At 33.0% G+C, this 133,913-nt stretch overlaps 1 protein-coding gene across 1 annotated transcript; it reads right to left on the reverse strand.

Annotated features, from left to right (window-relative positions):
- Positions 1-46,878: 46,878 nt before the first annotated feature.
- On the reverse strand, positions 46,879-121,542 carry LOC103578479 (catalase-like). The gene is made up of 7 exons (XM_014439742.2): positions 121,489-121,542; positions 95,317-95,491; positions 95,090-95,231; positions 54,373-54,703; positions 47,707-47,898; positions 47,387-47,623; positions 46,879-47,312 (listed from the first exon to the last, which is right to left on the reverse strand). Exons 1-7 carry the CDS (start codon positions 121,540-121,542, stop codon positions 46,911-46,913), a joined length of 1,533 nt encoding a protein of 510 aa, XP_014295228.1. The 3' UTR covers positions 46,879-46,910.
- Positions 121,543-133,913: the final 12,371 nt, after the last annotated feature.

The raw sequence follows: 133,913 nt of genomic DNA on the forward strand, positions 1-133,913 counted from the left end.
GAAAAACAGATTTTTTTTATTAAACAATAATTAGCAATTAATTTAATCGTAGAAGAACAATTTATTACAATTAAAAAGTTTTTTTGAGTAACATGAAAGTATAGATAGATGTCAAGAGAGAGAGAAATACAATCTTAACGTTGAAAAAAATAAAAAAAAGTTTTTTATTATTTTTTGGACGGTGGCTTTCTTGCTCCAAAAAAAAAAATTACCCATTAATGCTTTTAATTTTATCTTTTAATCCACAAGATGACCAGGAATGTAAGCATAGCAGCACTTGCACAACATCATCTTTTAATTTTGTGCGTGTTTTGGTCATTACAGCACGCGCAGAAGAGAACAATTTTTCAACAGGTGCCGATGTGGCCATTACACTCAATCCTTAGCCATCTTGGAAAGAATGGGAAATGTTTTTTTATAAGCTTTCCACCGCTCAAGAATACTTTCGCTTCCACATGCCCTTTTGAGTGATAAGTATTCTTGCAACTCAGCTTTCCAATGATTTGTAGAACCTACATAATTATCATAAAGTGGGTTGATATCAATAACTTCATTCAATTCATTAGAAATATTCGTAGAAACTGATCTATTTTCTTCACGAAAATCATTATTATTTGATTAAACTTTTTTATATATTTCCGGAAAACACTGGATAGCCTCATTTTTTATTTCTTTAACCCATTCCGTTAGTAAAAAAGTTTCAATCTTATGTCGAGGGTCTAAAATTAAACACGAACAATAAATCCAATTTGTTTTTCGGTAATGTTTTAACATTTTATCTATTGATGCTTGAAAAGCAATTAAAAGAGTTTCATCAACAACACTACAATTCGGCTTAATGTCCAATTCTAAAACTATTGATTCTATTTTAGACAAAAGTAAATTAAAAGCTACAACAACTATCGGGAAAGTTACATACGTTTCTCCACATATGGCATTTAATACTATTTCAAATTTTTGTAAAAATACATTAATTTTTTGAAGAAATAACCTTTTTTCGTCGTTCAGTTTCAAACTTAACAGGTTTTAATTCCTTGAAGAGCTTAACCATAATAAATTTAATCCATTTTTCAAATTGATTCCTACTTCAATCATGTCATGGGTACTATTCCATCGAGTTTTCACATCTAAAATTGGTTTAACATAATAAATATTTGGTGCACTGCAAAATTTTTTTAACGTCAGTTGTAGTTATTCGGATCTTCTAATTTTCAAGGTCAATATGTATTTTTACGAAATGGATCAAATCCAGGTAAAACAAAAAATCATTACTCTGGACCACACAAAATTCTTGAAATTTTGGGTAAAGGAAATGTAAAAATTCAAACATAAAAAAAAAATTCAAATAGTTCACATGAATCGATTGAGATATTCATTCATAAATCCAGAAAATCCACCAATTGAATAAACACGTAAACAAAAGAAAAACAGCGATGGAGAAAATTCTAATTAATTTATGTTTACAGATGATTTTCAATATCGCTTTTGCGATTTATTTTATTTTATTATGGCGGCCATCAGTGAATGGAATAATTGGGTATGATTGCGGAATATTTTCATTGAGTTCAACAACAATTTCAATTACAGAGGTGGGAGATTGTGATATTTATCCTAAAGAAATAAATACAACAGAACCGTTTATTCAATTATTACAATTAAAACAATATTCATTAACAAAAGTTATTCAATGTAAAATCGAAGTAGATCGAAATATTTATCATTGCGGGGCTTATTCTCATATGTCAGTCGTACATAGTGGACGTATGGAATATATTGAAGAAATTTCAAAAGAAAAATGTTTAGATATTCATAAATCGGGTTCATATATTAGGTGTACAAAAAAGTTCTACCCGTTTTTTAAAGATGGAGTTATCTAACAGCTATTTATAGGTTAGCTATGAATACGTATATGTACATGCACAGCTGTTTGTACTCTTTAAATTCATCAAACTTTTAATATATTAATCTTCGATATATATATTTTTTTATTAAGTTAAAAATGGAAGTAAGTAATGAGCATATCCGCCATTGTCTTTTATATGAATTTCATCAAGGAAAAAGTGCTGCTGAAGCTCAAAGAATAATCTGTGCAACTTATGGTGACAGTGTTATTGATGACAGTACTTGTCGAAGATGGTTTCGGAAATTCACAAACGGAGATTTTAATTTAAATGATAAACCACGCTCTGGAAGACCTTCAACAATCAGTGACGAGAAATTGGAAGAATTACTGAATCAAGATTCTGCACAAACACAACAAGAACTTGCGAAAAAGTTAAACGTTACTCAACAAGCTATTTCTGAAAGATTACATGCTTTAGGTAAGATTCAAAAAGAAGGAAAATGGGTACCTCATGAATTAACTCCAGAACAACGAGAGAGACGAGTTGACACCTGCCTGTCGTTGCTTTCACGACATAAAAAAAAAAGTTTTTTGTGGAAACTTGTAACAGGGGACGAAAAGTGGGTTTACTATGAGAATCCTAAACGTCGAAAACATTGGGTAGACCCAGGACAACCAACGACATCAACACCAAAACGTAATGTTTTTGGGAAAAAAATATTGCTTTGTATTTGGTGGGATGAGTGGGGCGTGCTATATTATGAGTTACTCAAACCAGGAGAAACCGTTACTGGAGAACGCTACAGTTGTCAATTAAAAAAATTAGCAGATGAAATCAACAGTAAAAGACGATTTGCGGGACAAAAACCTCGACCAGTGATACTGCAGCATGATAACGCCAGGCCTCATAGAAGTTCAATCGTCCACCACACTATAAATGATTTACAGTGGGAAGTTTTACCGCACCCGGCGTATTCACCAGACCTTGCACCGTGTGATTTTCACCTATTCCGTTCATTGCAAAATTACTTGGCTGACAAACACTTACAAAATGAAAACGAAATGCAAAAAACATTAGATGATTTCATTTCGAAAAAAGATCAAGCCTTTTATCGCCGTGGGATCCATCAGTTGCCTGAGCGTTGGCAAAGGGTAGTAGATGCTGATGGTGGTTATTTTGATTAAAATTTGTATTTTATTTAAAATTTTTAAATATATTTTTTTTTGACAAAAAACGGGTAGAACTTTTTTGTACACCTAATATTACTAATTAGTAAAATAAACAAATCAATAAACATTTCACTTAGATTCGGGACGTTATTTATAACCGGTTCAAAAATGAATAGCACAGCTACGCGTGGTGCAACACTCGCAGGGTCGATTGGTAATGATGGGACGTGTAAAGAGGGAAGTTATTTAGATTTTTACGGAAGTCGAAGCAATATTGTCGTTCAAGGAGTTGTAAAAATTACAATACAAGAATATTTCGCGGAAGTTAAATATGAAAATGATAAAGTTTATATAAAATCGGGTTTAACGTGTACTTTATCTGATTTATCTTGTTTGGATTTAGATGGAGGTTATACTTTTTAGGACTATATTCCACCACATAAATGTGATTCTCAAAATTTTCGGGTTTTATACACGGGTAAAGTAAATAAAACATCTGAGAAAAATTCAGATAAGTATGAAATTGTTTATTCCTTAGAATCAAATAGAATAACATTTGCATTAACTACCACAAATATTGAAATTATTTGTGGCTATAAAATAATCAGAACTGAACATCCAAAATTACTTATCTTTGAAACATCAAAGAATGATTTAATCTTAAGTAATAAAATATCAATAGAAAATTTAAATTTGTTTGCCTATATTAATTCTAAGTTTGTACACGTATTAAAATTCATACAAAAACAAATTAAACAATTATATTATGATGTATTATGTCATCGTTGTATGTTCGAACGTAATACTTTAAAAAATTTGTTATCAATTGCGTCAAGTAAACCAGATGAGTTTGCTTACAATTATATGAAAGGACCAGGCTATATAGCTATAATGTCGAGTGAATCGACAAATGTCGTTAAATGCATACCTGTTGAGATATCAGTTTACCCAAGAAGTGAGTGTTATAACGAATTACCAGTGAAAAGAGGAAATGACAGTTACTTTTTAATTCCAAAGACAAGAATTTTAGTAAGAAAAGAAACTCAGATTGATTGCAATCCACTTTTTCCACCTTTATTTTTTATAGATGGATCATGGTATAAATTTACACCTAATCCAGTTGAAGTTTTACCACCAAATAAAATTCAACCATTAACAAAACCAACATGGAAATAAACTTCTCCAAAATTTTTAGCTACAAGCGGAATTCATTTTGAACAAGATCTCGACAAATTAAGACATAGAATTATGTCTCCAGTGGAAAAACCAGCAATTTTAAGTAATATTGCTAGAGGAATGGATGGTTTGCATTTTGCAAATCAAGGTGAATCAATATTAAATTTATTTGATACTAATGCTTTACAAGAATTAGCTGATTCAGCATGGAAAAAAACATGGGGAAAATTTTTAATTGCAAGTGCAGGAATATTTAGTATAATTATGATTATACGACTATTAAAATTTTTATTTGACACATTACTTCACGCTTTTCAAATTCGAAAATCTTATGGTTGCTCTTTTTACATGTGTCTATTATTTTGGGATGCCTGTACTAATTTCATTTTAATAAGAGCACAAGAAAATAACATATATAATATTCATAAAAGTATTAATAATAATAATAATAATACAAATTCAAACAACGACGAAAATGTTGAATTAGTTATAGTTCAACAACCAACACAAAATCAAGAAATTCAAACAATGAATGAAAATACTGAACCATCAGCACCATCAACAGATGAAAAAATGTATCCAAGTTTACCAACAAGTCAAGAAAAAAATAATGGAACAAGAATTATTCAAAAAACAACAAGCATGTTCCGTTTATCCGCATAAAATTTTCTTTTTTTAATTTAAATTATAAAATTACTAACAACTTAAAACTCACAAATTTCAAAATTTTAATATTTTTTATTTTATAATTTTAGTGATGATACTTAAAATTAAACGTATTATTAGAGATGAAAATTACTGCCGGAGTACTCAAGCAGATGAAAGAAGATGAAGAATTAGATGCATTATATGGAATTCCACATACAAGAATTCCTAGAAGAAATTTAAAATTTTATGCAAGTTTGATAACATCATATTGTACCATGCCAAGGGAAATAGTAAAAGAGCTTTATCATAATGATTTTGATAACGCATCTATGTGTGAAAACTGTTTAAAAGACTGTCCAATGATTTTTACAGAAATATTTAAATATTGCAATCAAAACTGGCATCGTTTATATCCGTATAAAATTTTGGGAGATTGTATTAAGTGTGGTGAAGTGTTAATAAATCAAAAGCCGGGATATATTTGTGAAAATTATGCGAATACTTGGGTACACTATCGTGACATTTTAAAAAATAAGTATTTTATCGATATTTATGTGTAATTTAGTCTGTTAAGAAAGAAATAAATATCATTGTCATCAATATTGTTAATAAATAAGTATATATATATAAAAGAAAAAAGAAAACAAAAAAAAAAGAGAGAAAAAGTATAAAAGTGGAAAAAAAATGTAAATAATAATAGAAGAGTAATAATTAATTATTGATATAAAAAAAATATATATTTTTACATTTTAATTAATATTTCAATTTATTATTAAATAAAAAATTGAACCGATATAGAAATACGTAAGAATTGAAATATAATAAATTTTATAAGTAATTCTTAATAAAAGTATATATATATATTTATCAATTACTTTTAAGAAGGTAGCTTTCTGTAATATGATAAATAATCGATACATTACTATTTTCACACTGGTAATGTTCTTAGCACGGGAGGGTAGCGACGCGTGCAGTCGTCGCAAAATTAAAATTTTCACATATATCTATATACGTATTATAACGCAAAAATTGTACACGCTATAGTTAACTTTCACGCTACAACTTCGTTTTCTGTCCTTAGTCTCCAGTCTCAATACGAATAAGTCGCCAGGTAGTTTTTTATCACTGGAATCACCAAACCAGTAAATCGTAAGAAATAAAACTGGGTAATTTTTGATCTGTGGAATTATCGCCAAAACCGCGAAAACTAAAACTAAAACGAAAACTTAACCAAAAATGCTTAGAACTTATAATCAAAAATAAAACAGAGACTGGAAAACTAAAAACAGAGTTACGGTATGTCATGGTGTCGCTCAGTGTGTAGGATTATGGAGAGAGGGAGTGGTCCGGGTCAAATCATCTCAAATTCATGTAAATTATCGGTGGATTTGCAATTTTTATTAAACAACAATAATCTCATATCTCTATTTAACAATTGGCAAAACCCTGTAGCCCCGTACAAATAATTCTTCTCTACAACAACAAACTGAATCTAATAATAATAGTAAAATTAATCTTAACAGAAGTAAATTGACATTTAAATGATGCGTATCGAGACCTTATAAATGAATAAATAAATTGATTGAGTAACTGGAGCCAACCGATACTCGATTAGTATTTGGTGAACTAGACCAATAATGATGGATCCGATACTCTAGAACATTTTCTTTAACAAAATCGTAAAACTAACATACATAGGTCCCATATTGATGTAAGTTAGGTAATAATTAGTTTAATAACTAAACATATTCCTTATAATTATTTTTATAAAATAATATTAACAATAAATCGTGAACTTGACTCTAAACTGTAACAATATTCTCAGAATTCTCTCAGTTCTTAAATCTTTTCTTTAATTAAAACAGTGGCATAATATCTCAAGACTTTGACTCGAACTCAATTAATTATTAATAATTGTAATAATTATTTCATACCTGATTACTGCTGAATAAAATATCGAGTAACGTCTTACACTGTTTTAAATAATACTTTTGTAACAATAATCTCAATCTGTAGCTTTCCGCAATGCCATGATACTGTAGCGCCATTACTGGACACGTCTGCTCGTTTCGAGCGACCAGAGCTCAATTCTTACGTCCGTACTCTAGAAAGGTCTCCCTTCGACTTCTCTTTTCTCAATAATCAAAATCCACAACCTCAAACTAAATCTTATCATTATCTATAACTGACCTCTATATTCTGAATCCATAAATCAATTCCCAAACTCTACTATGTCAGTAGCTGGTGGCTTACACCTCACCAAACGTACTCGCGAAACCTTATTCTGAGTATGGATATCCTTGGTAGTTGCTCTCCTGGAACAGACTTCAGCTAGGATCATAAAACTTAAAACTAAGTGATCTATGACTTCCTCAGCGGTACAAGTGTTCATGGCTTGTCCTCTGAGGCCTGTCAGACAAAATAATTAAAAATGACCAAACGGCTTCCACAACAGCAACGGTCACAAAATTACTGTTGAGGCGTGCCAAACCAAAACTCTAAAACTGATCCCAATCTGCATCCATCAGATTCCTTATACACTGGAGCACTAGCATTTCAGCTAGACCTCTGCAGTCTACCAAGAAGTCTCATAGGGATAGAACTAGGTTCTATCATCAGATGATACCGGGTAACTAATTCAAATCCCGCTCCACGGTAACACTGACTTTTTCACATACTCAAAATTCCAAAACTGTAAACTAAAATTCAAACTTTATCATTATCTCAACCTTGAAATTCAACCCTTATTCCATATTAAATTCCCATAATTCTGATTCTAATTCTTTACTTTAATTTTCTCTTACCAAAACCCATAACTGTAGCTAAACGTTACTCCATATTCAATTCTTAAACTATAACTTAAATCAAAAATCTTCATCCAAATCGTTAATACCTGTACGCTAAATTCTAAGTCTTGAGTTACCATGCTCGTAACTACAATAAAATCAGTTGGTGCTTGTGACGTTCACTTTGATTTGACCCCCATATGAAAAATAACGTCACAATATATATATATATATATATATATATATATATATATATATATATATATATATATACATATATATACGTCAATAGAAAAATTAATAAATAATACAATAAAAAAAAAGATAATGAAATTATATTAAATTTTTTTCTTTATAAAAATTTGAATTGAAAATAAATATTTCTTGTCATATATTAAAATATGTGACAAATGACTAACAGTGTAGGTGTGACGTCACGACGTATTCTCACTGTCAATCAACTTATTAAAAAAAACATACATGTTATGCTATCTGGCTATGCATGAATTAATTAATTAGCAAATAACCTCCAGCCATTATTACGGCTGATGATTTTGAAAATTTGAATTTAAATTCAAATTATTTTTACTATGAATTATTGTTGTTAACAATAAATATGAAAATAAAAATATTCAATATTGAAAAATAAATGGTTATGAAACTTGAATATAAATTCAAATTGTTATATTTGTTAATTATTAATAAATAGTGAAATTTATTAATAATTAAATTGACGTTGAATAAATGAAATATTGAAATTATGAAAAAATTATGAAATATAAAAAGAATATTATTGTAACAGGTATGAAATAGAATTTTGAATAATAAAAATATTATTATGTAAAATATCTGAGAATTAATTATTAATAATAAGTTTATTAATAATAAAATGAAAAAATCAATGAATATGAAGTAAAATATGAAAATTGTATAATGAAATATAATGAAGTAATAATTATTAATAAACAAAGTTATTAATAATTAAAATAAAATAGATCATAAAATGCTTAAAAAAGTTTATTGCAATAAAGAAAAAATAAGAATCAATAAATATTGATTTGTGAATTCAATGCTTTATGCGTATGTTGCTAACTGCATTGGAAGTCATGAAAAATATATATTTATATATAAATAATAATTATAAAAAAATAATGATTTGATTATGACCAATGAAATAATTGATATAATTGAATACTTATTGGAAGGGATGTTACTATTTGGTAACAGCTCTTTTGGAAAACGAAAAAAATTTCAGTTTCCTAAGTGAACTTATTCGTCATTGACGAAATTTTAATTATTTAAAGGCAAAATCCTTAATTTTATTAAATCATTGTAATGTGATAAAAAAATATTTATAAACTGAATAATAAAAATATAATGCAGAATATTTTAAAATGATTATTAAATTATTAAAAGTAATAATTCATTCAATAAAAAAATAATTTTTAAAAATATTCCATCGATTATCAAGTTCAAGTTGAATTATTTCAATAAAATTCATTCAATAAATAAATTCAATATTGATGAAATTCCAACAATTATCAAGGGTTAAGAAAAAAGAATAATAAATAAAGAAATCAAATAAATGATTATTGATAATAATAATAATAATCATCAATTAAATCAAGGTAACAATTTAATTAAATAAATAATTAATTATCAAATTTAAATAACAAATTGATTGATTTTAAATAAATTAAATAACAAGTGAAATCGAGAGTTGATTCATTTTATAAAAGAGTAAAATTTGTAAATTGCATTTAATTGTCTAATGCAAATTAAAATTATATTTTGTAATAATTTTTTAATAGTTGTTTTGATTTAAATAAATTTGGAAGTTGTTTTAATTTTGCTTTTATTATTTTACTTAATTAATTAAATTTTATATCACTTAATTTTTATTATTTTAATTTATCTCTTAGACAACAAAACATTTTAATTTTTATTTTCTATTAATTTTAATTTCAAATAAAAAGTCATCCTTATAGCTCCGACCCAGTTATTTTGCTCGGCGAAGGCTAAACAGGAGCGCTACTCTGAATATGTAATATTTTGACGTAACAGTAATATTGTAATTTTTATACCTCAACGTTAAAAAAAGAAGTAGGTGTTATCTATAGCTAGAACAAAGAGTCGTAGAGTAAAGAAAAAGACTAGTATATACTGAGTTTAAATTTTATATATAAAAAAAAAGACGAATACTAGTAAGTCTCGGTAAACTTAAGGTGGTTGGTGATGACTCACTGCGGGCAAAAGAGCGCAGCTGAGGAATTCGGTTGCTTTAATATTCAGATTCTAAGAATAACCGATGATCACCTCATGTAGATATACCCAGGTGGCTGAATTGAACAATCTTTCATTATGAGCGCTTGCGAGATCAGAAAACCAAGAACGAAGTGGCTGAAACGGCTGCTACAAAAACATAGGTTTTATTTCTTATAATAAAACCTTATTAAAAATTCCTTAATTCCCTCAGAACGTAACACTTGCGACAAATCTTGGAGTGATATATAACAGTTTAGAGCAATTAGAAAAAAAATAAAAAAATTTTTTCCAACGAAATTACAGGGTATACTCCTCTTATAGCCATCCCTTATGAAGTGGCAATTTTTTAAGTTTTTTATAAACAAATAACATATAAAAAAAAAACTAAACTATATTCAAAAACTTAATTTCATAATCGTAATTAATTTTCAATAAATAAAAAAAAAGTACTTTTAAACGAATAATTATATTTTTTTGATAAATTCTTCTTTTAAGCGTTTGAATAATTTATTATTTTGGGTAATTAATAATCGTTTTATCGATTATTAATGATTTTTTAATTTATATATTTTTGAACGATGTTTATCCTACCAGTTTAAAATTAAATAAGTTTAAATTATATTTTTTAAAAATATATTAATATCTGCTAGGTATTTAAATGATTAATAAAAAAAGTTAATACTGTAAATTAGTTTGATATGACAGTATAATGATAATAATTAATTTGATCATTTATATATATATATATATATATATATATATATATATATATATATTTATGTATATATATATATATATATACATATATATATATATATATATATATATATATATATATTTATATATAATTAATGAAATTCTATGCATCAGAAAATATACTAATCGGTCTTAATCTTTTGGCTGCCGTATCAAATGTATTTCGAATTCAAGGAATCGACTTGAAATATAAATTATTTTCATATTTTTATAGAAATTACTGTAAGTGATTATTAAAACAAAAAAAAATGATAACAGAATACATTACTAATTCGCAATAGGACGATTGAGCATTTCTATTATCAATATTACTTATTACTAAAATCAGAAAGATACAAATAATTATATATACCTGCTCAGAAAACATGTCTGTCAACTTTTTTTGGGCTGTTGACAATGACTTTTAAGTCGAAGTGGAAATACCATGAATTTCTTCGTATGCTTTTGGATAAGCATATGAATATAAGATAAGCAGTTCATAAATGTCTTTTCATACCTGCTGTGTTACCGTCTTTTCGGCTAATTATCTTTTTTATTTTTGATTTTTCACACATCAAACACATTCCCTTTTTTTATCATTAACTATTTCAAGTTTAAAAAACTTCTCAAACTTTGAAGTCACTGAAGTGTTTGTCACTGAATACACTTGATCATTTGATTCACCTTCATTAATTGTATCACAGCATCCGTCTTATCTCGATCTTTTATAAGGATTTTCACTGCTAGCATCTATACTCAATGACATTTTGGCTTGAACTAAATTTGAAAATATTTTAAAGCTAAAATTTATGTAGTTTGCAGTAAAAAAAATCGGTCTGTCGGTTGACCCTGCGGGCCAGCCCCAAAACTTCCCGTCTATTTCGAGCTCCTTGAGCTCAGAAAATTGTTGTAGATACATTTTCTCTTCGAGCTCGAAAATACTTTTGTATGCCTTTGTTTTCGAAAGAATACGTTTTTTACGATTTTTTTTCAAACGATATCTCTCGAACGAATAAACCGATTAAGACGTTCAAGGCGACAATCTACGTGTTTTATTGAGTTCTATAACTGATCAGACTTTTAAATTGATTCATCAAGTCGTTTTTAAAATACTCTCAAAATACTAAAAAAAAAAATTTGGAATTAATCGGGTCAGTCATTTCGAAAGTATTTGAAAAAAACCATTATCCACCATTTCTTTCTCCCGCGATATCTCTCGAAGAAATTAACCGATTGAGATGTCTAAGGCGGCAATCGGCGCGTTTTATTGAATTCTAGAGCTGATTAAAATTTAAAATCGATCGCGTCGGTCGTTTCAAAAATATTTTGAAAAAACCATTTTTCACCATTTCTTTCTCCCGCGATAACTCTCGAACGAATTATCTGATTTTGATGTTTGAGGTGGCAATCGACGCGTTTTATTGAGTACTAGAGCTGATTAGATTTTGAAGTCAATCGTATGAGTCGTTTCTGAGAAATCAATAAAAAACTAAAAAAAAAATTTTTTTTTTCGTAATTCGCAAATATTTTCGAGTCTATTCGATCAAATGATCTGAAATTTTCATCATCCATCCATCAACCATCCAAATCGATTTATTAGTTCAAAAGTTACGAAGAGTTTACACACACACACACACACACACACACACACACACACACACACACACACACACACACACACACTCGGACATCATTCTGAAAATAGTCAGAATAGCTTCCTAGGACCTCAAAACGTCGACATCTGATGAAAACTCGATTTTCAAAAATCGGGGTGAAAACAATAACTTCCCGAAATTTTTGAAAATCCTCGATTTTCTTAGCGGGAAGTTAAAAAAATAATTACTTTCACGGAGAGACTTTTAGGTAGTAACAGCAAAAGGAGACAAAATATGGCTATATTTTCCAATGGGTTTTTTGCGGAAGATTGGAAGACAAAAATGGTCTATAGAAAAAAAAAAGTAAGAAATAGTATATTACTTCCCTAGATGTGTAATATACTATTCTATCGTATGTCCATTTTTTTTTACGTTGACATATGTTTACATCGCGTACTTTTTGTCTTCAAATGAATCAGAAAAAATAATAATTATTTTTAACATAAACACGAAAAATGTTGAGCCTACATGATATAATTTTTCTTCTCTGTATTATTCGAATTTATATAATTTATATATTGATGTATATGTATACGTATTAGAATGCCGAAAAAAACCAACTAATTTTTTTTTTGTTAGAGTATCGTTTATAAGACTGTGTAGTTTTGTCACGATCGAAGTGAGTGAAGGCGACGGGCGAAAGGGTAATTTTAAATTTATTATTTAATATCAGAATGCTGATTTTCCCCGTTCTATAACTCAGCCAAAGAGTTCGATTGAACCTCACGTGGTTAGTGTGAGAATATAGGGATTTGAGCACCGATTATTAATTAATAGATTAATGTATGAAATTATTTTTATTCTGTCATCCAACCAAGGATCTGCAATCACGTAGCTGATATAAGAATGTTATAATTTCGTGTTGCTTTACAACTTATTTGTCTATTTGTACCGAGCAGATGTACTATAGACGGTCCCGTTCAATGACCTGCGTGGCGTCAGGGTAGGTCAGGGATTTTTCTAAGCGAGAGGGATATTGGGTCGATGAATATGGGCCCTCGAGAAGACCGTGTTCTTTCTCTGTCTTACTTCAAAGTTACTATGACTTAAATTACCAGCACTCGAATGCCAGAGAAAAGGACAGTAAATGAAAAGACAAATGTATACAAAAAACATGTGTAGTATATTGACAGATTTAATTTTACAAAATATTATAATAATGAACTTACCCCAATGGGTTGATATACCTGCACACACACTCACTTCAGATTCACCAATTTGAATCTGTGTACACAGGAGTTTACAATGTTTTTATAGTTTTATCGAGATTTACAGATTGAATCTTTGCACGAAAATGCTATGCACGCTGAACCAATAGGCCGGTTTTGCTTTCTAGTGAATTTACGATGATATATATATTCTTTAAATGATTTTTATAAGAAGGACTAACTATTCCCAAACAAGGACTCCGGTTGCCTAAGCGGTGGACGTCACGTAAAAAAGTTTAGTTTATTCTATTGCGAACTCAAATGATTTTACTCTAGGTATCCGACCTAGGAGTCCAGATGCCTAGGCGTAGGACCTCACGAGGAAAGGTTTTAAGAATAAAATTCAAGTCGCCTAATTTATATTTTGAGTAAAAGAATTGAGTTGCGATTATCGATGTAGGACCCCCGATTGCCTAGGCGTGGAGCGTTACGAGAACGAATTTTAAAATCGACTCAGTGAGTCTTACTCGTGGATAAGTCCGATTATCGATCTAGGACCCCCGGTTGCCTAGGCGTGGAGCGTCACGAGAACGAATGTTGGATTCTTACTCGCGGATAGATCCGACAAGGGTTTTAGTTGCGGCGGTAATGACTTTTTGATGTTTAATAAAAGAATCGAATTTCGATTATCGAACTAGGACCTCCGATTGCCTAGGCGTGGAGCGCCACGAGAACAAATTTCGAAATCAACTCAGTGAGTCTTACTCGCGGATAGATCCGACAAGGGCTTTAGTTGCGGCGGTAATGACTGATTTTGATTATTTTTCCGGGGTTTTTATATGAAAATGTTTGAAAGAAAAGTGGGGCCGAAGATGCCTCTTGCATGATACAGAGGATGGGTTAAAGACGAAGAGGACAATAATACAGAAGGGTTTGATTTCTTTTGGACAGCTGAGAAAGACATTTTTATTACGGGAGTTTTTGGAATTTTGTAGTAAACAGGATGTAAATAGAAAAATAAGTCCGTGGTGGACTGCTTAAAAATGAAGTAATAAATATATAATGATATTGGTGGTCGATATATTATATACTCTAGGAAAATATAATTTTGAAAATAATACAAAATTGAGATGAAAAATCTTCAGTGATAGGAGAAGGAACGGAGGGGTTTGTGGGGGACCATGTAATTTTTGGAAGACTGCATTTCTATGATGACATTTATTACTAATATTTTAGGTGATTCCGAGAAATGTAATTAAAATTTAAAATAGAAAAGCTTTCTATGGTGGAAAAGGGAAAAGTAGAATCCGCGGGAGACCGTGAGATTATGTAAAAACAATGTTTCTCCAAAATATATAGTGACATTTACTACCGATATTTTAGACACTTCTGAGAAATGCAATTAAAAATTAAAAATAAAATAAAATTAGTGAAAGATTTCTACGTTGAAAAAAAAAAGTAGTAAGGATCCGCGGGAGACGTGAGGCCCATTGGTAACAGATAGTTAAAATAGAAAAGTCGTAAAAATTTGAGTTGAACTAGAACAAGGAAATGTTTTGACAAATTAATTAAGCCCTTTACGATGACTTTTATGATGACGAGGGACTCGCGGCCGCAGAAGACTCAGAGAAATCTTTTTGTGGGACATCTGGAAGACATTGAGTCGGTGGATTCTTCATAAGGGATCGGCCGTAGTGGTGCAGCTGCGCATAGAGAAGGAAAGACGTACTATTTTCTAGTTGCTTGTTCTTATCTACGTCTCTCCCTCTTGTAACTTGACCGTTCATACAAGCATACTTTTCTGTAGGAATTCAGAGCAAGCCCAAAATGCGTCATAGATATCCATATATGTTCAACGTATACATATATATATAACACACACATATGTACAAAACTCATGCACATATACGTATGTACGGATACTCCTGTATTATTGTATCTTTGGTGAGTGTGCTCCGAATTCTCCGGGTTAATTCTTATAAAATATATAAAAAGAAAAATAAGGGAAAAATTACTGAACTTATGGTTCAGTTGAGTGGTGACTCAGGTGTACCGATTGTTACAGTTTATTACATTTTCAGAACCATTCTCAAAAAATCAACCAGCCTAATAAAAAATTTTTACGAAATCGCTCACAGATTTAGAAAAATTCAAAAAATGATCGATATTGGGATATTTCTCTGAATTTTTTTTTTCTCGTAGCATCGATAGTTTCTATCCTCAAAACCAATATACTGAAAGTTTCAGCTCGAAAAATGAATTTTTGGATGTTGCTTATGAATTTCGAATGTTAATTCATAATATGTAACTACTCCATTGAATTCACTTTTTTTTTATAACTCAATTATTATCATTACACCGAAATACAACTTCTTGTACTAAGAAAAAAGAAATATGTAAATAATATATACTTTTTTTCATATCTCGAGTTATATTTTTGTTCATCATGAGACAAATATGTAATAATGAAAATAATGAAAAATAAATGTTTAATATTCGTATTTAATAGTCGCTTACAAGTATAAACTATTGCTGTCATAAGGAAGATAATTACAAAAAAATAAAAATCTGTATTTTGTTTATTTTTTAAATTTCCGAAATTTGTGAGCGATGCCTAAAAAATTTTTTATCAAGCTAATTTTTCGAGAGGACTCTTAAAATGTGCTCAGTCAAGAAATTCTTATTTGAGACTTAAAAAAAAAAAAATAGTCCGTTTTTTGCCAGCCTATTTATTCAAAAATTCATTATTTCAAAAATCGACGTGAAAAAATAGGTCAGAGAACATTGGATTACCGTTCATTTTCACTTGAGATTTTATTTTTTTTAAGTTAGTTAAACACTGAGAACGCAAAATTATAACATTGGATATTTTATAGATGGTCACCATATTTTCCGTTATATAAGTGTATAGTTACCTTAATCAAACTTTTTTTTTTGTTAAAGAAATAAATCAACCGTTGATATTTCTTGACTATTTATTTCTCGGCTGGAACAATTTCGACGAGACAAAAAACGAGACTCGGGTCTCGCAGTATGTGGTTTCGGTAGGTGACACGCGTTAATATCCCCGGACAAAACATTCCCGACAAAATATCCACGACAAAATGTCCCCCGACATAATATCCCCGCGACAAAATATCCCCGCGACAAAATATCTCCAGACAAAACATCTCAGGATAAAATATCTTCATGACAAAATATATTTTGACAAAATATCCCTATCGTTGAATAATTAATGAAGTAATGTGTGAAAAAAGGGCACAATGTTATTTCAAGTGGGTGCATTCAGATATTTTTGTATTTACACCCACACAAAATGCCTGAAAAAAGGGCACGTAATATTACACGCATTTATGTTAACATATTTTTGTGATTACACACACCCAAAACCTGTAAAAAAAATGGCACAATACCATATTCCAAACTTGTGTTATTTTCTATTCAAAGTATTTGAAGACATATTTATATTTTAAATTTAAATTAAGCTGCGTCAAATTTATCTACACTTTTGCGCCACTAAGTGTTGTATTATAAAACCATTTTCTGATCAGTCTAGATTTGTAGGGGTAATGGGTAGATATTAGTTTTTTAATAGCTACTTTAGCTTGAAATTTACGGTAATTTTATGTTGAAATAACCTAAAATTTGCTGCTTGAATTTGACATCAATTTGACAGCAAAATTTGAATCATCAATAACGCAAATCAATTCTGGGCTTGCGGTAGCAGTTCCACGTCGCAAAGCGTACCGAGATTATAATGAACGCTTATTCACAATCGTAAATAATTATAACCCCAATAACAAGATCGATTATTTGAATAATATTGCTAAAGTTTTAAATTTTGAAGGTTATTAAGGGTATTCTTAGATAGTGCCCTCCCACTTTTTTGAAGACATGAAACGACTTTTAACTGTCTCAACTGAATTTATTTAAAAGGTCGGGGGCAATTTCGGAGAATGACCTTAATTTCCTAGCTATACTCTAATCGTATAATATGTTAATGATATTTAAAAAGTATATTGCTTAAAGCTATTGAATTAACTAATAATTTCATGATTATTGTGAACGGATTTAAGTACTTATATTTGTATTGATAAAAAAACATTTATAATTTCTCAGATAATTTATTATAATTTTTCACTAAGATATTTGTTATGATAAAAAAACTTCAGTTTATGATGTGACCAAATATTAAGGTTAAATATTATCATTTGATCTATAAAACACTTAAGATTAATTTATTGTTATTCGTTATGTATATATGTAACGTGAATATTTACTATAATTATTTAATAACATAGAAGTATTTAAGAACTAACATAACATGTATATTTCGTATGACCTCCATTGATTAATATTAAATTTGACTGAAAATATCGATGAAAAGTGACCTTAAATAGTTGATAATTGTTAATAATTAATTATAGATCCTATTGTTTACAGTAATTAAATTAATCAATAAGTTTACTTTTTTTTGTATTCGAATTCAATTGTTTTCATTAATGTTAATAAATAAGTGCAAAATAATCTTTAATATTTCATACTTCTTTCTTTCTTTATTATCTTGCATTGCTCGTATTAAAATTTTTTAAGTCAACGTAAATATTCGTAGATATTTTGTCATGAAGATATTTTGTCCTGAGATATTTTGTCTGGAGATATTTTGTCGCGGGGATATTTTGTCGCGGGGATATTATGTCGGGGGATATTTTGTCGTGGATATTTTGTCGGGGATATTTTGTCCGGGGATATTAACGCGGGTAACCGTTTCGGTATCGTCAAAATAATTTTGGAAGTGTATCATCTCGGTCTCGTCTCGTAAAATCGAGACAAGACGAGATAAGACGTGAAAAAGCTTCGATACACTAGTTTTAGCTAGCATCAACGTCTAAGAAAATCCATAGAAAATCAGGACTCACTGGCTTATGCTGAAAAAAATATTTTTTTTCTTACTCAGATTTGACGTTTTTTAATTTTGTTAATTCATATAAAATTAATCAACTTAGTCTTTTCGCTTTGTACAAAAAACTTAATTTTGATTGAATTTTCAATTTTAATTTCATTTTATTATGAAATAATCGTTGTCTAAGAAGTTTTATAAAATTTTCTTCCATGAAAATTTCTAGTTAGTAACTTATTTTGAGTTAAAAAAACCCTATTAAAAAAAAAATTCTTTTGCTGAAAATTTTTGAACGATCATATACTAGCTCCATGTTCTTTTACAAATTTAGTTTAGTTAATTGCAAAATTTGGCAAAATTAAATTTGAAAATAATTATTCTCTATCGAAATATTTTCCCTACACTCTTCATATAAATCAGCGGCATTTAGCTTTCAAAATTAATATATAAAAATATTACCATTTACTGCTTCTTATCCATCGCGCTTGGTCTGGTATGATAACACTTCCATGACAAATGGTGAGTGAACTTTCACAGTCATCTAAACATTCCTTAATGACGTTAGTGACAAGTGATTGACTCAAGCCTTCGAGCATACCTCGTGGCTTTGAAATTCGTAAAGTTTTTATGTCGTAGTGGTTTAGTACATTTTTGACAGTTTTTAATTCATCTTTCAGCTCTTGTATGGGAAATGAGTCAAAGCGATTTTTTTTTAACACCGCACTGAGAATTTTATGTTTACCGTGTGGTGTTATTAGTATGTAAGGCGTTGCCCTGGCCTCCTCGTACCAGGAAGTTCGAGCAATCCTCCTTATCCGGCTGCTTCGATTATAAGCAACTGGGTTCTGAAATACCTAGTATGACTGAGTACGCAGTCTGATTACAGGATAGAGGGAATGGTGTAATGAATTTATTTTGTAGTGTAATTCTTTTTATTATAATATTATTTTATTGATTTGATTAATATTCTGATTATTTACAAACGTGATTTACTGAATATATGGACATTTAGATTATAAGGGAAAACCAATAGAATTATGGTATTAAAATGCGTAAGTAGGAGATCCTGGGTCGATCTCATCAGTAACATAATCGGTTTGGAAAATTTATTTTATACAAGATGACTCTTTCCTTTAATAAAATTTAACAACTTAAATAATTTATCTTTATCATTTCTATCAACAAGCCAAAATGAAATTCCAAGATTTATATATAATTTTCAACAAAATTAAAAAAATAAAATTTAACAAAATTCTAAATATAAATAACTTCGCGTTTGACAAACTTATAATTAACTGCATGTAGACTTACATCGATGGTCTTCAAATTTCGTAGGAAATTCTGGACGTGGGCTGCAACATACTTGATTGACCCTTTTGCAAGACTATTGGCGACGACTCGATATTATGGCACAGATTTTATTACATAGATTAAAATGAAATCAACTGACTAGACTTTTACAACAAATAAACTGACTAGACTTTTTCAGTAGATAAACGGACTTGGCAATGAATTAACGGACTTTACAATACAACGAATTGACTAGACTTGACTAGTACAAAAGATAGACAGCAATGTGTGCTTAGTGAGCTGGAGAGTGTAAAGTAAGGACCTCGCTAGGCGTCCTCAGCCCTTCACTACATCTCCCAGCTGATTGCTAGGTGCTAAGTGTATGTTAACTGCGTATTAACTGAGCTCATCGTTGATTGCTCGCCCTTATATAGCTATAAAATCTGACGAGGGGTCATCCACGTGACCTTGCCTGAACTTCCGTCTAGGATGTTTGGTACATTGACTCATGGGCCTCTTTCGGAGTCTCGGTGAACCGGGTAGCGAATATGTGTTGATAAGGATGGTGTGTGAACTGAGGGGCTCCCCGAAATGACGCGACCGATTTGCGCAGTCGAACCTCTAGCTGCCCCGTTACAAGTACTTGATTAATTTTAGGCTTCTTCAATTTCAGATCCTGTGGATCTATCTTGTTTGTTTGTTTCAGTACTCGCGATGTTATGGTTGTAAGTTCACAATCAGCAGAGATAAAGTGCAAATAATTATCTCTGAAATACGTCAAGTTTTCATTCGTTGTGTGTAAGGATATTTTACTTTCATGGTTCTTCATACCAGGATGAAATAATCATTAAGGAACAGTATCGGCTATGGATTTTCTCTTGAGCGGTTGTGGTTGTTGGACTTCTTTATCTGCATGAACTTCTTCATCCGTGTCTGTACTCGAGTGGATTCCGTTGATCGGTGGTAAATTAGCACATCGTCTGCTTGCTGCTCCTCGTGGTATTGCTTCATCTACTTCTGATTCTGTGGTTGATCCTTCCGAAGTAACTGCAGGGCTCGATCGTCCTACAGGGTGTCTAAATGTTACGCCAGATGCTCCGTGGTATTGTTCTCCAGGTTTCCTAGCTGGAGGTTCTGTTCGTGGAGATTCGTAAGTTGGATCTTCAGCACGTCGATTCCAGTAATAATTTTCATTTCCTGAAGATGGTCTAGGTGATACTTTAATAACATTTTTAGGCAGTGGTACTGATATTGGTTCAGTTAGTGGCGGCTTGACGAAGTCGATCCATTTTAATGGTTCGTGATCACAGACGAGAGGGAATCTTCGACTATATAATTACGGTCGAAAATGTAAAATACCGTAAATGACTGCTAAACATTCTTTTTCGGTTGTTGTATAATTTTGCTCTGCATTTTTGAGAAGTCTTGATAAATAAGCAATTGGTCTGTCTTCACCAATTTTTCCTTGGTCTAACACTGCACCAATAGCGAGATCTGAAGCGTCAGTAGTAAGAATTAATGGTTGAGAAAAGTCAAGATATTGTAAAACTGGAGATGTACATAATGCTTTGCGTAAGTCGTCAAAACATTCCTGTTGAGCTGAGGTCCAGTTGAATGAGTTATCCTTCTTCAATAATACTGTAAATGGTTTTGTACGGCCTGAGAAGTTTTCGATGAAGCGACGATAATATCCAGCTAATCCATGAAATTGTTTGATGTTCGTAACTATCTTTGGTCTTGGAAACTTTATGATAGCTTCAGTCTTCTTTGGGTCTGGACGTACACCACGATTGCCAATAAAATGACCAAGATATGCAACATCGAGATTTATAAATTCACATTTATCTGATTTTAAGACTAAATTGGCTTGTTCTAGTCGATTGAAGAGTCTTCAGACACGTATGCCGTGTTCTTCGAGTGATGATGTGAAAATAACGACGTCATCGAGATATACAAATAGCTCAATGTCTTGTAGACCTAGAAGAACTCGGTTCATAAGTCGTTGAAAAGTAGCTGGAGCGTTTTTCAGTTCAAATGGCATTCTGTTATACTTATAGTGACCATTTGGTGTACTGAATGCAGTTTTCTATTGGTCTTTTGGATTCATTTTGATTTGATGAAATCTACTAACCAAGTCAAAAACTGAAAAATACTTTGCTCCTCCTAGTCTATCGAGAATCTCAGCTATATTCGGAAGGATATAAGCATCGCCTATGGTTTTCTCGTTTAATTGTCTAAAGTCAATCTATACGCCAGCGCTTATTACCTTTTGAATTTGGCTTCTTCGGGACTATCCAAAGAGGTGAATTGTGTGGAGAGACAGATTCTAATATGGCACCATCATTCAGTAATTTATTTACTTATCGAGCGATTTATTCCTTACATACAGGTGGAAAACGATACTGACGGACTGATATAGGAATTTCATCGACTATTGGGATCGAGTGTGTCATCATTGTTGTAGCTGGAAGATTATCTCCAGGAAGATGGAACAGTATTGGAAATTCTCTGATGAGCTCATGCACGTGTTCTCTTTCCAATACATTTAAATGATCAAGTCGGAGACTAGCACATATGCGCTTGAATCTATCCTGACCATCTTCCGGTATATCGCTATATTCAGAATTGTCAAAGAAATCCTCTGAACTGCCATCGCATTCAAAGGGAATAATTTCTTGTGGTGGAACGACTAATTCTATATCGTCCTCATATGCATTTATCGCGTAGGCATAACAAGTACTGTCATTATTCGTGACTAAGGCATTACCAATGAAAATATTTTCGCGAGTTTCAATGCGAGATAAAAACTCAGTTTTTAGATCTGTCTTACGAAGATTAATTGGTATCACTGTTCGAGTTCTAGCTTTTAATAAGAATACTGAGGGTTCGTCTTCACTTCGAAACATAGTTACCGGGGGTGTATAAAATGGTTCACCTTTGGTATTTTCGAGCGGAATTGGGTGTACGGGTTCGGAATCTGCGACTATGGTATTGTGATGAAAAGATATTTTAACGTTTTCCTTAGTTAGAAAGTCTATGCCGATAATTCCATCGGTTGGAATGGGCAATGGGTTCTCAAGAACGTAAAATTTCTCGGGATTTTAGAAAAACGTAATTTCTGTGGTTCCTAAAGTGTCGAGTCACTCAGTAGTGATTCCTTTTATGGATACTGAGTCCCAGGTATCGTTCACTGTATGAGGGGCCAATGCGTCTTTTCTGATAATATTTGTGTCAGCACCTGTGTCAACTAGGAAACGAGCTCTGCCGTTTCGCAACTCAGGGGCTGTTAGAGTGACGACTGGTCCTCTACCCTGGACTTCAGACCACATTACGAATTTTCGACGGTCAGGAATCTGATTGATGATGGACGCGTTTCCATGGGGTTCGCGCTGTTCGAAGTCGCGTCGTTCCGTCGAACCGCGTTGGAGTTTAAAGGTTCTTTAGGTGGTGCAGGAGAGGTTGGTCTTGAATTATTTTGTTGGTTTTGTGGGTTACTATGGTTACGTCCAGCTCAAATGCTGAACAATATTATTTTTCTCTTACTTTTATTTTTAACTTCCCGCTAAGAAAATCGACGATTTTCAAAAATTTCGGGAAGTTATTGTTTTCACCCCGATTTTTGAAAATCGAGTTTTCATCAGATGTCGACGTTTTGAGGTCCTAAGAAGCTATTCTGACTATTTTCAGAATGATGTCCGAGTGTGTGTGTGTGTGTGTGTGTGTGTGTGTGTGTGTGTGTGTGTGTGTGTGTGTGTGTGTGTGTGTGTGTGTGTATGTATGTAAACTCTTTGTAACTTTTTAATTAATAAATCGATTTGGATGGTTGAGGTGGCAATTGAAAGAGCTTGTTGGCCGTCAAATTTTCTGAAAATTTCAGATCATTTGATCGAATAGACTCGAAAATATTTGCGAATTACGAAAACAAAAAATTTTTTTGATTACCGCCTTAACCATCAAAATCCATTCATTCGTTCGCGAGATATCGTTGAAGAAAGAAATGGTGAAAAATGGTTTTTTCAAAATATTTTTGAAACGACCGACGCGATCGATTTTAAATTTTAATCAGCTCTAGAATTCAATAAAACGCGCCGATTGCCGCCTTAGACATCTCAATCGGTTAATTTCTTCGAGAGATATCGCGGGAGAAAGAAATGGTGGATAATGGTTTTTTTCAAATACTTTCGAAATGACTGACCCGATTAATTCCAAATTTTTTTTTTTAGTATTTTGAGAGTATTTTAAAAACGACTTGATGAATCAATTTAAAAGTCTGATCAGTTATAGAACTCAATAAAACACGTCGATTGTCGCCTTGAACGTCTTAATCGGTTTATTCGTTCGAGAGATATCGTTTGAAAAAAAATCGTAAAAAACGTATTCTTTCGAAAACAAAGGCATACAAAAGTATTTTCGAGCTCGAAGAGAAAATGTATCTACAACAATTTTCTGAGCTCAAAGAGCTCGAAATAGGCGGGAAGTTTTGGGGCTGGCCCGCAGGGTCAACCGACAGACCGATTTTTTTTTATTTTACTTAAATTTATTCATTGGTAAAAAAATACGTGGCGACCAAATTTTATTTATAAATGAACTCAAAACGACAAGACATAATGTAGTTGATAAAAATGCTTTTAGAATTAGTAAATTTGTTTGTTCTGACGCACGTCAACATAATAGAGCAAACAACCAAATGCATTTTCGATGACCCCTCAGGTCACAATAGAATGAAGGCCCAGTGACCATCTGGAAACACTTTCCTTAGGAATTAACAAAAATATTTATCAACAAAAGTGTATTTAAAATATTTCAAAAGAAACTTGAAAGTTTAACAATGACTCATTATTAAATAAATAACAATAATATATTGTACAACTAGTGCGGCAAATTGTCGATTGCCCACGAGAGCAAAGTTGATCAATTAAGCAAATAAACTAATAATATTTACCTGAGTAACTTTATGAGAATAAGTACACGAATTAGTGGGACGCCATTCAATGATAAACCTTATCAAATAAATAAGTAATTTTCGCAATAAACAAAAATTATTACGAGTAAATTAAATAAATTAAAATAAATAAATGAATAGGTGGGACGCCATTCGATGATAACTTTATATGAATTAAATAAGTAAAAAATTATGAAAATAAATATAAAATTTCATATAAATAATAAGTAAATTGATAAAATTTATATAAATAAAAATTATGAGAATAGATATAAAAATTTATGTAAATGAATTAAAGTAAATTTATCGTAAGAAAAATTCATAAAAATAGATATAAATTTCTATTATATAAAATTATAAATAAATTAAAATATTGTTATACATAGAATATTGTGCATGTGGGAGTATGTGTGGATGCGCACACACATAGGCCTGCATCGAGGTGTGCCTTTACCACTTCCCTAACGGAAAATCCTGGGGAATGGAAAAGGACCCAAACGAACTGCGTTCCGATTGGACAAAAGTATGAAGAACCATCAATCACTCGCAGTTACCAGTTCCGGGTCAGTAACGACAGGAAAAAATACACTAGTTCCGTATTATTAGGTGTACAAAAAAGTTCTACCCGTTTTTCAAAGATGGAGTTATCTAACAGCTATTTATAGGTTAGCTATGAATACGTATATGTACATGCACAGCTGTTTGTACTCTTTAAATTCATCAAACTTTTAATATATTAATCTTCGATATATATATTTTTTTATTAAGTTAAAAATGGAAGTAAGTAATGAGCATATCCGCCATTGTCTTTTATATGAATTTCATCAAGGAAAAAGTGCTGCTGAAGCTCAAAGAATAATCTGTGCAACTTATGGTGACAGTGTTATTGATGACAGTACTTGTCGAAGATGGTTTCGGAAATTCACAAACGGAGATTTTAATTTAAATGATAAACCACGCTCTGGAAGACCTTCAACAATCAGTGACGAGAAATTGGAAGAATTACTGAATCAAGATTCTGCACAAACACAACAAGAACTTGCGAAAAAGTTAAACGTTACTCAACAAGCTATTTCTGAAAGATTACATGCTTTAGGTAAGATTCAAAAAGAAGGAAAATGGGTACCTCATGAATTAACTCCAGAACAACGAGAGAGACGAGTTGACACCTGCCTGTCGTTGCTTTCACGACATAAAAAAAAAAGTTTTTTGTGGAAACTTGTAACAGGGGACGAAAAGTGGGTTTACTATGAGAATCCTAAACGTCGAAAACATTGGGTAGACCCAGGACAACCAACGACATCAACACCAAAACGTAATGTTTTTGGGAAAAAAATATTGCTTTGTATTTGGTGGGATGAGTGGGGCGTGCTATATTATGAGTTACTCAAACCAGGAGAAACCGTTACTGGAGAACGCTACAGTTGTCAATTAAAAAAATTAGCAGATGAAATCAACAGTAAAAGACGATTTGCGGGACAAAAACCTCGACCAGTGATACTGCAGCATGATAACGCCAGGCCTCATAGAAGTTCAATCGTCCACCACACTATAAATGATTTACAGTGGAAAGTTTTACCGCACCCGGCGTATTCACCAGACCTTGCACCGTGTGATTTTCACCTATTCCGTTCATTGCAAAATTACTTGGCTGACAAACACTTACAAAATGAAAACGAAATGCAAAAAACAATAGATGATTTCATTTCGACAAAAGATCAAGCCTTTTATCGCCGTGGGATCCATCAGTTGCCTGAGCGTTGGCAAAGGGTAGTAGATGCTGATGGTGGTTATTTTGATTAAAATTTGTATTTTATTTAAAATTTTTAAATATATTTTTTTTTGACAAAAAACGGGTAGAACTTTTTTGTACACCTAATATTACTAATTAGTAAAATAAACAAATCAATAAACATTTCACTTAGATGACAAATTCTTACATTATCAATATTAATATTGATATTCACATTAACGATATATTTAATTAGTTTTTTAATATTCAAGATTATGTGCTACTCCTCATAAATATTCGAGATAATCAACAGTACTCCATGACTTAACGACATTCAGCAAGCGCTGATCGTGATTTTTGTATTTCCATTTTTTAGGCGGAGGCTCATTACCACGTACGATTTGTTCCAATTGGAACTCGACTAATCCTTGCTCTTTACAAAGAAATTCGATAAATGCCCATATTGTTACGTGAGCATTTTAGACACGAACATTGAACCCATTATGCCACTCTTCTATCGCATTATTTGTTCACTCATCTTCATTTATAGTTGATTCGTATTGATTCCATTCTGTGATATTATATGTACCCCGATTACGTTCACCACGGCGTGTTAACTTCCCGATCCGTGTTTGCTTCATATAATCCAGTAATTCTCTTAAATCATCTAAATGATCAACAAAAAAAAGGGAGTTTGAATATCGACTCATATACCGAAATAACACTATCAGCAGAAACATACGCTAATGCATATAACATCTTCATATGTAATGCATTATCACCATCGACCGACTATAAATTATGGAGCCCACAAGTTCTTATTTTACGGAGAATACATTGGGAATAATGGAATACGCACCCCTTTATTTTACATTCCCGAAAAACCTTCTTAGCGGCAGTTATGAAAGCTATCTGAAAGTCCGCCATTATTACCTTAGGTTTGAGCCGAGGTTCTAATATACACAATTGTCGAAGAATACTCTTATATACTAATTGTGATTTTCCAGTGATGAGTACATAAACTAATAGCATGACTTGACCGTTTATCAAGCCATGTATCGTGTATAATTGATAAAATATATTAGAAACGGTCCTGAAAGTCCCATCTGCAAACCATTGATCACAAGAGCGTAACCTGTTCAAATTCTGCTGAGTTGCAAAAATCGAAAATCTTTATTTGCACTTAACTTCGTGTTCGCGTGAATCACAACGTAAAAATAACTTATCCTTAGCAGTCTTTATATATTCATCATCAATAACATGATTATCAATTTTTGTTGGATTAGCGGGTGTAATTTTTTTGTCAACACGAATTTGACGAATAGTGCGACTGATATTGGTACGACTAGTTAATTTTCCAGCGGTAGATTGGGATATATTTTGAACAGCATTTGCTATAACCTTCCTAGTTGACATATTTGATGTTGTTGCCATTACTTTAATGTCGGCCATAGCCTTACATGCTTCAACCTTAGCAACATTCGACAAATGATTATGTTCCGTTTTTGATATTACAACCCCTGTAAGAAAATATTAATAATTTATGCTACATTATAATTAAATTAGAAATAATATAAAAAATATTAATAATGATAAAAAACAAACTATCTTCTTCCATGCTACTAGTAAAGCAACGTGCTGTGCATTTCTTCATTTTATAATTTACGCATCGCCATGTGATTTTATCATTAGATTTACGATGGAATGTCTACATAAATCCGTCTAAAGTGAGATTTTTGCCACCTTTTTGATTAATAATGAATTTCAAAGGCATTTTTGATATTTTATTAACAAAATTTAATATTATTTTGTATACTATGTGATCAATTAATATGATTTAATCCTGAACGTAGGTTAGATTAGTACAGTCTTTACACTGGCACTAGAAATCGTATGACTGCAAGGCTGGACTGTAAACTATACATGATAATAGGAAGAATGGCGCTAGACTATATAAAGACATAACACGAACGATTGAGGAGGTAGAACAATAGTAATAGTAATCATTTCACACGAATTTTTCAGATAGAGAAATGAATAGATAAATAATATATATTATTTTTCAACTATGGAGTGGAGGTCAGGTCCCAACCCCCACCGGGACTTTGCCCCTGAACCCTGTCAGGGCCATAGGATATTTTTGTCGTGGGGTATTTTTGTCATGAGAAATTTTTATCTAGGGATATTTTTAGTTCGGATATTATTACTAGAATGAAAGTTACTGGGATGTTTTTTCATGGGATTTTATGTCCAGGCACCGAGGGAAATTGCCCGGTGGAGGATAATATGGATAGTAACTTCCGGGTGATCGACTTCGTGAACGATAAGGTGAATTACTACGCTCTATATAGTTACGTTTATCACGTGGTGGTGTCGTGTCCCGCACCGAAGATCTATTGTATGAATTAAAAAGTCTGCTATTGTCTTCGCTAATAAATCTAAACGGTATGCTATTTCGACGTTCTTCATCTTGAAAACTTACTATTTGAGTTCTACGCGGTAAATCAAGATTTGCGGATTCGAATTGCGCGTAGGCTAAATAATTAGAGTTACGGTGAGAACTACCTTTCAGGTTTTCTTCGAGACGTGATGTGATTTTATATGCTTCGTCGAGAGTATCAGGATTTTGTACACTTACTCCGTATATTAGATCGTTTGGTAGTCCGCGTTTGAATGACTCGAGTGCTAAACCGTTTATCATTTTCTTCATAGCATTTACTTCGGCTTCGTTATTAAAGCTTTCGTTCAATAGGGTTATTGCATAAGCGCGAATTTTCTTTATTCGCGTATAGTAACTCAGGATTGATTCATTTTGCTTAAGTCAAATGGCTTGAATATCCGCGCAATATTGTGGATAAGTTTTCTTAGTGGCGAAATATTCTTTAAGCGCATCTCTAAGAGCATTCATTGTATTAATTGTCTTATCTGCGATCGCGTCTCTAGCCATGTCCTTGAGTTTAGACTTTACTCCATTAAAATAAGTGTTTCTGAGTCAAAACTCGGGACTTGCATTAACGCCTGATGCAATGGCATACTTTCCCCAAGGGACGTGATCATTTGATCCGTAATGTTCGCTTGTCAGTTGATATTATGGACTTGTTGGTCTAAGTCATTATTGTTAGCCTGTGGATTCAACCCGCCATCGCCTTGTAGGAGTGGATTACCCTCGTTATCCATTTCGATTAATTGTATGGGAGAAGGTTATAGGAGTAATATATAGATAGTAAGAAAGAGAATTTTAGTAAGTAGTACGAAATTAGCAAGAAAATTCAATCTGTGATAGTCAGCCGCAGGTGAAAGTTGCTCTGATAAAAACAAAAATTTATTTACTAATTAATTGTTACCGAATTAAAAATAAATAGCCTTGTATTAAATTTATAATTGTTTTTGTAAAGTGAGTAGTGTTTGAGATTTATTTATTACTTGAATGAAGTGTTGTGTCTGTCTGTGTTTGCTTGTCTTTTGTTTCAGGATTCTTATCGACACTGCCGGTGGGTGAATTATCTATTTTCTGAATGTTTACAGTATTTGTTAAATTTTTCCTTTTTACAGGATACGGACATAGTGATCCCTTATCTAATATCGCTATTAACTTTCGTACTTGAAATTTTCTCCTGGCGCGTTTTCTGGTTCTCATTGGATAGTGTTTAAACTGTGTGTAATAATAAACGTGAAATAAGTTTATTTTATGGGACTACAATTATTTCTTTCCTCTGAATCTGGGTGATTTATTTCCTGGTTTTGTAAAGTATTTGCTGGATTTTGTAACATACTTGCTGGATTTTGTAAGAATAATGTTATTGTTACGGGAGTGTATGGTAACTCTCCCCTATCGTATATTGCAACTAGTTTTCATAACTGGTATTTTCTACCAGCGCGTTTACTGCGTTTCATTAGATATTGCCAAGCTGCACGTACATGGCACTTTTCACAATTGCTCCACAGATCAATTAAAGAGTAAGAGCACTACAATAACTGTTCTAACGAAATATTACGAATTTCTATGGCTTCTTGAAAATGCGTTGATGAATGTATAATGAATGAATCGCTTAGAGTGCGACAAATAGTTTGCGCAATCCCAATTGATTCGATGATAGATTGAGTAGACTGCGACAATAAGTCTGCGCTATTCTAAACAATCGTAAATAATGAATGAGTAATCGTATATCAAGATTCACCACAAATAGTCACAATTTCGGGTGAAAAAGGTTGCAAGTTGTTTGCACGTGAAACTTAGTAGTATTATAAAATAAAGAATCGCCTTATCCTTAGAAAATCACAATTTATTTTCACTGAAATTAACTCTAATTTTAATAATTGAATTTATCGGTAATAAATCGAATTTTCGTCTAATACTTGCGTTTGAGGGTCTAGACTTGAAAATTTATAATTGAATTTTAAAAATTGTTTAGGTATATCAACTAGTGTAAGTTAGTAATTAATAAAATCTTGTGAACTATTAGCGTGTAAATATTTTTGTATAAAAGGGTATGATGGTGCGTCTTCTATGATTGCAACTAATCTTTCGATGTGAAATTTAATTTTTGTTTGTTTAGTGCGTTTTAGTGTAGATGAGTTAGGCATAAACGTGCCGTGGTAATAATTTGTGTGGCTAATAAAATTGTAGGCAACAACAAATTGTAAGAATCTTTGAAGTTTTTTCAAAACTGAAAGTGTAAAACTTCCTCGGATAAGAATTTATTTTAGAATATGATACGAGTTAGAGAAGATTTTCGAAAATAAAAATTGCAAATACTATTAAGAAAGGAGTCTGGATTCCTAGGCTATAGAGCGTCATGAAACCGATGATCCTGGTGAGATGAATCGGCCGCGATTTTTGCAAGGTTAAAATCTAGGTATTTGGCCAAGGAGCCCGATTGCCTAGGCGGTGGACCGTCACGTGGACAACGATTAAGATTTTATCTCTGATTCGCGGTACTAGTCGGACTTGGGCCGATAGAACTAATCTGAATTTTTGAACTTAAAGAACTTCGGAGCGAGAACCGGCAGAGATTACTTAGTGAATGACTCGAGATCCGACAGAGGTTATTTCTGATTAGCGATTGACTGCCTTCGTTAGGTTTTTGGCAATTTATATACTCTAGTTTCGATGGGAAAGTCATCTTTCTGATGCAGTGGTGGGTCCAGCTCATCATTTTCGACAAAAACATATGACTAAGTTTCGGGTATAGCTTTCTAAAATTAGAAAAGTCCATATATGGAAATCGGATGATATCGTTTCTGTAAACAACAACGATTGTGTAAATGCTCTAATACAAAAACAAATGATCACGTACATAGGTCCGAGTTTCGTTTGTCACGTAACGATTCAAAATTATTTAAGTTTTAATTAGTTGTAAGTTAAATATTTAAATTATACGTTTAAACTTGAATCGTTACGCGGGCATTCCGCCATTCCACCGGTTGAGACAGCAGTCCGTTCACAAGACTAGCGCATGCGCGCAGCGTGTGAGAGAGCACGTGTATAAACTAATTTTATTTTATAATTTAAAAATATAAACAATTGATTTTTGATAGCTATAAGTTTTTGTTTAGGATTTTGAAGCATTGGGGATGCATAATCCAGCGTGACATTATGCCCCAACATTTGTTTAATACCTGATTTTTTATTAAACTTGTCATCCGATTAGGGATGTCATTTGATGTTTTGGGAAAAGTATTGACCGCAGGGTAGGAAAAAAAAACCGATACTTGAGCTATATTCCCGACATAAATCCCATTAATTAAAAGAATTATTATTTAAATTATTAGATAAGATAAAAATATAGACATGGTATAAACAAATAGTTCATGCATTCACATAATTATCTATGTATCATTCAGGTGTCGCGAAATTACTCTTATATTTTATATTTTTGATTTAAAACTAAGCCCAGGGCTAGAAAAATAATCATAACAGTAAATAAGCGCGACGACCAATAGGCTCCACGTGAGCGACGACCAACAGGTGGAGGATAGGGTAATTAAAGCAGAAAGAAACGGGCTAGCATTGTGTATAGACGTTGTCGAGTTTTACGTTTGCATATACGTTTTGGAACGATTTGTTACATATTGATAAAAAGTCGTTTGAATTGTTAAAAAAAAAAAAGTAATAAGTTCACCAAGGGACTTACGCTAGTTTCAATTGATTTGGGTTTATTGATATCATTTTGCTTTGTGGAAAATCGTCAACGAGTAAGTACCTTGAATCTCTTTTCGTCGCATATATTTTCACGTGATAACCTCCCCCCGGTAGTTGTTGGTCACCGCGGAGAATACAATTAATTTGTCTATAATTGCGAGCCGAATGATACATGATAAATAATTAGTGTTAAATATTATTGGAAATTACTTTTTTTACATGTTTGAAAATATCCAGAAATATATATATATATATATATATATATATATATATATATATATATATATACAACGTTTGTTGAACGTTGCGGATAGGTATAGATATATCTATAGATATATATATCCATAGTGCGCCTACAGTACTTGAGCAAATTCCTCAAGTACTGACATCATCGCTTGGGTGAAAAATTCCCAAATTATTCAAATTATTTTTTACTCAAAATATCTGTAAGTGTTCAGTCACGAGCTTGACTAGTTTGAAACAAGCTTCGTGCATTTCCGCTCGGTTCGGGAGTTGCCGAGCTCGCTACTGACTGAAGGTCAGAATAGTGCCGGGTCACTCGCTATTTGGGCCCGGCACATACAATTTCTAACTCAGGATCGTGTCAAGACGTCCTGAGAACCCGCTACAAGCTGACCAATCACAAAATTTGTTTTATATTGGTCAGCCTATGAGAGAGCTCGCTATCAACTGCTACCTGTTGGCGCGCTTTTAAGCCAATAGAAAAATTCGTTATATGCAGCAAGGCTGCCACGTTGACACCAAGCTCCACGACGACTCAACAACGCTACCATCTTTATTCATTCTACTACGTGTCTTCGCTACTTGCAACCTCGTGCTTGAACCGCTTCAGTAATTAATAACTTTTGTTATATTAAACTAAACCGCTACGCTGAATTATCCTCAATATTTAGTCAGTATATCAAGGCTGCTATTTATTGAGAATATATAAATTGTTCTTTCGCTAGTAATTAATTGTGAATTAATTTCCATGAACTTAACCGCTACTAACCACGTGCCAATTTGTACGTGAATAAAATATCTGAGTTTGCATTCGCTATCGCGTATTAATTTCTAGTTGCATTCGCTCTTGACTATAAGTTCTAATAATTTTTAAGTGTAAATAAGTGTCAATAAATCTATAATTTATTTATTGATAAAATCTGTGTAATTTGTAATTGTTTAATTAACCTCGCCTAAACCAGATCCAACTAGTTTATTCGCTCATTTTACATTTTGGTCCTTCGAGTCGGATCTGGCGAAATTTAAACAATTAAAAATGATTTAAAATTAAAAATATGAAAAAAAAAATTGTGAGAAAAAGTGTAGTGCCAGTTTTGCATCGTGAAAATCGCTAAGGTCCGTGGGCATTGCTGAGTACTGCTAGAGTGCTGCCTGGGGTGATCGATTTTACGCACCAGTGTAAAAAAGACATTCAGTTAAAAAAAAAAGGATCGAAAACTTAGCGTTGAGTTCACGTCATCGCGTCCATTTTGTGTGCCACGTCGAATCAAGATGGCCGCCGAAGCTCAAGTCGCTCTTCAAATGAACCGCATCGAAACGATGCGCAATATGTCTGCTCCCTTAACTGATGAAGTACTCGCTAACCAAGGTGCCGCCGCTATTGATGCCGAACTCGCTATCCTTAATGATTTGTGGAATCGCTTCAACACAACTCATGAGAGCCTATTCGATGATGTGCCTGAGATCGTCGAAAATGAATATCACACAGGTAATGCATACGGTACTGCTAATCTCGTATACACTGAGCTCAGAGTAAGACTCAGCGCCGCTAGACCCGCTCCAGAACCTGCTCATGAAGCCCAGCCCGCTAATCATGATCAGACCGCTTACTTTGGTGGAATGCACAAGTCTAACTTGCCACAAATCAAACTGCCTACCTTCCAAGGTTCGTATGACGAGTGGGACTCGTTCAAGGGCTTGTTCACGTCTCTCGTCATTAATGAAGATTCGCTGACCGGGTCGCAAAAAATGCATTACCTGAAGACGCAAGTAAAAGGTGAGGCCGCTGCACTACTCGCTAATCTCCAGATCACAGATGACGCTTTCCAACATGCTTGGGATTTGTTGAATACTCGCTACACAAATCTACGCAGATTACTCGATATACATATCGATGATTTGCTGGGTCGTCAACCTGTGACTTCACACTCTGCTGCTGATTTGGATGCGCTGTTACTCGCTAACAAGAAATCTCTGGACGCTATCGCTGCTCTGGGAATTCTAATTGGTGAGTTGGACCCCTTTCTAATTCGCTTGACTGTTCGCTGTTTTCGCCATCAGACTTGAGAGTGGAATGGATGGCTTCGCTTGGGTTATCCAACGAGTTTTCCACCTACCAACAATTACACGACATGCTAAAAGCGAAGGTGCGTGCGTGGGAAAATTCAGAAATTGGCGCGAAGATAACGTCCAACCAAGCTAAGGGTGTGGTTGAAAAACCCCCACCCAAGTCATACTCAACGTCAGCTACTTCTAACAAGCCTAGTGGGGCGAGTAAATCCGCTACTCCTGCCAGATCACCGCCATCTACATCTACTGGTTCCGCTAGTTACGTCGCTTTCACTCCCAAGGATCGTACGAGTGAACCGGGCATGTGCCCAATCTGCAAGGAGAAACACTTTGTTCTCTTTTGCCCCAGCTACCAGAAGGCGCCGCCACTGAACAGAAGAACGATAGTCCAGCATTATCGCCTCTGCTTCAATTGTTTGGGACGCCACCGCTACGCTGACTGCAGGACTAAGCAGAAGTGCCGCCATTGTGATCAGCCGCATCACACGTCAACGCACCTTGACGATGGTGCTGCCGCTAAACCAGTACAGGATGCTCCTGTAGCTGACCCAGGTAACAAATAGTTCCAATTTTGGTAACTTTTGTTTTGAATTCGCTAACTTAGTCTGCTTTCAGCTCATTCGCTCAATGTTTTACTCGCTACTGCTATTGTTAAGTTGAATTCGCTAACAGGAAGTACATGTACGGCCCGGGTACTTATTGATCAAGGATCGGAGTTATCCTTTGTGACGCATTCGCTAATCAAGAAGTTGGATATTCAACTCAGAAAAGCAGCTGTACCATTACGTGGGATTGGTGATGTGTCAGCTGGGCATTCGCTTGGGTCATGCAAGATGACGCTGCATTCGCTACACAACAACACTTCTATTACTGTCCAAGCTCATGTGCTTGCTCTATTGACGGTAAACTTACCGTCATTTACGCTAACTAAGAAGAAGAAATGGCCACATATCACTGGGCTACAACTCACTGATCCAGACTTCTTAACATCACGACCTATTGACATCATTATGGGTGCAGCACCAGCTGCACATATAATCAACGCTAAAATACGAAAGGGGAGTGACAATGACCCAATTGCTCAGTCAACATCGCTTGGCTGGATTATTTATGAATCTGTGGACACCGCTACATCAAAATTGACCGCTTATGGTCATCATATCGCTGTTGATGATCAACTACAAGACTTGTTAAGCAAGTTTTGGTACCAAGAAGAGTCACAGACAGAATTCGCTACACGCTATACTGAAGAAGAAGAAGAGTGTGAACAACACTTTGTCAATACACACTACAGACAGTCTGATGGTCGATATATCGTTCGCTTGCCACTTAAATCTTCGCCAAGTCAACTGGGTGATTCGCTTAGAGCTGCACAATACGCCTTACTACGTCTTCGCAAACGATTGGAAGCTGATCCAGTCTACAAGAAGTTGTACTTCGACTTCCTGAAGGAGTATGAAGACTTGGGACACATGAAACGTATGAAACTAAAGGATCTACCACCGAACAGCTACCTGTTGCCTCATCATGAGGTTCTGAAAAAGCAGAGCACTACCACCAAGCTCAGGGTGGTATTAAATGGATCCTGGAAAACAACATCTGGCGTGGCTGCTAACGAGATACTTCATGTGGGCCCAAAGATTCAAGTTGACATCAGTGATGTACTTATTCGCATCCGCTACCATCGCTATCTATTCGCTACTGACGTTACAGAAATGTTTCGTCAGATTGCAGTTGACAAGGAAGATCATCATCTACAGTGCATACTCTGGTTTGACGAAGATGACATCCCAATAGTATTTGCACTCTTTACTGTTACTTATGGAACAACATCGGCTCCATATCTCGCTGGAAGAGCACTTTTACAACTCGCTGAAGACGAAGGAAATAAATTTCTGAAGGCTGTCGAACCGCTAACTAACACACGCTACGTTGATGACATCTATGGAGGTGCAGATGAACTCGCTGAGGCAATCCAAGTTGCTCTCGACACAAAAAATATGTGTGCCACAGGATGTTTTCCGCTTGCCAAGTGGGTAAGTAATTCAACTGAATTACTCTCTCAAGTCGCTCCAGTTGAACCCCAAGAAGATACACCAAGAGAGCTTGGGAATACTACAGTAAGTGCTCGGGCTAACCTGGAATTCAACACAGGATAAATTCCAGTTCGGCTATTCGCTTCCAGAAGCATTACCAACTACTAAACGCACAATTTTATCTGAAATTGCTCGCTTGTTTGACCCACTGGGGTTTTTGGCACCGATCATCGTGAGAGCCAAGATGTTCATGCAGAAGCTCTGGCTGCAGAACTTTGACTGGAATGCTACGCTATCACCGTCGCTTCTTCAAGAATCGAATTTGTTTCGAGATGAACTACATCAGATCAAGAAGATTCAGATACCTCGCTGGAATCATGTGAAAAATGGTGTATCAATCGAATTACATGGATTCTCTGACGCTTCTTAATTCGCTATGGCTGCTGTAGTTTATCTAAAAGTTACTGACCAAGTGTCAACTGGGATTTTGTTCCTGGGAAACTTAACCCAGCTGACTGCGCTTCAAGAGGTATAACAGCAGCCAAACTAGAACAGCATTCGCTATGGTGGATGGGACCAAAGTGGCTCAGTCAATCAAAAGATAACTGGCCATCCTTTGATATCCCTACGCAGACGGTATCACATCTTGAAGAACGTCCAGGTCTGGGTTTTACCATCTTCAAGGCAGATTCACACCCGCTATACACGCTACTAGAAAATTTCTCTAAGTTGTCACCTTTACTTCGCACTCTTAAAATCTGTCTTCGTGCCATCGCTAAATTTAAAAAAGTGCCACAGTCCACACTGGACACACCACTCTCTACAGTTGACCTGGAACTCGCTAAGACTTTGCTGATCAAGTATACTCAAAGTCAGTACTACTCGCAAGAGCTGAAGCTATTGAAAGATGGTGATTTTCTACAGCGAAATCATCATCTCGCTAAATTGATTCCCTACGTCGACTACAACGGAGTACTCAGAGTCGGTGGTCGCTTAAAGAATTCGCTGCTGGATGATGAACAGAAAAATCCAGCCATTTTACCAAGGTCATCACGCTTAAGTACGCTATAGATAGATCATTCGCATCAAAGAACATTCAATCGTGCATTTCCGTTCGGTTCGGGAGTTGCCGAGCTCGCTACTGACTGAAGGTCAGAATAGTGCCGGGTCACTCGCTATTTGGGCCCGGCACATACAATTTCTAACTCAGGATCGTGTCAAGACGTCCTGAGAACCCGCTACAAGCTGACCAATCACAAAATTTGTTTTATATTGGTCAGCCTATGAGAGAGCTCGCTATCAACTGCTACCTGTTGGCGCGCTTTTAAGCCAATAGAAAAATTCGTTATATGCAGCAAGGCTGCCACGTTGACACCAAGCTCCACGACGACTCAACAACGCTACCATCTTTATTCATTCTACTACGTGTCTTCGCTACTTGCAACCTCGTGCTTGAACCGCTTCAGTAATTAATAACTTTTGTTATATTAAACTAAACCGCTACGCTGAATTATCCTCAATATTTAGTCAGTATATCAAGGCTGCTATTTATTGAGAATATATAAATTGTTCTTTCGCTAGTAATTAATTGTGAATTAATTTCCATGAACTTAACCGCTACTAACCACGTGCCAATTTGTACGTGAATAAAATATCTGAGTTTGCATTCGCTATCGCGTATTAATTTCTAGTTGCATTCGCTCTTGACTATAAGTTCTAATAATTTTTAAGTGTAAATAAGTGTCAATAAATCTATAATTTATTTATTGATAAAATCTGTGTAATTTGTAATTGTTTAATTAACCTCGCCTAAACCAGATCCAACTAGTTTATTCGCTCATTTTACAGTAAGATATTATTTATTATTATTTATCTTTTTTTTTTGTTTAAAATAACTAAGTGATTTTATTTTTCTTTTTGATTTATTTATGTACGCCAGTGGTCAAAACATTATTGAATTTTTATTATAATTATAAATTATTTAAAAAGAAAAAAGTTCATTATTTGAGTGTGGGTGAGAATAAAAATTCCGTATCTTTCTCTCTCTCATGAGCGTTGGGAGATAAAATGAAATAAAAATATTGTTACTATTTATTATTTAAGAAAATTCAACTGAGATAATAATTTCTTTCATTTAATATTAAAAATTAATATTATCAATTAAATTAAATTATATTATTATTTCTTAAATTGAGTATAAATAATTTCTTAAATTATATTATTATTTCTTGAATTGAGTATAAATAATTCGTTTTTATACTGAGATTATTGTGTGATAAATCTACCTCCAGTGGTTGAAATCTATAACGAATTGTAATTGTATTTTTGGTAATAACTAGGTATTATTGTTAGTAGTTTAAGAAAACTAAATATTGTGCGAAAAATTATTGTTTTTACTAATGTTTATATTATTAAAACTCGGAAACCAACAGCTGTCGGGGATAATTTAATATTTATTTTCCTCTGGATCTTTTCCTACGGTTTCATCTAATTTTTCCTAAATTTATTTATTATTTGTATGTAATTGACCATTATTTATCTACATTTTTTTTTTCCATCATTTATTCAATTTCTATTGTGTCCTTCGAGTCTTCATCCGCTTCGTCACAAATAGCTTGCTCGGATTTTCCCTCGTGAATTTCCCCTGAACGAGTTTTGTCCGTTTCGAATAAACGGTCTGGCGCCTCCGTGCACTAACCCAGCCTGAGGAGCTGGTTCAGGCACAACATTTATTATTTATTTTTCATTTTATTATAATTTACTTACAGTCCAAATTTATCATTTTATTCACAATTTGATTTTATCATTTGTTATCATTTACATTTATTTATATTTAATAAACATTATCACGCGTGGGCGACCGCATACTGGTATTGGACTGATCCGCGTCTTCGTCGCGGAAATTTGGTACAGTATACGTCATGAGACAGTATACGTTTGGGACAGTATTTGATACAGTATGGAAATTGGATGGTCGTAAAGTTTTTATGACCGTTGAGTTAATTAGAGGTTCAGCGCACACGTGCAAGTGTCCCGCTGCGTCGCAGCTATACATATTTTTGGGTACTACGCCCGTACACACACATACACACTCTCTTGTAAATGTATTGTAAATAGATGTACGCAGGTAATGTGGATGCAAAATGAGTATGCAGCTAGATGACGTAGTTGGGTTTGAGAATGGGCTCTGCCCTTTTGATGGAACGAGAGTGAAACAGGTATATTGTCCTATCTGTCGATCTTTGTCTATTTTTGGGTGCGGCTAGTACACCTTTTCATTAAAAGAAAAAGAAAAATGAATAGCGTTATTTTAGAAGTTAAATCACAATTCGTATGTATCAATCGTTACACTTTTCATACGGGAGTCCCGTGTGCGAGATAAATGCGGGTTCCTTTTTTATCCTGACAAGGTAATCGAGCTATGTATATTTTTTGTCTCTGTCTTTTAACTGCGAAATTCTGGAAGCACCGCTACTATTTTCATTGAGGTTTAGCGGCCGAAATTTTATTTATAGTGAAATAATAGGCGAGAAGGGAACAAAGTGGGCCCCTGGGGGCAAAGTGAGCCCCTTAAAATTTTCTATACGTCGATAAATTCGGATGAATAATAACCTCGCTTAAAAAAAATGATTCGGAGTAATTTAAAACAATTTAAAATGATTTAAAACAATTTGAATCATCTCATATATAGATATACACTTAACATGGAACAAATCATTTTTCTTAATCAGGGCTTAAACTTAAGATTATCGAAATTCCTTATATAATGAGGGTTAAGATAGACTGCCAAAACTGTGCATTAAATATAATTTAGGAGAGAGGAGGGCAAAGTGGACACCTTACGGAAAGTAATTATAATATCATTAATTTTTTTTTACGCGTTTACTTCTTTTCAGACCCTTGACCCTCGTTTCACTTCATTTATGCTGCGTCCAGTAAAATTGAAAAATCGATAATTAGAGGCAAAGTGGGCCCTTCAAAAAATTTCAGATTTGATATTTTTTATTCTTTACACATTTGATATTAGCTAATAACTATAAAACAATTGTATTATAATACTTAGAAAAATCGTTTTAATAATCTGCTGCGACATAACTTCAAAACGTAATTTTATTATCTTTAACTGTCATAATTTCCTGATTAAAAGTTGATTGTTGAGCTATTCAAAGTATTTATCAGACTGTGAAAATTGCCTTTGAAAACATTTTGTATTATTTTGCAATTTGTAAGAATAACAATTTTGTCAGAGACAAAAAATATACATAGCTCGATTACTTTTTCAGGATAAAGAAGGGATCTGCATTTATCTTGCACACGGGACTTATCAGCGTGAGCACACGGCCACTACTAGCACGCGTACACATGTTGGAAGTGGCCGTGTGCAGTGCCACTAGTCTATCAGTCAGCAGTGAGCCAACCCGGCTCCCGTACGTAGAACGTATGTAACATGCAAGTCACATGTGACACACAATTTTATACTCATTTACGTAATATAATGAACGTAAATGTGATGTTAATGTGACGTACATGTTTCATTGGTGATATAGCGGTAATGTAATTTAAATATCATATTTACATAACATAGAAAACATGAAAAAATACAAAATTTACAATGAGGTTTTATAACAGTAACCTCTAAGTGATATCATTTTCTATTTAATTATACAAAGAACTTTTATGCGCTAGAAATTATAATTGCTAGATTAAAAAAAAAATCATGAAGAAACAATGTAAGATATAATAATATGTGATTTATTGGCTGAAAAACATACATACTTGTTTTTTTATACGAAAGTATAATTTTTTTTTCATAAATATTTGAAAATCTCCAAGTTTTTATTTTTCTCAATGCTGAAATATTTTTTTTTGTTTTTTCAGTATCGTCCCACTCCGGCCAATACCAGACAAAAATGTATCCGTTGTACTGGTTACCTCAAATGTGCATTTAATTGGGGTATAATACGTGAATCATATGTATTCTTGGAGGAGCAATTTGCGCGCCCACAAATATCTTAGCGGTGGATACCTGAACTACCAAATAATTATTGTGCAGCAACTGCATGTTCTCACGTCAGATACATTATTAATTTTTTCCGCCTGCTTGTAAATAATAATTTAATAATTATTTTTAATGTTATTTATTTATATTTAATTTAATAGAAAAGAATAATAGCAATAAAAATTATAAAAACCGACTAAAATGTCTAATAATAAGATAAATATATTAATAACGATGAAAATAATCATTTCAATTGTTTATAAGCAAATGAAAATACAGATGTATACTTATATAAATAAAAAAAAACTTTTACTTCACCACTTTAAAATAGACCTCAGCACGTGTCAATGTCAAATATAGTTTCTTACATAAATTAAATGTAAAAATGTTAACTATAAAAAACACTTAATTTTTATGCATAACCCTTTTTATCACAATGCCGTAGAAATACGTACATCATTCTAAAGTCAAATTTTTTACATAAATGTGACGAAATTTTTCGATGTAAAATAAATATAACTATTTTTTATGTGAGAGTGATGTAATAGTATGAACATATCCGAAACATTACATTGTAATTTAAATGTGACGATAAAATGGAACCACCAAGATTATGTAACTTATAAGTCGATTTTGTTACGTAATTTTCAAACAATATCTAGAATGCTAAGCTAACGTTAATATGAGATATAAATATAACGTCATATTTAGGTCACTAATGTGATGTCAATCGGTTAGTAACACGCATGTATTCTTAATGTCACATTCACTTCACAAACTTGACGTACCATTTACATTACAATTTATATCAATAGAATGTAAAATGACTGTTAAATTTGTTACGCTACATATCCTCTAGATGTGATATCACTGTTACATTGGTGTTTTCACTGGGTTGTGATACTTCCTACTACGAGTAATGAATCCGCAAACTTACGTCAACGTTCACTAAAAGCTCTGTTTTCAACAATGAATGAAACATTTCCAGTTGAAATTGATTCAAACGTATATTACTACAATTAAAAAAACAACCATTCAATTATAATTAATTTTGATTGTATTTTAATTACTTATTATTTAAAGTAATAAACCATTTCGATTATGGTACAACTGTTCGTATTTTTGTATGTACATAAATATTACTTGGTTGTATTAATTTGTGATAACACAATATTTAGTACATATTTCAAAGCATGATAATCAGTTATTGATCATTCTACTTATCACTTAATATATTTTGTTTTGTCAGTTACATGGATATAACATTTAAAATATATATAAAAATTTTTTTTTAGTTTTCCGAGGAAAAATCAAAGAAAAAATCGGTCTGTCGGTTGACCCTGCGGGTCAGCCCCAAAACTTCCCGCTGTTTTCGACCTCAAAGAGCTCGAAAACATCAGTGTAGATATATTTTCGAGCTCTTCGAGCTCGAAAATGCTATCACATGCAATTGTTTTTTTATGATCTTTTCAAGCTCTAACAAGTTACCTGTTATGCTGAAGTTTGAAAATTTAAGAATCGAAAATCATCAATGAAGCGGTTTTTAAAATTTAGTTCCTGATTTTGTTCAGTAAAATAAGTGTATTGAGGCAGAAATCAATTTCGGGGATCAAAATCAAGATTTAAATAAATTTTGACTCATGTCAGAAATAATAAAATATGAAATATCCGATAAAAATATTAAAAACTACGTTTTATCGATTTTTTTGTTGATAATATGATTTAAACTAAAAACCAAGTTCGATGACATTATATGATCGAAAGAAACCATAAAAAAGATGAGTTGGTATGATATCAGGCACATTTTAGTACGTTATATTATGATTTATCCGGAAAAAATAACATAAAATGTTATTTTTTTAACTTTTCAACGCTGATATCTTTTGAACTAATCAATCGATTTTGATAGTTGACGTAGCAATCGGCGCGTTTTATTGAGTTCTAGAGCTGATTAAAATTTAAAATCGATCGCGTTAGTCGTTTCCAAAATATTTAGAAAAAACCGTTTTTCACCATTTCTTTCTCCCGCGATATCTCTCGAAGAAACCAACTGATTGAGATGGCTAAGGTGGCAATCGACGCGTTTTATCAAATTCTAGAGCTGATTAGATTTTGAAGTCGATTGTTCGAGTCGTTTCTGAGAAATCACTAAAAAACTAAAGAAAAAAATTTTTTTTTTTCGTAATTCGCCAATATTTTCGAGTCTATTCGATTAAATAATCTGAAATTTTCAGGAAAGTTGAAGGCCAACAAGCTCTTTCGATTGCTATCTCAACCATCCAAATCGATTCATTAGTTCAAAAGTTACAAAGAGTTTACATACATAAATACACACAAACACACATACATACATACACACACTCGGACATCATTCTGAAAATAGTCAGAATAGCTTCCTAGGACCTCAAAACGTCGACATCTGATGAAAACTCGATTTTCGAAAATCGGGGTGAAAACAATAACTTCCCGAAATTTTTGAAAATCGTCGATTTTCTTAGCGGGAAGTTAAAAAATTATTGATCCGGGCAGTAGTGAATACAGTCTAGATAACACACTGTACTGTCTGAAATTTTTCATTTACAGAAAGAACTCAGCACTATCTCAGAGAGTTGCCATTACTATATTGTTTTTTCCGTGTATGATATACATTTCTTAAAATGGAAATCTGTTAAACTATATTAAAAATAATTTCAACCATATATTTACCCGTAAAAATGAAACATATATGGCCATGCATGGCCATTTATATAAAAAATTTGAGCTGACTATTACAATTTATTATTAACAGGATGTTGTAATATAAAAAAATAGGAAATTTTTTGGATATCACTAAAAGAATATTGATGATTATATTTTGCTTTTTCGAAAGTGATGATATTCTTTCAATCTTACGTAGCACAACTAAACTTTGTTGTAACTATCGGTTGCATAGTCCCGAGTTCGAATCATACTGAAGCAAGTGCGGTCATTAGTAAGCCTAGTGTTTTTCCTTTGAATTAAAAATTTCCAATTCGATCAGGAATTCAATTATTCGTATATCTGATAATCTCTACGTCACCAAAATAATTAAAAAAAAAATTTTTTTCACGGCCATGTATCATTCATTTTTCACGGGTATATATAAACTGAATGATGTATTATGAAGTATACTCATTAGAGTGTCCCAAAAAAAAACATATATTTTTTTTTTACCTGTTATAAGTTCAATAGTAACTTTATACTATCAAAAAATCCGCACTTAATTTCAGCCAGATGTTTTTAAAATTGAGCTATCACAAAGGGGGGTGGGGGTCCCCTTTCATATTTAAAATACACGTTCAAATTTTTCATTTTACTTTTTCGTTGTTAAAACTATTAAACAAATTTTTTTTCATTTCACCTAGTATAATTTGTAGGAAATTAAATTCTCTACAAAAAAGTGCTGATGCATTATGTACCTCAATCGAACTAGAAAAAAGTGAAGTAGCTTCAAAGATCGACAAAAATTTAGTTTCCTCAGTGTTGAATTTTTTTTTAATATTTTTTATTTTTATTCTGTCGAAAATTTTTTTTTTTTCAAATTTTGACAAGCACGGTCTTGTAGGAAATTAAATTTCCTACAAAAAGTATCTGATATCATATATACGTCAAATGAATGAGAAAAAAGTTACTGAACTTTAAATGACAACGAAAAATGAAGTTCACTTTTCATTGACTTTTAAGTTCAAAAAACAAATATTTTTTAAACTTCATTTTTCGTTGTCATTAAAAGTTCAGTAACTTTTTTCTCATTCATTTAACGTATATATGATATCAGATACTTTTTGTAGGAAATTAAATTTCCTACAAGACCGTGCTTGTCAAAATTTGAAAAAAAAAATTTTTTTGATAGAATAAAAATAAAAAATAATAAAAAAAATTTTAACACTGAGGAAACTAAATTTTTGTCGATCTTTGAAGCCCCGTAACTTTTTTCCAGTTCGTTTGACGTACATAATGCATCAGCACTTTTTTGTAGAGAATTTAATTTCCTACAAAATTATCCTAGGTGGAATTTGAAAAAAAAAAAAAAAAAAGATTTTTCATAGTCTTAATGACGAAAAACTAAATTAAAAAATTTTTACGTGTATTTTAAATGGGAAAGGGGTCCCTTCTTGGTGATAGTTCAATTTTAAAGATATCTGGCTGAAATTTAGTGAGGATTTTTTTTATAATATTAAGTAACTTTTGAGCCCATGACAGATTAAACAAAAATGTTTGTTTTTTTTCGGGACACCCTAATGCTCATCAATATCAACAAAATATAATTATATTATATAAATAGTAATATATTTTAAAGCATATATGATTTCGCTGAATTATAAATACCCATATTATCAATATAATTCACAGTGTAATTTTTCAATACATAGTTGTTCCACTCGGGGTTTTTACAATTTTTTCTGCAAGTAAGTGTTTAAAATCAATAATTAGTCATTAACTCTGTTTATAACTAATAGTAAACAAACTTCTACTGTCTAATACCCTAGTAGCATTGTCTTAAACAAGTTACTTGACGAATGTCCTTCAGCAAGTTTCTTACAGAAAATTAAAATGAAATTTGAAGAAGATGGATTTCATGGGTACTTCATAATGATTTCATGGAAATGCATAATATTCTTGATAAAGGCTTATGGAAATTGGTACAAACACTCAGCCTTAATTCTTAAGTAATGTAGTTTCTATGTAACAATGTTTGATTAGAGTTGCTGCAGAATTTCTTCGATATCGTGTTTCTTTTTCTCCAAGTCACTTCAAGCTTTAAAACAATACCCATAGCAAACCCAGTACTCCACATTTAAATTTAAAGTGCTTCAAAGAAACGGCTCAGAAAGTAATGAAGAGGATAGCCACGTCTAAATATTTTAAGTAAATCTACACCAAATCTGAGCGGATGCATCTTAAGCAAGTTGTTCTTAAAAAATTATTACAGTAAATAGCTATTTCTAATATTAATAGTAATATCCAGTATCAATTATTATAAATTAGCTTTACAGTATTTTATTTGAATAGTTACATAGTCATATAATAAATTTTTATAATCACACCTATGACTTATGTTAAGTAAATAATTCATCTATCAAGTTATTTTTCAAAACAATCAAAATAAATTTATAAGTTCGCTCTTTTCCCAGAAACACTTTTTAGCTTTCCTGCCTTTCGTAATTCTGCTGTTAATCTCTGGGCAAGGTCAACGTTGACTTGAGAAAAGTTTCTAACAGCACGTTCGATAATAAAAGTTGAAGCTTTTGAAAGGTTTGCAACCACATTACTTACAAATCGAGTCTTTGCGTCAGCATCAAGTACTTTACGCCAGAAGGTTGTAGCTTGGCCAAAATTATCTTCATTAACAGGCTCGTAACGGTCTGCATCACCGAAGATGCCAAATGGCGGAGATTGTACATCAGGGTGTACTTCGGGTCCCTTGAAGCTGTTAGGATAATAGTTTGGAGCTCCATTCTGATCATATATCGTCATCGTACCATCACGCTCATAGTTCATCGCTGATATAATCTGTATTAAAGAAGAAATATTTGTATTACGTGCATATGAAGAAGAACTTTTAGTTTGTATGGAATATTTATTACTTTGAAAGGACAGTTAACAGGAATTTGAAGATGATTCGGTCCAAGACGATGTCTCTGAGTGTCTCCATAAGAGAAAAGACGACCCTGGAGTAATTTATCTGGGCTTGGTTCAATACCGGGTACCAAATTTCCGGGATTAAATGCCAACTGTTCGACCTCAGCAAAATAATTAGTCGGATTTTTATTTAATACAAGTTTTCCAACGGGAATAAGAGGAAACTCTTTGTGGGGCCATACCTATTTTACAATTTAATCAAATTTTAATTTCATATCGTGATTCGTATTATAAAAGTGAAAAATAAAATAAACCCGACAATCACCTTAGTCGCATCAAACGGATTCCAACGGAATTTGTCAGCCTGTTGCTCAGACATAACTTGAATGTAAAATGTCCATGAAGGAAATTTTTTCTCAGCAATAGCATTGAATAAATCTCTGATACCATAATCTGGATCGTGTGAACTTATTTCTGCCGCTTTTTTATCATCGAGGTTTTTAATACCTTGGTCGGTCTGATAAGTAAATATTAAATATATTAATAATTATATAGAAATAACGGAATACTTTACTTGTTATAAGATTACTCGTGTTATGTCCAATTAATTTTTTTTCATTAATTTATTTTATAAATAAATTTACGCAACTCCTCTTTACAAAAGCACGCGAAAACGCAGCGTCAGTTTTACCACCATTTATGCGTATGAAAGTAGCACGACGATTTTTGCAATAACGATTGACGAATAAATAAAAACTTGTCGTCATTTTCCACCAATCACAACAATTTAATTACTCCCATCAAAAGTTTTTAAATAGCCTGAGCACCATGGCTCAGGGCCTTAGTTGTTGATCAAATTTTCAGATCTCGAGTCCTACGATCCGCGTAATACGGGGTCGTGGTTGTTGATCAGATCTTTAAATTTCGAGTCCTAAGGTCCGCGTAAACGGCGTCTTAATAAAAGGTACTAGGCCGATATCATATCGTGTAGCGGTATTATTTTGTTAACAGCGGTTTATCTTATATTTAGATTCAGTTAAGTTGTAATTTGATAAAGGTACTAGGCCGATATTTTCATATCGTGTAGCGGTATTATTTTGTTATTTACAATGATTATAAAATTCAGTCTGGCTCGATCGAATGGTGACACAAAAAGCAAGTGTAATTATTTTCCGATCTCGGGTTGAGATAATCTGCGCATAGAAAGCCATAAGGCTAAATAAAGATGCATATATTAAAAATAATTAAAAATAATAATCAATTAAATGGTTTTACATCTTTTATAAGTGAAATCCATTGTAACAATGATAGTGTATAAGTGCTGTAATTGAAAAGTTGAACAAAAAGACAAAAGATCACAATCTTAACCTAGTGAGTTCATTTGAAAATAGCACATAAGACTTTATCCTACATCCCCAGCCGCGTCCATTCAACCAAATCCTTCCGGAGGAGGCCGAGTGAGCTGCAAAGTTCTGGAGGGATAAAAGCCTGCCGTGTTAGAAAAAAGAATCAGCTAAAGGTAAGTGAGTTTTTGTTTGAAGGCTGATATCTCAAAAAGTTATCGTACGAATCTCAAAAAAATGCAAATTAAAGCTGATTAAATTTGCTAACCGGCCCATGCATTGGTTTAACTGAAAAAATTTTTTGCACCCCGTGGACTCTCTCGAAAAAAAAAAATTTTTTAAATTTTTGTCTTGCGGTATTTCTTATGTTTGCGCAATGGCTGAAGGTATAAAAAAATTGGTAAAAATGCGTCGAAACTAGATATTTCAAGCTACGAAATGCCTTTTTTTATTTTTCGATACAATTATTTTTCACGAAGTTACAGCCTTACAAAAATCACTGAAAAATTTCTAAAATTTTTCTGTTCCTTTAATTTATGGCATGAGTGAATATTTTAGCTATTCAGAATATGCGTTTTATACGTATTTTATCGATATTTGTATATTTTTTATTCATTTTTAATATATTTTTTTTATATGAAAAATGTATTTTTTTTTATATTTTAACATCTATTTTATTAATTTCTTTATTTTAATGTATAAGATACAAGAGTACCTTTTAACATTTTTGCCTTTAAATCGCAAACTGCTTACATATTTTGCGGATGTGGCATGACTTGTGCTTATACTGTACTGCATCATGACGGTGATGCCCTACTACCTCCCTTGTGCAATGTAGATGCAGTAGTTAGGAAAACCACAGAGAAAACCTAGCTAGTACACTTTTGGTTTGGGTGAAGCTCCAATGATCGATACAATTCCCATTTTACCGATCACTGGATCTTTATCCTACGTCTGACGATAAGAGACCTCCATTCGAACCCGACGTGTGGCTAAACGGTCATCCAGCCAAGTAGTGATCAGGCTTGATGCTACTTAACTTCGGTGATCGCCCGAGCCACGCGCGTACCGAACGGCTGCCTCTGCCGCTATTATTTTTTTAATAATTTTTTTCCATGGGAAATAAAAGACCTAACTCCACTATGTATTAGTAATTTTTTTTATAATTAATATGTTTCAAAACTTCCCTTTGGAATGATATTCACTCCTGGGGATTAAAAGAATGGAACATCATTTACTCCACGTTCACTCCGTATTCATTCCACGTTTACTGTACAAATTTTTTACAATGTAAGCATAGTAGTTAATCATATAGAAAAAATGAGTAACATATGACCATACATGGTCATATATAGAGCCTATATACTTTTCGAACAATTTTATACATATCCCAAGTGGCCAGGTTCGATTTTTGTTAGATTTTAGTTGCCCGTTCCAAGTCAACTTTTTGTTATTTCAAAATGTTAATAAGATGATGACATAAAGTTTTTTTGAAAAAGATAACTCTGAAAAGTTATCTTAAAGTTATCATAAAAAAGTTAACAAAATATAATATGGAAAAATTATCAAAATGTTACCATAAAATGTAGCGATAAATGTTGACTTTTTAGGGATAAATAATAGTTATCAATTTAATGTTGATAATTTGTTATCCCAAAAATGTTACATATATGTTGACTTTTTAGTATTATTTAAAAGATAGCATTCTTTTGTTAACATTTTTCCAACAATTTTGGGTTAACATTTCGCTGTTATTATAGTATTCTATTTTGTTATCAAATTTTTAACATTTAGATGTTTTCACATTCAAAAGTCGGTAATCTCTGTACAAGCCACCATTTTAGATATATAAACGCTCGAGAGTGATGCGAACAATATAACCTGATATTATTTTGTCTTTAAAATACTGTGGTATCATTTTTAATATAATTTATAACTATTGATTAACAATACTCAACGGTTGATAAACGTCAAATTTTTATTTATAATCATGGAAAATTTTCGACACCGGAAACGAAAACCGCTTGATTTGCTTGGAATACGACAACTATCATTAAAATATTACAGAAAGACATGATACGGAAAGCTAGTGGTCGCTATGTACAAAAAGCCACTCGTTTCGCATTGGAATCATTCATTTCTGATGAGTTGGTGAAACAAGTGACATGGTCCGGATTACACGGTGAGATTAAAATCTCAGCATGTTTTTTCGTAGAAATCATTAATGGTATGTGAGCAATGAATTATATCGTAAGATCATTTATTTACTCTAGAAATTCTAGCAATAACTTACTTTCTGAAGCCTTTGACTGATCTTTCTACTGCCAAAATAAAATAATTTAGGTACTCATAGATAAAATATAATATATACAACTAAACAAACTATTATATGAATGTTATATTTAATTTATTATGTTCATCTATTTTTATTTATTTTTTTCTGTTTTAGAAATTTTACTAAGCACTGATGCTGTTACAGAACCTGATGTTGAACATCAAATTCAAGCCTGGTTTCAACGTGGTAGTGACGTAGCCAATAAAAATATCGATCTTACAAATGGTCCGACAAAAAGCAAAAAGTTGCCAAATAATTTTTAGTTACAGGTCTTTTATATTTACAAGTTATTTTAAAAAAACTTGTTTTTTAATAGCATAAAGTTTTCCTTTCTCTGAGTCTAAATTAATGAACTCGAAACATAAAAGTAAGTTTATCAAATAAAAATAAAACAATAAGTTAGTGTCACCAGTGCTAGTCACAAAAACTAGTCCTAACATTAAACTTATAATTATGATTACTATTATTATTATTAATTTAAAACCTATGTTTGTAACTAGAACTAATTAGAATAAAGTGAAAAATAATTTAATAATTTTCCAATTGTAGTACAAAAAATTCTGGGCATCGGTTGGCCCTGCAGGCCAGCCCCGGAACTTCCCGCTGTTCTAAGAGCTCGAAAACATTAGGATGAATATATTTTCGAGCTTAAAAATACCTTTGTTTTCCTTTTTTTATGAGTCTTCCAAGCCCAAAAGGTTTACGTATTATATTAAAATTGAAAAATTTAGAATTCAAGATAATTAATAAATAAGCGTTTTTTACATATTTATTCACAATTATGTTTAATAATTAGCTCAAAAATAAGTTTAAGTGATACGTTGTATCTATATCGTGGTACGAGTGAACATGATGATTTTTAAGCAGTCACTTTACATAAAGAAAAACATATCAGTTTTGAGTTGTGCTGTTCAGTAATTATGATGTCATTCAATGAAAAAAGCAGATACAGATTTTACATTTATTATTCCGTCAACGATATCTCTCGACTAGATTATCTGATTGGGACGTTCTTGGCAGCAATCGAATGCTGTTATCGAGTTCTAGAACTGATTCGATTGTGGAATTGATCGATTCGATAGTCTCCAAAATATTCACGAAAAACGAAAAAAAACTAATTTTTTTTCAATCTTTCGTCGACGATATCTCTCGAACGGATTAACTGATTGAGGCGTTTGAGGTGGCAATCGGCGCGTTTTATTGTTCTATTGTTGATTAGATTTTGAAATTGATCGATCTGACAATTTTCAAAATATCCAAAAAAAACGAAAAAAAAAATTTTTTTTTCGTATTTCTTAAATATCTCAGAGCCTTTTTGACTAAATGATCTAAAGTTTTCTGAAAATCTAAGTTCAGAAAGAATCTTTTAAATGCCGCAAGAAACATTTCAATCGGTTCATTCATTAAAAAGATTTGAGAGGTTTACAACCACACACACACACACACACGCGCGCGGGCGCGCACACATACACATGTACTCGAACATCCTTATGAAAATTGTCAGAATAGCTTCCAAGGTCCTCAAAACGTCGACATCTGATGAAAACTCGATTTTCGAAAATCGGGGTGAAACCAATAATTTCTTAAATTTTAAAAAATTTACAATTTTTTTTAGCGGGAAGTCAAAATAGTGCCTGACATAGAATAAACCATTTGTGTTGTACAAAAAATTTAATAAATTTAAGCATTCCAACTATAAAAAATAGTATATTTCTCACAATAAACTGCGAGTGATTACAATTTACAAATAAATATAAACATAATTTTAAAAATATTCGGTCATGAAATAAATATTTGTTTGTTGTTGTTTAGTTGATTCAAAATATTAAACAAGAAAAAATAAATATTTTATTTCATGATTGAATATTTTTAAAATTGATGTTCGTTTATTTGTAAATTATAAAAATTCCCGCGGTTTATTCCATCCCTAACCTCTAATGACCCTTAGAATTGTAAACATTAAGTCAACTAAAATAAGGCTACTTTGTTAAATTAAAGTCAACTTTTTTCCATCAAATTTGTTGCCAATAAAAAGGTAACAATTTGTTTTTTTTTCTGGTAACATAAAACACATTGTGATTTGTTAACAAAAAGTTGGAAAATGTTAACTTTAAGTTATGAAAATGTCAATAAATAGTTAACAATTTGTCTCCAAAAAGTGATCTTTTTCAGACAGAAAAAAGTTGACTTTTTGCTAGACATTAGTAGTGATATTTGTTGAAAAAAATTTGCCTTTTTACGTCGCCAAGTATGTGTTTACAATTTTTAGTTAACTTTTTCGATACGAATAAGTTAACATTTGGCCACTTGGAATATAACTATATAACCAAAATTACACATTACTTTTCATATAAATTTTCAATTATAGTTTGCTGTTTTAAAAGTGATGTATTCTTTCAATGTCATATAGCGCAAGTAAACAGTGGTCACTGTCGGTAGCGTAGCCTAGTCGTTAATGCGTCGGTCTTTCGTTCGTTAGGTTTCGGGTTCAAATCCCACTAAAGCATGTGCGGTTAATTGACAATTCTAGCGTTTTTTTTTTCGAAATAAAAAATTTGTACTAGATTAGAAAGTGAAAAAAAAAAAAAAGATGTATAGAAAGTGAGTGAATCTTTTTTTTTTAATTTAGTTGAAATTTCTATACATAGCCATGTCTATATTGGAAATTTTAATATATAATACACTTATCCCGGATAATTAAATAACTATTTGATGAATACAATTATTTTTATTCTATGCAATGAAACAGAGTAATAAAAATAACAATAGTTTAAATCCTCGTCTCTGAAGTCAGTCATTTTTAAGCTTCATTAACGGCCATTTTTAGGCCTAACGAGTCTCGGCCTTTTTTTGGCCTAGCGAGTTTCGGCCTCGTGCTCACTACTAAAAACTTTTTTTTGCCAATTTTCGGCCGAGAAGAAAAATTATTTTTTGTTCACTTTGAAATATTTTCCCCCGGGAGTTAACAAAAAAATATTAAAAAGTAGGGAATTTTTTTTTTTTTTTAACAAAGAATTACGAAACTGATTCAACAAAAGTATGAATTTATTATTCCTGCAAGTAAAGAGTTCCCTGATAAAGAATTTTTATTGCTAAGGAAGCACAATGAAAACCTCGAAAACTATGATTTACTATTTAGCTAATAACATGACAAGTTTAATTATAAAACTATATTTTTTTAATTTTCTATGATTTATGGGTATGATTTTTTACTTTTTCGAATACTCTGTTTTTCCAATTTATCGGATTAATTGCAACACTTGATCTACTGTTAAAATTTCATACTTGCGATATAATAACTAAAAAATCTTACCTTGTAATGAAATTTACACCAGACAAACTCGTTTTCCTTATTGACAAGTTTGAAAGTATTTGCGCCAAATCCATGCATATGACGATAACCATCCGGAATGCCACGATCGCCGAATAAAAACATGAGCTGGTGAGTTGATTCAGGACGGAGTGAAAGAAAATCCCAAAACATATCATTATCCTTCAGAAAAGTTACCGGATTTCTTTTTTGTACGTGAATAAGACTCGGAAATAGTAATGAATCTTTTACAAGAAGTAGTGGAGTGTTATTTCCAACAAGATCCCATATTCCTTCCTCGGTGTAAAATTTAAGAGCAAACCCTCTAGAATCTCTACAATCAAAGAATTGTAAATCAAGTTTTTTGTATTTTCAAGTAAAGACGTAATTTATGATAGAAACATATGAAAAACATTGGTCGGATTGATTCTGATGACGATTGAAAAATGCTGCAAAGACGAAAATATAACGTATAGTTATTGAAACATTTATCCTGACCTGAAATCTCAGTTCGTTTATAAATAGGGCCGAATAAGGCATGCCAAATTCCTAGTTTGCACTAAATGAGGTGAATCACAGAAATACCGCACGCCGAAATCCCTGCTTAATTAGGAAAACCTAATTCAGTACAGATTTAGAAACCGAACTATCACCTGAAAACTGCAGCCTATTTGTTGCCCTCCATAACTGACGCCTGCGCTCTTTAAACCTTTCTCAAAAACTTGATTCCCGTAGTTGACAATAAAATGATCCAAAATAGTGCTAAAACCAAAGCCAAGTGCGCAGTCGTGTTGAAGATAACGAGGCAAATTTAAATAATAAAACAGAGAGAACGTAATTTAAATTTCCCGGTTACAACCATATTACGAAAAAGCGATAATACGTTCTAACTATCGAGAAAAATTAAAATATCGGGATTTCAAAAAATTTTTAAAATATGATTCGTAGGAGATAAAATGGTCTATAAAAAAAGTCCTATGACATTTGTTTCAAGTATAATAGTTTCACCAAAAAATTTCCCGCTGTGCAAAACGAAGCTGCCGTTTCCCGCTTCCGTCGAGGAGAAATAGTATGTTACACACCTACGGCAGTAAAATAAGAAATGTCTTAGATCACATGCAATTGTTGGCCGGGGCGAAGTCTTAAGATCGTAAAAAGAATAAAATAGAAATTACAATTCTAAAACTACATTTATTCTTACTTTTATTTTTCTATTTACTTTCGAATAAAATAAATATTACAGTGCTGCCTCTGTTATAATACGGCGTAAGTTATAAAAATTACGATGTTACATATGGAAATCGGCAATATATGACCGCGTATGACTGGATATGACCATATTTAATTAAATTAAAAATAACAGATTGTTTTATTCTTTTTTTAATTTTTTGTTTAATCATTTTAGTGATGCAGAGATTATTAGATATGCGAATAATTAAATATCTAATCGCATTAGAAATTTTTAATTCAGAGAAAAAACGCTACACTTATCAACGACCACACGGACATTAGTGGGATTCGAACCCGGGGCCCTACGTACGAAAGACTGACGGTTTAACGACTAGGCTACGCTACCGACAGTAACTACTGACTTTAGTTGTACCCTACATAAGATCGAATGAATACATTCACTTTTACAGTCATATCAAGCTGTTCAGCCTGAATTCGTACTTGAAAAATTATTAAGTAGCGGATTGTTCAGGCTAAGAATAAGTTCAAAGTTCAAGCTAGTTCCAAGCTGAACAGCCTAACAGCTTGTTCAGCTTGAATTCAGTGTTTTTCTTATATTTCAGCAGGTTATTCAGTTTCAATTCAAGCTAAATTTTTGTTAAGAAGCAGTTTATTCAGCTTAAAAATAAGCTCAAAGCTTAAGCTAGTTTTGAAATTAATAACCTACAGGTTATTCAGCTTGAATTCAGTGTCTTTTTTATGCTAGGGTAGGCTGTTCAGTTTTGAAACAGCCTGAAAATTTTACGTCAGTTAGCAACTTAAGCTCGTTCAGGTTGAATCCAGCTTTAATTTAATTTCAGTAGCAGGCTGAACAGTTTAATTTAAGGCTCAATTAAGAGCAGTCAGTTTAAATTAAGGTTCAATTTAGCGCATTCAATTTCATTTAAGGTCCATTTCAGCGTAGTCAGTTTGAAATAATGCTGAAACTTTTCGATTCGGCATAATTCCTTAAACCTATATCCTTATTGTACATTCACATTCCTCTACAATTTCTATCCTTCCATGCTTTTCAAATTCCTTCCTTCATCCTTCACACTCCAGGCAACAAGAGAAAAAGAACCTTTCAAGAAAAAACTTTTGCCTTTTCACTCTCTTACACACATTCCTTGACCTCCGTTTCCGTTGCTCTTTCTCTAACTATCCTTCCCTCCTCCCCTCAACCTTTCCAGTTCCTTAAACCACTTTTTCCCTTGCCACTCCTCGCCTATTACTTCCTTCCTCATCTCCTGCCAGCCTTTCTCTACCCCGAATCCCGAACAAACCTCCCACACATGTTCCCATGTCTTTTCCTTGTACCCAGATACCCTACATATCTTTTCCTCCTCTTTTCCCCAATACCTACCTCCATTCATTCCATCCCCCAATCTGAACTTCGCCACCCTCCATCTCTCTTCCTTCCAGCCCCTCTTCAAATACCCCGGAATCCCTATCCCCTTAATAAACTTATATTCTTTATTTCCCTTCGACTCCCTAATTTTTTCCCATCTATTCTTCCACTGCCTTTTCCTATCCACTTTCATTAACCTTTCCCCTCTCATTTCCCTCTCCCCCCATTTCTCCTCGACCTCTACTACGTCCCATCTTCTCTTCTCATAATAGTCCTTTTTCTCACCCTCCCACCCTTCTAACCCTTTTCCCGCTTTCACTCTTTTCCTCATTTCTAACCTACATCTCCGCGCCAGATCTCCTCCTTTTCCTTCCTCTATTCTTTTCTCATAACCCCGCGCTCTCATTTCTGTTCTTACTATCAACTCATCTCTACTTAGCTCTTTTCTGATCATATATTCCGGAACCCTCCTCGAGACCCCTAGCACTCATCTCAAGTACCTCTCCTGCAGTTTTTCCACCTCCTCCCTCTTTTCCCTTCACCAAATCTCCACCCCGTAACTCATCACTGACCACACTAATTTTTCAAACAACCATATCCTTCTCCTCCAGTCGTTCCTGAACCTTCTTTTCTCTATTCCCCATATCTGCCCTAACACACTTGCTCCTTTCCTCACTCTCTCTCTAACATGTTCCTCCTATCCCCTATTTGCCTTCAATGCGTACCCTAAATACACATACCTTTTCACTTCCTCTATCTCCTCTCCCAACTATCTCCATCTCATTTTCCTATACCTGCCCCCACCTATCCTACACCTCATGATTTTTGTCTTTCCTGTATTTACTTCTAACCCTTTTCCTTCTATATGGGTGATTCCATTCTAACTGTGATGTCAATGTCCTATATTATTTGTTCGCACAGGTCATTAATTAATAATCAATCAATGAAATGTTCGTGTTAATTGGATAATGATAAACATATTTCAACAATATTATTCTATTATATAACTTGCCACTCAGAGAAAACTTAGAATATATCACCTGAATGTCAGTACCGTGTCATGTCCATTTCTAGAATTTACTTATAAATTGTTAATTCCTTTTGTCACAATAAATGATTTAAACTAATTACCTCATAAATTCTAAAGTTTATGATCTAACCGAAAAAAATTGACACACTTTCTGTTTAAAGTATTGAATTAGCATTGAATTCCGGTTTCATTTCTTTGGTCTCTAAATTTTAACAAATTTTTTAATTTGAATTTGTGTGACTCGAACGCAATGTTCGTTGAGATTTATGAAACGTCAAGTGAACTATCTTGAAAGTACGTCACCTGAGTAATATTTGCAAACACTGAGTGCCAAATAAAAAAGTGCCAAAAGTTCGTGTCATGTTAGAACATAATTTTAAAAAGGTATGTCATAAATTTTCTTGTCGATACCGTGGTATTGATAAACTTCATTAATTATTAATTTTTTCTGAAGAAAATATTAAATTCATGTACTTAATACCAGTCGAAACTTTACAGTAAATGGATATTATCAAATACATAACCAAATAATTACAGCTGACCCGGCAGACTTCGTACTGCCTCAATCAATTGTAGAGCAAAATAAAAAAATCAACTCTGTTTAAGTTCCCACTATATAAAATTGATATATTACCGTACGATGGATGGTGTGGCTCAATAAGTTATAGATCAAATTGAACGGAATATAGTATAGTGCCGGATAGCTCAACTGGTAGAGCACTCGGTGCGATACCGACATGGTCTGAGTTCGATTCCCAGTTCGGGCTATCTATATTTTTCTCAATTTATCTATAAATTGTCTTATTAAGAAGGTTTGCATGATTTAGGTTTCCACTATATATTAAATTGGTGTAATACCATACGATGGACGGTGTGGCTCAATAAGTTATTTTGAACCTCTGATTTTTTTATCTTTCAGCATAGGTTGAAAGAGGCCTTCATGATTTTTTTCAAATTTTTTCCTCCAACCGTTTTCGAAATATCGAATTTTAAAGAATGAAGAGATTTTTCTATCAAATGCCTGTAACTTCGTGAAAAAAGGGTTAAACAAAATTTTTAAAGAGTCAAAAACTGATTGTTTCTAGATTTCTTTTCGATAAAAAATATCAAAAAAATTTTTGAATCACGCTTCTGTTGAAATTTTAACTTTTAAATATAAATTGTCGATTTACAAAAAACACGTACTGATCGATTTCCCTCATAATTTTTTCACAGCAAACTGTCACCTATTCTACAACTTTTCCAGCTATGCTCATAATGGGACAACGATGGAATTTATTTTTTTATTGATTTTTTAAATTTCATATTCCACTTTATTTTTAAGAAAAATGTCTTAAAATAATAGCATGCTCGGAATTTACTGTTAATAATTATCTGACACACAGCTATCATCAAAATTTTCTTCCACAGTAAAATTATTACTAATTAATTAATAAATAATAATTTGATTAATAATTATTTTTTTTTGTCGCCTGCCGAAAGTAAAACAAAAGAAATAATATCGCGAAGCCGACCAAGTTGTTATTATATTTTGAGGCTATTCAATTTGGTCGGGTTCGCGATCACTTTTTTTTAGTTTCGGAACGCGACATTAAACCCTCCAACGACGTATTCTGTGCTCCAACGCACACACGCACACTATTTTGATAGATATAATTGAATTTGAACTTTGTTCAGCGGTAAGAAAGTGTAAATTTACTTTTTGACGTTAGGAACACATCTACATTTCTTAGATAACAGTGAGTGCTTGTAATTTAATATGAACTTTATATAATAGCAATAAAGCTCAAATTGATTCTACGTTTTAGTTAGAAAACGTTTGTATGTGAAAAAGAAAAGGGCTGTTTTTAGGGTTTTCACGACAATTATTCGATTATTTCTCGCCGTAAGAACCATCCTTGGACTTCAACGAACATTTTAAAAAAAGAATTGGCCAAATTGGTCCAGGCGTTGTTGAGTTATGCGCTTACCAACACATTTTGCGATTCATTTTTATATTATAGATGAAAATGTCTGTATCGTGTTTGTCAGTACCATATAAAACAATAACAAAAATAGTATATAGTTATAATAATTAGTTATAAAATTATTTTAATCATTAATTGTAATTCTTCTTCAATACAGATGGCACTAATACTTTGTGCTAGAAAGCTACCTGATACAAGTGACAATGAATTTATTCAATGTTTATTAATTTAATTAATTAATTTATTTTTTCGTAAATTCTATAAATTACATTATAGTTGCTATAAACTACAAAGTCAATCGTTATAATTGTTATTTATCATTATTAATGTGTTGAATAATTATTGACAATAGAGTTGAAAAGTGCTATAACAGAATTTATAAAAAAATTTAATAATTATCTCAAACAATTTTTACCGAATTTATTTTATATCAGTACCATGGAACGCAAAATTTAAAATTCGTTTCTCGTTCTTGACGCTTTCAAGTTGTAGTAAAATTCTCTCAGATTTTGATTTCTACAGTAAAATAAATAAATAATGTGCATAAGAAAATTGAAAGAGTTTAACTTAAAAATCTTAAAATTTTTAAGAAAATAAATCACAGTTAGAACGGAATCACCCAAATATATTTTCAGTGTCCTAATCAGACCTCTCAGTTTTCATTCCTCCTTTGCCATCAAAACCACATCGTCTACATACGCCAACGCAAACATGTTTTTCCCTCCTTCCAGCTCCACTCCCGCGCCCCCATCTACCCTTTTCTAATTCCTCATCCATATCCACTAAAAACAACACAAACAATAGTGGGCTCAACGGGCATCCCTACCTGACTCCCCTCTCCGTCCAAAACTTCTCTTCGCTCTCCTTTCCCACCCTCACCTTACTAGCACTCACTTAACACTACCTCACACCTCCTCACCAGTCCTTCCCTAACCCCCCTTTTAAGGAAGAAATGCTTAAGGAAGCATTCGAACAATTTCCTCCGATCCACTGAGTCAAGCGCCGCCCTCAAACCTACGAATAACAACATCAACTTCCCTTTCTTCTTCCTGATCGCCGTGTTTACCAAATAGTTTAACACATAGACTACTATCACTTTCACCTCCACACCTTCCACCCACTAAGCTAACAGCTCTAACTTCCTATCTAAATCTCCATTAACATACACTCCTACTATTCACCACCATTCCTTTCCTAATTTCACCTCTCTCTCCATCCATCCTTTTTCCTCACACTTTCCAGCCCTACCTAATTCTATGCCCTCCTTTACCCCCATCACCATTCCTCCTTTCGCTCTACCTCTTCCTTTACTCTTCACCACCTCCTCTATCACCCATTTATATCCTTTTTTATATCTGCCATACACTCCTTTCCACTCTTTTTCATCCAGCCACGTTTCAACCATCACTATCACATCCCAATCTTTTAATCCCATCCAGAAATCCTCATCCTTATTTTCAATCCTGCCACATTCCAGAAACAAACCTTGTAAAAGTGTCTTCCTCCCTCCTTCTGTCCCTTTCCCCCCTCCCTCTTCCCTCCTCCTTCCTTTCCCTTATCCTTATTCGTTTCCCGCCTTCGCTCTCCAAATCTCATTCACTTCATCCCATACTTTCAATTCCCCATTCACCCACATCTTCATGTAACCTACTTTCACCCTCTTTCCCTGCATTCTCTCTTTTTGCGCCTCTCTATGAATCATCCACTTGGCCTCCTCTCATCTACCGTTAAATCATCATCAATTCTTTCCCGCTCCACTTTCAATCTGCTTTTTGCCTTCATAACTTCTTTCTTTTTCTCAATCCCCTCTAATTCTATCCATACTATTCCTCTTCCATCTCTATCTATCCCTCCTACGAGAAATCCCCCCGGTTAGAATGTAATGCGTTTTGAGATGGCCCTGGCAAAAGAGCATGGTCGGGTAAATAATCGGGTAGACAGTTAATCACCCGATAGGGCATACGTTCTGCTGCATGATCAGGAAAGAATTCAGAAACCTGATTGGGTTTTTTGTAATTGCCCCAACTATTTACCCGGTTAAAAAGCAGTGCGCTTTGGAAGCATGTGTAACAACCGATACACATGAATTACTTTTAATCCTAAATAATTTAAAAATTTAACTCAATTAAATTATTATTGAAATATTTTTGCTATTCAGAGCACATCCTATGAATTCCAGGAAAAGGGGGGGGGGGGGGTGTTGGACTTGCTCTGAATCAATCGAAAGTATTCTGAAACGAACAATAATTATTAATATCAAAATATAATAGTATAACGCATGGAGAAAGAGAGAGTGAAAAAGAAGTAAAACAAGTGGATAGACAAATATCTGTCATTCATTCTCATAAGCGCATCTTCACCGAGATGGCCAGTTTACTAGGTGAAGTGCTCATTAGCAAACCTACATATAGAACTATTTTGATCTCTTTCTTAATACTCCTCACTTGAGCCTTAAGTAAATTTTAATGTCCAAACTAAGTTAGTTTAAAAATTCTCCCAATGATTTAAAATGTTTTTATCAGAGCACTTAATTTAACATCATCTAACATCGATGAATATTACAGTTCCCACGAATTCTCTGTTGATATTATTTACCCGAAAAGTAGAGTAAAGAGCTCCTATCATACAAATCAAAATTTTATTTCTTTCTGTCTCACTACTAATGGAATTAAAGAGTTCATATCCGCCCGCTAATGAATTCGACGGTTTCCCATGGACTCTGGTAGTCAATGATTTTCTACGATATAATTTTCAGAGGCCCAAATTTGAGATAAATGTCACTTAAGTTTACGATTTCCTGTTATTTTCTATCATCATACTATTCAATAATACGGAGATCAGAGGTAAATTTTAAAATCTTTTTTTAAAAATTAAATTATTGCTCGTAAAAATATGTACCACTAATGGATTTAAGTAATTAATAGTAGGTCGCTAACGAATCAAGAGCTTGTATCTATGAGTCCCCTACAATTAGTAAATTTTCTAACATGACATAGGTTTCCGAGAATGCAAATAAATGTCACTCAAAATTATGACCTAACCCCTTTATTCTCACGCTTTCAATATTCTTAGCCCCACTTCTCTCCCAAAATTTTTATTTATAAACCCAGGAAAAATAATTAGAGTCAGTCATTACTTCAGCTACTAAAACCCTTGTCGGATCTATCCGCGAGTAAGGTTCCAAAGTTCGTTCTCATGACGCTCCACAAACTAGGCAACCGGGGGTCCTAGATTGATAATCGGAATTCAATTTTAAATTAAACATAAAAAGGTCATTACTTCAGTTACTAAAACCCTTGTCGGATCTATCCGCGAGTAAGGTTCCAAAGTTCGTTCTCGTGACGCTCCACAGCCTAGGCAACCGGGGGTCCTAGATCGATAATCGGAATTCAATTTTAAATTAAACATATAAAGGTCATTACCGTCATAACTAAAACCGTTGGTGGATCTATCCGCGAGTAAGGCTCACTGAGTCGATTTTAACCGGAGGTCCTAGATCGATAATCGTAACTCGATTCTTTTACTTAAAATATAAATTACGCGACTTAACTTTTATTCTTAAAACCTTTCCTCGTGAGGTCCTACGCCTAGGCATCTGGACTCCTAGGTTGGATACCTAGGTTGTTTTCCAATTATAGCATTAGAGCGCATTATGCGGCAAAATGCTTAATGTCGAATGTTTCAACTACAGCAACGCTTCGCACAATCGAGCACTCTCAAAAGTAGTGTTTTCACTTGATGCGTGCAATAGATACCAACTCAATGACAGAAAATTAACAAGTGTTTTTTCTTTAAGTTGACATTGATCGAAATGTTTTGTTTATATTATCGTTAGTAATAAAATTTATTGTTGAAAAAATTTTTTAAGCTATCGTTTCTTTGTAGTTTTTTGAAAATAATCAAAGTTAATTCAACCTGTGTTAAAAAAATTAATATAAATATGGATAAAGGTACAAGCATTGACTTTTTTTTTTAATTCCACATTTAAAATGTGAATACAATTTCATTTTAGAATTCGAATCTATAAACGAATTTATTTTACAGAAATATACTTTTGTAAACATTGCAATGGCTTGATCGAATCATTTTATGAAGCAGGCAATCATCCATGTTTTCGTGGAAAAGAACATATTTTTCAAGATGAAGAAGACAACACAATCTTATTTGTTCATAATTACGAGAATGAAAATAATGACAACCATGAAGAGCAAGTGTTTAACAACGAAAACTCTGAAGTTCATGATTCATTATTATTAGGTACAAATAGTTTTTATTGAAATTAAAGTTAATGTCTTACAATATATAAAATGGCTTACACTAATAGATTAAAGTTTTTTCAATCAGTAATGTAATAAATAATTTTTTATTTTAAATAACTTTTCAATGTTTGAAAATGTTCAATTTTCTTAGCAAGAAGTTGAAAATATCTACTGATTACAAGTAAGAGTTTGATTTGTATATTTTAGGTAACACTGCATATATTGAGAGTGATGAAGACTTAAATCAGTCTGCAGATTTTAAAACAGAGAGTAATCCTAAGAAAAGTAAGAATATAATTAGTTTTTCAATTTTTCTTAACAATAGTTTATAGACTACATTAGATTTTGAAGTTTTAATTAAATTATAATTGTGTGTTGTATTTCTTAATATTTCAGATGCTGTGTGGACAAAGCAAGCCACGATAGCATTGCTTAGTATATACGAAGCAAATATACAGATGCTTACGGATATCGGCAAGAAATCAAGTGTGTGGAAGAAAATATCAAAAGGCTTAAAAGATTTACGTATACAGGTAAAAATACTTAATATCATGAATGCTGAAGGTGCATTAAACTATTGATAGTTTGCTGATTAGAAATCTTCATTATAAACATTAATTTATGGTTGAACAGGTAACAGCAGATCAGGTTAAGTGGAAATTTAATCGCTTATATAACAAATATAAGGAGTGTATCGACAACAACAATAAGAGTGAAAGAGCTCATATGACATTTGAATATTATGAGCAATTCGAGGAAATTTTTCATAAAGAGAAAAACGTTTCCACTTCAAGTACGTTTTCTTCTTCGAAACTAACTACAGATGAAAAAAAAAGGAAGCATGATATGATCGGATCAAAAAACATTAGTAAGAGTAAAAAATTAAAAATAGATGCTAATATATCCAGCGAAAAGAATCTACCACCAGTTGATAAGTCTCCAAAACTCAAAACAACCCTGGTTGCAGACGTTAAACAAACTACAAGAAACCAGCAACGTATTCAAAGTATGGAAATTTTAGAAAAAATCCAAGAAAACCAGAAGGCTAGAGATGAGAAAATGACTAAATATTTAAAAATTAAAGAGAAAGAAATGGATTTAATAAAAAAAGCAATCGATGTTCGTGAAACTGAAATACAAGTTAAAAGAGATGTTGCTAGTGAAAAACTAAAGCTTAATGAAAAGAAGCATAAAGACTGGTTAAATATAGAAAAAATGAAGTGTGAGCTTCTTAAAAAACTATTAAAAAATCGTACTGACAGCGAAGAGTCTGATTGAACTACTAAAACTAAATATTTAAGAGTTTGTTATACCTAAAAAGTTTATTTTAATATATCAAAACAAATACTTGATATTAAGATGTATGATTAAGATTTTTTTGTACTTAAAAGTTTATAATAACATGCAAAAAACAAATAAAATAATATATTTAAAAATTTTTTTATTTTCCACTTCTATATGTTGTTAAGTATTATTATAACTATACAATTGTGAAATTTTTTTTATTTAGTTATAAACAGTGTATTACTTATTTAATAAATGTCAATTTTTTACCGTTTTAATTGATTTTTACAATTTCATTTTTACAATTCAATATACAAGTGGTATCAGAAAGTATAGATACATTTTCTTTTGAATTTATGCAACTTGTGCATCTGGAAACAATTCTCTGAATAATACCATTCTACGATCTCTGTCATTATTATTATTTTGATATTGTTCCTCATAACCATGTTCCTCTAAATTTATCCCGACATGAATATTATCGTCTTCAAAGTTATCAAAATTGTCATGTTCATCGATACAATAATTGTGCAAAATACATGCTGCTGTAACGACCTCGGATACAAATGATAAACCTCTGTACTCAGTATAGAATTTAATTCGTCGAAAACGGGTTTTCAATTGTCCAAAAGTTTTTTCAACTGACATTCGTGTAGATGAATGCAAATAATTGAATTCTCTTTATTGAGGAGTTAAGTAACCATTATCTCGAAATGGTGGAACAAGCCATGATAGCGATGGATATGCAGAATCTCCAATTGAAAAAGTATTATTTGGAAATACATCTTCTTTATTATTTTGAGATTCTTCATATAACGGTGATTTTCGAAAAACTCGAGCATCATGTAAAGATCCCGGCTAACCACAATAAATATTAGTAAACTTCATATTAGAATCAACTACTGCTTGAAGATTAATAGAGAAATATTTTTTTCGATTACGATAATCTACAGCATTTTGAGAAGGCTTTACAATCCTTATATGTAAACAATCGATTGCTCCTAAAATATTAGATATATTTTTTTTTGAGAAAAAACCTTCAACTGTATTAATTATTGCATGATTAGTCTGAGGCCACTTGATAACATCATCCAATTTCGTTAGAATCCAAGTTACGACACGGCGAATGACTCGGAATGTTGATGAAATTGAAATATCAAATAAATTTGATATAGTCCGCAATGGTTCAGTATTTGCAATAAACCACAAAAATATTAAAAAACTTATTTCAGCGCTGATGGATTTCATCCCAAAGGTATTCTTGGGAATAAAAGTCGATGTTTCCAGTTCATCTACAAAAAAAAGTTTCAGTAATATATTATATAGTATAAATAGTTAAAACTCAAAAATATGAATTCTTAAAATACATACTTATCAGATGATATGCAGTAGTTCTTGATAATCGAAAATTTTCTTTAAATTCAGCATCCGTCCAAGTTTTTACTACATCGAGATAATTTTCTACTCTTTGTTTTCGACAACCTGTCATCAAATATTTTATCAATGGCTCAAATAACTCATCTGTTTCATTATCATACATATTTTCAATAAATATATCACTTGATAATGAACAAATTGATTGGTTTGTACTTGGAGTACTCGATAAATCATCATCACTATCATCTGGATAAGATGATTCAATTAAAAAGTATATAATCCTTTTAGAACTCATTTAAAAAAATAACTCAAAACAAAAAAAATTTAAGGAAACAATCAAAATCCAAATTACTTAAAATAACCGTAAATAGTTTTTAACCAATTATTACGTATACCACTTTATTTACACATTTATGAGGTTATTGCTAACTCTATGATTATTTTTTTTTTCAACACTGAACTTAGCGCGCTCTACTGGTGCATTTGAAAACTAATTCACGTTCCAATTAAGCTTCAGCATAATTCGGCATTGTGCGCCACTGAGTCACAGTATGCTCTGTAATTGGAAAACTACCCTAGAGTAGAATCATTTGAGTTCACAATAGAATTAACCAAACTCTTTCACGTGACGTCCACCGCCTAGGCAACCGTAGTCCTTGTTCAGAAATAGTTAATCCTGTTGATAAAAATCCTAAAAATCATTATAAATTCACTTGATGGCAAAGCCGACCTCTCGGTTCAGCGTGCAATGCGTTCGTGTGAATAGATTCAACCTGTGAATCTCAGTTAAAAACTGTCATAAAACATTGTAAAATTCCTGTGTACACAAATTCGAATTTGTGAATCTGGAGTGAGTGTATATGCAAGTATTTCAACCCACTGAGGTAAGTTTATTACTGTAATATTTTTGTAACATTTAACTTGTCAATATACTATACATGTTTTTGTATACATCTGTCTCTTTATTTGCTGTCCTTTTCTCGGGCATTCAAGTGCTGGCAATCTAAGTCATAGTAACCTTAAAGTAAGACAGGGAAAGAACACGTTCTTCTCGAGGGCCCATATTCACCGAACCAACATCCCTCTCGCTCAGAAAGTCCCTGACCTACCCTAACGCCACGCAGGTCATTGAACGGGACGGTCGATAGTACATCCGCTCGGTACAAATAGACACATAAGTTGTAGAACAACACGAAATTATAAAATTCTTATATTAGCCACGTGATTAAAGATCCTTGGTTGGATGACAGAATAAAAATAATTTCACATTATAATTTATAAATTAAGAATCAGTGCCTGATCCCTTATACGTTCTCACACTAGCCACGTGACGTTCAATCGAACATCTTGGCTGAGTTATAGAATAGGGAAAATCGGCATTCTGATATTAAACAATAAATTGAATTACCCTTTCGCCCGTGGCCTTCACTCACTTCGATCGTGACACATGTATAGAAATTTTAACTGAATTTAAAAAATACACAATTTTTTTTTTTTTTTTTTTTTTTTTTTCGTTGAATCGTCTTTGCGATGCAGGGAATATCAGGTTTGCGGATAATTTAATTTCTAATTGAATGAGGGAATTTTAATTCGGAAAAAAAACACTAAACTTGAAAACGACCGCACACAGATTAGTGGGATTGAACCCGGGACCTTACGTACAAAAGACCAACGCTTTAACGACTTGGCTACGCAACTGACAGTGATAATTGAGTTTTGCTGTACTACATAATCTATAGGTAATAAGAGGAAAATTTTTTTTTTCTGTTAGTACAGTTTTTTACTTTATTTACCTTTTTTTTTATAATTTAAGTAGATACCATATTTATAATCTATAAAAAATAAACATGTAAAAATTCTATATATTAGACCTATATATGACACTGTTAAAAATTTCTAAAGTAAATTTCCAACAAAAGTGTTGGAAGTTTTCACGCATAACAATTTAGTAATAATACCATTTAGTTTTGTAAATTTACTATGCGACTTATTTTAACACCATTTAGGAAAATGACAAAATATTTATTTAAGTTTACTAAACATCTATCGAAAATTTGTTTAGCAATATTGCAATACAAACGGTGTAATTTTATTGAACGATTTGTATCGAAAATGATTTGTAATTTCAGTATGCTATATTGTAAATTTACTAAGCAAACTATTTTAGCCAAGTTTACAAAAATTACAGCATATTGATTGTATTTTTACTAATTATCTATCGAAAATTCGTTTACTAATATTACGATACAAATTTTGTAATTTTAGTAAGCAATTTATATTAAAAATGATTTGTAATTTCAATATGCTGTATATAGTTCTAAAATAAGTTTCTTACTGGGGACACTACAACTGGTCGTCCGATCTCGTGGCAAGCATCGAACTACTTCCGCTGCTGCTTATAGCACCATTTTGTTTATATCAAGCCGACAATGGCATTTTGATTTTCTTTGTAACCGATAATTTGTGTGAAAACAATCAATTATTTTGTTTATGTAATATACGACTAATTTTTCGTTTAATTCTAATCAATCATTTATCGTAATCTTAAGTGCCTGACTTTTCCCTGATCCACCACCCTGAGTCGACATTTTTAATAATTGTTTATTTGGGAATTATAAAATCACCTGGCACCCAACTTTTAATTTCAAACGAGGTAACCAAATAGTAAGTGTATTCGGACTTCACTCCGGTAGATCTCCGGTGGTGAAAAACCCGTTACAATAAATATATAACTTTGCTCCCAAAGTATTTTTCTCTTAGTTTAAGCATCTTTTTCTTGGTAAATTTGCTATCTCTCTTACTCTTATGAGATAGACAAATGGCTACCAACGCGGGAACTAAAATTGGACACCAAATTACAGGGTGTCCCAAAAAAAGTGTAACAGAGGTATATAGCGTTAAAGAAAAAAATATTTAGAATCTAAAATTCCTGAGCCATTTTTGCGAATTAGCAATAAAATTTAAATTACAACTAATTAAAGTTGACCAATGAGAAATTCGGTAATTGGTGCCTGCAGGGTCAAAGAATAGGGAATCTAGGTCGATATATTGAAATGAAAATGAACTTATGGTAAGGCCTATTTTCTTTTAAAAACCTGAAAATGGCAATAGTTTTTCTTTCTTACCCAAGGGCCTCACATAACTCGGGGTCCCAATGATCGTTAATCATAATATCAGTATGCTGTCAGCAGCCCAACGAAAAGTAGGGATGATTTGTTTTCTTTTTTTTTTTTTGTTTCGAAAAAAAGATCTCCAAATTGAAAAAAATATCGATTAGTAAAAACTTTTATTTCTCTAATGAATAATATTTTTCATCAGTTACTGAAAATAACAGAAAAAAATGGATGTTTTTTTATAACCTTCCTATAAATTGATCCAGAAAATTTTCTATCAAAGATTAAGAAAATGGATATTTAGCCCAATTATTTATATTTTAAACTATCAACATAGTAATGTTTAGAGTAAAAATGCTTACAAGTAATGGGAGTTAGGTAATTATTTCAGAACCTTTAAGCAATTGTGATTTTTTTAAGTTAGCTTTACAGATCTAATAAAATACTAATTCAATTAAATGCAGAAATTGTCACGATATTTAAATATCGTGGCAGTCTCACATTAGGTCGGTGAGCAACAGATGGCAGCACACGCTGCTCTCACGTCTCTACACTCATTAATTTTATGATTATTTTGTTTATATATATAAGATTTTATATTTATTATTACACTGCTTGGACTTAATTATTTCATTAGATGAAAACTGCGCTGAAATCAGCAAAAGAAACAATTACTGATTATATTGAAGTTACAAGTATAATTATGAGGCTGGGAGATAATTATTCGTTTTATTTATATGCTTGTAATTATTGTGTTGGTCGGCGCATGCGCGGCGACGCAACAGTTGTCAGCAGCAAGTTATTCTAGTATAAATGAAACTTATAATTATTTTACATACATTATTAATTGGTTTGGCAATTTAATTTACTGTCAATGTCATAATATCACGGGTACTTGGGCAGTTGACGTCGGGAATTGGCAATGTTGCACAATTGACATCGGATACGTCGTCGTTGGTAGTATTTGAAATTAAAATGCGACAGAGATATTGCTCCGATGGGTTAAACTGAGATGCCTATATAAAATATGGCCGGTCGAGGTGCCGGCATGAAAATCACGTGCTGCCATGGTCAGACGTGGATAAACTGTTGTACGAGCAGTGTGTGTGCCTGGTTGCTAAATTTTGTATTGCACATTTTGAGTTTTTTTTTCTCTGCTATTTATTTATTAAATAATTTCGGGCTATTGTTGCCAAGTTGCTCCGGTTATTGTGAAGGGGTATTTATTACACATTGTAATACCTAGAGTAGTATCGTCCATACGTGTCGAGTACACCAACGATCTGTAAGTACCTTTGCGTTAATTCATTGGCGTGTAGCATTGCATTCCCGCGTTGGTGGCCATTTGCAATCGCGTGAATATCACTTAGTTGATGAGATATTATTGTTATTAGTAGTAGATTCTGATTACAAGCATATGAATAAAATTAGTACTGATCGAGTCCAGTGGATGATGGAATTGTAATCACAATTAGTTATTATTATTTAAATAACGAGTATTTATTGTGAAGAACTTGTTGTGTTAGTATTATTATTTTAAATCACGTGATTACCATCATACGCGACTGGGCTGCGATAGTCTGATATATGTATGTATGTATACAATACACAGCGCTGAGTACTACTGTTTCCTTTTGAGTTATAAATTTTTTTTATTATGGTGATTATTAGTGATGAATGATTAGTGATAAAATTTATGAAATAGTATTAATCTGAGCTGATGAATATTAGTACTCTGCGTATCGACTACTAATAATTTTGAGTTAGAAATTATTATTATCTGAGTAGTAGTTATAAATTATCATTGATTGGAGTTGAATTGTTAATTATTATTCAGCGGAGTATTGCTTAAAATTAATTATTATTTGGTGTGTTATTTAGTTCTGAACTGATTTATTAATTATTATTTATTTGAGTATTGGTTAAGAAGTAGTATTAATTTGCGGATTAGTTATCATTAATTTGAGGTATTAATTATTGTTAATTTGCATCAGCATTATAGTTATTTTTGAGTTGAGTTAGTAAAGAATTATTATATTATTTGCGTTAATAATTAGTTTATTATCCTGGTCTAATTTCATGTGCGAGTGAAATATTAAGTATTATCAGGATTTTATTTTACAATACATTTATTGTTTATGAATTATTATTATTATTTGAGTTAAGTTATATGCGCATAATAATTTTATTATTTTTTGTAAATGATTTATTATTATTTTGAGCATTATTTATGTGAGTATGCGTCACATATATTGACTGATTATTGAATTAATTAACCGATAATTAAAGCAAGTGGTCACCAACCCGGTTTCTTTTTCATTTAAATTTTATTTAATTATTTATACTAGTGCTATCTTTTTCTTGCTATCCTTTTTTCCTAAATCTGAAATCGCTATCCTGTCATTTTATTTTATTTTCATTTTTATTTTCTCCGTTGTGGTATTTTGAGTTGATTTTTTGTTCGTGGGGCACACGAACTGGCGCCCAATTAGGATTTCTAACCCAGCCTGAGCGGAGCAGCTAGTCCAGGGAGATTCAGGACATCTCCAGGTGGGACATTGGACTCGGGGTTTATTTTATTTTCCAGTTTCAGACCAACGGAGAGGCATAACGGCTATTGAGCGTTCCCCACACTCCGCCGTGGGTCGCGCGAAATAGAAGAGAACGTTATATGGCGCCCAACGTGGGGCCAGGGAGCCATTAAATCGTACAGGTCGATTTTATTTTGAATTTCAGATTTAGGTGCGGAGAATTAGGGTATAAGATAAGAGTTCGGGTTGTTTGGTTCAATCTTTTGTTTAAATTTTGTTGGATATCTTCACCAATTGGTTGATTCTTCTTGTATTCGTTTATTGAGTTGGTTATTAATTTGGGTTGATAAAAATGGATTCGTGGCGTCAAATTTGGGACGAGTCAAGTGCGTTATTGGAGGCGTGTAAGAGAATGCGCGGTGGAAATGGGGACGACTCCCCAACGGGTCAGCAGGACTGGGAACATCAGCTGGAACCCGTTCCATTGGCAGCTGAGTTGGCATCGGTGGACAGACGTCCAGGAAACGAGACCCTAAATCTAGAGGACGTGGAAGACCACGATTGTGATGACACGCTTCCACCATCGGAGCTCACTTGGTTGATGGACCAACCACCGTCCAAACTCAAAATGCTGTTGGCCAGTTTTGGGTTATCGACATTTGGATCGCTACAAATATTGAGAAATCGATTGAATCGATACCACCAGAGGGCGTTAGGGGCTCTGAACGTAAGATGGAGTCCAGCAGTTGACGAGATTCCATCTGATTCCAATACAATTCCTGAATACGTGGATGTGCCAGCTCTTCGGGAATATCTGCGTAGCCGATGGTTGAACCACCACGGGTCAGATGAAGTCATTCGGGACCGGGTGAAGCGTCTGATGGACCGGGACGATGGCAAAGAAGCCTTATGGGACCCCTTGGTGGATGAACTGGTCCGGGAGTCAGCTGTGGGCCGTGAACGGGCCGAGGTGGCCATCCTGGAGAGAATTCGACCGCTGGGAAGCCAATTGGGAGTACCTGCAACGTCTGGGGCTCCAGTGGTGCCAGTGACAAGTGCACCAGCGGTCGCTGTAAGCTCAGAGTCGTCGCAACCTGGGCCAATGGATGCATTTGCGACTCATCGTGATATTGTGGAGGTATTACGGGTGTTCGAGAACAAAATCACGACGATGGTAGCCAATATGACCGTCGGAAACACCATGGCGACTGTGACACGGCCATTGGACCCGTTCAGAGCATCATCGCCGATCAGGAGTTGTGCGGTGACGACTATCCCATCCCACTTGAGCACCATTCACACAGTAGCTGGACCAATGGGAGGTCATGGAGCTGTCACGCGCACAGTAAATTCATGTGGAACTCAGATGAGCACAGTACCACCGGCATGCACTACATCCACGTCAAATGTGCATGTTAATTGGCCACCAGAGGCAAACCAGGGTCAGGGATCGACCCATCACCATCGCCAAAGGGGATCACAGCATCGTGACGACGATTCAGACTCCAGTGGGACTCAGACATGGTCGTCAAACGATTCATATGCTAGTCAAAGGGCAGAGCGTCATTCGAGATCGAGATCACGAGGCCATGATCGTGATGACGGGGCTATTGCCCGTAATTGGAAGTTGTCCTTTGCGGGAGACGGCTCGATGACGGGAGATGAATTTCTACGTCGGTTATCAGTGCTTATGCGCAGTGCTGGAATTCGGCATGAAGATCGACTGGCTGTGCTTCCAGAGGTATTTACTGGCGTGGCTGCAACATGGTGTTCAGCCAATTTTGAGCGGTGGACCCGATGGGAGCAGTTCAAGGACGAATTTCGAACCTGGTTCACTGGAGGAAGACGCCAGCGGGAAATTAAAGCAGACATTCGGGCTCGGAATCAGGGCGACAAGGAGTCAGCCAGAAATTATTTGATTTGTTTGCAAAGTCTGTATTCGAGACTACGGCATCCACCAGAGGAGTCGCGACAGGTTCGTCGTGCGTGCCAAGGACTACGTCCAGAGTACTGGGACCACTGCCCAGCTGGTAAGTTTGACACTTACCAGGCGTTGTTGTATGAGGCGACTCGTTTGGAGGAAAAATGGCGGGCTATGAAGACCAGACGAGCCCCACCACCACGGGAAGAAGCATTCGTTAAAGAATGCTCGTATGCATATGGCCCAAAACAACCCCGTGAACATAAAGGGTTGCTTCATGCCGTGGAAGCGCATGACTCTGTGAATGGCACTCAGCAACAGCCACCAGTGGAACAGGCCAAACTTGGAAAGGCCAAGAAACGTGAAAAACGTAAATTGGGACAAGACTTGGCCCCAGTGGGTATTACAGCCAGTACCAACACCCAAGCTGGATCAAAGGCACCTGTGGTGAGACAGAATCCCCCTCCAGCAGCGCCAGTGGTACCAGTCAGTGACAGTACCCCTAATACGTCAACATCACGTAACATGGGACGGTTGAACCCGCGTGTGCCATCATTCCGGCGTCCACGCTTCTGCTTCAACTGTGGTTCACTGCAGCATCTGAGTTACGACTGCCGTGAACCTCACCGTGATGTGTGTCCTCGATGTGGCACCGTGGGCAAGACTGCAGTAACTTGCCAGTGTCCACCGAGGTCGGTACAGCCAAAAAACGCCAATGCGAGCCGCCAATAGAGGGTGACGGTTCCCATAGCGTGGTAATCCCTCAACCGACAGTACAAACACAACGTATTCGGGTCAAGGTCGAGGTACACGCCAGCAGTCATCAGTCCAATGGAGGTTCTGCGCAAGAATTAGACGCGACAATGGACGTGTTGACGGATACGTTACATGCAGTACAGCCATCGTGGGATCGGGCGAGTTCACGAATCACCAGTGGGTTTTGGAGGTTCAAGACAGGGCGGGCTCGGCCGATGGTTACAATAAATGCTGCAGGAATGTCTCGCATTGCTATTATTGACACGGGTGCCAAGACTACAGCGTTTGGGTCATTTGCCAAGGAACTTATGGACTCAGGGTGTCCATATATGATGGAAGACACACCTACTAGATTTGGTATGGCCAATCATACCACCGATGAGAGTGGAGGTGTGATTGGACCGGTATTTAAATTGGATAATGTCGAAGAGGTGACATTTCCAATCCACTATATACCACGACTGGGGTCGCTAAATCTAATTGGTATGAATTTCATTGACCATTTCCAGATGCAATTGGACCTGCAACGTAACTTATGGCGGATACGCGATGGCGAGTGGCATGAGTTGAGTCGAGAAACGGCGGTTGGTGCCCGGAAATCACTGTGTGCGCTGCAAGAGCTGACTGGTGAGGAAACAAAACGGTTGCAACAGTTTATCGAACATCAGAAGAGTTTGATGGCACCAGGGTTGGGTTTGACGCATTTGGTGGAGCATGACATCAGGCTGAAAACACATAAACCGGTCAAACAACGGGTCTATCGGCGATCGCCAGTGGTGTTGGAAGCCATGCAAGAAATTGTGGATCAAATGGTAACTGAGGACATAATTGAACCAGCGGCGTCGTCCGAATGGCTAAGTCAACCGGTAATGGTAAAGCGACCCAATGGAAAGTACAGAATGTGTGTGGATTTCCGAGATGTTAATGCAGTGACCGAACGTGACACCTATCGGTCACCTCCAATACATGAAGTACTGGATGGCTGTGGTGAAGCCCATTACATTTCGACAATTGATATGAATTCTGCGTATTATCAGATCCTGCTGACTGAACAATGTCGGCCATATACAGCGTTCTGGGTACCTGGACGAGGCCTCTATCAGTACAAGAGGATGCCAATGGGGTTGTGTAATGCGCCGGCCACCTTCCAGCGGGGAATTGATCGTATCATCACCCCAGATCTAAAACCGTATGCTGCAGCGTACTTGGACGACATCATAGTGATCACTCCGACATTTGAAAAACATCTAGAGGTATTGGCAGAAGTCCTGAGGCGGATACGAGAGGCAGGGTTTACTTTAAATTTTGAGAAGAGCAAATTCTGCCAATCTCAAGCTCGATTTTTGGGTTTCTTGCTGGATAAGGATGGATTGAGGCCAGACCCAGAAAAAATCGAGCCAATTGTGAACTATCCGACACCAAAGACCGTGAGACAAGTTCGGCGATTTAATGGAATGATCAACTGGTATCATCGGCACCTGAAAAATGTTGCCTGCGTAGCTGGACCCCTATTCAGGTTAACACGCAAGAATACCCAATGGAGGTGGACTGAAGTTGAGGAAGCTTCATTCCAGGCATTGAAACAGGCCCTAGTAGAGGCACCAGTTTTGAGTACGCCTGACTATTCTTTGCCATTTGTGTTATACACCGACGCCAGTCAATCGGGATTGGGTGCAGTGCTGGTCCAACGGGAAGAGGACAAAGAACGATTGATTGCGTGTGCCAGCAAATCGTTAACTCCAGCGGAAGCCAACTACAGCACCACAGAAAAAGAGTGCCTGGCTGTGGTGTGGGCAGTGAGGAAATTTCGTCCATACCTGGAGGGCTACACATTCACGGTGGTGACAGATCATTCCAGTCTCCGGTGGTTGATGAATACACGGGACCCCACAGGAAAATTGGCCAGATGGGCCCTGGAATTGTCTGAATATGACATGCGCATTGAGTATCGCCGTGGGTCGGAACATGAGGCCCCAGATGCCTTATCCCGGCGATTCGAAGGAGATGAAAGCCCGATAGACGAGTTAGATGCCCTGGACGGTGATGCAGAGGATGATTGGTACGCGGAAAAGTGGCAAATGTTGGAAGCCGATCCAAACTCGATAGTGGGATATCGATTGGAAAATGGCCGAATGTATAAACAAGTGTCGGCACCAATGGAGAGTTTGATTGCTGAGGGTGAAGGAAGTTGGAAACTGGTAGTACCACCTACGGATAAATGGTGGGTATTGCAACAGGCTCATGACCACCCCCAATCAGGCCATTTGGGAATCCGGAAGACCCTGGATCGGACCAAAGCACGGTACTATTGGCCAGGTATGGCCAAGGATATTCGTCAGTACGTATCGGAGTGTGAAACATGTATTGAGGCTAAGCCGGTCCAACAGAAGCCGCTGGGATTGATGGAAACTCGCGCGCCACTGGAACCATGGGAAGTGGTGGCTGCAGATACCATGTCATTCACTCGGTCAAAATCGGGATTCGCCTATCTGATAATTTTCGAAGACTTGTATACACGCTGGATTGAATGTGTTCCAGTACGGGCAGCCAACGGAAAAACCGTGGCCCATGGGCTCAGACAAGCGGTCCTGAATCGATGGGGTACTCCAAAGGTGTTTTGGACAGATAACGGCCGAGAGTACGTAAACAAAGATGTGCAAGCCCTCGTGGAAGAGTGTGGGATACAACATATGACTACGCCACCGTATCATGCCCAAGCCAACCCAGTGGAGCGGGTCAATCGGAATATTAAGACCATGATCATGAGCTATTTGGAAGACGACCATCGGGAGTGGGATAAGCACATACACGAGTTTCAATTCGCTTATAACACGGCCAATCATGAAAGCTTGGGAGTGAGTCCAGCTTTCCTCAACTTTGGACGAGATCCGTGTCCGATGAGATGTTATGGGCACCATAATGATGCAGTTCAACTCAATGCTGATGTGGATCGATCAGCCTGGATAGAGCGCATGGATCGAATGGTGGATTTGAGAGATGTGGTCAACCAGAACATCCGTCGGGCTTCGGAACGATATGCCAAGTATTACAATAAAACTCGCCGAGTGGGGGTTTTTAGAGTCGGGGATCATGTGTATCGGCCAAACAAGGTGTTGTCCAAGAAGAGCGACCAAGTGGTTGGGAAGTTGGCTCCAAGGTTTGTCGGTCCATTGGTGGTTGATAAGGTGGTCACACCAGTGATTGTTGAATTGAAAACTCTTGAGGGTAACCCAGTAGGTCGTAGTCATATAAAATTTCTGAAGTTGTTCAAGCGGGCTGAGAATGTGACTCAGGCGATCGAGGGTACATTCGCGTTGACGTTCATGAATTCAGTGTTGGTGGTCGCATGATGTCTCCCTTGGTCTATTCTAGTCTAAGTAGCTGCGGCTTCTACTGCTATTGCTTTCTTCTTTGTACTCGCTAATCTCTGCTATCTTCTGCTATCGCTTATGGGGTAATCTTGGCTAAGGAGCTGATAGGAATAATGAAAGGGGTTTTATTTCAGCAATGGCAGTATCCCAGGAATATATCCAGAGGAATCGTATTACCCCAGGGACCGCCGAATGGAAGGTGGAAGTGGAGGGGATTTTCCATCAGCAGGTGGCAGCATGGCAGCGACAATGGGCAACCCGCGTCGCCCCTGCAGGATGCGCGAGATGCTACTCGTGGGACCATTGCGCGCGTAGCTGCACGAACCCACCAGCGGAGTTACGACCGTTCTGTGGTGAGTGTGTTTGGTTCTTCGATACGGACCGTTGCTATGGGCCCCACGGGAGAGCTCGGTTGGCAGTCCGAAACCGGTGCATGATCTGCTGCTGTGAGAAGATGGTAGACCGACGTTGCCGCAAGTGCCGCCGAACGGTATCAGAGCAGTTGTGGGAGCTGCCTCGTTTACCCAAGTTTACTTGGGACCCAGTGGTGATACGTACCTATCGACTCGACGAGTGGGATTCTCGGGCTCAATAACTCGCTAGAGAGTTGCGAGCAATATTGGAGCCGGGGCAGGCATTCTCATGAGGAGTTGAAGAGCGGAGCTCCAATAAACATTTATTCTTTTTCTAGTTTCGCCATTTATCATTTATGTTTTCTGTTGGGCTAGTTGTCCGATTTATATTATTCTTTGATATTGTTTTACGCCGTAAGGTATACCCAGTTGCCACGCGTCATTGGATGTAGAGTAGTCAAATGTTAATTTTACATCTCCATTAAAGTGTCGGCCTATTTCATAAGTATGCATCATTTCATTTGTAATCACCTATTCCTAGTCCTTACCTCTGGCTGGAAGAAGACGGTAAGTGAGATGTTACCTCTGAGTTACTAAACACGCCAATGGATGTAGAGACTGCTGTTGTCTCGGCCAAAGGTCTTGCATAGGGCTAAGACCGGCCTGGTGGGGGGGTGTCACGATATTTAAATATCGTGGCAGTCTCACATTAGGTCGGTGAGCAACAGATGGCAGCACACGCTGCTCTCACGTCTCTACACTCATTAATTTTATGATTATTTTGTTTATATATATAAGATTTTATATTTATTATTACACTGCTTGGACTTAATTATTTCATTAGATGAAAACTGCGCTGAAATCAGCAAAAGAAACAATTACTGATTATATTGAAGTTACAAGTATAATTATGAGGCTGGGAGATAATTATTCGTTTTATTTATATGCTTGTAATTATTGTGTTGGTCGGCGCATGCGCGGCGACGCAACAGTTGTCAGCAGCAAGTTATTCTAGTATAAATGAAACTTATAATTATTTTACATACATTATTAATTGGTTTGGCAATTTAATTTACTGTCAATGTCATAATATCACGGGTACTTGGGCAGTTGACGTCGGGAATTGGCAATGTTGCACAATTGACATCGGATACGTCGTCGTTGGTAGTATTTGAAATTAAAATGCGACAGAGATATTGCTCCGATGGGTTAAACTGAGATGCCTATATAAAATATGGCCGGTCGAGGTGCCGGCATGAAAATCACGTGCTGCCATGGTCAGACGTGGATAAACTGTTGTACGAGCAGTGTGTGTGCCTGGTTGCTAAATTTTGTATTGCACATTTTGAGTTTTTTTTTCTCTGCTATTTATTTATTAAATAATTTCGGGCTATTGTTGCCAAGTTGCTCCGGTTATTGTGAAGGGGTATTTATTACACATTGTAATACCTAGAGTAGTATCGTCCATACGTGTCGAGTACACCAACGATCTGTAAGTACCTTTGCGTTAATTCATTGGCGTGTAGCATTGCATTCCCGCGTTGGTGGCCATTTGCAATCGCGTGAATATCACTTAGTTGATGAGATATTATTGTTATTAGTAGTAGATTCTGATTACAAGCATATGAATAAAATTAGTACTGATCGAGTCCAGTGGATGATGGAATTGTAATCACAATTAGTTATTATTATTTAAATAACGAGTATTTATTGTGAAGAACTTGTTGTGTTAGTATTATTATTTTAAATCACGTGATTACCATCATACGCGACTGGGCTGCGATAGTCTGATATATGTATGTATGTATACAATACACAGCGCTGAGTACTACTGTTTCCTTTTGAGTTATAAATTTTTTTTATTATGGTGATTATTAGTGATGAATGATTAGTGATAAAATTTATGAAATAGTATTAATCTGAGCTGATGAATATTAGTACTCTGCGTATCGACTACTAATAATTTTGAGTTAGAAATTATTATTATCTGAGTAGTAGTTATAAATTATCATTGATTGGAGTTGAATTGTTAATTATTATTCAGCGGAGTATTGCTTAAAATTAATTATTATTTGGTGTGTTATTTAGTTCTGAACTGATTTATTAATTATTATTTATTTGAGTATTGGTTAAGAAGTAGTATTAATTTGCGGATTAGTTATCATTAATTTGAGGTATTAATTATTGTTAATTTGCATCAGCATTATAGTTATTTTTGAGTTGAGTTAGTAAAGAATTATTATATTATTTGCGTTAATAATTAGTTTATTATCCTGGTCTAATTTCATGTGCGAGTGAAATATTAAGTATTATCAGGATTTTATTTTACAATACATTTATTGTTTATGAATTATTATTATTATTTGAGTTAAGTTATATGCGCATAATAATTTTATTATTTTTTGTAAATGATTTATTATTATTTTGAGCATTATTTATGTGAGTATGCGTCACATATATTGACTGATTATTGAATTAATTAACCGATAATTAAAGCAAGTGGTCACCAACCCGGTTTCTTTTTCATTTAAATTTTATTTAATTATTTATACTAGTGCTATCTTTTTCTTGCTATCCTTTTTTCCTAAATCTGAAATCGCTATCCTGTCATTTTATTTTATTTTCATTTTTATTTTCTCCGTTGTGGTATTTTGAGTTGATTTTTTGTTCGTGGGGCACACGAACTGGCGCCCAATTAGGATTTCTAACCCAGCCTGAGCGGAGCAGCTAGTCCAGGGAGATTCAGGACATCTCCAGGTGGGACATTGGACTCGGGGTTTATTTTATTTTCCAGTTTCAGACCAACGGAGAGGCATAACGGCTATTGAGCGTTCCCCACACTCCGCCGTGGGTCGCGCGAAATAGAAGAGAACGTTATAAAATAGTAAAAAAATAAGAGATTTGTAATTTGCGTTTCCTTGTCTTTTTATTTAAATTTTTTAGAATATAACGGGGTAAATTCGTATTTACCGCGTTCAATTAAGTTCAAAATAAAATCTATTATGTGTACTGTCGGTCATGTGACATTACCACCCAGGGTATTCTGGGTAGGTAGCGACTAGTCGTCCGGAAGTGGAAATTTCAATTTCTTGACCGTCAACCCCACTTAGTAGGAAAGAAGGACAACCAAAGTCAAGAAGTGAGGGAGCAATTATAACGGGGACCGAAACTAGAATCAGACATTAGTGACCGGAACGACCAGACCGAACGGATCTAGTCCAGTCGAGGAAAAGTTCAACAGCTGAGGAGACGCTACGATAGGACTCCATTATAACCGCCGATATTTAGAAGCTGCGAGTTTATATTAGGTAAAATTATTTAATTGAGAGCTTGTGTTTTACTGTGGAACCGAGCGATAAATTATTCAAATCTTTTATCAGATACCAGGCGGTTAGCCGGTATCTATTATAAATATTACTGATTGCGTCTGATTAAGCAGGTTGAAGGAGAGAACGGGTAGAGGAGAGGTTAGAGATAGAGAAAGAGGAGAGACGAGGGACAAGTACTGGAACGAGACGAAAATTTACAATCACCAGACCAGACCAGGACAAGACCAAGACAAATACAACGACGAGAAAGGAACCAAAGAGTTAAATTGTTGTAAAGGTATTTATTTAAAATTTTTCCAGGCAGGAAGCCGGAAAATTTTAATTAATACATCGTCGTACGTTTGGTAGCGTCACGTCTTAGCGTTCAAAAATTTATTACTCGTAATTCGAATAATTAAATTCATAAAGCGCAAATTAATAATTTAAACCAGGAATCAAACTATATAAAATAATTAATTAATAAACTCCAGGCAGGTAGCCGGAGCCATTGCGTTAGTAAAATATTTCCAGGCAGGTAGCCGGAATTATTCTAGAAGTTTCCAGGTAGGTCGAATAACTCACGCACCGGAACTGCCGAATCTAGTCATAATCGCTAGTCGAAAATTAATTAATAATAAGTAAGAAAAATTAATGAAATTAAATAAAATTAATAAGAAATTATCTCTGGAAAAAGTATGAAAGGATTCGTGGTCGCCGAAAAATAAATAGGAAGAATTAAGTGAATTAATGAATTTATAATCAATTAATAAAAGGAAATAGTTAAAGAAAAGTATTAATAAAATTAAGAATAAATCTTGCGAGAACCAAGTACCTGAAAAGAAGTACGTGATAAAAGCTAAAAAAATTGGCGGAACTGCGTGGAATAAATTGGTAACGTCGCGATCGCTGTGTTATTAAAGTTAAAAGTTATTGGCGAAAAAAATTAAGAAAAGAAATAATAATCAACAAGGTGATAAAAAGGAAAATCAATTAATAAATTAATTAATAATTATATAATTTTAAAATTCATGGAAAATTTATATTATTGTAAATTCAGTGTGTGTAAAATAAGTCCAGGGGACAGAGTGAGTGTGTGAGTAAAATAAATAAGGATTTTAATGAAAAAATTTAGTAATTAAGTATCGCGAAGGTTAAGCGATTTTTAACTATTGTGCGTGTGAGTGTGTGGGAATGCCAAAGGTAGTTGGCCAATTTTAATGGAAAATTTAGTAGTTAAGTATCGTGAAGGTTAAGCGATTTTTAACAATTGTGTGTGTGAGTGTGTGGAAGTGCCAAAGGTAGTTGGCCAATTTTAATCAAGAAATTATTGCGGGTTAATAGAATAAGGTTTATAAAAGGTTATATAAGGTATAAGGTTAAAAGGTTCATAAAAGGTTATAAGGTTTATAAAAGGTTATAAGGTTTATAAAAAATTATAAGGTTTATAAAAAGTTATAAGGTTTATAAAAGGTATAATGTATAAGGTTTATAAAAGGTTCTAAGTGAATAAGGTATATAAAGGTTAAAAAGGTTATTAAAAAAATAAAAGGTTTAAACCGTCAATCAGAGAAGTAAATTATTGATAAGTTATCTTCCTCATCCTTCTCTTACAATTAAATAAATTACACCGACCCTGACGATCTAAGATCCGGTTCTGGGACGACCAGAGTAACAGCATAGCCCTGTTATAAGAAACATTCGAATTTCTCCATAATTTGTTTTTTAACTTCCCGCTAAGAAAATCGACGATTTTCAAAAATTTTGGGAAGTTATTGTTTTCACCCCGCTTTTCGAAAATCGAGTTTTCATCAGATGTCGACGTTTTGAGGTCCTAGGAAGCTATTCTGACTATTTTCAGAATGATGTCCGTGTGTGTGTGTGTGTGTGTGTGTGTGTGTGTGTGTGTGTGTGTGTGTGTGTGTGTGTGTGTGTGTGTGTGTGTGTGTGTGTGTGTGTGTGTGTGTGTGTGTGTGTGTGTGTGTGTGTGTGTGTAAACTCTTTGTAACTTTTGAACTAATAAATCGATTTGGATGGTTGAGGTGGCAATTGAAAGAGCTTGTTGGCCATCAACTTTTCTGAAAATTTCAGATCATTTGATCGAATAGACTCGAAAATCTTTGCGAATTACGAAAAAAAAAAAATTTTTTTTTTTAGTTTTTTAGTGATTTCTCAGAAACGACTTGAACGATCGACTTCAAAATCTAATCAGCTCTAGAATTTGATAAAACGCGTCGATTGCCATCTTAGCCATCTCGATCGGTTGGTTTCTTCGAGAGATATCGCGGGAGAAAGAAATGGTAAAAAACAGTTATTTGCAAATATCTTTGACATAACTTAACCAAACAATTCCAAAATCGGAACAGTTCTAGAACTCAATAAAATACGTTGATTACCGCCTTAACCATCAAAATCCATTCATTCGTTCGCGAGATATCGTTGAAGAAAGAAATGGTGAAAAACGGTTCTTTCTCAATTTTTTCGAAACGACTGACGCGATTGATTTCAAATTTTTATCAGCTCAAGAATTCAATAAAATGCGCTGATTGCCACCTCAAACGTCAAAATCGATTAATTAGTTCGGAAGATATCGGCGTGGAAATGTTAAAAAAATAACATTTTATGTTATTTTTTCCGGATAAATCATAATATAACCTACCAAAATGTGTCTGAAATTATACGAACTCATCCTTCTTATGGTTTCTTTCGATCATATAGTGTCATCGAACTTGGTTATTAGTTCAAATCATATTATCAACAATAAAATCGATAAAACGTAGTTTTTAATATTTTTATCGGATATTTTATATTTTGTTGTTTCTTACATGAGTCAAAACTCATTTAAATCTTGATTTTGATCCCTGACATTTATTTCTGTCTTAATACACTTATTTTATTGAACATAATCAAGAATTAAATTTTAAAACCCGCTTAATTAATGGTTTTCGATTCTTAAATTTTCAAACTTCAGCATAACAGGTAACTTGTTAGAGATTGAAAAGATCGTAAAAAAACAATGGCATGTGATAGCATTTTCGAGCTCGAAATTATATCTACACTAATGTTTTCAAGCTCTTTGAGGTTGAAAACAGCGGGAAGTTTTGGGGCTGGCCCGCAGGGTCAACCGACGCCCAGATTTTTTTTTTAAGGGGTTGACATATATTTTATAGTACTAAGAATGTTTATGATGAAAAAAATTATTTTTATATATATATGTAATTATGTTATTGATTTAATTCTATGTTTATAATTTATACCAAAGTCAACTGTAATGGAATCATAATAAAATATTTTTTTGTATCTATGTGATCATGTTATTAATTTAATTCTATGTCTATTAGGCGATAATAAAAAAAATCGACTGTTTTTATTTTAAAAAGGACTTTATATTATTGTCCAGGATACTAAAAAAATGACACTGTTAAAACGGTAGCTCTTAATTTTAATATTAAGGGGTGCCTCATCGCGATTTTTATTTCCCTGTAGAGTGAAAATACAGCCTCCTAAAAATCACTGGAAAATTTGAAAAATTTTCTTGTTCCTTTGATTTTTTGGATACGTGTATTTGACATTTTCATCAAAATTATCAGGCTTATCGGAAAATGTTACGGGACCTTTTTTGTGAATCATTTTATTTCCTACAAACTATCTTGACCCATGTTTCTAAAACGCTCGAAAGTTCTTTAGGTATTTGCATTTAAATGTTTGTTCATTCTAAGAAAGTGTAAAAATATCTTTACTACCAAACTTATTTTTTTATTAATGCTGTTAAGTGAGCAGTTTTTCTGGGTAAAAATAAAATAATAACGTAAAGCGTAACAAATAAGCACTTATTTGATATTCTTGCTATCTCCGGTAGGGAAAAAAAAATTGGGAATAAGGGTTTTGAAAAGAATAAATTTCTGAATATGAACGATATTCCAATGTGTTCTATGTGGCAAGCATATCTCTGGAAATAGAAAGTTTAGCAACACTGGGGTGTATGCATACCATTTTTTAGCTTTCCACAAATAAATAGAAATTTTCTCAAAAAATTGATTATGAAGTGTACATCACTTGATAAAGTAGCTGAAAATATGTGTTATAAAAAAAATAAGTTTGCTATTCTTATTACTAATTCCTGTCTTATAAAAATAAAAAAAATAAAATTAAAATTGCAATAAAAGTGATAGACTCAAAGATTGCCTAATATTAAAACTGCTAAAATTATTTTGAAGCACTAAGTAATTTAAGTTGGAACAAAATTTCCACTTCTTCATTATTAAATTTTAACAGCTCATGACGAGGTCGCTTGACCTGCCCTAAAAAAAGGTGGTTGCGAATGAACGGTTTATTTTGTTTTTGTTGAAAAAAGAAATAATAACAGAATCAAATTTTTGGTAATTTGTTTTTTAATTGATCTAAAATAGATTCTATTTTGAAATAAAAATAACAACACTAGTCACAAAAATTAGAGGATATCAAAAAAGTTTTTTATCATTAAGGAGTGTAATGTCATCCAATTTTTAATTCAATTGAATTTACAGACAAACGCTAGAAACCTAAAAATTCTAATTCGTCTCTGAGAGAAAACTGTTTTAAAATTCTCAGTTACTCTACGAGTGCAACAAAGATAGTCTCGTTTATTTTTCTGAGTGTGAGAAAGAGGTCCAGTAGCGTTTCCTTTTAAAAAGTAGTAGCATCGGTTTTTTTTTTTAATACTTTTAAATAAGAACGGATCTTTTTCAAGTGTGTTCACAAATTGTATAGAAATGTCAGAAAACAAAAAAAAACAAATTATGGAGAAATTCGAATGTTTCTAAAAAATTTAAATAAAAAGACAAGGAAACGCAAATTACAAATCTCTTATTTTTTTACTATTTCTGCATTTAATTGAATTAGTATTTTATTAGATCTGTAAAGCTAACTTAAAAAAATCACAATTGCTTAAAGGTTCTGAAATAATTACCTAACTCCCATTACTTGTAAGCATTTTTACTCTAAACATTACTATGTTGATAGTTTAAAATATAAATAATTGGGCTAAATATCCATTTTCTTAATCTTTGATAGAAAATTTTCTGGATCAATTTATAGGAAGGTTATAAAAAAACATCCATTTTTTTCTGTAATTTTCAGTAACTGATGAAAAATATTATTCATTAGAGAAATAAAAGTTTTTACTAATCGATATTTTTTTCAATTTGGAGATCTTTTTTTCGAAACAAAAAAAAAAAAAGAAAACAAATCATCCCTACTTTTCGTTGGGCTGCTGACAGCATACTGATATTATGATTAACGATCATTGGGACCCCGAGTTATGTGAGGCCCTTGGGTAAGAAAGAAAAACTATTGCCATTTTCAGGTTTTTAAAAGAAAATAGGCCTTACCATAAGTTCATTTTCATTTCAATATATCGACCTAGATTCCCTATTCTTTGACCCTGCAGGCACCAATTACCGAATTTCTCATTGGTCAACTTTAATTAGTTGTAATTTAAATTTTATTGCTAATTCGCAAAAATGGCTCAGGAATTTTAGATTCTAAATATTTTTTTCTTTAACGCTATATACCTCTGTTACACTTTTTTTGGGACACCCTGTAATTTGGTGTCCAATTTTAGTTCCCGCGTTGGTAGCCATTTGTCTATCTCATAAGAGTAAGAGAGATAGCAAATTTACCAAGAAAAAGATGCTTAAACTAAGAGAAAAATACTTTGGGAGCAAAGTTATATATTTATTGTAACGGGTTTTTCACCACCGGAGATCTACCGGAGTGAAGTCCGAATACACTTACTATTTGGTTACCTCGTTTGAAATTAAAAGTTGGGTGCCAGGTGATTTTATAATTCCCAAATAAACAATTATTAAAAATGTCGACTCAGGGTGGTGGATCAGGGAAAAGTCAGGCACTTAAGATTACGATAAATGATTGATTAGAATTAAACGAAAAATTAGTCGTATATTACATAAACAAAATAATTGATTGTTTTCACACAAATTATCGGTTACAAAGAAAATCAAAATGCCATTGTCGGCTTGATATAAACAAAATGGTGCTATAAGCAGCAGCGGAAGTAGTTCGATGCTTGCCACGAGATCGGACGACCAGTTGTAGTGTCCCCAGTAAGAAACTTATTTTAGAACTATATACAGCATATTGAAATTACAAATCATTTTTAATATAAATTGCTTACTAAAATTACAAAATTTGTATCGTAATATTAGTAAACGAATTTTCGATAGATAATTAGTAAAAATACAATCAATATGCTGTAATTTTTGTAAACTTGGCTAAAATAGTTTGCTTAGTAAATTTACAATATAGCATACTGAAATTACAAATCATTTTCGATACAAATCGTTCAATAAAATTACACCGTTTGTATTGCAATATTGCTAAACAAATTTTCGATAGATGTTTAGTAAACTTAAATAAATATTTTGTCATTTTCCTAAATGGTGTTAAAATAAGTCGCATAGTAAATTTACAAAACTAAATGGTATTATTACTAAATTGTTATGCGTGAAAACTTCCAACACTTTTGTTGGAAATTTACTTTAGAAATTTTTAACAGTGTCATATATAGGTCTAATATATAGAATTTTTACATGTTTATTTTTTATAGATTATAAATATGGTATCTACTTAAATTATAAAAAAAAAGGTAAATAAAGTAAAAAACTGTACTAACAGAAAAAAAAAATTTTCCTCTTATTACCTATAGATTATGTAGTACAGCAAAACTCAATTATCACTGTCAGTTGCGTAGCCAAGTCGTTAAAGCGTTGGTCTTTTGTACGTAAGGTCCCGGGTTCAATCCCACTAATCTGTGTGCGGTCGTTTTCAAGTTTAGTGTTTTTTTTCCGAATTAAAATTCCCTCATTCAATTAGAAATTAAATTATCCGCAAACCTGATATTCCCTGCATCGCAAAGACGATTCAACGAAAAAAAAAAAAAAAAAAAAAAAAAAATTGTGTATTTTTTAAATTCAGTTAAAATTTCTATACATGTGTCACGATCGAAGTGAGTGAAGGCCACGGGCGAAAGGGTAATTCAATTTATTGTTTAATATCAGAATGCCGATTTTCCCTATTCTATAACTCAGCCAAGATGTTCGATTGAACGTCACGTGGCTAGTGTGAGAACGTATAAGGGATCAGGCACTGATTCTTAATTTATAAATTATAATGTGAAATTATTTTTATTCTGTCATCCAACCAAGGATCTTTAATCACGTGGCTAATATAAGAATTTTATAATTTCGTGTTGTTCTACAACTTATGTGTCTATTTGTACCGAGCGGATGTACTATCGACCGTCCCGTTCAATGACCTGCGTGGCGTTAGGGTAGGTCAGGGACTTTCTGAGCGAGAGGGATGTTGGTTCGGTGAATATGGGCCCTCGAGAAGAACGTGTTCTTTCCCTGTCTTACTTTAAGGTTACTATGACTTAGATTGCCAGCACTTGAATGCCCGAGAAAAGGACAGCAAATAAAGAGACAGATGTATACAAAAACATGTATAGTATATTGACAAGTTAAATGTTACAAAAATATTACAGTAATAAACTTACCTCAGTGGGTTGAAATACTTGCATATACACTCACTCCAGATTCACAAATTCGAATTTGTGTACACAGGAATTTTACAATGTTTTATGACAGTTTTTAACTGAGATTCACAGGTTGAATCTATTCACACGAACGCATTGCACGCTGAACCGAGAGGTCGGCTTTGCCATCAAGTGAATTTATAATGATTTTTAGGATTTTTATCAACAGGATTAACTATTTCTGAACAAGGACTACGGTTGCCTAGGCGGTGGACGTCACGTGAAAGAGTTTGGTTAATTCTATTGTGAACTCAAATGATTCTACTCTAGGGTAGTTTTCCAATTACAGAGCATACTGTGACTCAGTGGCGCACAATGCCGAATTATGCTGAAGCTTAATTGGAACGTGAATTAGTTTTCAAATGCACCAGTAGAGCGCGCTAAGTTCAGTGTTGAAAAAAAAAATAATCATAGAGTTAGCAATAACCTCATAAATGTGTAAATAAAGTGGTATACGTAATAATTGGTTAAAAACTATTTACGGTTATTTTAAGTAATTTGGATTTTGATTGTTTCCTTAAATTTTTTTTGTTTTGAGTTATTTTTTTAAATGAGTTCTAAAAGGATTATATACTTTTTAATTGAATCATCTTATCCAGATGATAGTGATGATGATTTATCGAGTACTCCAAGTACAAACCAATCAATTTGTTCATTATCAAGTGATATATTTATTGAAAATATGTATGATAATGAAACAGATGAGTTATTTGAGCCATTGATAAAATATTTGATGACAGGTTGTCGAAAACAAAGAGTAGAAAATTATCTCGATGTAGTAAAAACTTGGACGGATGCTGAATTTAAAGAAAATTTTCGATTATCAAGAACTACTGCATATCATCTGATAAGTATGTATTTTAAGAATTCATATTTTTGAGTTTTAACTATTTATACTATATAATATATTACTGAAACTTTTTTTTGTAGATGAACTGGAAACATCGACTTTTATTCCCAAGAATACCTTTGGGATGAAATCCATCAGCGCTGAAATAAGTTTTTTAATATTTTTGTGGTTTATTGCAAATACTGAACCATTGCGGACTATATCAAATTTATTTGATATTTCAATTTCATCAACATTCCGAGTCATTCGCCGTGTCGTAACTTGGATTCTAACGAAATTGGATGATGTTATCAAGTGGCCTCAGACTAATCATGCAATAATTAATACAGTTGAAGGTTTTTTCTCAAAAAAAAATATATCTAATATTTTAGGAGCAATCGATTGTTTACATATAAGGATTGTAAAGCCTTCTCAAAATGCTGTAGATTATCGTAATCGAAAAAAATATTTCTCTATTAATCTTCAAGCAGTAGTTGATTCTAATATGAAGTTTACTAATATTTATTGTGGTTAGCTGGGATCTTTACATGATGCTCGAGTTTTTCGAAAATCACCGTTATATGAAGAATCTCAAAATAATAAAGAAGATGTATTTCCAAATAATACTTTTTTAATTGGAGATTCTGCATATCCATCGCTATCATGGCTTGTTCCACCATTTCGAGATAATGGTTACTTAACTCCTCAATAAAGAGAATTCAATTATTTGCATTCATCTACACGAATGTCAGTTGAAAAAACTTTTGGACAATTGAAAACCCGTTTTCGACGAATTAAATTCTATACTGAGTACAGAGGTTTATCATTTGTATCCGAGGTCGTTACAGCAGCATGTATTTTGCACAATTATTGTATCGATGAACATGACAATTTTGATAACTTTGAAGACGATAATATTCATGTCGGGATAAATTTAGAGGAACATGGTTATGAGGAACAATATCAAAATAATAATAATGACAGAGATCGTAGAATGGTATTATTCAGAGAATTGTTTCCAGATGCACAAGTTGCATAAATTCAAAAGAAAATGTATCTATACTTTCTGATACCACTTGTATATTGAATTGTAAAAATGAAATTGTAAAAATCGATTACTAGCCGGACAATGATCCCAAAACTCAGGTCGCAAACCTTAGCAAGCCCGTCTTACTTGTCGGGATTCCTCCGGTGGGTGTCTCAATCTAAAGTATAAACTTTGCAGACAGATCAGATAATTCCGGGAGGACTCCTTTTCGCCTTGATTCCGGGCCTGGATATCCACCCTTATTTCCCTCTGGCGTCTACCTCCCGTAAACCACGTACGGAACTCGTCCTTGAAATGCTCCCATCTGGTCCATCGTTCATAACTTGCTGAACACCACGTTGCAGCAACCCCAGTAAACTCCTCAGGTAAAACTGCCAGACGATCTTTATGACGAATACCCGCACTTCGCATCAGTACTGACAGCCGCCGCAGGAACTCATCTCCAGTCATGGAACTGTCTCCAGCGAACGAAAGCTTCCAATTTCTTGCAATCGCTCCATAATCCCGATCACGAACTCGCGTTCTCGATCTCGAATGACGTTCCGCCCTCTGACTGGCATAGGAATCGTCAGGCGACCACGACCGACTCCCACTGGAGTCAGAATCATCTCTATGGTTCTGCGGTCTCCTTTGGCGATGTCGCTGTGTCGATCCATGGCACTGATTTTTCCCCACTGGCCAATTGACATGCACATTAGATGCTGACGCTGTGCAAGCCGGTGGTGCCATAGTCATCTGCGGCCCACATGAGTTCACTGTTCGGATAATGGCGCCGAAACCTCCCCATAGCCCTGCCGCTGACTGAATAGTGCTGAAGTGGGAGGGTATAGTTGTTACAGCACAACTAAGTATCGGTGACGATGCTCGAAAAGGGTCCTTAGCACTTCCACAATATCCCGATGGATCGCGAATGCATCCATTGGTCCCGGTTGCGACACCTCTGGGCTTACTGATACCGCCGGTATACTTGTTACAGGGACGACAGGAGCCCCGGTCGTTACTGGTGATCCCATATGGCTTCCCACTGGTCGTCATCGCTTCAATATTGCCACTTCGGTCCGTTCTCGACCCACTGTTGATTCACGAACCAACTCGTCCACTAATGGATCCCACAAGGCTTCTTTGCCGTCGTCCCGGTCCATCAGCCGCTTCATTCGGTCACGAATGACTTCATCTGACCCATGGTGGTTCAGCCACCGGCTACGTAGGTATTTCCGAAGAGCCGCAACGTCCACGTATTCCGAAATGGTATTGGATTTAGCTGGAATCTCATCCAATGCTGGGCTCCATCTGACATTAATGGCACTCAGCGCCCGTTGGTGGTATCGGTTAAGTCGATTCCATAGGACCTGTGGTGAATCGAATGTTGACAATCCAAAACTGGCCAACAGCATCTTGAGTTTCGATGGTGGTTGATCCAACAACCAAGTAAGCTCTGACGGTGGAAGCGTATCATCCCCATCGTGTTTGTCATCGTTCTCCAAATCCAGGGTCTCATTCCCTGAATGTCTGTCCACAGCTACCAGTGGTGTGGGTGCAAGCCGCTGTTCCGAAGTTTTGTTCCCACTTGGAGGATCATCTTCATTTCCTCCACGCAATCGCTTGCATTCAGCCAGCAACGCGCTTGACTCGTCCCATATCTCAGTTCAAGAATCCATTTTAAATGTAATTAATAAATATATATGATAATTATAACATAATCTTACATATAAACAAAACAATTATAATAACAATATCGGGTGAGACGTGTGAGCAGCGTGTGCTGCCCTCTGTTCAGCATAAGGATTCAATAATTGCCTCGATTGCCGCCTCAACCATCTTAATCGGTTAATTCGTCCTTAAGTTATCGTGGAAGAAAGAAATGTTAAAAAACGGTTTTTTCCGAAAACAATGGCATACAAAAGTATTTTCGAACTCGAAGAGCTCGAAAATGTATCCGCAACAATGTTTTCGAGCTCAAGGAGCTCGAACACAGCGGGAAGTTTTAGGGCTAACCCGCAGGGTCAACCGATAAACCAATTTTTTTTATTATTTTTAAAGGCCAAGTAAAAAAGTCTAATTTGGGAAATAACGGACACCTCAACGCCTATGTAGGGTTTGTATATGCCTATGAATGGTTCACATATGAAACAAATTTAGGCTTTATATGGCCATATATAGTTCATACACCGGCATATATGGTCCATCTATGACTTTATCAATAAGCTGGCATGGCCATATATAGCCATATAATGCTATATGTGGACGTACAATCTTTTTATATTGTCATATATATCTATATATGGCCTATATGGATCTTATATACCCATACATGGAAAGATAGACTTTTTCTATTAAGTCATGTGAATCTAGATACAATCTGTGGAACGAATATGGCCATATATGTTCATACATGGTCATATATGACCGTATTATATGAAGTTGTAAACTTTTTTACGTCAAGACATATATTATAACTTATGACCATAAATGATTCGTATATAACTATGTATGTAATTCACACAAGAACTCGAGAAAAAATTATTCTTATCTACGGTGATCTAAATCCTACACATAAGTAAAATTTATGAAAATACTGGTTTTCCATTTTTTTTCTACGAAGATCAAGACAAAAAACGGAAAATCCCAAAACTTAAAATTCTAATTTTTTGGAAATTTCAAAGCTCTCTGGAAAAGAAATCATGTTTGGTCATGTATGATCATTCATCAGCATCTTAATAAATAAGAAAGACTCCGTATTTCATGTCCATCAGCGCAGTAGTTAGTGCGCCAGACTTTGAATCGGAATGGACCCAGGATCGAATCGAGCCATCACCGCGATTTTCCATTGAAAAAAAAAAATACTGGCCTACTTCAGAGACTATTAGAATACATAAGTCGTCTGATTGTCATGAATTTTTTTTTTTTTTTGTTCATTATTTTCTCAATTTTTTTGAAAATATAGCACTATTTATAGTCATATATAGTCATATATGACTATATATGGCCACATATGGCCATAAATAGTCATATCCGGCTATATATCGCTAATTTACATGTATGTCCATAAATGATTATTTTTTTCCGTGTATGTCTACCGTAAAAGGCATTCTCGTTACTTATGACTGTTTATATATATCGTTTAGATAGATTTCAAAAACTGTCTAGAAACTATCTAGAAATTATCAAAAAATTAAAGTACACTTCGCTAGTTCATAGAAAATCGTAAATTTAACTGAAATTTTTTTGCCGTGGAAGACCTTTCATTTTCTGCGATGTAAACTATGATTCTTTCCACACACTTAGAAAGGAAAATGTTGCTCAGAAATGACGCATGCTACTAGGCATATGTATTGTATATAAACCAGTTACTCCAGAGTGATGAAAAATTTTCATTTCAGTCATAGATATAGAATAAATTGAATGTGACTGAAACTTTGTAATACCTTACTGTATCTGCTGATCCGATTTCTCCGCTTGCAGTCGAAAATCGTACGGCTATAGAAGTTTTTTTCCCAATTTTGGAAAATACTTTAGCTCTTGAATACTGTGTTATGTTATGAGTGACCTCAAAATAACCAAAAGCACCTGTAAAATTGGAGTAATCATTTCAAAAGCATTGCATCAGATTTTGAATAACATTAAAAATGTCAAGTTTTTATTATTTTCTTACCAGCACCTTTAGCGTGAACCACTCTTTCTGGAATTCTTTCTCGATCAAAATGTGATATTTCATCGATGAATACGGAATCTTGAATAAGCAATGGGCCTCTTGGACCAGCCGTAAGAATTGCTGTTTTATTAGCAATGGGAGCTCCATTTCCTGTTAATAAAACATGTGGCTTGTCCTAAAAAACGGCAATCATATGACTTTGGATGCATAAATAATCATAAATCATTATTTTGATTTAACATTTCATACCGATTTATGATATGTCTACACTGTTTTGCATGTTTGTAATATAATTAAATTGTTTTACTTATTGATTATATCTTTTAAATAAATACATATTTTCTGAATTAGTTAACCGATCTTGATGATTCTTTCAGCATTCGAAAACGTCTGTTTAAACTTAGATTTCGTACAAACATTTGAGATCATTTTATTAAATAGATTCTGAGATATTTAAGGAATACGGAAAAAAAAAATTTTAACTTCCCGTTATAAAAATCGACAATTTTTCGAAAATTCGGGAAGTTATTGTTTTTACTCTGACTTTTGAGAATCAAATTTCCACCAGATCTCAACGTTTTAAGGTTCTAGGAAACTATTCTGACTATTTTCAGGAAGATGTTCAAGTGTATGTATCTGTGTAAATGTGTGTGTATGTAAACTCTTCATACTTTTTTAACGAATCATACAATATTTTCGAAAAAATTGAATTGATCGATTTTTAATTTTAATCAGCTCCAGAACACAAACTTCAACATCGGTTGATTAGTTCGTAAGATATCGGCGATAAAAAATTTAACGAATAATAATTGACTTTATTTTTCCCGGATAACACATAATGTAAATCATCATATTTTCCAAAACTTATACCGGCTCTTTGCCTCCATGGTGTTTGATGATCACTTTATAAATTACACGGAGAGAAATGTCAAGTAAGTACGCCTATGCAGCATAGTAATAATTACATTACACTATAGTTTGTATAAGCAGTCATACAAGAGCGGCATGACACAAACTATAGAGTAATGTAATTATTACTATGCTGCATAGGCATATTTACTTAAAATTTCTCTCCATGTATTGCAATCGGTTTATTAGCTTAAATAATATCATCAGCATAATTTGTGAAAAATCACTGTTTCTGACATTTTTTTCTGAATGTTTTATATTCTACCATGCTGGTTAAATTTAAAGTTTATGTAACTCTTCATTATGTTCATTCTTATTAATTGCTGTGCAAAAAAATTAAATTTATCAAGCATATGCGTGAGCAAAACGTGCATTGACAATAATGTTTTCCAGTTCCATGAGCTTGAAAACAGCAGAGAGTTTCGGGACTAGCCCGCAGAGTCAATGAGTTTCCAGATTTTTCTTTTCAGTATACGGAAAAGCATAAAATTTTGTGAAGATATGAACATTTTCGAGTATGTTCATTCTATTCAATCCGGGAATGCATACAGAAATATACGCCAAAATATATCCTGGATATATGGAGAATATACTCTATTTTGCCTACCTACATATATCTTATGTATATATACTTAGAATATATGGGTGATTCCGTTCTAACTGTGATTTTTTTTATTTAAAATTTTGAGATTTTGAAGTTTAACTTTTTCAAATTTTTAATGCAAATTTTTATATCTATTTAACCGCAAAAAAAAATCTGAGACGATTTTACTACAACTTGAAAGCGTCAAGAATGAGAAACAAATTCCAAATTTTGCGTTCCATGGTACTTATATAAAATAAATTCGGTAAAAATTATTTGAGAAAATTATTTAATTCATTTATAAATTCTGTTATAACACATTTAAACTCTGTTTTTAATAATTATTTAACACATTAATGATAATTAATAACGATTGAGTTTACAATTTATAGCAACTATAATCTAATTTATAGAATTTACTAAAAAATAAGTTAATTAATTAAATTAATAAATATTGAATAAATTAATTGTCACTTGTATCAGGTAGCTTTCTGACACAAAGTATTAGTGCAATCTGTATTAAAAAAAATTACAGTTAATGATTAAAATAATTTTACAACTAATTATTATAACTATATGAACAGAAATGCTTGAAATGTCTCACGACTAGTTTGTCGTGAAAATAATTTAACAATTAATTTTGTTGAATAATGATAAATTGAACAAGCAATTTTACTAAATTGTAGAAATTCTTACAAGCAATTTTCTTAAGAATAATAAATTTTGACAAGTAATTTTGTTAAATAAAGTTGCAGATTAATTTATTAGACCAAGCTCAATGCTGCTGATCTCTTTAAAATATAGAATACAACTGATACATAATAACTTACAATCTTATCTTAACGTTAGACTTAGAAACTAAGGTTGAGGAAAAAGGGGCGTGCTAGAAGGAAAAGTGAGTAACCAGGGGCTGGGATGAGAGCGCGAAGGGCATTAGAAAGGGCCAGTGAAATGTGGAAGGGCAGTGTCGTCGCGGGAGTATGGCGAAAGAGAATGGGAAAGAAGAGAAAGTGAAAGAGGATGAACAGAGAAAGAGAGAGTGAGATACAAGAAAAATGGTGACCAGACTCTTTTAGAGAGTAGGAGAGTGTAATTAAGAACACATGTCCGGAATGATTTATGGTAGAGCTGAAGTAATTCCAGGATAAAGAGCAAGGAGTTGTAAACATGGGACTCGAGAATGTTACAAATTTAAAACTTTTAACTTAATCCCTAAAGAACGGAACCGATGCTTGGCCGTTTCAATTAAATAAAAAATATTCAGACATAAAACTAAAATTTCGACTCAATCCTAAAGAGATGTTTAACACAAAGTAAAATGAATAAAGCTAATATAACAACAAACGAGAAAAAATGGGTAATTCTCGAATTCCAGGGACAAATGTTTTTACTAAGAATACTAAAATATTGTAAGACTACGTGCAACTTAAATTTAATGAAAAATGCGTAAAAATAATAATAAAATTAAGAGTTATCATTCCGTGACAGAATAATGCTATCTGGTAAGATGGTTTTGTCGAACTTTCATCGTTTTCTCAAAGACGATTCATCCGTTTCAAAATTAATGTCATCGTTATCCTCGTCCTGATAATAAATGAATTAACTAATTTTATTTTTTATTGTTCATTCATGAAGGCACGGAATTAAAATCGAGTGAAAATAATTCAATAAAAAATTATACCATTTCAAATTTAAGATATTCGTTTGCTTGAACTTGCGACTACTATAGGATTTAACTTGTGTTGCGTAATTATCAAATGTTCGCGCCAGAACACTTGATATCGCCGCGCTCTACTCTACCAGAGGTGCTGCTATCGACGCGCCCTCTGATGCTCTGAACTCCAACTCGATAGCCAGCTACGCGGCAACTGCCACTATTCTCCAACGCATGTTATAAAACACCACGTGTTATTTAACAACAACGCAATCCTATTATTAATCAAGCTACATCTCGCTAATTACTCCACGTCATAATTAAAATCAACATAATTCATACTCGCTGAATTATCAGGTATTTCTTGTCATTCATATTTCATCAACTCTCTCTTTTGTTTCCTTTATATTAACTCTGTAATCATTTTGTGTTGACCGCGTGATAAGCTAACCTACCGGTATATCTATATCTATGTATACAATCGCTATCACATGACCTTCGCAGTTACAAATAATTAATATTCAGATCACGATTCACATTCCAATTACAATATTTACTTATTACTCATAACTCGATCATTTTATTTTGTACTATGTAACTATGTGGTTGATGTCATCATTTAATCTACTCAGTTATGTCTATAATCTCAAAAATCAACAGCAAATTTTATTTATCATTTCAAATCATTCAGTTTGCGACAAGACTCGGCACTTGACTCGTCTCTATAAATTCTTACTCAGTTCAAAAGTACATATAACATGTCGCATAATAAAATTTATTATGATTTATAATTTACATTATAAAATAATTGTTATGTCTGTGAATTCTCAATTGTTAATAATTTATTTCTTCTCTGCGCTCAATATATGTCTATTAATTCACGTGTATGGTGCCGTGTAAATTTATAATCAAACTCTACTGAAATCAATTTCTTACACAACTCGCTCTGTAAATTAAACTCATGTTCAATTATTCTACAAGAACACTTTTACAATTAAATTATACTGATTACTGTGCTCTGTTAATTATTCTCGTGCTCAATTATGTACTCTATAATATTATCTATGATATAATTTTTATTAAACATGGAAAATACACCAAATAAGTGATTTATTATTTCTTCCACCATCCCGATCCAGCACAAATAAAAATTTGGTGTAATTAAGTTTAAGTTAATATTTTACAACTTGCTTACTGTAATTTAATAAATTTTCTCGTGAACAAACACTCTTCGAAGACAGGACACCGTCTAACGCCTTTAATTTTTTGTTTAACACAGCACGAGAGCCTTCCAAAAAATTGGTTTATATTTTATGACAATATTTTATCTTCATTTCAAGTATTTATCTATTAATAATTTCTTCAATTTACTCGAAACTGCTATAATTTTTGCATTAGAGCAAATCAAACCTCCGAGAAGCTCTTTTGGTGTATCATGCCATTCAATCACATATATTTTAGTCGTACCTTCTTCATCATCGCAAAATTTTTCCAAATCAAAATTCTATATATGATTAATATCTATCGCAACTGAACAAGTTTTATCGTCGGATCCCCCACCCATTTAACTAATGCCCAAAACTTCTTAGTTTCACTATACATAATTGTAAAAAGGAAAAATGATTTATTGGTTTTTTTTTTTTTTTTTTTTTTTTTTTGGATAGAGAATTTAAACAATACCGGTTAGTCACAGGTACATCAGTGGACGATAAACAAAGAATTAACCTCTCACTCACATTTTTTTTTTTTTTTATATAAATATTTAATAACCTTCAAAAATAATAATAAGCTAACCAACCTTTCCATAATGATTCTTATTTTCTTTTTTTATTTAACTAATAATTAGTCGAAAAAATATTTAATTACCTTGAATGAAACAGCACAGCCAAATACCGTCAAGTTAAATGGTACTATGGCGTCTTTTTGTGTATACAGAATAGCAAGAGCAACGATCGTTTTAGTGGCAAACTGAGAATTATTTTTTGAAAAAAATGATACAACTTTTATTATTTTTTTTTTCAATATTAATAATATTATTAATGATTTTGTTACGTCTAGCTCAGATGCTATACTTTTTATTTTTTTTATTATATTAAATTGTATCTTCTTGTTAAAATTACGTGATGACCAGATTTAATTTTTAAATAACTCTAGAGCGATAAGACATTGTAGTTGTAAAAATGCTTTTAGAAATAGTAAATTTGTTTGCTCTGACGCACGTAAAAATACTAGAGTAAAGAACCAAATACACTTTTAATGACCCCTCTGGTCATCATAGAGAAAAGGCTCAAGTGTCATCTGGAAATCCTTTTTTAGAAAACAATTAAAGAATTATCAATATATATTTAAAAAGAAAAAAATCAAATTTTAACAGTGACTCAATTTTAAATAAATAAAATAAACGAAATACATAATCTTATAAGCCTTACATTGGTAAGTGCACTTTTGTAGATAATATTTCGGTGTCCAAATAAACGTAAAATAAATACCCAATGAAATGATTTTAATGACAAGTTGTCCAGAATATTCAAATGAATAATTTTAAATGAAATATGTTTTAAAATAAAAGACTTTTAACAAAGAATATTCACATAAGTAATACGCAAAATAAATTTTACCTAAAGGAAAATCAAATAGATCATTTTTAAACGAAGAAATTTAACAGAAAAGAGTATCTGAATAAATTATATTAAAATAAATAGTTCCTATCAATTAAACAAATGAACTAATAATATTACATGAGTAAATTTATAAGAATGAGTACATGAATCGGTGGAACGCCAATCAATGATGAAATTTATTAAATAAATAAGTAATTTTGGCAATAAACAAAATCATTACAAATAAATTAATAAAATTTAAATAAATGAAAATTCACGCGAATAGGTATAAAATTGTATATAAATGAAATATGTAAATTTATAATTTCTAAATAAGGAAAATTCATAAAAATAGATATAAATTTCTATTTTACAATATTATAAATAAATTAAAAATTATTGTCATAAATAAAATATTGTACATGTGGGTGTATGTGTGGTTGTGCACGCACATAGACCCGCATTCAGGCGTACCCTAACCGCTTTCCCCAAAGAAAAACCATAGGGAAAAGGAAAGGACCCAAAGGAACTGCGTTCCGATTGGACACAGTTCTCCCCCAAACAATAGACGAAATAAGACGAAGTAAAACACATAAAAAGGGCCGCAAAATCTAAAATGGGCAGTTTTTCCAAGTCTCAGTTCTCAGTCCTGAGTCAGTAAGGATGAGAAAATTCAAGTACAAGTATTCTCACACCAGTGTTGGCAAAATCGAAGCAACTATTCGATTGTTCACAATCGAATAGAATCGACTGAAGACAATTGATTGTAGTAATTAATCGTTTCTGAACAATCGATTATTGACATAATCGAATTTAAAAAAAAAAACCGATTTTTTTCTCTCCCAACTTTATAGTTGCAGAATCGATTGTGTAAAATCGATTTTATAATTTTTTATTCAAAATAAAAAAACGAATATGGGTCCAAAATCACAAATTCAAAATTATTAATATTTACATTATTTCACAGTCGATTATTTGCTCACAACTTTAAAGTTGCACAATCGACCACCTAACAATTTATTTTGAAAAATCGATTTCGAAATTTTATTTTAAAGTTAAATATCACCGCGTCTAAATATAAGTGTGTATTTCAAAGCATGAAATTTTCATCTAGTCATATATATTTGAAATAATAACAAATAAAATACTTTGTTTATAATTAATAATTTTTTATTTAAACTTTTCAGTAAAAAACAGTTCAGAAAAAAAAATATTTTCTCAATAAATGGAGTATTGTATTTAATTAATAATTTTTTTTCGTGAAAAATCGATTATTTCATCGCAACTTTAAAATTGTAGAATCGTTTGAATAAAAATCGATTGTTAAAATCGATTATTTTTTAATTTTTCAAATGGCGTAAAATTTTGATCTATAAAATTGTAAATAGATATCTAACTTGTAAACGTGCGTTTTGATTTTACGATTTGAAGATCAAGCGCAAAGTCTAGCTGATTCTACGGCCATCTATTGGAATGATTTGTATATTGATTGGCACTTCCTTAGTCACTTGGGCCATGTCAGAGGCCACCTAGATCGAATTCGAACTTAGACGACAGTGGGGTAGTTCCACCCCTCCAAAAATTAAGATATAAAAGGGCCAGCAAACACTTGCTCGAGAGACTGAGGCCCTGGCCATCATCTAGAGTGGACTGAGGACGCTTAGCGAGGTCCCACTCTAGCACCAGGACTCATAACAATTTATTTGAGTCGGCCTAACGATATCCAGTCTATTAGTTTGTTATATCTAGTCATTGAGTCCAACATTCGAGTTCAAGACACGATTCAAGCCCAAGCTATCGATTCGGCATTCAAGTGCAGGCAATCGATTCAAGTGCAGGCGATCGATTCAAGCGACACTTAAGTTCAACGATTGAGAGACGACACGGAAGTTCAAGTGTTCGGCTGGTTAGCCACGCTGAAGTCAATCTATAAAATTATTAAATTCATCCTAGTGATTAGTTCCGATACAAGTGGTTTACGAAAACCAAAATTCGTTGAGTTTTGTGAAGTGATCTACCAGGCGTCAACTTCGTCAGCAGCCCAGCAGTTAGATACGCCGAGGATTCGCCATGCAGCGACGGCCTATACCTGCAGTACGTCCTACTTTCTGAGATCTAATTCCCGCGTTCAGAACCAGCAACATCATAATTAAAATTTATATTTATTATTAATAATTAATTATTTAATCGGGAAATTTTGTAACTGTGGTTCGTGGCTACTGGACACGAAGTAGCCAAAGGTCACCGTTATAAACTTCAATAATTTCGCTTAAGTTGTTTATCATTTGTTTGCCTGTATTACATGTAGTCAACAATTTTTATAATGTTTGAGTTAATGACTTTGAAAAACAAATTGTTTTTTTAATTAATTTTACAAAAAATCAATGTTTAAAAATCGTTTCCAAAAAAAAGAATCAATTTTTTTCAGATAATCGAAAGGCCTACAATCGATTTAAAAAAATCGACACGAAAACATCGATTGTTCGATTAATCGATTTCGATTGCGCATCACTAGCTCACACTTTATTTTATTATTCAATTGTACAAGTGTCCTCATACTTTATTTTTTTAATTATTTTGCTAGTGTTTAGTTAAATATTGTCTCAGTTAGTGATTAAATAGGTTATAGAAATCAAGTTAACGTCGAAACAAATTGTAACCGCAACCAGTACATTAGAATCAGTGAAAATCAGAAAGATAGTAACCCAGTCTCCACAAATTCAGGTACTGTAATCATTAAGTTTATTTTATCACAAAATACCGGAACATTTCCAAAACACGAAAATATTATAAAAAAATGTATTGTCTTCAAAATTCTATAGTCCTCTCTAGTGTTTAAAATGAATTTTAGCGAAGCCATTTTATTGTTAATTAGACTCGGCTGACTAGCCACCCTATACTTTTAATATCAAGCTTATTGTATTCACATCATCAACATTTTCAATTGTATAATGTATAGTAGTTTAATTCGTATATTCAACAACTTTCATTCCACAACAATCTTTCAGATAATTACTCAGTGTGATCCCGGTCTATTGGTCAAAAGACTAGGGCCAAAAATAATAATAATGATTTGTCCAAATATCACGGTACAAGGTACCATTTTGGACATAACAATTTATATGAACGTCTAACGTTCATTTTTACGATAATTATGTTTAATATGATAATTCTTTTTACAAACAATTTTAATTTCAATCACTTCCATTGTAGGGTCGGCAATATTTATTTATAGAGGGAGTTAGTTTATATCCATTTATTTGAATTTAAATATATCAGTTGTAACTTGAGGTGAAGAATGGATTTCTTTTCTGATTCTAATATTTATGAAAAAAAAAATGTAATATACTTATGATCCGGAGACACGGTCGCGTCTCGCGCCAAGTACACGTTCAAACACATATATATACGTATCAGTGAACGTGGCGGCGCTAGTCGACCGTGTCTCTATGCCGGTGTCATATACCTGTTTAACCTCTCTTTTATTTAAATTGATTAATAATAGATAAATATAAATTATATGTATTATTTACCTATTTCTTTATTAATCTTTGATCATTCTCTACCGATTCCATGAGAAATCGTTGAGCTTAATATTTGAGTTATCATTTTTAAATTTCGGAATTTTTGCTTGCACCGTTTTTGATAATTTTAATAAATTTATAAATCTCTAATTTTTGATGAATTGTGTATATTTTCATCAATATATATTTTATTATGTGTGTATATTTTCCTGTCTTAGCACATGAGTAATCACAATAAATTGTAAACATGTTCATCAATATATATTTTAGAATATATGTATAATTAATTTGTTCTTAGCATTATTTAAGCAGACTTTATTAAGGACCAGTTTTTTCAAAGTGGGTTCGTTTTAATCCGAGTTTGAATTAAAGTGCTGGTATTAATAATATATAGACATGCCAGTTATAATAATTTAAACCCGGATTAATAATAAACTCGGTTTGAAAAACTGATCCGAAATGTAATATCAGTAAGTCGGTCTATACATATAATCACGGTTACTCAAGGATAATTTCTCAATACGAAATTTTATTAATACATGATTAGATTATTATTGCTTGTACATTCATATGAAAATATACAAGTATACTAGCAATAATTAAGTCGCAGATTAAGAATCTCGGATTAAAAAGTTGGTCTTAAAGAATTGGCGTTTACCCTATAAGAATAAACAAGCACTGTCTTCAATTTAAACTAGGCGGTATCAAGCGAAAAATTGAGGCAGTGCTTAAGATTGTTCACCACTTATAACTATAAAATTGACATCGCATATACCTACAATCGGGGACATTAATTCGAGTCGGTTTCTGAGTTTCAAGACTTATTGATAACCTTAAATTTGGCGGTTTCAAATAATAAAAGAATTTCATTATCTTTCATTTGGCATAAAAATGATTGAACTTGAAATTATTTTTTGAGATAAGTAAAATTTACTTTGCTCGAGAAACCAACTCGAATTAATGTCCCCATTCAAATTGCATGTAAAAAAATTTTTTTTTGTTTTTTAAAAATAAAAGTATTAAAAAATTTTTTTTTCGAAAATCGAAGCGCAAAGTTCTGTAGGAAATTAAATTCTCTACAAAAAAGCTCCTGATTGTTTTCTCCGGAGAACTAACAGAAAAAAATCTGGGCGTCGGTTGACCCTGCGGGCCAGCTCCAAAACTTCCCGCTGTTTTCGACCTCAAAGAGCTCGAAAACATTAGTGTAGATATATTTTCGAGCTCTTCGAGCTCGAAAATGCTATCACATGCAATTGTTTTTTTACGATCTTTTCAAGCTCTAACAAGTTAACTGTTATGCTAAAGTTTGAAAATTTAAGAATCGAAAATCATCAATAAAGCGGTTTTTAAAATTTAGTTCCTGATTATGTTCAGTAAAATAAGTGTATTGAGGCAGAAATCAATGTCCGGGATCAAAATCAAGATTTAAATAAGTTTTGACTCATGTAAGAAACAATAAAATATGAAATATCCGATAAAAATGTTAAAAACTACGTTTTATCGATTTTTTTGTTGACAATATGATTTAAACTAAAAACCAAGTTCGATGACATTATATGATCAAAAGAGACCATAGAAAAGATGAGTTGGTATGATATCAGTCACATTTTAGTAAGTTACATTATGATTTATCCGGAAAAAATGACATAAAATGTTATTTTTTTTAGCTTTTCAACGCTGATATCTTTTGAACTAATCAATCGATTTTGATAGTTGACGTGGCAATCGACGCGTTTTATTGAGTACTAGAGCTGATTAGATTTTGAAGTCCATCGTATAAGTCGTTTTCGAGAAATCATTAAAAAACTAAAAAAAAATTTTTTTTTTTTTCGTAATTCGCAAATATTTTCGAGTCTATTCCATCAAATAATCTGAAATTTTCAAGAAAGTTGATGGCCAACAAGCTCTTCCGATTGCCACCTCAACCATCCAAATCAATTCATTAGTTCAAAAGTTACAAAGAGTTTACATACATACACACACACACACACACACACTCGGACATCATTTTGAAAATAGTCAGAATAGCTTCCTAGGACCTCAAAACGTCGACATCTGATGAAAACTCGATTTTCAAAAATCGGGGTGAAAACAATAACTTCCCGAAATTTTTGAAAATCGTCGATTTTCTTAGCGGGAAGTTGAAAAGTTATGAAGCTTTAAACTATATGAAATAGTATAACTTCATGTTTCCATTATATTAAACAGTTTTTTAAATAGAAAATTACTTTTTTTCTTCTGAACTAATGTTATCTGTCAATTTTTGCTTAAACACATGGGAAAAATTTTCCTTACTTTCAGAACAGAACTTTTTTTTTAAATTAAAAATACAGAAAGAAAAAAATTTTTAATTCTTAAAAAAATATTTTTCTTTCGAAATTATTACGAAAAATTAGTAAGATTTTAGAAATCTTTTTAAAACACCTTACGGATTATACATATCATATAGATTCACCATATAAACTTGTACACGTAATAAAATCCGGAAATTATCTTTACGTTAAGTTTTTCAATTCACTATTGTTTCAAGCTTCATAACTTTTTAACTTCCCGCTAAGAAAATTGCAAATTTTCAAAATTTCGGGAAGTTATTGGTTTCAGTCCAATTTTCAAAAATCGAATTTCTAAGAGATTTTGACGTTTTGAGGTTCTAAGAATTTATCCTGACTAATTTCACGATGATGTCCGAGTGTATGTATGTATATATATATATACGTACGTACGTTTGTAAATATCTATAACTTTTGAACGCATGAATCGACTTTGATCATCAAGGCGCAATTCGACGCGGCTTGCGAATACTTTGAAGCTGAAAAAAAATAAACTTGATCGGTAGGTCTCGTTCAGAGATATTCTAAAAATAAACTTTTTTCAAAAATTTTTACGTTGGATAACTTTTTATATTTTCGATGGATTAATTCCAAAATGAACTGGGCTCTGAAGCTTCATAAGCCGCGTCGAATGCAACCTCAAACATCAAAATCGGTTAATTCTTTCAAGAGAAACCGTTGTCGAAAGAATTTACAAAAAAAAAATTTTTTAGTATTTTGAAAATTTCTCGAAAACGACTCAATAAATCAATTTTAAAATCTGATCAGGTGTAGAACTTAATAAAACGCGTCGATTGCCGCCTTGAACATCTTAATCGGTTTATTCGTTCGAGAGATATCGTTTGAGAAAAAATGGTAAAAAACGTTTTCTTACGAAAACAAAGGCATACAAAAGTATTTTCGAGCTCGAAAATGTATCTACAACAATTTTTCAAGCTCAAAAAGCTCGAAATAGGCGGAAAGTTTTGGGGCTGGCCCGCAGGGTCAACTGACAGACCGATTTTTTTCTGTTAGTTGTACGAAGAAAACACTTAAAGGCTTTTTTGTAGAGAATTTGATTTGCTACAAGATCACGTACATTGATTTTAAAAAAAAATTTTTTTAAATACTTTTATATATAAAAAACAAAAAAAAAAATTTTACACGTAATTAAAATGAGAAAATTAATATTGATTGATCTCTTAGCAGAATTGAGCTTTCAAGCTACTCTTTTGGGAGGATTTTTCTAATACCTAAGACTAACTTTTAAGACTATAAGACTTTAAAAAAAAAAAAAAAACAAATATTTATTTTGTAACACCCTAGTATATATATATATATATATATATATATATATATATATATATATATATATATATATATATATATATATATATATATATATATATATATATATACAATAGTGCCTTTACAAAAAGATTTGAAATCACACCAAAAACAACACAGCTGTAATAGATTGCGCCAAGTACACGTTCAAATTGCAATAATAAATTTACTATTCTACAAAAATATTTGAAATCACTAAATAATGCCAAGTTAAGATGTAACATTCGGCAATAAAACAGTTGATAGATCGGTTCAATTGATGTGGATGTACTTAATACAAAAACGAAATTGGTAAAAAAGACAGAAATCATTAAAATATCAAGTATTTGGAATTTTTTTTAATTAAAAAAGAAAAAAAAATTGTTTAGAAAATATACAAATGAAAAAAAAAATTAGTTGAACGTATTTGGTGTGCGTTATTGAAGCGAAATAAGTTTATCATTTGATTGTAAAACATTTACAAATTATGACATAACAAGTTTTTTGCGTTAATGCATACCAAGTACGTTCAACTAATTTTGCGTTAACGCAAAATTAATTTATATATATATATATTTATATATATATATATTTATATATATATATATATATATATATATATATATATATATATATATATTTAGCGGTTAAGGGTAAAATTAAATATGATAAATAAATTATTTAAACTAACTGATTTTGTTAAAAGAATGTTTTTATTTAACGAACGAATTTAACACAGTGAAATTAAGAATACAATCGAAAAATACTTTGATGCGTGCATGCAGCACAGTGGTATAACTTATTGTATCTCTACGAGTGAGGTAGAAAGGGAAAATAGAAAAATCGATGTTTGGTGTAGATTACCGAAATTCATCGATCACTTATTACTGTAGCAACGTTACAGAACTCCCGTTTTTTTTTTGTTTGTTTTTCTTTTTTTTTTTTTTTTTTTTTTTCACATTTAATACACGATAATTAAAGTAATGGAATATCTACAAATGATATGAATAAATGAATAAGTAAATGAATGAGTATAATACAGTGATGAATTCATACTTTGCAAAGAAAAATTTTATATAAAAAAAATTAAATCGCGTAAATTTTTAAATATTAAGCCGGTCTTAGTTGCTGTGTTATTCGGGTGGGAGTTTGTTATCGTCATCTTCGTGTCGATTGGGTTCGCCTCGTAAACCGGCTTCAATCTGTCCACTGAAATAGCGATTAGTCGTCCACGAAAATTGACGATGAAATATTTATCGTGTCAGGTTATTACACGATATAGACCTTCGTACGCCGCAGAGAAAAATGTTCCAACCTGGTCGTTTCGCACCAGTAAGTGACTGAAAGTACTAAGGTTCTTGAAACAGAAAACAGAATGCTTGCCATGACGCGACATTTAGGCCGGTGCCAATGAATTGAAATGACGTTTTCATGTATTGACAATGTCATGAGGCTGGGGCCGCCTGGATGCCATCTTTCCAAGCAGCACGTAAGCCAAGCAAGACGGCTGGTAATGCGTCATACCATGACTCTTCATGACACAAAAGTGCTGCTTTTAGCTGACGATGTAAACGTTTGACGAGACCCTTAGCTTGCGGGTGATATGGTGTAGTATGTAGGTATTTTATTCCATACATTTCTAATAACGACTGGAATAATGACGATTCGATATGCGGACCTTGGTCCGAGGTAATGCGTTTAGGTACTTCGTGGCGACAAATCCAGTGCCGTAATAGCGCATGTGCTATTGTATCTGCAGTTCCATTGGTTAATGGGACAGCCTCAGGAAACCTAGTGAATCGGTCGATGATCGTTAAGCACTGATTAAAGCCTCTTGACGATTTTAAAGACAAGAGGTCGATATGAATGTGCTCGAATCGTTCAGTTGGAGGTTCAAAACTGGCGATCGGCGTTGACACGTGTCTTTGAATTTTATTCTTCTGGCAATCGATGCAAGATTTCGCCCATTCTCGGCAATCTTTATTAATTGACAGCCAGACGTATCATTTAGTGACTAACTTAAATGATCCTGTAATTCCAGGATGAACTAGCGAGTGCAGTGAATTGAACACCGTCTTTCTCAGCGGCTCTGGAACGTAAGGTCGCACCGTACCTGACGCGTCATCGCTGGATACGTAGAAAAATTAGACTAAAATAATTTTAAGTGCAGGTAATATTATTATTATTTGAAATATTATTTCAAATGGGTGGGGGATCCAACGATAAAACTTGTTCAGTTGCGATAGATATTAATCATATAAAGAATTTTGATTTGGAAAAATTTTGCGATGATGAAGAAGGTACGACTAAAATATATGTCATTGAATGGCATAATACACCAAAAGAACTTCTCGGAGGTTTGATTTGCTATAATGCAACAATTATAGGAGTTTCGAGTAAGTTGAAGAAATTATTAATAGATAAATATTTGAAATGAAGATAAAATATTGTTATAAATTATAAACCAATTTTTTTTAAGGCTCTCGTTCTGTGTTAAACAAAAAATTAAAGGCGTTAAACGGTGTCCTGTCTTCAAAGAGTGTTTGTTCACGAGAAAATATATCAAATTACAGTAAGCAATTTAAAGCTTATAGTAGTCGCATGTTCAAGCAAACAAATATCTTATTTTAGGAATGGTATACTTTTTCATTGAGTTATATTCACTCGATTATATTTCCGTGTCTCTATAAATGAACAATAAAAAATAAAATTAGTTAATTCTTTTATTATCAGGACGAGGATAACGATGATATTAATTTTGAAACGGATGGATCGTCTTTGAGAAAACGATCAAAGTTCAACAAAACCATCTTACCAGATAGCATTTCTGAAATAATTTTAGGTACTGAAGATAATGATTTAAAGGTACTAATTTTTTTGTTCTCCAGAAATATTGTTACATGAAATATATCTTAATTCATTATAAGACTTAAATCAATCAATTTAAAATAATTATTTGCCACCTTAAAAATTTTCATGAAAAAATCCATCTTTCGATATTGAAAATTTTTACATCATATTAATTTTTTTGACATATATAGAAACAAATAAATAATAGTAAGAAGTCAAACAATGGAAAAAAAGTAAATCAGATAAATTTTGATCATGAATTGTACGATGGTGTTTCAAATATAAATAAGCAACAACAATTTATTACAAAAGATGTAATAAATAGACAGTACTCAGCTGCTCATTGTGCTTTGTCACCGACAGCAATGGTGACAAGCTTGCTTACATCCGTTTTTGAATGGGAAGTATTATTAATGTATAATTACAAAGGTGGTAAACCTAAAAATGCTAGAAGAAAAAGGCCATTCGGCAGCCGAAATGGAAGTAGATTTCTCATTATTCAATTATTTCAACCTTTCAAATAAACATTAATAACAAAATAAATTTTTTTTGATACCCTTAGAAATTCTCAAGGTTATAGATAAAAAAATAAATTGGCACAAAATTTAAAGTTGAATGCGAAAAATTTAAGAATTGAAATTAGAAAATTAAAAAAATCATCGGAATGGTAAGTTAAATAACGAAAATCGAAAGTAAAGAGAATTAAATTATCTACGAAAAAGTATTCTGTTTTTTTTTACTATAGGATTAATTAATAGTTAATACGAAATCGAATAAAATAATTTGAGTTGAAATTTCAATTATGATAGATCTAAAGGTCATACTTGAAATCAGTCATAAAAACTGTCAATGAAAAAAAATTGAATTTACACACTTGAATTGAAATCTTTAAATTTTATGAGTGTTACACAGCAATAATATAAATTTAATCAATTTCATAAATTTGCTAATAAATACAATAATTAGGATTCTGAGGAATTTATTAAAAGTAGGAGAACCAATGCAATAGCAAAATTTCATTTGATGAGTGGTAAGATGAGAAATTTCATTGGCTAGACACAAATATAGGAATGAAAATTAAAGTTTCGTTGGAGAGCTTTTAGATGAATTCTATACAAAGTCGATAAGTTATAACATTCAAATAATATTGAAGAAAGAATAAGTAAAAATATGAATTTTTGACATTCTGAAAATTTTGGGATGCTATAACTTCTAAACTAATCGACCGATTGAGGTCATTTTTCAACTATATCAAGGTAGTCACTTACGAAATACGTATACCAAGTTTCAACGCGATTGGTTTAAGACTGTAGTAATAATCAAAGTGACAACCTTCATAAAATTATTTTTTATGATATTTTGTAAATTTCTAAAACCATTTTTTTATCAGAAATAGTGGTCAAATCAATGAGCTGCATAGTGAAAATTAAAAGCAATCGAGCGAGCTTTCGGATACAACAAACAAAAATAAGCTATTTCTTTCCGTTTAAAAGTTACATCTGGTTGAATCGGTAAACAATTTTTTTTTTTTTTTGAAAATTTTACAAAATTTCAATTAACAACATCTACTAAACTTATTGGCCAATTTGGCTCATCTTCGAACTTATCTAAGGTAATCGTCCATAGAATGAATGTACTAAGTTTCATTGAGCTCAAAAGCCTCATTTCCTTTTTTGTTGTACTTACCGCTGAATGTAAAACAATATTTCGACCCTCAATGTCCTGAAAATAGGTTATAGAGTCATAAATTAGTGTTTTAGAACAGTATTTTGAACCTCCAGAGCCTACCATTGCTCACAAAACCATTTTTTTTGGTTCTATAGCTTACCGTGAGAATAAGTAGGTCAATTTTACAGTTTTACTGGATAGAATATAGACATATCACAGTCGAAAAAATTTTCTAAGTCCATTCTTAGACTTTGAAAAATTTTGAAAGAGTTGAATATTTCTGAAGTCTAAAAGTGGACTTGAAAAATTTTTCCAACCGTGACAAATTGTAATTTTCAATGTTTTATCAAGTTAAATTATAAAATAGATCCACTTAATTTCTAGAAAATTTTTTAAAGCGGTATAAGTTGAGAAATTGTAAGGTTTTAAATAGAGTTTGAATTTAGACATCTAATGTTACAAAAATTGACTAATGAATCATAAAATATTAGTAGCAATAAGCATGTGATTTTTTATTAACGTTAGCATAATAAATTGATTCAATATCAAAAGTTCTAATTTGCAATAATTTGGTATAGCGCAAAAATACAGTTTGCACAGTAAAAAATTTTGCGTCATTTTATCAAAAAATTTCGTGTTGAAAATTTTTGTGTCAAATACTTGACACTTTTATTTGTCAATTCGACACTTTTGTATAATAATTCTTTTGAAATTATACAAAAAGGTGTTCAATCATTAACACAAATAAGAACTTTATGATTCTTTTTAAAATTCATTTTAACAAATGAGAAATAAACATTACGTAAAAAATATGAGTACATTATAAATGATTTTTAATAAAAAATACGTAATTGAATAAATATTTGAACCATTAAATTTTATAGAATTTTTCATTTATTATTATCTCCAATAATTACAACTATAGTTAGAATTCTCAGTGTCACGGCTGCTACATTCAAGAATTTTCTATTTTTTTTTTCTTCCTCTCTTCCAAAATAAGTACACACTAAAACCTCTTGTATGTAAACCTTTTTATGTATAACGCCGACTTACTGACGCCAGAAGTCGTACCGGACAAATATACCTACCTGAACGTTGTCAACGCTTTACAATTAAGTCGTATTGTACTAATGGACTACGCGTATTATATATTTCTCTTTGTGGAAATTTCATCATTTTTACTTAACGTACTTTTAAAATTTATGTATCCGTTCCCATTTAACTAATCTAAGCATAGAAGCGGTAGTCTTCTTTGATTTTTCATCTTAAAATTATAGACCACCCAACTCATGCGCACCTGCATGTGATTCTTGGAAATTAGAGAAAGCTAATGGAAACCTCCAATTTATGGTTTCCTACACGGGCATGATCGGCGACAAAGTGGCGCCAGGTCATCAGCCTACTTAATAGTCAAAATCTGTTTCCCAGAGATCACATGTGTGCATAGGCCTAGAACTTTCGGGCGAGTCCGAAGTCCTCTCGTATAGGAAACTGGTTAGCGCCACTTTTCATATGTGAGGATCATATAAGAAGACCATGGACTTTAGCTCATCAGTTCTTTTGGGAATCAAACTCTGAACCTTACTGAACTCCAGACACTTGACGGTGTTCGTGACTAGAGGATTGATATCTCGATTGAGCATTCGGTTAACGGTAGCTGGGCGTACGAACCGGACCTTGATCGTCGTAAGCACTCGAATGATCGGTATATCATTTTCTACTAGTCTCAGGAGAATAATTAACGTGATATTAATTTCACCATTCGGTCAACCGTAGCTGGGCATACGAACCGGACCTTGATCGTTGTAAGTCGTGAACTAATATCAATCGGAAGCACCGGTAGTGTTGATCATCTTTATCTTATTTTAATCCATGTAATTTCATTTTTTTATTATTTTTATATTGAAATATACTACGAGAAACGTGAAAAATCAAAGAATATTTTACCGCGATAAATGCGAAGATTTTGAATAATATTTTGCCGCGAAAAAGCGAAGAATTTGAATAATATTTTGAAATACTTTTACCGCGAAAATACGCGAAGATTTTATAAATTTATATATTACCGCGAAGACGCGAAGAATTTGAATACATTGAAATTATTTTACCGCGAAAAGCGCGAAGACCTTTATTTTAATTTAACCTACAAAGATATAAAACGTATAAACATTGAAATTGATACAACAAAATATACAAAATAAATAAATAATTCGATAAATTAGAATCACATTAATTGACCGCGAGAACGCGTTGTGAATAAGTGTCCTGTGTAACTGCTGACAGTCCTGACACCTCACCAAAACCTGTTTAGGGTAAGTTTTTAACATTCTAACCATTGTTTGGTATTTTTTTTATTTTTTTTTTTAATATACTCTGAAATATTTGTAAACCATATGCATGAAACATTTACTTTTATATTTTGCCATTTATAACCCTTTTGTATTTTGAGAATATTGAGTCCTTAATAAATAAATACTCGTTAACATAAAACACTTGAAAAACATTATTTATCAGACAAGTTTACTTTAATAATGAGATACTAGCTTCACGAGGTTTTTCGGCAACCCACCTTCCTTTATCCCTTATTTTTCTACCTGTCTAGCTGCTCAGACCGGTAGTTCACAGTAGGGGGTACACAATCTTACGTTTACCGCTCGACGTTTGATTGTGAAATTAGATCAGTCACATAATAAATTGGAAATCGTTTTGGGTTTTATCAATATTGTCTTCAACAATATTGTGTGGGCGCGAATTAAATATAAAATAGAATAAACTGAGCATTTGGTCACGTGAGCCCAGGTCATAGGATCGGTCCTAGATCAATGTAAGTACCCTTTTATTCACTACATTTTATACGAATATCGTACCTACGCCCATCACGATCTGCAATCGTGACATCAGAAATTTTAATAAAAATTAATGAAAGTAATAAACAAAAAATTACTCTAGTGAGTATATGATTTGAGTAACTTCCTGCTCTAATTCCTGAAAATTTTAATAAATTATTACAAGAATGATTTTTTTATTTTTGATTTTTTTTCGCTCCCGGCAGCCATTTTGATTTCAATTTCTACTCCTTTTCCTTCCTTTCCCTTACCTATTTTGCATTAACCAATAAAAATCTTTCTGACAGTACAAATTTAGACTCTAGAGGCTAATTTTATGATTTTAGAATAATAATTTCAATCTAAACATGGTAAAAGCTGACAAAAGTACCAAATTTAGGCCGAAATTATGGTTCTCATGTATAGGTCATCATAGTCTAAAACAATAATTTTAGCCTTCTTGCCTTCCAGTAAGACTTAGAGGCTCAAATTATTTTTTTTATTTCGACTCGGGATCGGTGTAGAATTGTGAGCACTATCGTTGGAGAACGGCGCGTTTTATCGTATATATATATATATATATTGAGACAATGCGAATTGTGTTCGTCGTCCTCAGCCTTGCGGTTCCCGCTTTTATCCGTCTCGTTGCCGTTTGAATTTTCGTATGTCATAGTGCCGTGGTCACATGACAAGTTTTTCACGTCGACGCATGACCGTGGGGTAAGTGGGGGCAGAGCAAGTTCATGACCAAGGACCCTGCGGCATCGATAGACACTTCGATCTTGGTTCTAGTAGCATTTATATCTACTTAAATATTCTGAATTAATTACTGTTAGCTGGCAATTTTACTTGCGCCATATCAGTTTGTACTGTTCAATTTTAGTACTATACTTTATATTCAACTGGCAACTTAGCTTGCGATTTCATTGTTATCATATATTATTATTTTAGTATAAAATACGTTTAAATTATTAATTTTATTATTACATTACCGCTGATACATCTGTAGTATCAGCGCATTAATTATAAAGAATAAAATTAGTGAGATAATCAACGCTTTCCACGTGGCCATCGATTATTATTCGGACCACATCTATTGTATTCTTCGGAAACATTTATTATAAGTAATTGAAATTATTATAACTGACAATAAACTTGCATATTTTCATTATAAACTCTCTATTCTATCTATTATCTTTTATTCATATTTTAAAATACTGGTAAAATTATTTAATAAGATACAATACTTATTAATTAAGTTATATATGATAATTGAATTAATTATAAGAAATGATTTATAAATAATAAGTCGTGAGGTAAGTTAATGAATTTTTATAAACGTTGCCGAGTTTGAATAAGTGCGGGTCCTTGCTTTGCAAGAACCCTAGCCCATTGCTCTGTCCCAATAAAATAAAATTTGTTAGAGGCCAGCCTAAGCCAGGGTTCAACCCGCGAATTCTGGTGGCTGCTGGTATAAATCGCGGAAGCAAAAAGCGGTTTGTCTCAATATATATATATATATATATATATATATATATATATATATATATATATATATATATAAACTTTTGAACCAAATGTATTTTCTGACTCAGCTCGTCAAGCTGAGTTTAGATGTAGCAAAATTTTTCGAAAATTCCATCATGAGGACAAATACAATAGTTAGATTTCTATAAAATTTACAAAAAAATATTAAATATGATGGATAGACAATGATAACGACACACCAGACAAGTAAATCTCCCATAAAAAATTCAATTTTTTACCTTTATTTTTATAAAATCCAGTTAAAATTCTTTTTTTTTTTTTTCATCGCTTGATGTTTGATAAATAAATATAATTTGATTTTCACTTAATCCAACAAACGAAGTTTATTAAATTTTTTTTTAATGGTTTGAATATATATCAAATATGTAATGCATATATTTTCGATATAATTTCAAAATATAAACCTAATATAGATTCCACGTGCATAAATCGGATTTAAACGCAGTATATACACAACATATATGTTCAAAATATACCCTATGTTGTATATCTCTGCAATATATGCTGCCTATATACTTAGTATGTATATATGAAATATTTACTACATATATTTTCAGTATATATTCTGCGAAAATATGCTGAGTGTATACAATACATATATCCTAAGTATATATACATAAGATATTTGTGGGTAGGCAAAATCGAGAATACTCTCCATATATACTGCGTGTACCCAGGATATATTTAGGTACATATTTTTGTATACCTTACCGGATTTGTTCTTGCATACATTTCAGTATATATAATTTTTACATGGGGGGCCTTTAATGTGCAAAAATATCTGTAAACATTTCTACTTAATGAGGTTTCAAATCAGGTAGCCACTTGTTAATGTTGACTTTTTAACAGATTTATCGGTTTCGTATCTGGGTTAGATATAAATTATTAAGCGACAGCACATCATGATTTACGCTTTATGTAATTAAAAAAATATGCATACCAGTTATATAAATTACTGCTGTAAATAAATTTAAAATTTATGCTAAAGTGATCTGTTTGTGTTATTGTATTTAAAAGTAATTTAATCTTGTTATGAATCCAACTAAAAATTAGAGAAATATTTCAAGACATTATCACGATAAAAAAAAAGTCTGATATTTCTTGATTTTAAAATTTGAATTTGAATTTCAAATAATCATGTGGATTGAAGTTCAAATCATTTCAAATCAGCTTTCGTTATTAAGGATATTTATACTCTATATTATTCGCATAAAATGGTTAAATTGCGAAATAGCGCAATAAATATTATAGTTCAATACACATAAATTTATACATTATTGAAAGATGTTTAGCAAACATTTGTTATTTTAAAATATAAATCAATTTATCTGTTATCCTCGTAATATTCATAAAATAAATAGCGTATTCATGGTTATATCTAAGATAATAGAGCCGACACCTAATCAGGGAACCAGTACCTGATTACTCATATGTATTTGTATATCTATATTTATTAAATTTTGCTCAATATAGATATTCAAACGCATGGAGTAATCGAGTACTACACGGAGAGAATTTTATGGTAAAAGTTATCGAGTTATAGTACAATTTGTAAACTGAATTTTATAGTAGAAAATATGATTTAAATTATTAAATAAACAATTTCAATAGTAGTATCTACATGAAAAGAAAATTATGGGGATGGTTCCCATAATTTTGTGAATTTTTTTCCTATACCATTATAGGAATTACGATCATAAGTTATGGCGGCAGTTTCTATAATTATAGGAATGTTACCCATAAATATAGAAATAGTTCCTATAATTACGGGAACGATACCCGTAACATTATAGGAATGGTTCCCATACTATTATAAAAATATTTATCTAAAGATAAGTGTGGAAATCACTTCCACAATACACAGAAATATTATTAGATATTAAAACAAAAATTCAAACATTGAAAAAAGAAAATTCATATTTGGCAAAAACATTAAAATTTTTAACAAAAATTTTTTGTCAGCGCAGAACATTTAAGAAAATTCATGCAATAATGCATTAATGAAGTATATCCGATATTTTTGAGCATTTGAAGCCCTACCCATGATACCTGGGGCAAAATGGACTAGCTGAAAGTTCTGAAAAATGATTCTGTCATATTTTTATCGTCAAATTAAAAAAAAATTAATATGTTAATTCATTTTTTGGCTGATTTTCTGTAGTTAGGGCAAATTTGGTCACTAAAAAAATTCGAAAATAATAATTTAATTTTTAATTGATAACAATTCAATTCAAATAAAAAAAAAAAGTGAATTATCATTTTTTGGAGGGGGGCCTCTCTGTCCCACAAAAAAAATTTTTTCTGCCTTCGCATCCACCAATGATGTGAAATGTAATTTTTCTTTATGTATTTTACATAAAAAAAAATTTAATTCAATGAAATTCGATCAACTTTCAGAATTTTTTTTTTTTTCAGCTTTTTTTCAGGGTACCCCATTTTGCCCGCCAAAAGTAAAAATTTTATTTCTTAACGGCAGCTCAAAATTTTGTCTATTTATCTTGAATATCATAAAAAAAAAAGATTTAGCGTATTTTAGTCCTCAAAAATTTAGTATTTCCTTAGGTACCCCGTTTTGCCCCCCGACCCCTGTAGTAAAATTTACAATTATTCATGACATTCAGAAATTCTAACTTTCATTTTTATTAACTCGATGACAAATGTCACGAGCGATTTTATGGAAAAGCACAATACTAGCTTTTCTGTGGTAAATTTTCCGCGTTGTTGAGAATGGGACGTTCATGTGATCTTTACATATAAGTTTATTAGAAAATTTCCGAGGTCAAAGAGTTCAAAACAGCAGTATGAACATGATATCCATTTTAAAAGTTTACAAACGACGACCAATTCATGATTAAATTTGCAGGGTTAGAGATGCATTAAGTTATGCTATTATTCCCTGTATGAAAATAACATACATTGCCAATATATATGTAGAAAAAATGATAAATATCAGAAAATATGTGGCCAACTTAACTTTATTTTCTGATATATTTTTTTTTTATATTAAGAAACAGAAAATTAATCATATGCCAGTCCGTATATGCTTATCATATATAAAAATATTCATTCTTTTCATATACGAAAATTATATTGTTATCATACATTAAAATATATTCTGATCATATAAAAAAACATATATTTATATTGTGTATGGAAAAGAAAAACTTTCTTATTCGTATGACCAACTCCAATTGATTTAGATCTGAGTTTTGAAATACCTTTCAAATTACAGTTAAAATTTTGAAAATTACTTAATTTGATGAGAATATATCCCTCTACACAAATACATACAACAAATAAAATATTTGATGGCATTTTATATAATTCTGAAAGAACTGATCACATTATAAATGAAGTACAATGTATAAAATTTCATACAATTCTAAGGATTTTATGAAATTTCATAAAACTTCAGGTAATTTTATAAACTCTACGATTTCTGTGCAGCAAAGTTTTATAAAATTTTTATAAAATTTACAGAATTTTGTATTATTTCACAAACCTCTATGAGATGGAAAAAAAAACATTATCATTTGAACTGAATTTAAATTTCATTCAATTCTACAAAACTGAATAAAATATTGCAAAACAACAAAAATCTTCATAAATTCATTCTCTTTGAAACTGGATTTAAACTTTTAAAACATTATAATAACTTACAGAATTTTAAAAAATTTTATATTTTTCTGGAATTCGATAACATTCTATAGAATTTAACATATTCAGTGTAGCAAAAATTTTATGCGATTCAATATAATGACATAAAATTTTGTAAAGCTTGATGGAAAATTTATACAATTTTATAAATCTTGATAAAATTTCAAAAAACGTGATGAAATTTTATAAAATTTTATGAAATAAAAGAAAATTTCTTAAAGTTTTATAGAATTCTATAAATTTTAATAAAATTATATAACATACTACAGAATTGAATACAATTTGGCCAAGATTTATGAAATTTTATGAACAGATTTTCTTTCTTGTATAAAAATGTACATTATTATATATTGATAATTAACAGGAACACATTTCTCACAGAAAAAAATGGTAACCTGTAGCGATACCTATTGGTGAAAAATAAATTTTTTATTGTTTTTCTGTAAATAAAATAATTTTTTCAACCTAGCGATTTTGCAATGCATTGTTCCTTAAAAAGGATTTATGGAAATAAGTAATTTTTAATCATGAGTGTCATACTGTGGTTTTGTTTGTTGGTATAAATTGTTATCAATTATTATAACTAAAATTAAACATTTCAAATAAACTTATCTTTAACTCATATATATATATATATATATATATATATATATATATATATATATATCAATAATTGAATGCGGATGAGTATCATAAATAAAAAAGAAATATACATATACCTTTACTGTCTTTTTATATTCATTTAATTGTTCCGAAGCTGGATCTCGAGCCATTTCTGTCTTCTTGTTGCTACAATCACCGATACGATGCTAGTTAGAAAATGGAAAATATTTTACAAAATTAAAGAATGATGAAGGCAAACCTGGATGAATGAACCACAATAATACACTCGTACTCTCTAGCATTAACTGCGGGGTTTTATTAGAGTGTCGCATTGAGCTAGGTGGGAGATAACAAACGCGATGTGCAAAAACAATTTACGTGTCTTCATAAACGGTAAAGATTGACACGGCCTTAGCATAGATAACCGCATAGTTGAAATAAAAGCGCAAAAATTCCCTTGCACTTTTATTGGCAAATTCATTGCAGTTATTATGTTCGATTAGTTTTTTTTCTTTTCTTTATTTCATAAATCAATTTACGAAACTTCTGTTTGCAAAAGCGCGCAAAAACGCAGAGTCGGTTTTATCATCATTTCTACTTCAGAAGTAGAGAAAGAATTGATAGCAGGGCTACGCTGTTACTCTGGTCGTCCTTAAATTACCTTTTTAAGGGCACCACTGGAAGGATTAAACGGTCTTCCAGAACCGGTTCTGAACATTCAGGGTCAGTGTAAATTTTAATTGTATGAGAAGGAAAAGGAAGGATAATTTTATAAATAACTTAGATTTATTTATTATAACAATATTCACTTTTATTTAATTTATAACCTTGTACATTAAACCTTATAATTTTTCCTTAAACCTTATAACCTTTGACCTTTACACCTTATGACCTTATAACTTTATACCTTCTAACTATTAGACCTAATACCTTTTGACCTTATAACCTTTAGACCTTATAACAATAGACCATATAAAATTCGCCAATTACCTTTGGCGACTTAAGACTAAATAGCCACTACCTTGGCATCGCACACACACTCACTCAATTAAAATTGTTGCCAACTACCTTTGGACTTATAAAATAAAAATCGGTTACCTCCCGAATTATTTATTAATCATACTATTAATTTAAAAATCGTTCCTACACACACACGCGCACTCGAGTCCCCTGGACTTTTGTTCACACACACTGATTTTAAAATGGCTGTTCCCGCCACGCACTTTAATGAAGTAATTAATTAATTTTTGAAGAAGAATTATTATTATTAATTAATTAATTAATTCAACTCTTTTCCGACAGCTAAACATTAATTCTTTAATATAATACTGATCCGAATTTACGAGACATGATATTTTAAGTTTAGTCAGCAAGAATCTCATCTCCGTTTTCTTTACCCGATACTCGCCTCACTCAACTTCTTACTTTACAATCTTTCTTTTGTACTGAGTATATTTTTGTTTTATTCTCGAAATTTTATTAACTAGTTTTACTTATAAATTATCAATTTTGTGAATTTAATTATTTCAATTAATCTTAATTTGTCACAACGCAGACTAAAACATGAAAATTTCTGGCTTGTGTCATTCACAATCGGCCTAGAAATTTCTACGATGTATATAATTCCGGCAATGGCCTGGAATTATAAGGCGACGCCCTGGACCCGGCAATTGGGCCTGGATCCGGTTAGACAACTGTCTGGCTTAATTTTTATTAATAGACTAATTATTAACTACGGGCCTAGACGCGGATTGCCCCGACGAACGACTAAGTATTTATTAAATTGAATTAGTATTCTGGCTTCGGCCTAGAATAATTAATTTAATTAATACCTGATTTCTTTTCTCGGTTCGGCTCCTCTCGGTGATTCCACCGTCTCGTCAGGTTCCTTGTTTCGTCACGTTCGTCTCTCGTCAGGTCCTCCTTGTCTCGTCTTATGCTCTCTTCTCGTACCCTCTCGTTTACCTCGTATCTCTCGTTCACCTGCTTTTCCAATTAATTAATAAATGTGATCAAATTTAGTTTCGACTGTTAGCATCACGCACATGTCTACTCATATTTTTTTTTTAATTTATTTTTAGTTTATATAGGTGCTTATTTAACTACATTCTTGACACAATACTGGCTCTCGATATTGGGCCAATACTTCGATGCAGTCTTGGCACAATGCTGTCACTCTAGCTTGACTCGGTGTTATCATTTCGAAGCTCAGACAAACTTAGGCCAAGCTCGGATTTCGAGTTTCCCCCAGAGTTAATAAATCTTTCGCCAAGCCTCCGCCAAGCTTGGGCCTGTTATGTCCTCCGCTGAAATTTAAATTAATGATTCGGGATTTCTCCCTATGGTAGTGATAGAAAAATTTAGACGAGCGATTTGGAGGATGCGGACGACAATAAAGAATACGAGGAAGAAATTCTCTTCCTATAATTTATCATTTAATGTGGATCTTTTCGAGAATTAAGAACCCAAAATGGCTTCAAAGAGACTGGTGCTCTTGTGATAAGCCAGAAGTATTTTATGACTGAATAGAAAATGATTCTTTCACTTACCTTTCGATGTGTCTTTTTTCTAGTACGGCAGGTATTATCCCTCCAAAGCTAAACAGCTCACTCGGCCCTTACGTACTATCTCGATCTAAGATCTTACGTACTACTCTCGAATGAAAATCGCAAGGTTGGAGTGATGAACTTTGTCTTTTATCTGATATTTCAATTAAATTATTTTATTTAAACGTCAGTTATTTACTCTAGTTTTTCACAGTAATTATATGGTTTGTATTTTAAGATAATTTATCTTAACAAATATTTTAAACAGATTTTAATGCGTCCTTTTCACATCCAAAGGGGTTTATGCGCAGAATGACTCGGCCCGAGATGAGATCACAAATTCACGTAATTTGCGTCACTGTTAACTCGAACCAGATAGATCTTCGAGATCTTTTAATTGTAATTAACAAACTATACTCTACACGATAGTCGATTATTATAAATTATTATTAATAAGATTACGGGCTATTGACGCTGTTTATGTGGATCAAGAAATCAAAAATAAACTGAAGACCCTGAGCCATAGTGCTCAGGCATTTTATAAAATTGCTTTGGCAATTGATGAGAAATTTTTAATTATTATCAATGGTGAAAGGTGACGACAGTTTATTATTTATTCGTTAAACTTATTGCGCAAATTCTCCTATCATTCTATATCACATAAAAAGGTGGAAAAGCTGACGCTGCGTTTTCGCACGCTTTTAAAAAAAAAGAGTTCAATAATTATTATTTAGAATATAATTATGATAATAAAAAAAAATTATTATGACATAACAGGCCTATCATTTTTTCCTATAAGGGGAATCAGTTCAAATGTGTTTTATAAATAATTCGAACCCGGTGATAATTTATCCTGATTCAATCGATGATGACTATAATGTTCGAAATCCGGGTGATAGTAATAGAAAAATTTCACTAGTAATTGTAATTAACGAGGAATTCGAGGGGGATAGGATCAAAGGATACATCCCTACTTACCCTTCATATGTTCTATCGTTAGAGTCAATTGAGAAACTGGAGGCACAAGTTGAAAAGTTTAGAACATCGAAAATCTGGAGTGTAAAGTCTCTTTTTTTGGTCCTCGACACTAAAAAAGAGTCTCGTTGTGCGAATGCTGGAAAAGTATTTGGGTTTCGATGTCCAATGAATTTATTGTCTTCGTATTACTTGTGCTATGACGATGATAAAGATTTGACGATCGTTTATAATTTGAATCCGTTCACGAATCACGCTCCACGGCCGTGGGTTGAAGTTAAGGCAGCTGAAAAGTTTGACGACAGTAAGGGAAAAAAGTGGACACTCTACAATCTTCAATATTCTGAGGGTACTTAACTTATTTATAAGAATTGAATTGATATGGAAGAAACTGTAAAGTACGAAACTAAGTATAGGGATTAGTGATTGGTATCGAGCGCAGATCGGTTTTATGAGCCTCAGGCAAGTACTGCCAATACAGAATTACTGAAATCCTGTTTTTACTCGGTAGCATGTAAAATGAGAATACACGGAAGAAAATTATGGAAACGGTTCCAATAATTTTATAAAATATTTTTCTATACCATTACAGGAACTATGACCATAAAATATGGGAGCAGTTCCTATAATTATAGGAATTCTACCCATAATATTATAGGAATGGTTTCTATAATTTATAGAAGAGTTTCTTATGTTATTATAAGAATCATTCCTATAATATATAGGAATGAACCTTATATAATATAGAAATCTTTCCTATAATGAGAAAAAAATCCATTCTTATGATAGTATAAGAACTATTCTCATAATATTATAGAAATGGTTCCCCTAATGCTATTAGAATAGTTCCTAAACTATTACAGGAATCATTTGTTACGTCTATCAATATTTAAACATTTTTAATTTCCCGCTAAGAAAATTGCAAATTTTCGAAAATTCGGGAAGTTATTAGTTTCAGTCCGATTTTCGAAAATCGGATTTCTAAGAAATTTTGACGTTTTGTACGTACGTACGTACATATGTAAATATTCTGTAACTTTCGAACGGATGAACCGATTTTGATTTTCGAGGTGTCATTCGTCGCGGCTTGTTATTAACTATAAACATTGAAAATTTGAGCTTAATCGGTAGGGTACGTTCGGAGATATTTTAAAAATAACATTTTTTAAAAAATTTTTTTTTTTTAATAACTTTTCATTCGCCCGATGGATTGATTCCAAAATCTAATGAGCTCTAAAACTTTGTAAGCCGCGTCGAATGCCGCATCAACAATCAAAATCGGTTCATTCGTTCAAGAGAAACCGTTAACGAAAGAATAAAAAAAAAAATTTTTTTAGTATTTTGGAAATTTCACAAAAACGACGAAATGAATCAATTTCAAAATCTGATTAGTTGTAGAAATCGATAAAACGTGCCGATTGCCACCTTAAACGTCTCAATCGGTTTATTCGTTCGAGAGATATCGTTGTAGAAAAATTGGTAAAAAACGTTATTTATCGAAAACAAAGGCATACAAAAGTATTTTAGAGCTCGAAGAGCTCAACAATGTATCCACAACAATTTTTCGAGCTCGAGGAGCTCGAAATGGGCGGGAAGTTTTGGGGCTGGCCCACAGGGTCAACCGACAGACCGATTTATTTTTATGTTTAATTTATAAATGAAAGAACATCGGATAATAAGAGTATACATTAAGTACCTGGTTGGTCATTCAAGATATTTTACTCTAGTGCGTCACAAAAGCTTTTAACGGCCTAAGACCCAAAACAAACGAATAAATCTAAACTTTATTAGTTTTCGAATTATAGATAAGATCTGAAAACCTTTTAAAACTAATTATAGAATGTTTTAAATAAACAAACGACTCATTTTAATTAAAAATTAATAACTAAAGGTTCCAGGTGAGTAAAACAAACCGAATAAATAATAATATTTGATAAATAATAAGTAAGAATGAATAAATAATAAATAATAATTCATAAAATAATAAATAAAAACGCTAATAGAAATTTAGTTCAAAATGTACATTAGGGTGTTTCGAAAAAAAATTTTTTTTTGTTTTTATGGTGTAGAAAAGTTAAAAGTACATGTAAAGACAAAATTTTTGGTGCCGATTATAGCTCTTAATATTAATCTTAAGGTTTGCCTCAATCTATTTTTCATTTCCCCGTTTAAATAACATGGGAAAAATTTTTTTTTATTTTCGAATTTTAATTACTTTGGAGTGGCTTGTTTACGTGACATTCCATAGAGAGGATTTACAGGAAATTTCACGCTCTACAAAAAAAGTCTGATGGTCAAAGCTCCTTCATAAATGACTATATATAGCCATATATGGTCATATGTGTGAATACAACCTTTTTTAACAAGTCATTTATATATATATTTTGACGTTATTTTTCATATGGGGGTCAAATCAAAGTGAACGTCACAAACACCAGCTGATTTTTACTGTATTTACGAGCATGGTAACTCAAGACTTAGAATTTAGCGTAGAGGTATTAACGATTTTGATACAGATTTTCGATTTAAGTTATAGTTTAAGAATTAAATATGGAGTAACGTTTAGCTAAAGTTATGGGTTTTGTTAAGAAAAATTATAGTAAAGATTTAGAATCAGAATTATGGGAATTTAGTATGGAATATTTTTTGAGATTAATGTTTGAGATAAAGTTTGAGTTTAGTTTACAGTTTTAGAATTTTGAGTATGTGGAGAAGTCAGTGTTACCGTGGAGCGGGACTTGAGTTAGTCACCCTATATCATCTGATGATAGAACCTAGTTCTATCCCTATGAGACTTCTTCGTAGATTGCAGAGGTCTAGCTGAAATGCTAGCGCTCCAGTAAAAAAGGAATCTGATGGATGCAGATTGGGATCAGTTTTTGAGTTTTGGTTTGGCAGGCCTCAACAGTTATATTGTGACCGTTGCTGTTGTGGAAGCCGTTTGGTCATTTTTAATTGTTTTTGTCTGACAGGCCTCAGAGGACAAGTCATGACCACTTGTACCGCTGAGGAAGTCATAGGTCACTTAGTTTTAAGTTTTACGATCCCAGCTGAAGTCTGTTCCAGGAGAGCAACTACCAAGGATATCCATACTCTAAATCAGGTTTAGTGAGTATGTTTGGTGAGGTATAAGCCTCCAGTTATCGATATGGTAGAGTTTGGGAATTGATTTATGGATTTAGAATATAGAGGTCAGTTATAGATAATGATAAGATTTAGTTTTGGATTTTGGATTATTGAGAACAGAAGAGTCGAAGGGGGACCTTCAAAGAGTACGGACGCGAGCATTCAGCTCTGGTCGCTCGAAGCGAGCAGACGTGTCCAGAAATGGCGTTACAGTTCATGGCATTGCGGAAAGCTACAGATCAAGAGTATGGTTACAGAAGTATTGTTTAAAACAGTGTAAAACGTTACTCGATATTTCATTCATCAGTAATCAGGTATGAAATAATTATTATAATTATCAATAATTAATTGAGTTCGAGTCAGAGTCTTGAGGTATGATGCTACTGTTTTAATTAAAGAAAATATTTACGAACTGAGAGAATTATGAGGATATTGTAACAGTTAGAGTCATGTTCACGATTTATTGTTAATATTGTTTTATAAAATAATTATAAGAAATATGTTTAATTATTAAACCAATTGTCGTCTAATTGACGTCAATACTAGACACATGTATGTTAGTTTTATTAGTTTTGTTAAAGAGAATGTTCCAGAATATCGGTTTTATAATTTATTTCTCCAGATTACTAAATAATAGTTTGTGATGGCAGGCCAGTTGGGGCGGACCCGTTTCGTTTTTTTTTGTTTTATTCTTACAACGATTGATTCCTTATATCTACTACTATACTAGCTACTATTTATCTAAATTACTACTATTCTTATACTATGACTACTTGTTAACTACTAAACCTATAACTAGGATGCTTATTCTACTATTATTACTGTACTTAAAACCTACTTTTTTATAATAACTAGGACTACTATTTAATTACTACTTATTTACTATTTGTGATATATTACTATTATTATTATTACTTACGACTAAACCTAAAACTATGGTACTTATTATAACTACTATTTTATACTTAAAACCTATTTACCTAATACTAATTACTACTTGTTTATTGTAATCTACTTAAATTTGGTATTATAACTATTATTTACTATTATTTCTATTAATATACTTAAACTATTGCTATAACTATAATGGTTTTATTTACTATGGCTGTGTCATATTAGTACTAAGATTTTGTGTGATATTACATTGGTACGAGTGTATAGAATGGTAATATGAATACGCGCCGAGTGAAAATATTCTAAGTCCCGAGCCAGTAAATTTAAAGGAGAAGGAAAAAATGTGAAAAATAATTCCATATGAATCTTTTAAAAGATTCAAGAGATTGAAAGGAATATAAAATAAGTCAAAATATGAAAAATAATGTGAGAGAGTTTAATTTAACTTAGTATTTTAATCGCGTATTCTTTCATTCTCTCTCCGTTCGCTCGCGAGTGCGTAAGCCGTAAGGCTAACTTCTCCGTAATAGATGTTTACTCAAAGTCTTAAACACATTCTTTTTCCTTTCAAACCATTTTTATATTTCGTTAAATTATTTTTTTTTAATTCTCACTGATATTAAAACACAAAACTTAGAAGAAATTCAATCTCTTGAATAATATTTCATCGTTTCTCTGCTTCCTTTGATTTTTGACGGTTGGACTTAGAATATTTTCACAATCACTACGCTTTAGAAAGCAACGCTAGAGGGCGATGGAATTTATCCTTTTCCGTATGTGTGACGGATGGCTCAAGTAATAAAAGCGCTCGTTAAAGCCCGTATTGGGCAACTTAGTCTCCCGAGACGTTTTCTGGAGGAAGACCATTCCCTGGACAACATCTGGAACTTCGACTACCCCGAGTCCGACCGGACCAAGGTAAGCGAAATTTTGATTCTCGGGGAGATTTAAGGGTCCCCACTCTGAGGCCTTCTGCCAAAGGGGTGGTAGGTAGAACTAGCCGTGTAGGTGGGGGTTTTGACGGAGACCATCCGCTTACCCTCAGGGAAGGGGAACTCGTGCAGGGCCGACGGGGAAGTCGACCAGACACCCCTGAAGCATCCGGGAGAGGGGTAGACCCGCGTACTAGTCCGCGTAAATTGTGTGTGTGGGAATTGACCGCGTAACCGTGTGTACGTATTTACATAACCGTGATAAACCGTGATTGAAATAGTTTTAAATAACTTTAAAAAAAAAAAAAAAAACCGTAATCATTTATTGTAAGGGTAGTAGAACAAGGGCTCGAAGCCTATGTAAAGGTTTGATTTGAATAAACTTTAAAGTATTACATTTAATATTGTCTATCTTTTGAAAACCCCCTTTGTTTTCAACCCTGGACTCCGGCGAGCTAAACCGAGCCAAAGGGGTCGTTTTGTATATCTTCTAATTTTACTTTCTGGGATATTTTATTGGCTAATCATTAAATTTCCTTGCATTCAGATATTATTTGTCTATTTACTGTTTTGTCTTTGCTGGTTCTGATTTGGTTCATTTCCGACTTATCAATTAATAACTTTTAATTGGCAGCTGAAATCAACCCCAGTTTTACCCGTTACAAGTTGATTGTTAATTAGCTTTAGTAATTAATTCAATTACTTTTACTGTATCGATACATGTCCTTTAGATGTCAATTTACCTTTTTGTTATGATTAATTTCATTATTATGAGATTCATTATTTTGAATTGTTTGTACGAAGCTACAGTATTTTGTTAATTGTTAAATGGAGATTTTAGATTATTTGTTGTTTAATAAAAATTGCAAATTCACCAATACTCTACATGAATTTGGAATGATGTAACGCGGACCACTCCCTCTCTCCATAAACCTACACACTGAGCGACACCATGGCATACCGTAACTCTGTTTTTAGTTTTCCAGTCTCTGGTTTTGTTTTTGCTTATAAGTTCTGAGCATCTTTGTTAAGTTTTAGTTATAGTTTTTTTTTGTTGCGTGGTTTTGGTGATAATTCCACAGATCAAAAATTATCCGGTTTTTATTTATGCGTGGTTTTAAGATAGTTCCACAGATCAAAAATTTATCTAATTCTTAAGATTTACTGGTTTGGTGATTCCAGTGATAAAAAATTACCTGGCGCGCTGATATTATTGAAACTGGAGGCTAAGGATAGAGAACGAAGTTTGTAGCGCAAAGGAAATCCGGGCGTATTAACGTATGCTTGAATGGATGGATTTTGTCGTTATAATATATATATATATATATATATATATATATATATATATATATATATATATATATATACACTAGCTGACCCGGCAGACTTCGTACTGCCTCAATCGATTGTAGAGCAAAATAAAAAAATCAACTCTGTTTAAGTTCCCACTATATAAAATTGATGTATAACCGTACGATGGATGGTGTGGCTCAATGAGTTATAGATTAAATTGAACGGAATATAGTATAGTGCCGGATAGCTCAACTGGTAGAGCACTCGGTGCGATACCGACATGGTTTGAGTTCAATTCCCAGTTCGGGCTATCTATATTTTTCTCAATTTATCTTTAAATTGTCTTATTGAGAAGGCTTGCATGATTTAGGTTTCCACTATATATTAAATTGGTGTAATACCGTACGATGGACGGTGTAGCTCAATAAGTTATTTTGAACCTCCGATTTTTTTATCTTTCAGCAAGGTTAAAAGAGGCCTTCATGATTTTTTTCAAATTTTTTCCTCCAACCGTTTTCGAATTATCGAATTTTAAAAAATGAAGAGATTTTTCTATCAAATGCCTGTAACTTCGTGAAAAATGGGTTAAACAAAATTTTTAAAGAGTCGAAAAATGATTGTTTCTAGATTTCTTTTCAATAAAAAATATCAAAAAAATTTTCTGAATCACGCTTCTGTTGAAATTTTAACTTTTAAGTATAAATTATCGATTTACAAAAAACACGTACTAATCGATTTCCCTCATAATTTTTTCACAGCAAACTATCACCAATTCTACAACTTTTCCAGCTATGCTCATAATGGGACAACGATGGGATTTATTTTTTTATAGATTTTTTAAATTTCATATTCCACTTTATTTTTAAGAAAAATGTCTTAAAATAATAGCATGCTCGGAATTTACTGTTGATAATTATCTGACACATAACTATCATCGAAATTTCCTTCCACGGTCAAATTATTACTAATTGATTAATCTATAATATAAAAATGAATCGCAAAATGTGTTGGTAAGCGCATAACTCAACAACGCCTGGACCAATTTGGCCAATTCTTTTTTTAAAATGTTCGCTGAAGTCCAAGGATGGTTCTTACGGCGAGAAATAATCGAATAATTGTCGTGAAAACCATAAAAACAGCCCTTTTCTTTTTCACATACAAACGTTTTCTAACTAAAACGTAGAATCAATTTGAGCTTTATTGCTATTATATAAAGTTCATATTAAATTACAAGCACTCACTGTTATCTAAGAAATGTAGATGTGTTCCTAACGTCAAAAAGTAAATTTACACTTTCTTACCGCTATACAAAGTTCATATTCAATCATATCTATCAAAACAGTGTGCGTGTGTGCGTTGGAGCACAGAATACGTCGTTGGAGAATTTAATGTCGCGTTCCGAAACTAAAAAAAAAGTGATCGCGAACCCGACCAAATTGAATAGCCTCAAAATATAATAATAGCAACTTGGTCGGCTTCGCGATATTATTTCTTTTGTTTCACTTTTGGCAGGCGACAAAAAAAAATAATTATTAATCAAATTATTATTTATTAATTAATTAGTAATAATTTTACTGTGGAAGAAAATTTTGATGATAGCTGTGTGTCAAATAATTATTAACAGTAAATTCCGAGCATGCTATTATTTTAAGACATTTTTCTTAAAAATAAAGTGGAATATGAAATTTAAAAAATCAATAAAAAAATAAATTCCATCGTTGTCCCATTATGAGCATAGCTGGAAAAGTTGTAGAATAGGTGACAGTTTGCTGTGAAAAAATTATGAGGGAAATCGATCAGTACGTGTTTTTTGTAAATCGACAATTTATACTTAAAAGTTAAAATTTCAACAAAAGCGTGATTCAAAAATTTTTTTGATGTTTTTTATCGAAAAGAAATCTAAAAACAATCATTTTTTGACTCTTTAAAAATTTTGTTTAACCCTTTTTTCACGAAGTTACAGGCATTTAATAGAAAAATCTCTTCATTCTTTAGAATTCGATATTTCGAAAACGGTTGGAGGAAAAAATTTGAAAAAAATCATGAAGGCCTCTTTCAACCTATGCTGAAAGATAAAGAAATCAGAGGTTCAAAATAACTTATTGAGCCACACCGTCCATCGTATGGTATTACACCAATTTAATATATAGTGGAAACCTAAATCATGCAAACCTTCTCAATAAAACAATTTATATATAAATTGAGAAAAATATAGATAGCCCGAACTGGGAATCGAACTCAGACCATGTCGGTATCGCACCGAGTGCTCTGCCAGTTGAGCTATCCGGCACTATACTATATTCCGTTCAATTTGATCTATAACTTATTGAGCCTGTAACAATCGGTACACCTGAGTCACCACTCAACTGAACCTTAAATTCAGTTATTTTTCTCTTATTTTTTTTTTATTTTATAAGAATTAACCTGGAGAATTCGGAGCACACTCACCAAAGATACAATAATACAGGAGTATCCGCACTTGTGTATATGTGCATGAGTTTGTACATATGTGAGTGTTATATGTATGCGTACGTTGACCATATGTGGATATCTATGACGTATTTTGGGCTTGCTCTGAATTCCCACAGAAAGGTATGCGAGTATGAGCGGTCAAGTTACAAGAGAGAGAGACGTAGATAAGAACAAGCAACTAGAAAATAGTACGTCTTTATTTCTCTATGCACAGCTGCACCACTACGGCCGATCCCTTATAAAGAATCCACCGACTTAATGTCTTCCAGATGTCCCACGAAAAGATTTCTCTGAATCTTCCGC

The sequence above is a fragment of the Microplitis demolitor genome, chromosome 1 (assembly GCF_026212275.2).
Source record: "Microplitis demolitor isolate Queensland-Clemson2020A chromosome 1, iyMicDemo2.1a, whole genome shotgun sequence".
Classification (NCBI taxonomy): Eukaryota; Metazoa; Arthropoda; class Insecta; order Hymenoptera; family Braconidae; genus Microplitis; species Microplitis demolitor.

Coding starts and splice junctions, on each gene's coding strand:
- LOC103578479 (XM_014439742.2), bottom strand. CDS start 121,542: ATGGCTCGAGATCCAGCTTCGGAACAATTAAATGAATATAAAAAGACA. Junction 47,899..54,372: donor GGTGTAAATTTCATTACAAG/GTAAGATTTTTT, acceptor TTTACTTATCAG/ACCGACCAAGGTATTAAAAA. Junction 47,624..47,706: donor ATCCGTTTGATGCGACTAAG/GTGATTGTCGGG, acceptor ATTGTAAAATAG/GTATGGCCCCACAAAGAGTT.